The following is a 137,499-nucleotide window of genomic DNA, read 5'->3' as shown; positions in this document are numbered from 1 at the left end:
CCCTCACATTCTCTCTCTCTGCGCCACTCCTCCCTCACATTCTCTCTCTCTGCGCCACTCCTCCCTCACATTCTCTCTCTCTGCGCCACTCCTCCCTCACATTCTCTCTCTGCGCCACTCCTCCCTCATACTCTCTCTCTGCGCTACTCCTCCCTCACATTCTCTCTCTGCGCCACTCCTCCCTCACATTCTCTCTTTGCGCCAATCCTCCCTCACCTTCTCTCCCTGCGCTACTCCTCCATCACATTCTCTCTCTGCGCCACTCCTCTCTCACATTCTATCTCTGCGCCACTCCTCTCTCACATTCTCTCTCTCTGCGCCACTCCTCCCTCACATTCTCTCTTCGCCAATCCTCCCTCACATTCTCTCTCTCTGTGCCACTCCTCCCCCACATTCTCTCTGCGCCACTGCTCACTCACATTCTCTCTCTGCGCCACTCCTCCCTCACATTCTCTCTCTGCGTCACTCCTCCCTCACCTTCTCTCTCTGCGCCACTCCTCTCTCACCTGATCTCTCTGCACCACTCCTCCTCACATTCTCTGCCTCTGCGCCACTCCTCCCTCACCTTCTGTCTCTGCGCCACTCCTCCCTCACCTTCTGTCTCTGCGCCACTCCTCCCTCACCTTCTGTCTCTGCGCCACTCCTCCCTCACCTTCTGTCTCTGCGCCACTCCTCCCTCACCTTCTGTCTCTGCGCCACTCCTCCCTCACCTTCTGTCTCTGCGCCACTCCTCCCTCACCTTCTGTCTCTGCGCCACTCCTGCCTCACATTCTCTGTCTTTGCGCCACTCCTCCCTCACATTCTCTCTCTCTGCGCCACTCCTTCCTCACACTCTCTCTCTGCGCCACTCCTCCCACACATTCTCTCTCTGCGCCATTCCTCCCTCACATTCTCTCTCAGCGCCAATCCTCCCTCACCTTCTCTCCCTGCGGCACTCCTCCCTCACATCCTGTCTCTGCGCCACTCCTCCCTCACATTATCTCTCTGCGCCACTCCTCCCTCACACTCCCTGCACCACTCCTCCCTCACATTCTCTCTCTGCGCCACTCCTCCCTCACATTCTCTGTCTCGGCGCCACTCCTCCCTCACCTTCTCTCTCTGCGCCACTCCTCCCTCACATTCTCTCTCTGCGCCACTCCTCCCTCACCTTCTCTCTCTGCGCCACTCCTCCCTCACCTGCTCTCTCTGCGCCACTCCTCCCTCACCATCGTTCTGCGCCACTCCTCCCTCACATTCTGTCTCTGCGCCACACCTCCTTCACATTATGTCTCTGCGCCACTCCTCCCTCACACTCTCTGCACCACTCCTCACTCACATTCTCTCTCTCTGCGCCACTCCTCCCTCACATTCTCTCTCTTCGCCAATCCTCCCTCACATTCTCTCTCTCTCTGCCACTCCTCCCTCACATTCTCTCTGCGCCACTCCTCCTTCACCTGATCTCTCTGCGCCACTATACCCGCACACTCTCTGCCTCTGCGCCACTCCTCCCTCACATTCTCTCTCTGCGCCACTCCTCCCTCACATTCTCTCTCTGCGCCACTGCTCCCTCACATTCTCTCTCTGCGCCACTGCTCCCTCACATTCTCTCTCTGCGCCACTCCTCCCTCACATTCCATCTCTGCGCCACTCCTCCCTCACATTCTATCTCGGCGCCACTCCTCCCTCACATTCTCTCTCTGCGCAACTCCTCCCTCACATTCTCTCTCTGCGCCACTCCTCCCTCACATTCTCTCTCTGCGCCACTCCTCCCTCACATTCTCTCTCTGCGCCACTCCTCCCTCACATTCTCTCTCTGCGCCACTCCTCCCTCACATTCTCTCTCTGCGCCACTCCTCCCTCACATTCTCTCCCTGCGCCAATCCTCCCTCACATTCTCTCTCTGCGCCACTCCTCCCTCACATTCTCTCTCTGCGCCACTCCTCCCTCACATTCTCTCTCTGCGCCACTCCTCCCTCACATTCTCTCTCTGCGCCACTCCTCCCTCACATTCTCTCTCTGCGCCACTCCTCCCTCACATTCTCTCTCTGCGCCACTCCTCCCTCACATTCTCTCTCTGCGCCACTCCTCCCTCACATTCTCTCTCTGCGCCACTCCTCCCTCACATTCTCTCTCTGCGCCACTCCTCCCTCACATTCTCTCTCTGCGCCACTCCTCCCTCACATTCTCTCTCTGCGCCACTCCTCCCTCACATTCTCTCTCTGCGCCACTCCTCCCTCACATTCTCTCTCAGTGCCACTCCTCCCTCACATTCTCTCTCTGCGCCACTCCTCCCTCACATTCTCTCTCTGCGCCACTCCTCCCTCACATTCTCTCTCTGCGCCACTCCTCCCTCACATTCTCTCTCTGCGCCACTCCTCCCTCACATTCTCTCTCTGCGCCACTCCTCCCTCACATTCTCTCTCTGCGCCACTTCTCCCTCACCATCTCTCTCTGCGCCACTCCTCCCTCACATTCTCTCTCTGCGCCACTCCTCCCTCAACTTCTTTCTCTGCACCAGTCCTCACTCAACACCTAACTCTCTGCGCCAATCCTCCCTCACATTCTCTCTCTGCACCACTCCTCCCTCAACCTCTCTCTCTGCCCCACTCCTCCCTCACATTCTCACTCTGCACCACTCCTCTCTCAACCTCTCTCTCTGCATCCACTCCACCCTCACATTCACTCTCTGCGCCACTCCTCCCACAACCTCTCCCTCTGCGCCACTCCTCCCTCACATTCTCTCTCTGCACCACTCCTCCCTCACCTTCTCTCCCTGCGCTACTCCTCCCTCACATTCTCTCCCTGCGCCACTCCTCACTCACACTCTCTCTCTGCGCCACTCCTCCTTCACATTCTCTCTCGCAGCCACTCCTCCCTCACATTCTCTCTCTGCGCCACTCCTCCCTCACATTCTCTCTCTGCGCCACTCCTCCCTCACCTCCTCTCTCTGCGCCGCTCCTCCCTCACATTCTCTCTCTGCGCCACTCCTCCCTCACATTCTCTCTCTGCGCCACTCCTCCCTCACCTTCTCTCTCTGCGGCACTCCTCCCTCGCATTCTCTATCTGCGCCACTCCTCCCTCACCTTCTCTATCTGCGCAAATCCTCCCTCACCTTCTCTATCTGCGCCACTCCTCCCTCACCTTCTCTATCTGCGCCACTCCTCCCTCACCTTCTCTCTCTGCGCCACTCCTCCCTCACATTCTCTCTCTGCGCCACTCCTCCCTCACCTTCTCTCTCTGCGCCACTCCTCCCTCACCTTCTCTCTCTGCGCCACTCCTCCCTCAACTTCTCTCTCTGCGCCACTCCTCCCGCACCTTCTCTCTCTGCGCCACGCCTCCCGCACCTTCTCTCTCTGCGCCACGCCTCCCTCATCTTCTCTCTCTGCGCCACTCCTCCCTCACCTTCTCTCTCTGCGCCGCTCCTCCCTCACCTTCTCTCTCTGCACCGCTCCTCCTTCACCTTCTCCCTCTGCGCCAGTCCTCCCTCACCTTCTCCCTCTGCGCCACTCCTCCCTCACCTTCTCCCTCTGCGCCACTCCTCCCTCACCTTCTCCCTCTGCGCCACTCCTCCCTCACCTTCTCCCTCTGCGCCACTCCTCCCTCACCTTCTCCCTCTGCGCCACTCCTCCCTCACCATCGCTCTGCGCCACTCCTCCCTCACCATCGCTCTGCGCCACTCCTCCCTCACATTCTGTCTCTACGCCACTCCTACCGCACATTATCTCTCTGCGCTACTCCACCCTCACATTACGTCTCTGCGCCACTCCTCCCTCACATTATCTCTCTGCGCCACTCCGCTCACACATTCTCTCTCTTCGCCAATCCTCCCTCACATTCTCTCTCTCTGTGCCACTCCTCCCCCACATTCTCTCTGCGCCACTGCTCCCTCACATTCTTTCTCTGCGCCACTCCTCCCTCACCTTCTCTCTCTGCGCCACTCCTCCCTCACCATCGCTCTGCGCCACTCCTCCCTCACATTCTGTCTCTACGCCACTCCTACCGCACATTATCTCTCTGCGCCACTCCTCCCTCACATTATGTCTATTCGCCACTCCTCCCTCACATTATCTCTCTGCGCCACTCCTCCCTCACATTCTCTCTGCGCCGCTCCTCCCTCACCTTCTCTCTCTGCTCCGCTCCTCCTTCACCTTCTCCCTCTGCGCCACTCCTCCCTCACCTTCTCCCTCTGCGCCACTCCTCCCTCACCTTCTCCCTCTGCGCCACTCCTCCCTCACCTTCTCCCTCTGCACCACTCCTCCCTCACCTTCTCCCTCTGCGCCACTCCTCCCTCACCTTCTCCCTCTGCGCCACTCCTCCCTCACCTTCTCCCTCTGCGCCACTCCTCCCTCACCTTCTCCCTCTGCGCCACTCCTCCCTCACCTTCTCCCTCTGCGCCACTCCTCCCTCACCTTCTCCCTCTGCGCCACTCCTCCCTCACATTCTGCGTCTGCGCCACTCCTCCTTCACCTCCTCTTTCTCTGCACCACTCCTCCCTCACCTTCTCTTTCTGCGCCACTCCTCCCTCACCTTCTCTCTCTGCGCCACTCCTCCCTCACCTTCTCTCTCTGCGCCACTCCTTCCTCACCTTCTCTCTCTGCGCCACTCCTTCCTCACATTCTCTCTCTGCGCCATTACTCTCTCACAATCTCCCTCTGCGCCACTCCTCCCTTACATTCTCTCTCTGCGCCACTCCTCCCTCACATTCTCTCTCTGCGCCACTCCTCCCTCACATTCTCTCTGCGCCACTACTCTCTCACAATCTCCCTCTGCGCCACTCCTCCCTTACATTCTCTCTCTGCGCCACTCCTCCCTCACATTCTCTCTCTGCGCCACTCCTCCCTCACCTTCTCTCTCTGCGCCACTCCTCCCGCATCTTCTCTCTCTGCGCCACTCCTCCCTCATCTTCTCTCTCTGCGCCGCTCCTCCCTCACCTTCTCTCTCTGCACCGCTCCTCCTTCACCTTGTCCCTCTGCGCCACTCCTCCCTCACCTTCTCCCTCTGCGCCACTCCTCCCTCACCTTCTCCCTCTGCGCCACTCCTCCCTCACTTTCTCCCTCTGCGCCACTCCTCCCTCACCTTCTCCCTCTGCGCCACTCCTCCCTCACCTTCTCCCTCTGCGCCACTCCTCCCTCACCTTCTCCCTCTGCGCCACTCCTCCCTCACCTTCTCCCTCTGCGCCACTCCTCCCTCACCTTCTCCCTCTGCGCCACTCCTCCCTCACATTCTCCCTCTGCGCCACTCCTCCCTCACCTTTTCCCTCTGCGCCACTCCTCCCTCACCTTCTCCCTCTGCGCCACTCCTCCCTCACATTCTGCGTCTGCGCCACTCCTCCTTCAGCTCCTCTCTCTCATCGCCACTCGTCCCTCACCTTCTCTCTCTGTGCCACTCCTCCCTCACCTTCTCTCTCTGCGCCTCTCATCCCTCACCTTCTCTCTCTGCGCCACTCCTCCCTCACCTTCTCTCTCTGCGCCACTCCTCCCTCACATTCTGTCTCTGCGCCACTCCTCCCGCACATTATCTCTCTGCGCCACTCCTCCCTCACATTCTGTCTCTGCGCCACTCCTCCCTCACATTCTGTCTCTGCGCCACTCCTCCCTCACATTATCTCTCTGCGCCACTCCTCCCTCACACTGTCTGCACCACTCCTCCCTCACATTCTCTCTCTCTGCGCCACTCCTCCCTCACATTCTCTCTCTTCGCCAATCCTCCCTCACATTCTCTCTCTCTGTGCCACTCCTCCCTCACATTCTCCCTGCGCCACTCCACCCTCACATTCTCTCTCTGCGCCACTCCTCCCTCACATTCTCTCTCTGCGTCACTCCTCCCTCACATTCTCTCTCTGCGCCACTCCTCCCTCACATTCTCTCTCTGCGCCACTCCTCCCTCACATTCTCTCTCTGCGCCACTCCTCTCTCACCTGATCTCTCTGCGCCACTCCTCCCTCACATTCTCTGCCTCTGCGCCACTCCTCCCTCACCTTCTCTGTCTCTGCGCCACTCCTCCCTCACATTCTCTCTCTGCGCCACTCCTCCCTCACATTCTCTCTCTGCGCCACTCCTCCCTCACATTCTCTCTCTCTGCGCCACTCCTCCCTCACATTCTCTCTCTCTGCGCCACTCCTCCCTCACATTCTCTCTCTCTCTGTGCCACTCCTCCCTCACACTCTCTCTCTGCGCTACTCCTCCCTCACATTCTCTCTCTGCGCCACTCCTCCCTCACATTCTCTCTTTGCGCCAATCCTCCATCACATTCTCTCTCTGCGCCACTCCTCTCTCACATTCTATCTCTGCGCCACTCCTCTCTCACATTCTCTCTCTCTGCGCCACTCCTCCCTCACATTCTCTCTTCGCCAATCCTCCCTCACATTCTCTCTCTCTGTGCCACTCCTCCCTCACATTCTCTCCCTGCGCCACTCCTCACTCACACTCTCTCTCTGCGCCACTCCTCCTTCACATTCTCTCTCGGAGCCACTCCTCCCTCACATTCTCTCTCTGCGCCACTCCTCCCTCACATTCTCTCTCTGCGCCACTCCTACCTCACATTCTCTCTCTGCGCCACTCCTCCCTCACCTTCTCTCTCTGCGCCACTCCTCCCTCACCTTCTCTCTCTGCGCCACTCCTCCCTCAACTTCTCTCTCTGCGCCACTCCTCCCGCACCTTCTCTCTCTGCGCCACGCCTCCCGCACCTTCTCTCTCGGCGCCACGCCTCCCTCATCTTCTCTCTCTGCGCCACTCCTCCCTCACCTTCTCTCTCTGCACCGCTCCTCCTTCACCTTCTCCCTCTGCGCCGCTCCTCCCTCACCTTCTCCCTCTGCGCCACTCCTCCCTCACCTTCTCCCTCTGCGCCACTCCTCCCTCACCTTCTCCCTCTGCGCCACTCCTCCCTCACCTTCTCCCTCTGCGCCACTCCTCCCTCACCTTCTCCCTCTGCGCCACTCCTCCCTCACCTTCTCCCTCTGCGCCACTCCTCCCTCACCATCGCTCTGCGCCACTCCTCCCTCACCATCGCTCTGCGCCACTCCTCCCTCACATTCTGTCTCTGCGCCACTCCTACCGCACATTATGTCTCTGCGCCACTCCTCCCTCACATTATGTCTCTGCGCCACTCCTCCCTCACCTTCTGTCTCTGCGCCACTCCTCCCTCACCTTCTGTCTCTGCGCCACTCCTCCCTCACCTTCTGTCTCTGCGCCACTCCTCCCTCACCTTCTGTCTCTGCGCCACTCCTCCCTCACCTTCTGTCTCTGCGCCACTCCTCCCTCACCTTCTCTCTCTGCGCCACTCCTCCCTCACCTTCTGTCTCTGCGCCACTCCTCCCTCACCTTCTGTCTCTGCGCCACTCCTCCCTCACCTTCTGTCTCTGCGCCACTCCTCCCTCACCTTCTGTCTCTGCGCCACTCCTCCCTCACCTTCTGTCTCTGCGCCACTCCTCCCTCACCTTCTGTCTCTGCGCCACTCCTCCCTCACCTTCTGTCTCTGCGCCACTCCTCCCTCACCTTCTGTCTCTGCGCCACTCCTCCCTCACCTTCTGTCTCTGCGCCACTCCTCCCTCACCTTCTGTCTCTGCGCCACTCCTGCCTCACATTCTCTGTCTTTGCGCCACTCCTTCCTCACACTCTCTCTCTGCGCTACTCCTCCCTCACATTCGCTCTCTGCGCCACTCCTCCCTCACATTCTCTCTCTGCGCCAATCCTCCCTCACCTTCTCTCCCTGCGCCACTCCTCCCTCACATCCTGTCTCTGCGCCACTCCTCCCTCACATTATCGCTCTGCGCCACTCCTCCCTCACACTCTCTGCACCACTCCTCCCTCACATTCTCTCTCTGTGCCACTCCTCCCTCACATTCTCTGTCTCGGCGCCACTCCTCCCTCACCTTCTCTCTCTGCACCACTCCTCCCTCACATTCTCTCTCTGCACCACTCCTCCCTCACATTCTCTCTCTGCGCCACTCCTCCCTCACCTTCTCTCTCTGCGCCACTGCTCCCTCACCTGCTCTCTCTGCGCCACTCCTCCCTCACATTCTGTCTCTGCGCCACTCCTCCCTCACATTCTGTCTCTGCGCCACTCCTCCCTCACATTATGTCTCTGCGCCACTCCTCCCTCACACTCTCTGCACCACTCCTCCCTCACACTCTCTGCACCACTCCTCCCTCACACTCTCTGCACCACTCCTCCCTCACACTCTCTGCACCACTCCTCCCTCACATTCTCTCTCTCTTCGCCAATCCTCCCTCACATTCTCTCTCTCTGTGCCACTCCTCCCTCAAATTCTCTCTGCGCCACTCCTCCCTCACATTCTCTCTCTGCATCACTCCTCCCTCACCTTCTCTCTCTGCGCCACTCCTCTCTCACCTGATCTCTCTGCGCCACTCCTCCCTCACACTCTCTGCCTCTGCGCCACTCCTCCCTCACCTTTTCTGTCTCTGCGCTACTCCTCCCTCACATTCTGTCTCTGCGCCACTCCTCCCTCACATTCTCTGTCTCTGCGCCACTCCTCCCTCACATTCTCTCTCTCTGCGCCACTCCTCCCTCACATTCTCTCTCTCTGCGCCACTCCTCCCTCACATTCTCTCTCTCTGCGCCACTCCTCCCTCACACTCTCTCTCTGCACTACTCCTCCCTCACATTCTCTCTCTGCACCACTCCTCCCTCACATTCTCTCTCTGCACCAATCCTCCCTCACATTCTATCTCTGCACCACTCCTCCCTCACATTGTATCTCTGCACCACTCCTCCCTCACATTCTATCTCTGCACCAATCCTCCCTCACATTCTCTCTCTGCACCACTCCTCCCTCACATTCTCTCTCTGCACCAATCCTCCCTCACATTCTATCTCTGCACCAATCCTCCCTCACATTCTATCTCTGCGCCACTCCTCCCTCACATTCTATCTCTGCGCCACTCCTCCCTCACATTCTCTCTCTCTGCGCCACTCCTCCCTCACATTCTCTCTCTTCGCCAATCCTCCCTCACATTCTCTCTCTCTGTGCCACTCCTCCCTCACATTCTCTCTGCGCCACTGCTCCCTCACATTCTCTCTCTGCGCCACTCCTCCCTCACATTCTCTCTCTGCGTCACTCCTCCCTCACCTTCTCTCTCTGCGCCACTCCTCTCTCACTTGATCTCTGTGCCACTCCTGCTCACATTCTCTGCCTCTGCGCCACTCCTCCCTCACCTTCTGTCTCTACGCCACTCCTCCCTCACATTCTCTGTCTCTGCGCCACTCCTCCCTCACATTCTCTCTCTCTGCGCCACTCCTCCCTCACACTCTCTCTCTGCGCCACTCCTCCCTCACATTCTCTCTCTGCGCCACTCCTCCCTCACATTCTCTCTCTGCACCAATCCTCCCTCACATTCTCTCTCTGCGCCAATCCTCCCTCACATTCTCTCCCTGCGCCACTCCTCCATCACATTCTCTGCGCCACTCCTCCCTCACTCCCCCCCTCTACCTCTGTGACACCCTTCCTTCACACCCTTTCTCCCCCTCTTTCTGGGTTTCTCCTCCATCATCTCACTGCATCTCTCCTCCCTCACTCGCTCTTGCTCCACCTTTCCTCCCCCACTCTCCCCCTATCACTCTGCGTTACTCCTCCCCTACACACACTCTCTCTGTGCATCACTCTGCCCTCGTACTCTCTCTGCGCCACTCCTCCCTCACACACTCCCCTCTCTCCCGGCACCTCTCCCTCAAGCTCCCTCTCTCCACCCAACATCCCTCTCAGTCAATCTCTCCCACCCACGCTTCCCTCATGCTCCCTCCCTCCTACTCCTCCCTCATCCTTCTCGGACTGTTCCTTCACGCTTCTTCTCTGCCCTGCACTCCTCCCTCAAACTCCCTCTCTTCCACTCCACTTCTCCCATACGCTCCTTCTCTCCCCTCCACTCCTCCCTCACATTCCCTCTCTCACCCCCATGCTCCCTCTCTCACCCCCACTCCTCCCTCACGCTCCCTCTCTCGACCCCACTCCTCCCGCACACTACCTCTCTCCCCCACTCCTTCCTTACAATCCCTCTCTCCACACACTCGTCCCTCACGCTCACTCTCCCCCCCACTCCTCCACCACGCTCGCTCTATGCCCCACTCCTCCCTCACCCTCCCTCCCTCCCTCCCCCCCCCACTCCCTCTCTCCACCAACTCCTCCCTCACATTCCCACTCTCCCCCCACTATTCCCTCACGCTCCATCTTCCCCAATCCTCTCTCTCTCTCTCACACACACACACACACACACTCTCTACCTCACCCACCCCCACTTGCCTCCCACTCTTTCACTTTCTTCCAGTCTTTAGACAGTACAAAACCTTGCAGAATGCGGAACAAACGTGCCTGCTTCAGCTTAACATTTGAACAATGAAATGTGTCAGATTCATTCTTTGGCAGCCCAAGACATGGTGTCAACAAAAGTTAGAGTACTCTTGGCTAAGTTTGTTGATATAAGGGAAATCTGAAGTAATATGTATAAACCCCCACAACAGCCAAGACAGGCGTGAAGTCAAGAATTTGAAAATCCTCGTAGTAAATTGTCATTGTTTCTGAAGCAGCAGCAAGAAAGTAGAGCTCCAGACACTGATACAGTCGGAGGACACACAGTTCTTGCTGGTGAGGTCCATTTAGATGACTCTTTCCCAACCAAACTGGCCTATCCTAGGTATATAGTGCATAGAGGACAGACATCTATCTAGGGTCAGGCGCAAGCTTCTAGCCTTCAAAGGCAATATATTTGTATCACCTCTGGAAGATGACCCCTATGCTGCAACATGGGGAAAATCCTTTTGCAAGGAAACAAATCTGTTTTTGTTGGAACCATTTATTAAAATCCAGCCTCAAAAACATAAATGCTGGAGAATCTGGAAGAAAATCTGTCAAAGATGGTCTCTGGTAATATCAATTTATTATTTTTAGTTGTCAATTGACAGTTTATAATTCATTGTCCTGGGTGGGGACATTAACCTACCAAGCATAAACTAGAAAACAAACTCAATACATCCTGACGTCCAATTATGGCATGATTCTGACCCAAAAGTTCACTGACATCATGGGGAACTTCAGTCTAGTTAACATTTATAAGAGCCCACCTGCTTGAACAACACAGACAGACTTCTAATATCCTATCCAGCTTGTGTTAAAAGTACTTCAGTGAAACCTGGCATGAGGGACCTCCATAATGACAGAAATCCAGGTAGAAATCAAGGTTAATAAAAAGAAACGCACAGCACTGTGGGTGTTCCTATAACACCCGGGCTGCAGCAGTTCAAGAAGACGGAACACCGCCCTATCATCTTAAGGGAAATCAAGGATGGGCAATAAATGCTGGCCTAGCCAGCGATGCTCATATCCCTTAAATGAATAAATCTTTTTTTTTTAAATGTATCGCTGCAGGAAAGGAGAATTATCAGCGATCAAAATAGTCTGGGAGACTCCTGTGAATATACGTCTGATGGATTTGAAGGCAGGTCCTCGGATGAGAACTGGACCATACTATGAATCGCCATCATTAATGCTGTGAAATCCCAAATCCCCAGTAAAAAGGGGAAGGATGGGAAAGGCATTCCCTGGATGAACATAATTGTAAATATTAGAAAACGCAAACATCGCTACAATAGAGCCAAATAAACAGGGAAAGCTAGAGACTGGGAAGCCTTCTGCAAGCTTCAAAATAATATTAGACAACGTCTACACAAGACATACTAAATACTGAAAATCTCCACTCAGAACCCAAATAATTCCAGTCCTTGATGCGCACAAAAGCAAAAATCATTCTGCAGTACCACACAAGGACTCTTTTGGATTACTAGGGTATATGGCATAGAGACAGGCTATTTGGCTCAACCAGTCCATGCAGGCTTTTACGCTCCACTCTTCCTCCTCAAACTTCCTCCTATCTTTTCTCATCTAAGTCTATCATCATAACCCTCTACTCCCATCTTCCTTATATGCTTGTCTAGTTTCCACTTAACTGCATCTACACTATTCACTTCAACCACGCTGCGTGGTAGCCAGTTCCACGTTCTTACCTCTCGGTGTAAAGAAATTTCCTCTGAAATCCCTGTTGGATTTCTTGGTGACCATCTTTTATTGATGGCCTCTTGTTATGAACTTCCTCACAAGAAGAAACATTCTCTCTGTATCCACTCTATCAAAACCTTTTATAATTTTAAAAAACTCTTATTACGTCATCCCTCAGCCTTCAATTCTCAAGAGACAAGAGTTCCAGCCTGTCAATCCTTTCTTGATATGTATATCCACCCATTTCTGGTATCATCCATGTAAATCTTCTCTGCAGTCTCTCCATAAATATCCTTTTTATAATACGTCAACCAGGACTGCACGCAGTACTCTAAAGTGTGATCTAACTAATGTTCAATGCAGGTTTAGCATAACTTCCCACTTTTTCAATTCTATCCCTCTAGAAATAAAGCTTAAGAGCTTGGTTTTCTTTTTTTGTTATGGCCTTGATAACCTGTAGCACAAATTTTAACACCCCGCTTCCTGTAATGACTCCATCCCATTCTCTCAGTTCCTTCGCCTCCGTCACATCTGTTCTGATAATGCTCCCTTCAAAAACAGTTCCTCTGACATGTCCTCCTTCTTCCTTAACCGAGGTTTTCCACCCACGGTCATTGACAGGGCCCTCAACCGTGTCCGGTCCATATCCCGCGCATCCGCCCTCACGCCTTCTCCTCCCTCCCAGAAACATGATAGGGTCCCCCTTGTCCTCACTTATCACCCCACCAGCCTCCGCATTCAAAGGATCATCCTACTCCATTTCTGCCAACTCCAGCATGATGCCACCACCAAACACATCTTCCCTTCACCCACCCTGGCGGCGTTCCGTAGGGATCGTTCCCTCCGGGACACCCTGGTCCACTCCTCCATCACCCCCTACTCCTCAACCCCCACCTATGGCACCTCCCCATGCCCACGCAAAAGATGCAACACCTGCCCCTTCACTTCCTCTCTCCTCACCGTCCAAGGGCCCAAACACTCCTTTCAAGTGAAGCAGCATTTCACTTGCATTTCCCCTAACTTAGTCTACTGCATTCGTTGCTCCCAGTGCGGTCTCCTCTACATCGGAGAGACCAAACGTAAACTGGGCAACCGCTTTGCAGAACACCTGCGGTCTGTCCGCAAGAAAGACCCAAACCTCCCTGTCGCTTGCCATTTTAACACTCCACCCTGCTCTCTTGCCCACATGTCTGTCCTTGGCTTGCTGCATTGTTCCAGTGAAGCCCAACGCAAACTGGAGGAACAGCACCTCATCTTCCGGTTACGCACTTTACAGCTTTCCGGACTGAATATTGAATTCAACAACTTCAGATCTTGAACTCCCTCCTCCATCCCCACCCCCTTTCTGTTTCTTCCGCCTTCCTTTTGTTTTTTCCAATAATTTATATAGATTTTTCTTTTCCCACCTATTTCCATTATTTTTAAATCTATACCTTTTATGCCCTGTTAGTCTTTTCACCCCACCCCCACTAGAGCCGTACCTTGAGTGTCCTGCCATCCATTCTTAATTAGCACATTCGTTTAGATATCACCACCTTCAACACCTCTTTGTTCCTTTTGTCTGTGACATCTTTTGATTATCTGCTCCTATCACTGCTTGCTTGTCCCTACAACCACAACCCCCCACTTCTTTCCCCCCAACCCGCGCCCCCACCTAAACCAGCTTATATTTTATCCCTCTCCTAATATTACTCAGTTCTGTTGAAGGGTCATGAGGACTCGAAACGTCAACTGTTTTCTTCTCCGCCGATGCTGCCAGACCTGCTGAGTTTTTCCAGGTAATTCTGTTTTTGTTTTGCACAAATTTTAGTGTTTGATCTATTTGTACTCCGAGATTCTTTTGTTCCTTTACCTCGCTACACTCACGTCTTCCAAGTAATAAATAATCTTTCTATTCTTCCTACCAAAAATATTACCACATTTATGGGGAGGCAATGGCGTGGTGGTATTGTCGCTGGGCTAGCAATCTAGAGACCCAGGGTAATGCTCTGGGGACCCAGATTCAATCCCACCACAGCAGATGGTGGAATTTGAGTTCGATAAAAATCTGGAATTGAAAATCTAATGATGGCCATGAAACCATTGTCAATTGTTGTAAAAACCCTTTCAATTTGGGATGGGCAATAAATAAATAATTTTTAAAAATGTGTTTATTTGCCCATTCTAGATTTACAAGCAGTCCTCGTCATTATTGACCATGCCCACAATTTGGGTCATTTGCAAATTTAGAAATTACATTTTTGATTCCAAAGTTCAAATCTTTAATGTAAATTGTGAACAGCAACAGTCCTAGCACTGATCCTTGTGGAACACCATTTCCCACGTTCTGCCACTCTGATTATTCCCACTCTCTGCTTTCTGTCTCGAAGCCAGCTAGCAATCCATTCTACCAGTTATCCCCTGACTCCATATTCTCATTAGTCTATTATGGGGCACCATAAGACCATAAGACATAGGAGCAGAAATTAGGCTATTCGGCCCATCGAGTCTGCTCCGCCATTCAATCATGGCTGATAAGTCTCTCAACCCCATTCTCCCGCCTTCACCCCATAACCTTTGATCCCCTTACCAATCAAGAACCTATCTATCTCGGTCTTAAGTACGCTCAATGACCTGGCTTCCACAGCCTTCTATGGCAATGAATTCCATAGATTCACCACTCTCTGGCTAAAGAAGTTTCTCATCTCTGTTCTAAAAGGTCTTTCCTTTACTCTGAGGCTGTGCCCTCGGGTCCTAGTCTCTCCTACTAATGGAAACATCTTCCCCACGTCCACTCTATCCAGGCCTTTCAGTATTCTGTAAATTTCAATCAAATCCCCACTCATCCTTCTAAACTCCATCAAGTATAGAACCAGAGTCCTCAAACGTTCCTCATATGTTAAGCCTTTCATTCCTGGGATCGTTCTCGTGAACCTCCTCTGGACCCTCTCCAGGGCCAGAACATCCTTCCTGAGATACGGGGCCCAAAACTGCTCACAATATTCTAAATGTGGTCTGACCAGAGCCTTATAAAGCCTCAGCAGCACATCCCTGCTTTTATATTCTAGTCCTCTCGAAATAAATGCCAATATTGCACTTGCCTTCCTAACTACCGACTCAACCTGCAAGTTAACTGTAAGAGAATCCTGGACTAGGACTTCCAAGTCCCTTTGCACTCCAGATTTCTGAATTCTCTCCCCATTTAGAAAATAGTCTATGCCTCTATTCTTCCTACCAAAGTGCATGACCTCACACTTCCCCACGTTGTATTCCATCTGCCACTTCTTTGCCCATTCTCCTAACCTGTCCAAATCCTTCTGCAGCCTCCCCACCTCCTCAATACTACCTGTCCCTCCATCTATCTTTGTGTCATCTGCAAACTTAGCCAGAATGCCCTCGGTTCCTTCATCTAGATCATTTATGTATAGCTCATCGAAGGCCTTACGAAATCCAGATAAATTACATCAACTGCATTTCCATTGTCTAGACACACTGTTAGATCCTCAAAAATTCAATAAGTCAATGTTTCCCTTTTGAAATCCATAATTTGTGATGGTTTCAAGAAAGCAGAATCCCTGAAGCCCTGAATGTTCGCCCAACCATGAATGGATACACCACGCCCCCCCCGCCCCATTACCATAAATTAAGCTGGAGTATTAAAACTCCTAAAAGGATTGGATCAACACAAAGCATGTGGACCTGGAATATCTGTGTACATAATGAAAGAACATGAAGAACTAGTACCAGTACTTGCTGAACCACAAAATCTGTCACTAAAGGAAAGTGGGGGACAGGAGGGGGGGTTACCAGATTGGTTAACTGCTAAAATCTGCCCCGTCTTTAAAGGAGCAAACCCATCACTCCCCACTAAGCATACACTGATCACACTCACTTTAGTTTCCTGTCAAATACTAGAGCATATAATTGCCCACCAAATCTTGGCACATGTAGACAAACATAACATCCAGAAAATATATCAGCATGGGTTCTTGAAAGCACACTCCTGAGAGATGCAATTTTGTTAATATTGCAGATGAAATCATGCGTTACCTTGATCGAGAACTTGGAGCACAAATTAATATGCAGATACTAGACTTTAGTAAAGCAATTAATTCTGTAGCTCACCAAAAGCTCCAGCATAAAATCAGCCATTACAGAATAAGAGGTGAAACCTTATAAATTTGGCTAACCAACAGATGTCAACATGTTGTTGTCAATGGGGAAAGGTCACATTTGTACCAGTTACATCAGGTGTTCCCTGATGTTCCTGCTGTACATAAGGGACATAAGAGTCTTAGAATCAGCCCTGAACCAAAATCAAGCTCTTTGCAAACAACTGCCTCAAGAACTGATCCATTCGTGAGCAGGTAGACCAAGTACAATTGCAGAAGGACTTAGATGCACTGTCAACAGCCCCATAGATGGAAAATGACTTTCAAGCCATTAAAATGCCACATCATGAATGCAAAAGATGCAGACTGCCAAGGACCTTCACATATAGAATGATGGAAGTCAACCGTACATCTTTCAACAGAGCTTGTATCTTGGTGTCTTCTCATCAAGTGACATGATTTGGGTACACCACACAAATCATGCTGCAAATGGCACAAACAAAATCCTAGGATTTGTAAGGAGAAATCTAACCAAATGTGACAAAACAGTAAAGATTGTTGCACACAAGGCTTTGGTATATCCAAACTGGAGTATGCATCAATGATCTGGGACCCCTACTAAGCCTACCTTGTAAACAAACGGCAATTTTTTTTTCTAGTATGGTCTTCAACGACTATGCGACAACATCCAATGTTACGTCTACGCTGAACTCCCTGGATTGGCCTATATTCCAACAGCGAAGACAGCTGAGTCGGTTTATGCCGTTCTACAAAGCAGTAACGCCATGTACCTGCTAATCCCACCGTATATTAAACGAGCAGCCTGCTGCAGACCAACCGGTCTTCAGCCTCTCCACTATCGCACACAAGCACGTGTGGACGGCTTCATACGAAATACCGTAAGAAATTAGAATAACCTCCCTCCAGAAATAACTAACCAAAACCACTGGGCTCTCAAAGAGCCATTCGACCTAAAACGTTAACCCTGCTTCTCTCTCCACAGATGCTGCCAGACCTGCTGAATCTTTCCAGCTCTTTTCTGTTTTTAACCAAACCGTTTCACGAGCATTTAGAGTGTGAACGGGAAAAGGGGAAACAAGAGCAGAGAGTGTGGGCCCAGGAGGGAGTGGGGGGGGGGGGCACAGAGAGAGAGAGAGACCACCTCGGGTGCAGTAATGGTCAGATATAATCTGAGATTCTCCCGTCCCTCTTTCTATCCGTCCCTCTCTCTATCCCTCCCATTTTCCCTCTATCCTCCACCTCCGCTTCTCTTTGATTTTCTGATCTTGTTATTGTTCCGTGGAACCGGAAATTATCCCAGCGGAAGTGCGGACCGGAAATGCCGTCACTGTCGGTGTTACACTGATATTCTTCCCTGGGTGTAGGTCCGTTTTCCCTTCCACCCCCCCACCCCCTCCCGAGGCCGTGGCCGACGCGACCCGTTAAGCAGCCGCTCGCAGAGAGAGAGAAAGAGAGAGAGACCGCCCGTCCGCAATAAAACATGTCGGAAGCTGACCTCAAAGTAATCTGGGCCATCAAGAACGGAGATGTGGAGGAAGTGAAGAACTTCGTGGAACAGGTGCGAGTTTGAGGCTGAGGGCGGCGGCGGGACCGAGAGGCCTGGGAGGCGGGAGGAGGGGTACTAACGGCTCTGGCCCGGGCCGTCTGGATCAGACTGAGGGTCAGTGGCGGAGGGGAAAGAAACACCGGCTAATTCCTTCATAAAGACTGTTCGTAACAGCCTTTCGATATGTAGATGTAACTGAGGTGCTCGTTGATGTTTAACTGACAATATTTGTACATCATGATGGCTGTAATCTCAGCTAGTTGTATACATTGGGTATTAATCTCAACTATACATTTGTACATTGGTTGTTAAAATAATTAGCCTATTTTCTGTGAGATTAAACACAGTATAGTTCATCTCGTCAAGGTGGTGGATTAATGACCTGAAATTGGTATTGAGCAAGCTTTTGGCTTTTGCCTTATTGAGTGACACAGGTTTGCATATGTCACATATTCATATGTAAAGCTTCAATCCACGCACTCATTGATTAATTTTAGTAGCATGTACAGTCACTTATGAGCATTTTGCCTTTTATGCAGGAACTGAGGTGGCAGGGATGTGGAAATAAATTTGGAACTGTAAGAATGGTTGGTTGTTTACAGAGGTATGGGGGAAGAACAGGAGTGGGATTAATTGGATAACTTGACCAACAAATACAGATGTGATGACAACATTCCTTCTATTCCATCATATTCTACAATTGAGCATTTGTACAATCTGTATAATGCTGGGGTATTTGTGTATACACTGATTTTTTTATTCATTCTTGGGATGTGGGCATCACTGGCCAGTACTTATTGCCCATCCCCAATTCAGAGGGCATTTAAGAGCCAACCACATGGCTGTGCATCTGGAGTCACATGTAGGTAAGGACAGATTTCCTTTAGTGAACCAGATGGGGTCATCCAGATTCCACCATCTGCCATGGTGGGATTTGAGAGCATTACCCTGGGTCTCTGGATTACCAGTCCAGTGACAATACCACTACGCCACTGCCTCCCCTCATATCACAGGAAATGGAAAGATGAACGTGATCCTGATAGTGCAAGAAGCCTGATGCACTGGGCTAGAATTTCCACTTGGGTGTAAACATCAATAGAATAACAGTGAGTGTTATTTGCATCCACCCAGAGTTACTCCTCTACAGTTTTTGGGGTCAGTCAAATTTTAATAACTGATGAGCTCCTGATTATGTCTTACTGGAAGCTTGTGGGGATTTGTGTGCTACTGCAAAATTATAGGCCTGCAGCACCTTAAAGGGGGGTCAACACTGGAGGAATTAGAAAGTGAGCAGTGAGTGCCAGATCTGCGTGAAGTGTTTCAAACTGAAGTCCTGTTCACCCATCAACCCTGTGCTCACTGACCGACATTGGCCCCCCAGTCAAGCAGTGTCTTGATTTTAAAATTCTCCACCTCAGTTTCAAATCCCTCCCAGTAGCCTTCCCAATCTCTGTAATCTCCTCCAGCCCCATAACCCTCTGAGATACCTAAGGCCATTTAATTCTGGACTCTTGAGTATCCCCAATTTTAATTGCATCATCATTGGCGGTGGTGACTTCAGTTGTCTAGGTCCTAAACTCTGGAATTTCCTCTTAGCTTTCCTTCTTTACGAGACTCCTTAAAACATACCTCTTTGAATGTGGTTTTGGTCATCTGACCTGATATCTCCTTATGAGGCTTGGTGCCATATTTTGTTTTATAATGCTCCTGTGAAGTGTTTAGGGACGTTTTATTATGTTAAAAGTGCTTCGTAAATATAAGTTTTTAGATAAAAAAGGGGTGCTTGAGTGGTGTAGCCATTAAAAGAAAGCAGTGAGAAGAGCTTGCCAGGCCAGAGTGTGCTCATGGAACAATGCCATGCATAACAACTTGCTTCTAGAATTATTTTGATTTTTACCAAGGCGGGGAATGTAAGAGGAGTCAGCAGCATCTTTTAAAATGCACTGCATTATTTCAGCAGCATATAGTCATCACCTCTCACACTCAAAGACCTTGAATTGCTTGCCTTCAATAACCAGGAAGCCACATGTTATTCACACCCAGTCTTCAGCTGGCTGTTTTTAATTCGCAGCCTTGCCTGCATTCATGCTCCCCCCACCTGCAAGCCTTATATCACATATAATCATTGGTTGCATGCACCTGACATCACTTCTGTTATGTTCAGCTTGCTGACACCTGTGTTTTGCTGTGTCACAAGGTGCATAAACGGTATTTGCCACTTTTTGCACTTTTTTTCAAGCAGAATATTGCCAACAATAAGAGAGAGCAATTAGACTACCAAACTAAATCTCATCTTCCAGATAACAAGAATGCTCTTCAGATCCTGATGGGAGGCCATGGAGAAAGTGAAGACAGACAAGTAGGAAAGCATGTGGGAGCTGCAGGTTTCAGTGGCAATGTGGGGAGATGGGTGATATTTCAATGGTGGAAGTCAACAGTCTTGCTGATGGATGGGTTATGAGGCTTGAAGCCCAGTGTAGGATAATTACTGTTGTGTTGAGCTGAAACGGGCACCTGGGAAGGAGATGGAATGAGGAGCCTAGAGGCTGGATTTCTGATGGGTGAAAGGTCATGAGGACTCGAAACGTCAACTCTTTTCTTCTCCGCCGATGCTGCCAGACCTGTTGAGTTTTTCCAGGTAATTCTGTTTTTGTTTTGAATATAATGGTTTTTATTTTGTCATTAAGTGCAACTAATCCAGGCTCATCAAGAATTTTGTCAGACAGGCATCCTAACAGCATGCCAACAATCAGAGGGACAGAAGTAAGCTAGCTATTCAGCCCCTTGAGCCTATTCCACCAATTTGATAATGTGAATCTCTACCATATACACTCCTTTGTTCCATTTCCCTCATGCCCTTACTAACCAAAAATATGTCAATCTTGGCCTTAAAATGTAATTGACCCAGCATTCATACCTTTTCAGAACTGGGAATTCCAAATTTGGACCATTTTTAAAAAAGAAAGTGCTTCCTGATTTGCGATTACCTCTGTTCTGCAAGATAATCCTGGAGTAATAAGATATTTCTAATATTCTTTCAATTGTCATGCCAGATATGATGGTGGCCAATTGGGCTAGGGCCTAAGGTAATATTTATAATAAAAAAGGTTCCTGTGTTTGTTTTACATGTTTGCATAGAAAATGTTAGGTTTAAAATGTACATAACTTGCACAAAAGCCCTTATTCTTTTTATTAGGGTAATAAAGGCAACCTTGGCCCATTGGTAATACTGAAAGGATAGTGTTGCTTGCCAGCATTATTGTGGTAGCAGGTTAAGAAAGTGGTAGGTTTTGGGATGACATTCAGAAATTGTTGGGGAAAAAACAGCAAGTCAGGTGGGATTAATTTTGTACAATGGCTAATACATTTGTAAAATAATTGGCCACTGCAATGCTTTCCCTAACAAATGTAAATGGGTTGAAATAGCAATTACAGCCCCTAAAGGGGAAAGGGTTCGAATATGGTTTAGGTCAAATTGAAAAATCTCAGAAAAAGCGAGCTTGATTGGCCTGATCTTTGCTATTTAAAGTTCTCAAATGTAGATTTAGGAGTGATTACGTGACATTGAGGTGTTAACTCCAAAGTGCACATTATTACCATGTTATTTTTATTCCCCTGTTTATTTGTTTGAATAGGAAGAAGGGAATGAAGGAAGCAGAGGCAGTTGCCATGAGTGTTTTGCCTTAATTAATAAATAATGAAATACAAATTGGATTGAGTTTCATACTTCTTACAGATGCAAAGAGGCCTAAGTTCTGGCACCAAAGTACTGCATCCCAAAGACACCTGATAGACCAGGTTAGATATTGGACCATTTCTTCAGGTGGTAGCTGAAGGCTGCTTAAAATGGGTGGTGGGCCTTTTACATGTGTAAACAAGGGGTTTTAGGCTCCTTGCTGCTGCCAAAATTGCTCCAAGATGTGTGAGCCAGGCTCTGGCCACCATTAAGTGTGCAATCAAAGTCATATTTTTCAGTTGGAAAAGCTGCATCTGGAAGCACAATTATTTATAGCAGTATCAGTTTCTCAGATCATTTAGTTTCCTGCTTCAAACAGATTGTTTCCTGCTCCTACTTGATGCCTAAACAAATTTCTAAACCAATGACTCTAGGTATGCAGCATAATTGCTGTCCAGGTTTCGAGTGATGTATTATTCACATGGTGTGACAGCAGTTTCCGTGTTGAATATTGGATCCATACAGATTTCATTTGAATTGCTGCATTCAAATTGATTATATTCCATTTTCTTGTTGCATTTAGGTTTTGGGGCCTGGTTAATCAGCATTGCAGATTGTTGTAGATGATTCTTGGCACAAATTGTTTCCCCTGGCTGGGGAATCTAGAACAAAGGGTCACAGTTTCAGGATAAAAGGGTCAGTCATTTAGGAATGAGATGCAGAGAAATTTCTTTACTCAAAGGGTTATGAATCTTTGGATCCTCTATTCCAGAGGGTTGTGGATGCGCCATCATTGAATATCTTTAAGGCTGAGACAGACAGATTTTTGATCTTTCGAGAAATTAAGGGATAGGGCAAGCAGATGGGAAAGTGGAGTTAAAGCCCAAGATTAGCCATGATCATATTGAATGGTGGAAAGTGCTCGCATGGCCTTCTCCTCCTATTTCTTATGTTCTTATGTGGGTGCTTGGGTGAAGGGGAGGTATGGTTGACTGTAATTGAAGCTCTCTTTAGCCTTATACAAAGTAGCAGAATATTGGTGGGTTGGTTTTTGGATGATTAAACCTTACTAATGATTCCACAATTTAAAAGACTAGCTAACTAACTGGTGTTGTATTCTAGTTACTGCTATTCTGTCCCATTGCTTGGAAGGTAAGCAAAAGCACTGAAGATCAACTTTGCACCCTTGCCCACCAGGTGGTTCAAGTCTGGCAATGTCAGATTGAAAGTTACTTATTATTCCAATGTGGAAGTGGCTTTGATACAGCTACTTGAATGAGGGTGAAAAATAAGATTCAGTGTCGTATCTATATATGTTTTCTCTACTGCATGATGGCGCTTCTTCATTGGGTTATGGTTTATTGGAGACTTCTTATACCCTGCATACATGTCAGTACTTTTTTCTATTGGGCTTTTATCCAGCACAAATATAACTCAAAAGATTTTGAAAATAAGTAGAATGTAAAGAGAGGTATATTTAAAAGCCTGTCACTAATCCTGCTGCTCTTTCATGTTTTATGTCGAGAAACAGTTGCTACTGCTTTCCAGTCATTTTACATTGTGGAAAGAGAATTCAAAAAAAAAATCTTGTTAGATTAAAGTTCAAGATTTAAAACAAAACAGAATCCACACAGTCACATAAGAGGCTCTTCTGTTATTGACTCACTAAGCGATATGCTCCTAGCTCCATTAGAACCTTGATATCTGTCTGTCTGGGAGCAGGGCCGTTTTCATCAAGCCAAATAATGGAAGGGGCCCCTCAAGTTCAAAGTTATAGCAGATGAGAACAGTCAGCACTCCAGTTCTGCCTTTATTGAGAAGGCCCTGTTCCTGTTCCCAGTGTTACATGGATGACACCCAGATCAAGTGGAGAAAAGGTAGAGAAACCTGGACCCTAAAGAGGCAAGCAGGATCTTACAAAGAGAGCTTGACATGCTAAGTACTGGTGGGAAAAGAAATTCAGCATAGGCAAATGCAGAGTGTTGTATATAAGTAAATAGGAGTCTCATGTTTTGAGTGGAATAATTTATCAGGGGAATAGTTAGTTTATTTGGTGCTTGCCTATGTCCAAACAGTTAAATTGGCAATAAAAACAATCAGAATATTATGCTACAATGCCAAAATTAGTTGAGTTCAAATCTGCAGACATCATGTTGTTTTGATTAGACTGAACCTAGAGTACTGCACACAGCTGTGGCTGCTGCATCATAAGGGACCATCCAAACCCTAAAGGTATTGCAGAGGAAAGAATTTATTTGATCCCTGTTATGGGGATCATTTGAGGAAAAAGATAATAGTTTTCCAAAAGATAAGTTGAAAGTATAACTTAATGTCATACAAAATACAAAGCAATACTTCCAGATATGCCACAACAATAGTTTAGAAGGACATAACTTCAGAATTGAGGCTAAAGTTTAGGATAGATGCCAGAACCAACAACTGGAACCGAATGCAAGGAAGGATGTTGAAGCCAGAACTCTGGCTTCATTTAAACAGAGATGCAGTTATGGTTAGGTAGTCAGGATAGTATTCTGGGAACAAAGTGAAATGGGCTGAGCCTGTCTTATGAACTACCCCTAAGCCAACTGCGTTAATGTATTGTTTGGTGCTGGTGGGTGCCGGTGGGTATTGTACAGCAACTTTGGGAAACTGTACAGGGTATTTTCTAATGAGAACCGTTCACTGGCTTATTGTCCAAACTTGTGACCAATCAACCACGCTTGTCACTTTTTGTTGATGGTAAATTGTTGGGGCGGTTATTGATCAAGATTTGAAACAGCTGATCCATGTTCATATGCTTAGTATGGCATTGCAGGAGCTTCTATGTCTCACCTTCACTAAGATCTGTCTGAAAACAGTCCTTTTTTCATTATGCTGAATTTCCTAATTAGCTTCATTTAAATGATGCTAAATTTACTGAAGTCTGTAACCAGTCAGAATAGTACACTTGCATTATCATTTTTGCTTTTCCCAGTGTAGCTTAACACTTTATTCAGTACCTGTGTCATGAAGGCTACTGAGAGTTCAGGTATATTAACAACGCCTCTGTCTCAGTATTCAGCCTAATCATTTATCTGCATTTTTGTTCCTTTCTTCATTACTCATTTCAAATTATTTATCAGCATTTGTGCTTTCTTCCTGTACATTCACTGCCTGCACTTCCACAGGATTTAAAAAGGATTTACAATAGTAATGGAGTCTTTATTTTTGTATTGTATTGAATTCTCCATTGGATCTGTTAAAACATCACTAGGGATGGTGGCTAACCTTGTGATCACATCCATAGTACAGCTGTTTGACAGCTGTACAGACTCATTTTACACACCTCAGCCATATCACAAGACATTGAGTTAGTAACCTATTGGGATCCAAATTGTCCTTTTGTAGGATTAGAAAGCCTTGCATTTAAACTCCACTGCCTAGGTCTTGTTTTTGAATATTGTATTTCCCCCCCACAGTTGCACAATACAACTTATCCCTCTCAAACCAAAATGTTTAGCTATTATGTTTAATACAGCCCACAATGAAACTCCCCTAATCCACGGGCCCCTATTTCCACCCACAAGGAATTGAAAGAGAATGGTGATATTCAAAAGAAAAGGTTTTTTTTTGCGTATGTGTGCAACAGTCACAAAAACAGAGTGCTAGCCTCAAAGAGGAACCATAGCAGTGTCAGGCTTGCAACATCACAGAGCAATCAATCAATCAATCTCTAACATAGCTCAGTCTGGAAGCTATAGTTCAGGATAAGATCAATAGTCATTTAGACAAGCGCAGGATAATTAAGATGATACGAAGATTGGAAATGTTGTCAACTGTAATAGGGATAGTCTTGAACTTCAGAAGGGAATAGACATGTTGGTGGGTTGGGCAGACAAGTGGCAGATAAGTTTAATGCAGAGAAGTGAAGTGATTCATTTTGGCAGGAAAGATATGGTGGGCAGTATAAAATAAAGGGAGAGCCTCTAAAAGGGGTGCAGGAACAGAGGGTCCTTGGTGTATATGTAAATAGGTCATTGAAGATGGCAGGGCATTTGAAAGAGCAGTTAATAAAGCATATAGCATCTTAGGCTTTATTAATGGGGACATTGAATACAAGAGTTAGGAGGTCATGTTGAACTTGTATAAGACACTAGTTAGGCCTCATCTGGAGTACTTGTCCATTTCTGGGCACCATACTTGAGGAAGGATGTGAAGGCATTGAAGAGAGTACAGAGGAGATTCACAAGAATGATTCCAGGGATAAAGAACTGTAGCTATGAAGAATAATTGGAGAGATTGGGACTCTTCCTTGGAGAAAAGGCGGCTGAGAGGAGACTTGATAGAAGTAAGGCCCTGAGGGGTATGGACAGGGTAAATAGTGAAAAACTGTTTCCATTCAAGAGGGCATCAAGAACTAGAGGACACAGATTCAAAATAATTGGCAAAAGGAATAAATGTGGTGTGAGGAAAAAGCTTTTCACCCAGAGGGTGGTTGGAGTCTGGAACAAACTCCCTGAAAGGCTGGTGGAGGCAGGTTCAATTGAGGTATACAAAAGGGAATTGGATTGCTACCTGAAAAGAAATAATGTGCAACGTTACGGGTATAAGACAAGGGAGTGGGACTAGGTGGAATGCTTTTTCAGAGCCAATGCAGATTCAGTGGGCCGAATGGCCACCTTCCGAACTGTAAAGTTTCTGTGATGTCCATGTTTTTGTGATTGCAGATAGGGTGGTTCTTATCTTTTTGATTTTATTCAGTTCTTTGTGGGTGGCAGTAAAGGCCTATGAGGAGTGGTGTGTTTTGGGGTCAGTATCAATTCTAGTAGATAAACTTTGGTTCATGATGTTGATTGGATAATTTATATTATGGAACTGTGGAGAGCAATACAACTGGATATTTTAAAAACAAGCCCCTGACAGTGAAATGCTGTAGCAAGGCTGTATAATCGTGGCAAAGGAGTATTTTTTTTTTTCTTTTTGGGATATAAATTCACTGTTTTGCGGATAAGCAGCCAGCACAGTTATGTGGTATTGGGGATGTTATTGCAAGATTAGGCATTAGGCCCAGTGGTTTTTGAAGAGGTACAATGGAGAATACACTGTTTTGAGCTAGTAATAGTTTACTCATTGTATTTCATTCTTCAGGGGAGAGATACTTGTATATACAAATTCCTTCTAAATTTGAAACTGGGAAAAACAATGAACAAGACCCTAAAACAGTTGTCCTTCTCCTGTGTAGCCATAAACTCTAGCATAGCACACAGTATTAAACATAAAACAAAAATTGTATGTGACTATTCTAAATGGTACAGATAGGTGGTTTTGACCAAAATCTGTTTGACTGTAGGCTACCATATCCTTGTCCATTTTCTTTTCCTTAATTTCCTGCTCTGAGTGCTGTCAACAACACCCTTTGTTTTCCTCCTCCTAACTAATGCACATTGTTTTGCTGTAAAGTACGTATTGTTTAATGAGTCAATTGGGGTTCAGCTCAACTACATCCCACCTGTTCACTTCACTGAATATCCGTTCCTTTTTCATCAGTTTAATGCATTTGATTAACTCATTAACCTTCAATAGAATTGATTTCTCAACTGTTCGATGTAATGTTCTCAAGGCTTTCTCTTCAGCCTATACGCACACATTACTGTTGAATGTTTGAGATGATGACCCCCGCTGTTCTAGAATATTGGTCTTGCAGTTCATTTCATATTACATATGATTTGAGATTTGTTTTTATTGCTTAAAATACATAAGTCCTATTTCCTTTTTTCTGAACATATTACAGTTCTGTTATATTTGTCATGTGTTGGCTGCATTGTTAAAACCGCCCTCTACCCAAGGACAGGAGAAGTGTACATTTCTAAAGTTACCTGATCCCATCTTAAGGTGCGGTTGGAATATCTGAATCCATTCATTGAAGTTGCCTCCCCAGGTTTGAGTTTGACACATTGACGTCAGGAAAGGTTTAGCTGTTCCCTCTAATCACTTTGGCTATGCATTCATCAAGCAGCACAGCCCCAAGTAGCAGACTCCCAGGCTTCTATCAATATCCCTCTGCACCTGAATCTTAAAAGGTGTACAGATACAGCAAAGTTCCATTGATCTTTAGCCTCCCATTTGGAGAGTCATGCCCAAGAGTCAATAGCACTGAGTGCACCCTCCACTTTAAATATGTAAGGTTACAAGTTAGCAACACGACCAGCAAAGTGGAAGTGGTTTAGCATTGGGCTCTTGAAGGAACATGATTAGGTTTTAAATGCTATTAAGTACTACTTTTTTGCCTATCCCTGGGTGCCATGAAAAGGTGGTGATGGGTCACTTTCCTGAACCACAGCAGCAGTTGTACACCTGTGTGACAAGTAGAATGCTTTATGGAGAAGAGGGCAGTTCAGAATCACCCATTTTGGTGAGGGACTGGAGTCCCATATGGGCCATGTTGGATGAGGACAGCAGGTTTCCTTCCCTTTCAGACGTAATGAAGCGGTTCAGGTTTTGTGACAACCTGCCAACTTTTTATTTCCAGTTCTTTAAATTAAACTAAATTCAAATCTTCAAACTTTCTTGGTGGGATTTGAACTTGCATTCTCTGAATTATTTGTCCAGGCCTCTGGATTAATAGTCCAGTGAACTATACTACTATACCTGATATAATAATTCTGTGTATGTGGATGGTCTCCAGTCTGTCATCAGCAAGGTCATTATGAAATAATAGCAAAACTTACATTGGTTGTGAAATGAGGATGTGATGGATTTGGCTTTTTCCATTAATGGCACTGAAGGTTAGTCTTGATATTCAAACTGAAATTTAATCTGTTCTGAACTCATTGAATACCAATAAAGGAGGCACCTTAGCGAAAGATAACACCATTAGGATTATCAAGGAGATTGAGGAAACTACAGCAAGTATTTTTGCAGAAAATCCTACATTTTCAATCCAAATTATTAAAGACAGGAACAGTAGTGATTGTCAGGGAACTATGTTGATTATTGCTGAAAAAAGATACTTTTTTTGTCAAAGATTTTCATCTTGCACTCAGGACAATTCACAAGAATACCAAATGTAAAGGGAACAATTTATACTGTATGAGAAAAGAGTGCTGATTGGTTGGCAAGTGTACTGCAATTGGTAGAGGCTTTGGAATGCCAATCAGCACTGTCTTCTCCATACAGTATATATTGTTGTTCCCTTTACATTTGGTACTCTTGCGAATTGTCCTGATGCGTGAAAGACTAAAAGTTTTGACAAAAAAATGCTCTCTTTCAGCAATACCCAAGTTTTGTACCACAAAATGACTGATAATGTTGATCTTGTGCCTGCATTGTTATCAGTGATTGTCAGGGAAGCTATGTTGATCTTGTGCTTGCATTGTCATCTTCAATTAAAAATACCAAGTGTCTTTTTAAAATTTATTCTGCAGGCTCAGCAGCTGGTTATCAATAAAAGAGGGACTATACTCTTTTTATAATGGTACGGTAAAAGCATTCTGACTTGATAGATTTCTAGCCCAACACCTAGAATTTCTGAGGTTTGGTGGTCTTCCTCAGCCTGCACTCTAGGGCCTGCTCCTCATCAAGAAATTATTATGGAGGGAGGAGGGCATTTGTAAAAATAGAGTGAGAGTCTACAAGTGTTGCAAATAGCTCAGAAGCTAAACTGTTAATTTTAGAACCCTTTATTTCCCCATGTCTAAACAGTTATGCTGTGGTGACCTTGCACTTTTGCCATTGTACCATCTGTCAGCATTAATATAAGGCGTTGAATAGCAATGCTGATATTGTAGCAAACTGATGGAATGTTTTAGATGATGTAGCAGTTTACACTTTGGGGGAGCCTTTCTAGAAAGAAGAGCTTTGTTATTGTCAAGTGAACAACTGTTCTTTTTCATTTTTTTTTAATTTGGTTCTATTGTATCTTTTTTTGTACAATTCATTGGAAGGATCAAACCTTTCCCTTTTCCCTTACTAATTTTAAGTCGTCACAGTTTTAAGTTGTATAAGGTAAGGTCTATGTTCGATGTCAGGAAATGGTTCTTTTTCTAGGAACTAATTGACCTCTGAAATAAGCTGTTGGCTCTTGTGGTGGATGCTAAATCGCAGAATTTTTTGTAGTAAGAGCTGAACTTTGTTTCTGGGACTGAGATTACCTTGTACAAAAGATAAGGCCCAACATAAAATTATCAGGGTCAGAGTGATCTCCTGGTTTCAGTTGCATGAAGGGTCAAAGAAGAATCTCCATGGTTTATTCTCCCCGCCTCCCTCCAACCCAAATTAGCCTGTTGCTTCTCTCAGAAATATCTGGTAGCATAGTGGTCATGTTACTGGACTAGTAATCCAGAGGCCTGTACAAATGACCAGAGACAGGAACTCAACTTCCACGTGGCTAGTCAGGGAGTTTAAATTCAATTAACTAAATAATCCTGGAATCAAAAAGAAATAACTAGTATCGGAAATACATACGAACATATGAATTAGGAGCAGGAGTAGGCCACTCGGCCCTTTTGAACCTGCTCCACCATTCAATAAGATCATGGCTGATCTGATTGTAACCTCAACCTCACATTCTTGCCTAGCTCCGATAACCTTTCACCACCTTGTTAAACAAGAATCTATCTAGCTCTGCCTTAAAAATATTCAAAGACTGCTTTCACTGCCTTTTGAAGAAGAGAGTTCCAAAGACTCACGACCCTCTGAAAGAAAAAAATTCTCCTCATCTCTGCCTGAAATGAGCAACCTCTTATTTTTAAACAATGACCCCTAGTTCTAGATTCTCTCTCAAGATAAAATATCCTCTCCACATCCACCCTGTCAAGACCCTCAGGATCTTAAAGGTTTCAATCAAGTATCAGTAGCTACTGGATTGTCTTAAAATCCCACTTGGTTCACTAATCTTTGGGAAAGGAAACCTGTCATTCTTACCCAACCTGGCCTTTGTGAGTGCAGACCCACTGCAATGTGATTGACTCTTAACTGCCCTCTGGCTTGCTAGGCCATTGCATTCAGTTTATCAAACTGATAGGGAAAAATCTTAAGAATAAAACCAGATTGGCCACCCGGCATCAATCAAGACATTGGATATGACAAAGGGCTTATGCTGCTCAGTCGACCTCGCTAACACCTGGCGACTTATGCCAAAATTGGGAGAGTTGGTCCACAGACTAGTCCAACAATATCCTAGCAGTCTCAAATCATATTTATAAAGCAACTTCCCAGATGTCTCTAGGGAGATCACCACCACCTTCTCCAGCAATTAAGATGACAATTACTGCTGGCCTTGCCAGCATGCCCACGTCCCATAAAGGAACAAAAAAGAAGGGACAGTTTCTAGTGGACGGGGAATCTATATATTGTAATTTTTTTTATATATGCAAGGGGTAGCAAACTGGTGGGAATTGTGTATAGATCACCAAATAGTGGTGGTCATATAGGGCATGGTATAAATCAGGGAATTAGAGGTGCATATAACCAGAGTAATACAGTAATCATGGGGGACTTCATTCTACATATAGACTGGGTAAACCTTATTGGCACTAATGCTGAGCACAATGAATTCCTGGAATGTATATGCGATGGTTTTTTTTAGAACAGTTTGAAGTTTGAAAGTTTTTTGTTCGTTTATAGGATGTGGGCGTCGCTGGCTAGGCCAGCATTTATTGCCTATCCCTTGAGAAGGTGGTGGTGAGCTGCCACCCTGAATTGCTGTAGTTCCTGTGGTGTAGGCCAGCATTTATTGCCCACCACTAACTGCCCTTGAGAAGGCGGTGGTGAGCTGCCACCTTGAACCGCTGCAGCCCAAGTGTTGTAAGTACACCCACAATGCTGTTAGGGAAGGAGTTCCAGGATATTGACCCAGCTACAGTGAAGGAATGGTGATATATTTCCTAGTCGGGATGGTGAGTGGCTTTGAGGGGAACTACCAGGTTGTGGTTTTCCCGTATATCTGCTGCCCTTGCCCTTCTCGATGTTCGTGGGTTTGGAAGGTGTTGTCTGAGAAGCCTTGGTGAGTTTCTGAAGTGCATCTTGTAGATAGTACACATTGCTGCCACTGTTCGTCAGTGGTAGAGAGAGTGAATGTTTGTGGATGGGGTGCCAGTCAAGTGGGCTGCTTTGTCCTGGATGATGTCAAGCTTCTTGAGTGTTGTTGGAGCGGCACTCGTCCAGGCAAGTGGACACTCCTGACTTGTGCTTTGTAGATGGTGGACAGGCTTTAGGGAGTCAGGAGGTGAGTTACTCACTGCAGGATTCCTAGCCTCTGACCTGCTCTTGTAGCCACAGTATTTATATGGCTAGTCCAGTACAGTTTCTGGTCAATGGTAACCCCCCCCCAGGATATTGATAGTGGGGGATTCAGTGATAGTAATGCCATTGAATGTCAAGGGTGATGGTTAGATTCTGTTGTTTGAGATGGTCATTGCCTGGCACTTGTGTGGCGTGAATGTTACTTGCCATTTGTCAGTCCAAGCCTAAATTTTGCCCAGGTCTTGCTGCATTTGGACATGGACTGCTTCAGTATCTGAGGAGTTGACAAATGGTACTGAACATCCCCACTCCTGACCTAATGATGGAAGGAAGGTCATCGATGAAACAGCTGATAATGGTTGGGCTTAGCAGACTACCCAGAAGAATTCCTGCAGTGATGTCCTGGAACTGAGATAATTGACCTCCAACAACCACAACCATCTCCCTTTGTGCTAGGTATGACTCCAACCAGTGGAGAGTTTTCCCCCACTTTCCATTCACTCCAGTTTTGCTAGGGTTCCTTGATGCCACACTTGGTCAAGTGCTGCCTTGATGTCAAGGGCAGTCACTCTCACCTCACCTCTGGAGTTCAGCTCTTTTGTCCATGTTTGAACCAAGGCTGTAATGAGGTCAGAAGCTGAGTGGCCCTGGCGGTACCCAAACTGAGTGCCCGTGAGCAGGTTATTACTAACCAAGTGCTGCTTGATAGCACTGTTGATGACCCCTTCTATCACTTCACTGATGATCAAGAGTAGACTGATGGGGTGGTAGTTGGCTGGGTTGGATTTATCCTGCTTTTTATGTAGGACATACTTAAGCAATTTTCCACCTTGCCGGGTAGATGCTTGGGTTGTAGCTGACCTGAAACAGCTTGGCTAGGAGTGTGGCAAGCTCTGGAACACAAGTCTTCAGTACTATTGCTGGAATATTGTCAGGGCCCGTAGCCTTTGCAGTATCCAATGCCTTGAGCGTTTCTTGATATCTCATGGAGCGAATCAAATTGGCTGAAAACTGGCATATGTGACAATGGGGAGCTCTGGAGGTTGCTGAGATGAATCATCCACTGGGCACTTCTGGCAGAAGATTGCAGCAAATGTTTCAGCCTCATCTTTTGCATTCATGTGCTGGGCTCCCCTATCATTGAGGATGGGGATATTTGTGAAGCCTCTTCCTTCAGTGAGTTGTGTAATTGTCCAGCACCATTTGTGACTGAATGTGGCAGGACTGCAGAGCTTAGATCTGATCCATTGGTTGTGGAATCGCTTCACTTTGTCCCTCACTTGCTGTTTGACATGCAAGTGGTCTTGTGTTGTAGCTGTTGTTGACACCTCATTTTTAGGTATTTAGGTGCTGCTCCTAGCATACCCTCCTGCACTCATCATTGAACCAGGGTTGATCTTCTAGCTTGGTGGTAATGGTAAAGTGGGGGATATGCCAGACCATGCATTTACAGATTGTGGTCGAGTACAATTCAGCTGGTGCTGATGGCCCACAGCGCTTCATGGGTGCTTGTGTTGCTAGATCTGTTCATAATCTATCCCATTCAGCAGGGTGCTAAGTGCCACACAACATGGTTGGGGGGGAGGGGTGTGTATCCTCAATGTGAGGGTGGGATTTTGTCTCTGCAAGGACTGTCCAGTGGTCACTCTTACTGATACTGTCATAGACAGATGCATCTGTGGCAGGCAAGTTGGTGAGGATGAGATCTAGTATGTTTTTCCGTCTTGGTTCCCTCACCAAATACCACACACCCAGTCTAGCAGCTATGTCCTTTGGGACTTGGCCAGCTTGGTCTGTTAGTGCTACAGAGCCACTCTTAGTGATGGACATTGAAGTCCCCCACCCAGAGTACATTCTGCACCCTTGCCACCCTCAGTGTTTCCTCCAAGTGGTGGTCAACATGGAGGAGTACTGATTCGTCAACTTGGGGGGGAGGGGGGGTGTGCAGTACATGGTAATCAGCAGGAGGTTTCCATGCCCATGTTTGACCTGATGCCATGAGACTTTTTGGGGTCTGAAGTCTATGTTGAGGAATCCCAGGGCAACTCCCTCCCGAATGTATACCACTGTGCCACCACCTCTGCTGGGTCTGTCCTGCCAGTAGGACAGGACATACCCAGGGATGGTGATGGTGGATTCTGGGACATTATCTATAAAATATGATTCTGTGAGTATGACTAAGTCAGGCTGCTGCTTGACTAGTTTGTGAGACAGCTCTCTCAATTTTGGCACAAGCCCCCAGTTGTTAGTAAGGAGGACCTTGCAGGGTCGACAGGGCTGGGTTTGCTTTTGTCATTTCCAGTGCCTAGGTCGATGTCGGGTGGTCTGTCCAATTTGATTCCTTTTTATATTCTTTTTAGCAGTTTAATGCAACTGAGTGGCTTGTTAGGCCATTTCAGAGGGTATTTAAGAGTCACCCACATTACTGCGAATCTGGAGTCACGAGTAGGCCAGACCAGGTATGGATGGCAGATTTCCTTCCCTAAAGGACATTAGTGAATGAGATGGGCTTTTACAACAATTGACAATGGTTTTGTGGTCATCATTAAACTTTTAGTTCCAGATTTTTATTGAATTCAAATTCCACCATCTGCCATGGTGTCCTGGGTCCCCAGAGCATTACCCTGAGTCTCTGGATTCATCAGCGGCGGTCCCTCCAAATTGAGGATGACGTCCATCGGGCTTGGTGAGACTTCAGGTCTTCAGGTGACTGAGGTGCCCAGTTCTGGATCCACATGTTCTTCCATAGTGGCGGCACATTGCGCATGGGATTTGCAATCTCAGCCCGGGTTGGCTTCTTCCTTCCTCGGGCACCGCCATTCTGCCTCGCTGTCAAGTCGCTGAGCCTCGAAGTGGTTTGCGCATTGATGGACCAAGTGGTGCCATGCCAAGTGATCGGCAGCATTCTCCTCAAAGTCGGTGGTGTTAATGCCTCTGTGCTTTAGGGCGACCTTGAGCGTATCTGTATGCCTCTTCCTTTGGCTGCCCTTTGAGCGTTGGCCAACGGAGAGCTGTGAGAAGAGAATCTGCTGAGGTTTTCAGGTATCCAGACGCAACGGCCCATCCATCGGAATTGGTTCCGCAGGAGCAGGGCTTCGGTGCTGGTAGACGCAGCTTCATGGGGTCAGCTTGCGTTAGTCCGGTGGTCCTCCCATTTGATTCCCAGAATTCGATGCGAGCACTACTGATAGGAGCTCTCAAGGATCTTAATGTGGTATCGGTAGACAGCTCATGTTTCACTGCAAGAGGAGGGTGGTCAACACAACAGCCTTATAAACCAGAACCTTTGTTGACTTGCAAAGGTCCCTATTGTCAAAGACTCGTTGGCGCAGCCTGAAGAAGGTAGCACTGAAAGGTGTCAGTGTCAGATCCTCCACTCAGGACAGTGGTGGTCATGTTGTCATGCAGGAATCTCAGGATGGTGACAAACTTCAATGGGCAACCAAAGCGTTGAAGGACAATCCATAGAGCTTCACGATTTAAAGAATAAAACGCCTTGATCAGGCCGATGAAGAATATGAGCAATTCTTGATTTTGCTCCTGACGTTTTTCCTGGATCTGTCTCACCACAAACACCATGTCCCCAGGATGGTCAGAAGCCACACTGGGTTTCTGGAAGGATGATCTCAGCAACCGGACAAAGGCAGTTCAGGAGGGCCAGGATCTTACCTGTGACAGACAGGAGGGAAATCTCTCTGTAGCTTTCGCAATCAGATTTGTCCCCCATCTTGTGGATAATAATGATGGTCGCCTTCTTGAGATCCTGTGGAATGTACTCTTTGTCCCAGAGGCAGAGGATGAACTGGTGGAGTCATGACACGAGCTGATAGCTGCCAACATGGTAGATTTTTGCAGGTGTAAAAGTCTGGCCTAAAGCTTTGGTTTTCATCTGTTGGATGGCCTGCTTAAGCTCATCGATGGTTGGTGGATCACCAAGGGAATCCTCCACAAAGTATTGTGGGATGGCTTGGAGGGTCTCCTATGATACAGTGGAGTCCCAATTGAGGAGCAGTTCGAAGTGCCCCTTCCAATGCCGACGGACAGCATCATCGTCCTTGAGAAGCCGGGAGCCGTCCTGTGATCTGAGAGAGTTTTGTCCGGTCAAGCGGCATCTTGGTAGCCAGGAAGAAGTTGTGCATGTTGAACTGGTTGGTGTAGGCTTAAATCTCATGCGCCTTCTCCACCCACCAGTTGTTCTTCATGCCTCGAGTGCATCACTGGACCTTGGCCTTCACTTGGTGGCACACTGCCGTCATTCACCGGGTACGTGGGAGACTTTGCCAGGTGCTGAAGGCTGCCTGCTTCCCCTCGAGATCGCAGATCGCTATGTCATTGGCATCAAATCAGTCCTGGCTCCATCGTGGTGCATACCCGATAGTCTATGCGCAGGTGTCGAGGACAGTGGAGTTGAGTTGCTCCCAGTAGGCCTGGATGGAAATGGCATCAGTGGGCGGGCACTTACTCCAGTGAACTGTGCAACTGGAACTCTTCCTGCAGTCCTGAGTCCTTTTAAATGCTGCAATATTCAGCTTTCTCCACGCGGCTTTTTGGGTCTTGGCGCCAGGCAGATGTTTATCATTGAGTTCAAAAGTGGGTGGTCCGTCCAGCAATATTCAGAATCCTTCATGGCCCTCATGACAAGCACTTCCCTCAGGTCTCTGCCTTGGACAATGATATACTCCAGGAAGTGCCAATGCCCCAACCTCGGGTGCCCCCACGTGGTCCTGAGCTGGTTCTTCTGGCAGACAATCATGTTCGTCAGGATCGGACCGTATTGGGCACACTTGATCAAGAGTAGGATGCCATTGGCGTTGGCCTGCCCCATGCCATTCTTGCCAATAGTTCCATTCCAGATTTCGTGGTCACGTCCAATTTGGGCATTAAAGTCACCTAGGAGGATGACCATATCGCTCCTGAGGATGTAAGCAAGGATGCCATCGAGATCAGAGTAGAACCTCTCCTTAATGGTTGGAATCTAAAGTATGCGCTAATGACATTGGTGCATTGGTTACAACTAAGATGCAGGCGTAGGGTCATCAGCCTCTTATTGACCCCCAGTGGGAGTTCGGAGAGCGCGGCAACTATCCTGTTCCTCATGGCAAAACCAACTCCATAGATGTGGAGGTCACGGTCTGACTCCCCTTTCCAGAAGAAGGTGTACCCTCCACTGGCCTCCCTCAGCTGCCCTTCCCCAGCGAGCCAGGTTTCGCTAAGAGCAGCGATGTCGATGTTGTGCCTCGCTAGCCCCCGAGCCATGGCAGTTCGTCTTTCCAGGCAGTCACTCTCTTTGGGTTGTGAACAAGTGTTCTTATGTTCCAGCTTCCAATGTTTAGTTTTTTCTTCCAACTACAGAGATGGTGATCCTGTTGGGTGTGGTTTCCCAGGCAGGAAAAATGGGACAGCCCATTTTTGAGGCACCTTTTCTAGCCCCCTCCCCGTTCAGAGTGAGCAGAGGGCACCCTGAAGAGGACTGATCAGTCACAAATGCAGCTCCCAAAAGGCACCACTGTCCCAACACAGGTGCCTGACAACTGTCACACATCCTCCTCCTGTGGTGGAATCTTGGCTGGAGGCCTCCAGGTATCACAGCCCTTCCAATGTCGCCAATCTCCCATCGCCACAAGGCTTTTCACCTGACAGGCCTGTGCATGGCGTGGTGTAGCATGGGGACTCCGGTACGTAGCCAGGTTCCACACGGCCTTGGAGGTTGTTGGCTGGATTCAGTGCCATGGCAGACCATGATGACTGGGGCCACTTCCCCGTTGCTGCCTTCTTCCACCTTCACCGGCATTGGGGCTGCAGCCCTCCTCTGCCTGCTCTGCCGCTGAGGCCTCCTTGGATCGTTCTTTGTCTGGAATTTCCCCCTTGACCTTGCCACCATCGGAGACCCTACCAGGAGCGTGAGCTTTGGATGGCATCGCTCTCTGGTTCATTAGGACACGCAAGCCTCTCCGCCATGGCAAGATGATGAACCTCTGAAAGGATTATCAGTCCAGTGACAATACCACTACACCACAAAAGTATGAGGTTGGCTGAGGTAGATTGGGAAACTACATTAAAAGGTATGATGGTAGACAGGCAATGGCTAGATTTTAAAGGATTAATATATGGTTTGCAACAAATTTACATTCCTTTAAGGTACAAAAAGCCAGTAGGAGAAATGATCCAACCATGTCTAAGAAGAGAAGTTCAGGATTCTATCAGATCAAAGGAAGAAGCATATAAAGTTGCCAAAAGAGTAGTAAACCTAAGGAATGGGAGCATTTTAAAGTTCAACAGAAGAGAACCAAGAAATTGACAGAGAAAATAGAATATGAAATTAAACTAGCAAGGAAGATAAAAGCAGACTGTAAAAGCTTCTATAGGTATGTAAAAAGGAAAAGGTTAGTAAACACAAATGTGGGCCCTTTACAGGCAAAGAATGGAGAATTTACATGGGTAATAAGGAAATGACAGACACAAAGTATTTGTTTAGTTTACCTGTCTTCATGAAGGAAGATACAAGGAACCTCCCTGAAATATTGGGGAACCAAGGGTCTAGTGAGGTTCTGAAAAAAAGTAGTGCTTGAGAAATTTAAGGGGCTGAAAGTTGATAAATCCCCTGGACCTGATGATCTACATCCCAGAGTGTTGAAAGAAGTAGCTGTAGAGATAGCGGATGCATTGGTGATCATCTTTCAATATCCTGTAGATTCTGGAACGGTGCCTGTAGATTGGAAGGTAGCAAATGTGACCCCACTATTTAATAAAGGAGGGAGAGAGAAAACAGGGAACTACAGACCTGTTAGCCTGATATCAGTAGTAGGGAAAATGCTAGAATTTATTCTAAAGGATGTGATAACTGGGCATTTAGAAAATAATGGTGAGATTGGGCAGAGTCAGCATGGATTTATGAAAGAGAAATCATGTTTGACAAACTTGTTGGAGTTTTTGAGGATATTACTAGCAGAATAGAAAAGGGAGAATCAGTGGATGTGGCATATTTGGATTTTCAGAAGGTTTTCGATAAGGTCCCACAAAGGAGGTTAGTAAGCAAAATTAGAACTCATGAGATTGGACGAAATATACTGGCATGAATTGAGGATTCATTAACTAACAGAAAACAAGAGGGATAAACGGATCATTCTCAGTTTGGCAGGCTGTGACTAGCAGGGTACCGCAAGGATCAAGGCTTGGGCCCCGTCCATTCACAATTTATACCAATGATTTGGATGATTTCCAAGTTTGCTGACAAAACTTGGTGGGATTGGGAGTTGTGAGGAGAATGCAAAGAGGCTTCAAGGGAGATTAGACAGACGGAGTGAGTGGGCAAGAACATGTCAAATGGAATATAATGTGGAAAAATGTGAAGATATCTGCTTTGGTAGGAAAAACAGATATGCAGAGTATTTCTTAAATGGGGAGAGATTGGGAAATGTTGGTGTCCAAAGTGACCTGGGTATTCTTGTTCATAAGTCATTGAAAACTAACATGCAGGTCCAACAAGCAACTTGGAAGGCAAATGGAATGTTAGCCTTTATTGCAAGGGGATTTGAGAACAGGAATAAGAAATCTTGCTGAAGTTGTATAGAGCCTTGGTGAGACCACACCTTGAGTATTGTATGCAGTTTTAGTCTCTTTACGTAAGGAAGGATATACTGGCCGTAGAGGGAGTGTAATGAAGGTTCAACAGACTAACCCTGGTGGGTAGTGGGATTGTCCTGTAAGGAGAGATTGAGAAGACTGGGCCTTATCCTCTAGAGCTTAGAAAATGAGAGGTGATCTTATTGAAGTGTACAAAATTCTTACAGGGCTCAACAAGGGAGATGCAGGAAGGATGTTTCCCCTGGCTGGGGTGGGGGGTGGTCTAGAACCAGGGAACACAGTCTCAGAATAAGAGATGGGCCATTTAGGACTGAGATAAGGAAGAATTTCTTCACTCGGAAGTTGATAAATCTTTGGAATTCTCTACCGCAGAGGACTGTGGACGCTGTCATTGAATATGTTCAAAGGAGAGGTTGATAGGTTTCTAGATACCAGTGACATTGAGGGATATGGGAATAGTGCAGGAAGATGGCGTTGAGATAGAAGATCAGCCATGATCTAGTTAAATGTCAGAGCAAGCTCGAGGGGCCGTAAGGCCTACTCCTATGTTTCTGTATATGATGCACGATGTATCAATTGTAGGACAGGGAGGAAGAATCAGGGAATCATTTCTTACATAAAATAAAAGCAAAAAACTGCGGATGCTAGAAATCCAAAACAGAAGTAAAATTCCTGGAAAAACTCAGCAGGTCTGACAGTATCTGCAGAGAGGAACACAGTTAACGTTTCGAGTCCGTATGACTCAACAGAACTAAGGAAAAATAGAAGAAAGGTGAAATATAAGCTGGTTTAAGGAGGGGGGGTAGTGGGACAAGTAGAGCTGGATAGAGGGCCAGTGATAGGTGGAGATTGCTAAAAGATGTCATAGACAAAAGGACAAAGAGGTGTTGACGATGGTAATATTAGCTAAGAAATGTGCTAATAGGTGACATTAAGGGTAGAAAGGACGAGCAAGGTACAGATAGCCCTAGTGGGGGTGGGGTGGGGGGAAGGGATCGAAATAGGCTAAAAGGTAGAGATAAAACAATGGAAATACATTTTAAAATAATGGAAATAGGTGGGAAAAGAAAAATCTATATAAATTCTTGGAAAAAAGGGGGATCGGAAAGGAGGTGGGGATGGAGGAGAGAGTTCATGATCTAAAGTTGTTGAACTCAATATTCAATCCGGAAGGCTGTAAAGTGCCTAGTCGGAAGATGCAACGCTGTTCCTTCATATCTTACACATTGTTCATAATTGATCTACCTTTGTATAGCAGTATGGTTTTGCGCATTGACAGTTATAGATTTGTTCAAGAATATTGCTTGATTCATAATTGTTTTTCTCATTTTCGTAAATGTCATCCGAACAAGCATTTGTTTAGCTCTTGTTCCACAAGCTGAGTGTCCATTAACTGGCTTCACCAGTTTTTGTTGGTCTTCAATTTTACAACTGAGATAAAACAGCTGGATTTAGAAATGTGAAGAGGGAGCTAGTTTACAGATGCAGTTCCCCTGCAATATGCACTGCCAATGCAAAAGACCACTTTGTCTAATTCAGTACAATCAAGGATCTTTTTTGAATGATGAGAGGCATGTTGCAGCTCTGAAAAATGTGGAGGAATTGGAAAACTTGCAGAGAAGTCTCAAATCCAAGATTGGATGCCAAATGTTAAGCTCTGATGTTAGAAGTTTTAAATGCTATCCTTTTATAAAGTGATTTCTGGAAGGGTTGGTTGATCCAATAGTATAAAGGCTCTGGTTCTCAAATCTTATAGTTGCCTCATCTATTTCAGCTTACTCTGTCAATCAGAATCAAAGTTAGACCTGATTATAGACCAGAAATGCAAATCATGTCAATGCTTATGGAAAATACTGAACAAAATCATCTCTGATCACAGTAACTTACTTTCAGTTTGACTTTGGAACAAATTGATTTATTTCTTTGTGCTGAATCTCACGGTTCTAAAATTGAGCTTTCTTTCTTATTATATTGTACAGCACAAAGTTTCACCATTTTTGGATCCACTGATAGGTATGGCATTATTATGAGCAGGATTTTCAAACCTGCCAGTAAGGGAGTGCAAAATTCAGTCTTCCCCATAAACCCTTAATCTAATTATGCCCTGGGCAGTGATAGGTGTTGCAATAAGATGCCCATTTAAGAAGAGTTTCTCAGAGAAGTATATTTGATCTGTTCTTTTTCATCGTGTTTGATGACCTGAAACTTGTCGCCAAAACAAGTCTATTTTGTACTGATGAAAATGTCCTGGGTGAGAAGGTCATTCCCTCTTTGAAAGATAAATTTGTGGCAAAGCAAGTGGAGGTATAATGGACTGCATTGGTAGTGGATGAACAAAGTGCTAATGTTTGAGAAGAATAGTTGACTGCAAATGTTGCCCTGTCCCTTCTCATCCACAATTTTGGCACATATTCATTAATTATAAACATTCTGCCATTTGGCTCGCTGGTATCTAGTCTACATTGGGACAAAGACGTGATGAAGGTAGTTGGAAACGCTAATGGAATTGGATTACTCAAAAAAAGCTCAGCCCATCTTGCTAATGGTGAATTCACTCTTGTACAGAAAATCTCAGATTCCTTTTTCTTCCTTCACTCGAATGGCTTCCTGTACCACATGATCATGATCAGTTAGCTTGGTTAGGGGTGAATTTGAACTATGTTGGGGTAAAGTAAGGCAGTTCTTGTTTTGGAGCAGATACGAGGTTAGATGCTCGCCCCTCTGTCGAATAGGACGCTGAGGTTCCAACCAGTTCAGTTCAGCCAGAGACTGCTATGGCATAGATTCCTATGCTAGGGCATAGATTCATTAACAAGGGTTTGGAGTTTGTGCCTGCAATCAATGATGATGATTTCAGTCATTTCAGGAAACTATGGCATATCTGAGACTAGATGCCAGACAAGTGGTTTGATGGCAGAGACAAATAAGGTGTGCAGACAGGTGCTGAGGTAGAACTGGTCCCATTTGCATATGTGAGAGCCAACCCCATAGTGCACAGTCAAGTGACAGCAAATTCAGTCATGAGGAAGAGCAGGGTGCTATGGGTCAATCCTTTATAATCCAGAAGTGACGGTGTAGGCTTGAGAAGAGGAGCTATTGTTAGAGATGCTCTGGTTCCAATTGGATAGATAAGAGTGGAACCAATTAAGGGCAATGTCATTGAGCTGTAAAGGAGAGGCACTAGAGGAGGATGGTCTGGAAAGCCATATTAAAAGCTGCAGATAGGCTAAGGAAGGATAATGCACCACAGTCACTAAAAATGTCATTCATGACTCTGGATAGGGCTATTTCGGAAGGATTTAAGCAACAAGTTGCAAGCAATATGGGCATGAATTTGAAACGAGACAAATGGAGTGGTTGTTTGTAACGACAGAGGGTGGGCTTTTTGAAGAACGGTGTGATGACTGTACTTTCAAAAGGATGGGGACAGTGCCAAACTATTGACTATACTTTGTCATCTTGTTTCTCAGTAGCAAAATGATTATTCTTCCTGGCCCCTCTATTGAAACATGCATGCTGCAGTGAAGAAATAAGATTAAGCAGACCAAAAAAGTATTTAAATTCCAAAATCAACTTGTCTGATATGAAGGGGGCTAAACAGGAAAAACCAACAAGGATAATCTCCGAAAATTTCTGGGTGCTTGGGGAATGGAACATTTGAACTCCATCTAGTAGAATGTCCAGCTACAGGCATGACCAAACAGTATGACAGAACCAGCTTCTCTCTTATGGGAAATGCTAATCAAGTGCCACCTAGTGGTACGACAGAATGACAATGCTGTTTTGTATTCATTGTAAGTAGTTTGTTTGTTATATATTCTAAGCTTTGTTCAATTGTTTCTGGGTTTCTTTCTGTTTTAGTGAATGAAGGGAAGTCTGTCTTCATCATCTTTATTAAATGCAGTAAAGCCTGCATGAAAAAAATTACTCTTTCTGCTTCTCAGTTCTTATGACCATGTATAATTTATATTCATATGGCTGATCCTTCTGGAAAATGGTGACAGCCCTCCACTGCCAACCCACCTGCCCCCAAGATGTCGATGGGTGATTCGGTGATGGTAATGCTGTTGAGTGTCAAGGGGAAATTATTAGATTCTCTTCAGCTGGAGATGGTGATCATTGCCTGGCACTTGTGTGGCATGAATGTTACTTGCCGCTTATCAACCTAAACTTGTTATCTGGGTCTTGCTGCATGCAGGCACAGACTGCTTCATTAGCTGAGGAGTTCTGAATGGAACTGATCACTGTAGTCATCAGAAACCCTCACTTCTGACCTTATGATGGTTGAGCCTAGGACAGTGCACTGAGGAATTCCTGCTAAGATGGTTGGCCTACATCGGCCACGATCATCTTTCTTTGTGCTAGGTATAATTCCAGACACAGTTTGCCCCTTGATTCCTATTGTCTTCAGTTTTGCTAGTTCTTTAATGCCACACTCGGTCAAATGCTGCCTTGAGTTCTGGAATTTAACTCTTTCATCCTTGGTTGGACCAAGGCTATGATTAAGTCTGAAGTCAAGTGGCCCTGGCAGAACCCAAACTGAGCATCGATGAGCAGGTTATTGTTTTGTAGGTGTCGCTTGAAAGCACTGTCGATGACACTGTCCATCACTTTGCTGTTTGAGGATAGGCTGACGGGTGGTAGTTGGCTAGATTGGATTTGTCCTAGTTTTTGTGGATGGGACAAACCTGGGCAATTTTCCACGTTGCTGAGTAGATGCTAGTGTTGTAGTTTTACAGGAACAGCTTGGTTTGGCGCTCAGGTCTCCAGCAGTATAGCTGCAATGTTACTGGGGCTCATAACTTTTGCTGGTTATATCCAGTGTTCTCAGCTGTTTCTTGATATCACATGCAGTGAATCAAATTGATTGAAGACTGCCTCTATGATGGTTGCGACCTCAGGAGGAGGCGAAAATGGTTCATCTACTCAGCACTTCTTGCTGAAGAAGGTTGCAAACACTGCATCTTGTGCTCACTTTCTGTGCTCCAGCATCATTGAAGATAGGGATGTTGGTGAAACCTCCCATGAGTGGTTTAATTTTCCACCAGCATTTATAACTGGATGTGGCAGGAAAACAGAGCTTTGATCTAGTCCATTAGTTGCTTAGCTCTGTCTGTAGTTGCTTCCACTGTTTAGCATGCATGTAATCCTCTGTGGTAGCTTCATGAAGTTGGCGCATAATTTTGATATGTCTGGTTCTGCTCCTAGCCTGCTTTTTTGCACTTTGAACCATGGGTAATCCCCTGGCTTGATGGTAACGGTAGCATGAGGGATATTCTGGTCCATGAAGTTCTGATTGCGGTTGAATTACAGTTCTACTATTGATGGTCCACAGCGCATCATGGATGCCCAGTTTTGAGCTGCTAGATCTGTTCCCATTTAGCACTGTAGTAATGCCACACAACACGATGGAGGGTGTCTTTACTGTGAAGGTTGGACTTCATCTCTACAAGGACTGTGTGTTGGTCACCACTGATGCTGTCATGGACAGAGGGATCTACAACAGATAGATTTGCAAGGATGAGGTCAAGTAGGGCTTTTCCTCCTCTTGGTTCCCGCACCACCTGCTTCATGCCCAGTCTGGCAGCTATGTCCTTCAGAACTCGGCCACCTTGGTCAGTAGTAGTGCTACTGAGCCATTCTTGGTAATAGGTGTTGAAGTCCCCACCCAGAGTACATTCTGTGCCCTTGCTACCCTCAGTGCATCTTCCAAATGGTTTTCAACATGGAGGAGCAGTGAGGGATGCTCATGTTTGACCTGAAGCCACAAGACTTCATGGGGTCTGGAGTCCATGTTGAGTCCACTCCCTCCTGACTGTATGCCATTGTGCTACCCACCTTTTGATGGGTTTGTCCTGCTGGTGGGACAGGACATGCCCAGGGATGGTGCTGGGTGGCATCTGGGACATTGTCTATAAGGTTGTAAAGATATGCCCTGCAATTACAGACCAATCAGATCAACTTCGGTGGTGGGAAAACTTCTAGAAACAGTTATTTGGGAAAGAATTAATAGTCACATGGAAAAATGTGATTGATTCGGAAGAGGCAGCATGAATTTGTTAAAGGAAAATCGTGTCCTTGTCTAACTTGCTGGAGTTTTTTTGAAGAGGTAACAGAGATGGTTGACGAGGACAAGGCTGTTCATGTGGTGTATATGGACTTCCAAAAGGTGTTCGATACAGTGCCACACAACACACTTCAGGAAAGTTATAAGTCATGGAATAAAAGTGACAGTAGCAACATGGATACAAAATTGGCTGAGGGATAGGAAACACGGAGTAATGGTTAATGGATATTTTCAGGCTGGAAGAAGGTTTGTAGTGGAGTTCCCTAGGGGTCGGTATTGGGACCCTTGCTTTTTGTGACACATATATAAATGATCTAGATCTTGGTGTGCAGGGGACAATTTCAAAGCTTGCGGACAACACAAGACAGGTAGAGAGCTGTTTCTAAAGCATATAGTATTCTAGGCTTTATTAATAGGGGCAGGGGAGTTATGATGAACTTATATAAGACACTGGTTAGACCTCAGCTGGAGTATTGTGTACAGTTCTGAGCACCACACTATAGGAAGGATGTGAACTCATTGTAGAGAGTGCAGGAGTGGTTTATGAGAATGGTTCCAGGGATGAGACACTTCAGTTAGGAGGAAAGATTGGAGAAATTGGGACTGTTTTCCTTGGAGAGGAGAAGGCTAAGAGGAAACTTGATAGAAATTTTCAAAATCATGGGGGCTGTGGACAGAGTAGATAGGGAGAAACTGTTCTCACTTGTAAATGGATTGAGAACCAGAGAGCACAGTTTTAAAGTGTTTTGCAAAAGAAGCAAATACAAGCTGAGAGAATTGTTTTCGCACAGTGAGTAGTTAGGATTTGGAATGCACTGCCTGGAAGTGTGGTGGAGGCAGGTTCAATTGAGACGTTCAGGAGGGCATTGTTTCTATTTAAATAATCATCCAATGTGCAGGGTTACAGGGAAAAGGCAGGAGATGGCACTAAGTTAAAATGCTCAGAGAGCCGATGCAGACACAATGGGCCGAATGGCCTCCTACACCATAACAATCCTGTGATTTGGTGAAGTATGATTTGGTGAGTATAACAATGTCAGACTGTTGCTTGACTAGTCTGTGACACAGCTCTCCCAATTTTGGTACAAGCCCCCAGATGTTTGAGAGGAGGATTTTGCAGGGTCAACAAGGGTTTGCCTTTGTCATATATGATGCCTCAGTCAGTGCTGTGTGGTCCATCCGGTTTTATTCCTATTAGACTTTTTAATACAATTGGTGACTTGCTAGGCCATTTCACCGGGCAGCAAAGAGCCAACCACATTGCTGTGGGTCTAGAATATCATGCAGGTCAAGCTGGGTAAGGATAGCATATTTCCTTGCCCAAAGAGCATTGGTAAGCAGATGGGTTTTTACAACAATCCAGCAGTTTCATGGTCATCATTACTGGGAGCAGCTTTTTATTCTAGATTTATTTAATTAACCTCATTTAAATTTCCCAGTTGCTGTGGTGGGGTTTGAGCTCATATCCCCAGAGCATTAGTTAGGGGGTGGAGAGGGTTGGGCCCAGCCTGGCCTGGGGAAGGGGTTCGGGGTCAGGAAGTTTGAACTTCCCAGGCAATCGTCATGCAGCCCTTAGCTGGGAACTCCTGGGCTACGGGTATCCCCCAGTGCATCTTTGGAGCCCCGGAGCTCTAAAGTTACAGCCCAATGTCTTGCTAAAATCAAAAAACTTGTTGTGCTGATTTGTCCAATAGAACATTTCTCCAGGGCAAAAGATTGTTTCCCATCTATTGGTTGAATTTTTATCAGTTCAATATCTGAAGTTTCGAAAGGTAGCTGATTAGAAAATCTGGAATGTGGCTTTCTTTGGAAATCCCAATCTAGGAACATTTTTTTTGGTTAGGGAGGTGGAATCTATTTTCAGAAAGTGTATATCTTGTTCTGCCTTTTAACCATGTCATAAGTATGAAAAAAACAAGAAAAAGCAGTAATGTTAGTAAATGGGAAGAAATGGTTCCACATCACATTCTGTAGTTAACCATTAAAATGGTACTGTCAAACAATAGAGATCTATTCCTTTCCTATATATTCCTTTCCATTGTTTCTGAACATGGTGTGGGCTGGTGTCTGTCAGTCTGCAAAAGAGTATGAAGTGTGCAAAACTGTTGGGTTTGTACAGGAAGTTGAGCTATTTAAAGTAAAATGGAGAGCCTGCTTCCCTTTTATTCAAAGCAGTAGTTCTACCTATAATGCAATAGCAAAAGAGAGGTGCTGCAAATATTTCAGTCATGTTCGTGGTTGTGTCATCCACTACCTTATATCAAAGCGGTGAATCTTTTGTCAGCACAAGAAGTCTGACAGAAGAGTTATAGGCATGAAGTGTTAGACAAGCCCAACAACTACAGGCCAGTCAGTTTAACTTTGGTGGTGGGGAACTTCTAGAAACAATAATTTGGGACGAAGTTAATAGTCACATGGAAAAATGTGGGTTAATTAAGGAAAGCCAGCCTGGATTTGCTGAGGGAAAAATCATGTTTAACTAACTTGCTGGAGTTTTTTGAAGAGGTAACAGGGGTTGATGATGACAATGTGATATAAATGAGCTTCCAAAAGAAGTAGGTTAAGTTCAACTTGTATAAGACATTAGTTTGGCCTCAACTAGAGTATTATGTCCAGTTCAGGGTGCCGCATTTTGGGAAGGATGCGGAGGCATTGGAGAGTGTGCAGAAAAGATTCCCGAGAATGGTTCCAGGGATGAGGAACTTCAGCTATGAAGATAAATTGGAGAAGTTAGGACTGTTTTCCTTGGAAAAAAGGTGGCAAAGAGGAGACTTGATAGAGGTATTCAAAATCATGAGGCATCTGGACAATGCAGATAGGGAGAAACTGTTCCCACTCATGAAAGGATCAAGAACAAGAGGGCACGGATTTAAAGTAATTGGTAAAAGAACAAAAACAACATGAGAGAGAACTTTTTCACGCAGAGTGGCTAAGGTCTGGAATGTACTGCCTGAGCGTGTGGTGGAGGCAGGTTCAATTGAAGCATTCAACAGAGAATTAAACTGTTACCTAAAGAAGAATGTGCAAGGTTGCAGGGAGAAATTGGGTGGGGGGTTGGTAAGTGGCACTAAGTGAATTGCTCATTCGGAGAGCCAGTGCAGACATGATGGACTGAATGGTCTCCTCCTGCTCAGTAACAATTCTGAGATTCAGTGATGCTGTAGCCATACCTGTGGTTAGTCAGCATTTTCTAATGAATAACACTGGCCTCGAGTCCTAACGAGACACTGAAAAGCAACTAAAAAGGAAGATCGGATTTTCCTGTTGTTTTCAAAATGTGAGTAATTAACCATGGCCCACAAAGGACCATAGATAACTTCCCCAGCAATTGACCCCATGATGTGAAATAAACTGTCGTCTAATTTACCTCAATGCACCTGTTTATATCATTGAGGCCATATAATCTTAAAGGGACAGGCAGGATAAGGCAGAATACAGTCTTTTTTTTGTCTGGCAGAATGCTTTTGCCCTTATAAAACAGTACAACATCTGACCTGCAATGGGCAACAACACACAAGATCAAATGTGATTCTGTGCCTGTAGATCATTTCGCTTCAAATCAAGTTCAAATCTGAGAAGGTTTTAAGGATTTTCTGTGTCAGTTGGAACGTGGAGGAAGTGGGGAAATTACACCATCTATTGCTTTTGGAAGGAGTAGAGAGATTCTGTATGACTTCCTGTTTTCAGATGTGATATGGCATTTCTGTTTCAGTGGTCATAAAGTTCAAGGGCTCAAATGTGTTGAAAATTGTCTAGACCTTAGCCTCTATCACATAGACCACCTTTTTCCACAACTATACTGTAGTCTGCCTCTGTACCAACCTCGAGCCATCCATCACTGAAACAGTCATTCTGCCTTTTTTTTAGCCCCCAACTTTATTTACTCCAGTGCTGTCTCGAACTACCTCCCATCTGCTACCCTCCATAAATTTCAGCTTATCCAAACCTTTGTTGCCCACACCACATCCCAATTTCCCACCAGAACTGGTCTCCCTGATCTATGTAAATTTTGAAGGAATAGCCAATATAGATAGCATAGCTCCTGCTAAGGCAATACTATGTATTTATATAGCAGCTTAAAAATACTGGGGACAGGATTGAGAAGAACTTGGGGAGGTCATGGGGGAGATGGAGAAACTAGGAATGAGGTTTAGGGCTAGTGTGGGAGCAGGTTTGGGGTAAGGTTTAGTCTGTTCGACAAAGGGAGAAGTAAAGCAGAAGTGACAGCTGAACAAATGTTCTCAATATTGGTGATATATCCAACAGCATCTTATGCTTGTTGGAAGTGGGGATGGGAAGGGAGGGGAGAGAGGTTTAAGGAAGTGGTTGATAGGAGAGAAAATGAATCTGGAGTTATCTTGGCCTCCAAATGATCCAAGAATAGTTTTAGCAGAAATGGTCATGTTTGCACAACTTGGGACTTGAGGAATCAAAAATGACCATAAACAGGGGAATGACCAGGGTGAGAGACAGTGAAGCTTTCACTGGGCTAAAGACATTGACAGTGGTTAGTGTGCATCAGCTGTTGGAGGATATTGTGCTGAATGCTGTGCATATGGTTAGGCATTTTGGTGTTTGAAAGTACAGTTGTTAAACAACTTCTGAGATTTTTTTGTGAAGTAGGTGCAGAAGGAAGTTAATTGAAAGGAGGAGGAGGAATATGTGTGGTGAGAGTGTGAGAAAGTGAATGGAGGTGCATCCATGATCAAAATCTTAGGAGTAGAAAGGCCCTGGAAAGTGGTGAGTTTGAGAGGGTGACCATGAATATGGGTAGGGAATTCAAATGGATATTTAAGAAGGATCACCAAAGATTGAGGAGCTGTTCAGTACTGAGGTAGAGGGAGGATAAAAGGGAAGGATAGCTTGGTATGGGGCATCTATAAATTGTATTTATGAAATCAGGAGATATTATTTAAGTTACAACTATTATGCATGACTTCTTGAGCAGCAGCTATTCTGTCAATGGTCATAAGGTAATCTGAGGCTTTTTATTCATACAGAGATCTTCCATCTTTCCAGAAGAGCAGCTTTTATTTTAACAGCCGTTATTTTGAAATTTATTTTTGAAGATATACCTTGCAGATGATCTGTAATGTGCAACATTTGCTTTCTCCTGCCTGGATGCTTCGTCCAATGTTTTTTAATGCACATTGAGGCATTTAAGTCAATTTGATTTCGCTGATCAACTGAAATGTAATAAAGTTTACTGGGGTTTTTTTTGCATGTTCTTGTGTTATATTGTTGAATGGCATTCATGAATTCTGAACATTTTGCTTCTGTTCATATTAATGCCATTTTGTTTACATCTTTTCTTCAGGGTGTAGATGTGACCAAGGTAGAAGTAGCTGGTCGGAAGGCCATTCACTTTGCAGCAGATTGTGGTCAGCTTGAGGTTCTGGAGCTCCTGATTCACATGGGAGCAGAGATTAACGTAAGTAAGAAATATAGCGTGATTTTGAATGTCGGTGAAGGATCATGACGGCTGTGGTTGGTCTGACCATCCTTCTTTGTAGTTGCCAATCTTTGAGTACCTTTTTTTCTGATTAAGTTTCTAAATGTTTCTCTGGTTTTCTAATGATTTGCAGTTTTCACTGGATTCTGCACTTATTAAAATTTATTTTCTAATTTATTTAAAACAGATCCCCTGCGAAAACATTTGCATAATTAAATGTTTTACATATATGTGTATTTGCATGGTTGGAATTTCCTTTCATACCTCACTACACACATCCCTGACTACTTTCTCCTCACAGACTTTTGGATAGAACCCTGGATGTTGCTCAATAAAATCCCCAAGTAATACACAAGTATGTTAGTGGCCAACGAATTTTCATGCTCAAAAAACATAGTTAAAAAGCTAATGGGACTACAGGAAGAAGTTACCAGGCCCAGATGGCATGCAGCCTCAAGCATGGAAGGAATTTGGAGGAAAGTTGACAAAGCCTGAAACCAGAATTTTCCAAAGATATTTATGATCTGGAATTAGGGCTTTCTTTGAGTCTTGCCCACCAGTAGCACAGTATCAGAAATTTAGATGTGCACTGTCCACAATTGTCCATATTCATTTCAATGGCCAGAAAATTATGGCAGGGCACCTCTGAATTTCTGACCCGGATGCCTAACCACATGGTAGATTGGAAAATTTGATTTGTGTTGCTGAAGGAGTGGAAAGTTCCAAGAGTTACGCTTCTCTTTGCAAAAGGGATGTACCAGGAAATTATGGACCAGCTAATCTTGTGTTTCTTCACTCAAAGGGTTGTGATCTTTGAAATTCTGTACCCCAGTGAGCTGTAAATACTCAGTTGTTTAGTACATTTAAGACTGAGATCGATAGATCTTTGGGTACTAAGGGAATTAAAGAATAAGAGGATAGCGTGGGAAGGTGGAGTTGAGGTAGAAGATCAACCCGAGTTTGTTGAGAACTCCCTTCCTAACAGCACTGTGGGCGTACTTACAACACATGGACTGCAGCAGTTCAAGAAGGCTGCTCACCACCACCTTCTCAAGGGCAACTAGGGATGGGCAATAAATGCTGGCCAAGCCAGTGAAGCCCACAACCCGTGGATGAATTAAAAAAAGATTCCTCATGAGGTTACGTATGATTAGGACTCATGGCATTAGGGGTAATATATTAGTAGGCGTTGAAGATTGGTTAACAGAGAAAACAATAAGAATAGATGTCTTTTTCAGGTTGCAGATTGTAACTAATGGGTGCTTCACTGGAGCATTATAAAACAAAATACAATGCCAAGCCACGTAGATCAGATGACCAAAAGCTTTGTCAAAGCGATAGGTTTTAAGGAGCGCCTTAAAGGCGGAAGGCAAGGTAGAGAGGCAGAGAGGATTAGGGAGCAAATTTTGGAGCTTGGGGCCTAGGCAACTGAAGGCACGGCCACCGATAGTGGAGTGATTAAGATCGGTGACGATCAAAAGGTCAAAATCAGATGAGCGCAGACATCTCGGAGAGTTGTGGGGCTAATGGAGATTACAGGTATAGGGAGGGGCAAGGCCACAAAGGGATTTGAAAACGGATGAGAATTTTGAAACAAGATATTGCTTGGCTGGGAGCCAAACACAGGGCTGATAAGGGAAATGGGCTTGGTGCAAGTTAAGAGGGCTGCAGGGTTTTGGATGACCTCCAGTTTGCCGAAGGTAGAATGTATGAGACCATCCAAGAGTGCATTGGATAGTCAAATCTAGAGATATCAAAAACATGAATGAGGGTTTCAGCAACAGATGAGCTGAGATGGGTGCATTTGTGGATGGGGAATATGTGGTCTATTATTGATCGTGCAAATGTGGTCAGAAGCTCATCTTGGGATCAAATCTGATACCAAGGTTGCGAACAGATTTACAGTCTATATTAATGATTTAGATGAGAGGACTGAGTTGAATGTACCCAGTCTCCTTAGGAGGGAATGTAATCTGTGTGAAGGATGCAAGGAGGGTGCAAAGGAATATAGACAAGTTAAGTGAGTGGACAGGGTTGTGACAAATGGAGTAAATTACGGTGAAATATAAAATTATCCTGAAAGGCAGAATTATTTTTAAATGGTGAGAGACTAAGTAAATGTTGGCATGCATGTACATGAATCACAACATTAGCATGCAGTAACATTCATGCCACACAAATGCCAGGCAGTGATCATCTCCCACAAGAGAGAATCTAATCATCTCCCCTTGACATTCAATGGCATTACCATCACTGAGACCCCCTCTATCAACATCCTGGGGGTTACCATTGATCAGAAACTTAGCTGGACCAGTCATTTAAATGCAGTGGCTATAAGAGCAGGTCAGAGGCTGAGAATTCTGTGGCAAGTAACTCATCACCTGATTTCCCCAAAGCCTGTCCCCATTCCACAAGGTACATGAGAATAATGTGGAAAAAGTCGATGTAGAAGATCAGCCATGATATTAAATGGTTGAGCAGCCTCAAGGGGTCATGTAGCATACTTCTAATTCTTATATTCTTAAATTGAATGCCAAGCCCAAACTCTTTGAAGGTAGGTTTCATGCTTCCCCAGCAGTGAAATGTACTACCGAGAAGGGAGTAAATATAAATGATCTTTTTTTTATTCTTTCATGGGTTGTGGGTGTTGCTGGCTAGGCCAGTATTTATTACCCATCCCTAATTGCCCTTGAGAAGGTGATGGTGAGCTGCCATCTTGCGGCAGCCCATGTAGTGTAGGAACACCAAAGTGCTGTTAGGAAATGAGTTCCAGGATTTTGACCCAGTGACAGTGAAGGAATGGCAAAAAGGCCCAAGTCAAGATGGTGTGAGGCTTGACAGGGAACTTGCATATGGTGGTGTTCCCGTGCATCTGCAGCTCTCGTCCTAGGTGGTGGAAGTCCTGGCTTTGGAAGGTTCTGGTGAAGGAGCCATGGTGAGTTGCTGTAGTGCACCTTGTAGATGGTACACACTGCTGTCACTCTGCGTTGGTGGTGGAGGGAGTGAATATTTGTGGATGAGGTGCCAATCAAGCAAGCTGCTTTGTTCTGGATGGTGTCAAGCTTCTTGCTGGTGTTGGAGCTACACTCATCCAGACAAGTGGAGTATTTAAGCGCACACGTGACTCGTGCCTTTGGGGGTAAGGAGGTGAGTTACTCTCCGCAGAATTCCTGGCTGCTGACTGCTCTTGTTACCACAGTATTTATGCCTGGTCCAGTTCCACTTCTGGTCAATGGTAACCCCCAGGATGTTGATAGCGGGGGATTCGGCGATGGAAATGCCATTGAATGATAAAGGGCAATGGTTAGATTCTCTCTTGCTGGAGATGGCCATTGCCTGGCACTGTGTGGCCTGAATGTTACTTGCCACTTATCAGCCCAGGCTTGTGTATTGTTTTGGTCTTGGACATGGACTGCTTCTCTAACTGAGGAGTCACAAATAGTGCTGAACATTTTGCAATGATCTGCAAACATCCCTACTTCTGACCTTATGATGAAGGGAAAGTCATTGATGAAATAGCTGAAGATGATTGGGCCTAAGACATTACTCTGAGGAACTCCTGCAGTGATGTCCTGGAACTGAGATGATTGACCTCCAGCTGCAACCATATTCCTTTGTGCTGGGTCTGACTCCAACCAGTGGAGAGTTTTCCCCCTGAGTCCCATTGACTCCAGTTTTGCTATAACTCCTTGATTCCACAGTCAGTCAAAGGCTGCCTTGATGTCCAGGGCAGTCACTCTCACCTCACCTCTGGAGTTCAGCTCTTTTGCCCATGTTTGGACAAAGGCTGTAATGAGGTCAGGAGCTGAGTGACCCTGGCGGAACCCAAACTGAGTGTCAGTGAGCAGGTTATTGCTGAGTAAGTAAGGCTTGATAGCACTGTGTACGACACCTTCCTTCACTTTGCTGATGATCGTGAGTAGACTGATGGGGCAGTAATTGCCTGGGCTGGATTTGTCCTACTTTTTGTGTACAGGACACACCTGGGCAATTTTCCACCTTGTTGGATATAAGCTGTACTGGAACAGCTTGGCTAAAGGTGCGGCTAGTTCTGGAGCACAAGCCTTCAGTACTATTGTTGGAATGTTACCAAGGCCATAGCCTTTGCAGTATCCAGTGCCTTCAGCCATTTCTTAATATCACGTGGATTTCATCGAATTAGCTGAAGACAGGCATCTGATGGTGGGGACCTCAGGAGCAGGCTAAGATGGATCATACACCTAGCACTTCTGGCTGAAGATTGTTGCAAGTGTGTCAGTCCTGTGTTTTGTTCTGATGTGCTTGGCTCTCCCATCATTGATGGGGATATTCATGGAGCCGCTGCCTCCTCCAGTGAGTGGTTTAATTATCCTCCACCATTCATGACTGGACGTGACAGGACTGCAAAGCTTAGATCTGATCCATTAGCTGAGAGATCGCTTAACTCTGTCTCTTGCATGCTGCTTCCACTGTTTGGCACTCAAGCAGCCCTGTGTTGTAGCTTCACCAGGTTGGCACCTCATTTTTTTGGTATGCCTGGTGCTGCTCCTGGCACGCACTCCTGCACTCTTTATTGAACAGGGTTAATTGCCCCCCTTGATATTAGTGGTAGAGTGGGGGATATGCCAGGCCATGAAGTTACACATTGTGGTTGTGTACAATTCTGCTCCTGCTGATGGCCCACAGTGCCTCATGGCTGCCCAGTTTTGAGCTGCTAGATCTGCTCAAAATCTATTACATCTAGCACGGTGGTAGTGCAATGCAACACAATTGTATTCTCAATGTGAGGACTGTGTGGTGGGCGCCTACCAACACTGTCATGGACAGATGCATCTACGACAGGAGATTGGTGAGGATGAGGTCAAGTTTTCCATCTTGGTTCCCTCACCACCTGCCACAGACCAAGTCTAGCACTCATGTGCTTTAAGACTCAGCCAGTTCAGTCAGTAATGGTGCTACTGAGCCACTCTTGGTGATGGACATTGAAGTCTGCACCTAGAGTATATTCTGTGCCCTTGCCACCCTCAGTGCTTCTTCCAATTGGTGTTCAACATGGAGGAGTACTGATTCATCAGCTGAGGGGACACGTTAGGTGGTAATCAGCAGGAGGATTCCTTTCCCATGTTTGACCTGATGCCATGAGACTTAATGGAGTCTGGAGTCAATGTTGTGGACCCCCCAGGGCAACTCCCTCCTGACAGCACAACCACTGTGCTGCCACCTCTGGTGGGTCTGTCCTGCCAGTGGGATGGTGATGGTGGCATCTGGGACATAGCCATACTCACCGTATCATGTCTTAGTGTCAGGCTGCTGCTTGACTAGTCTGTAGGATAGCTGTCCCGATATTGGCACAAGCCCCCAAATAGGGCTGGGTTTGCCGTTCTCGTTTCTGATACCTGGGTCGATGCCAGATGTCCGTCCAGTTTTATTTCTTATAGACTTCGTAGCGGTTTGATACAATTAAGTGGCTTGCTAGGCTATTTCAGAGTCAACCACATTGCTGTGGTCTGGAGTCACATGTAGACAAGATAGCAGGTTTTCTTTAGTATATTAGTGAACCAGATGGGTTTTGTGGTCACTATTAGACTAGATTTTAATTCCAGATTTATTAATTGAATTGAAATCCGTGGTGGGATTTGAACTCATGTCCCCAGATCATTAGCCTGGATTACTAGTCCAGTGACATTGCCACTATTCCACCACCTCCCTTGATCATCCATTTGCTCTTTCCATAGCCTAATTTTTTTTTTACAATATTATTAATTTGCACTACAATTTAAATATTTCAGATATTGTTATTTAGTGTTTGATACCCCCTTATCTAATTTTATTGATCTTCTAAATGAAAGCACAAATCATGAGCTAGAATACGTTTCACCTTGTAATGACAAACAGTGACTGAATCTGAAGTTACCTTACTAATAATAGAGGCAAGAACGGGAGTACGCAATTTCACCCCTCAACACAAGTAAAATACAGCAAGTGCTAGAAATCTAAAACAAAAGCAGAAAATGCTGCAAATATTCAGATCAGGCAGCACCTGTGGAGAGATAAAAACAGCATTAACGTTTTGGGTCGACAACCTCATTCAATGAAAGATCATTGACCTGAAACACAATTTTCTGTCCCCAAAGAATATTTCCAGCATTTCCTGTCTTTATTTGCCCCTTGAGTCTGCCATTTAATTAGATTATAGGTGATCTGTGCCTCAACTCGATTTACACGCCTTTTCTCCACGTCCTTTGATACCCTTTCCTAACAAGAATCCATCAGTCTCCATCTTGAAAATTTCAATTGACCTACCACGTAGAGCCTTTTGATAGGAGTGGGTTCCTAATTCCTGCCCTTTGTGTGAACAGTGCTCCCTGATTTCACTCCGAAACTTAGGTATGGAATTCTCTCTTTTTAGTGAAAAGTTGAGTACAGATCCCCGATGGAGACCAGTTCGAGAACAAATCATTTCAAGAGCTGTATAAAAGAGATTCCCTTAGATTAATGCAGTCTTGTAAAATTCTGCTTGCATTGGCAGCATTAACAAGTTATCAATTTTTTAAGAAAATATTTTATCCCTTCTGTTTCTGTGATTCACAGGCTCCAGATAGACATGGTTACACAGCACTTCTGTCAGCAATCTACGAGGGGCATGTAGACTGTGTGAAATTGCTGGTATCCAAGGTAGGTATAGCACGTTGATCTCTTTGGGTGGGCCGAGGGCTGGAGAATGGTCTGGTACACTGATTACATCACTGATCCCCCTTATAAGAGGTCAGCAGGTGTAATCAGTGCGTAAGTAAATTAAGAATCTGATCTTATTACTGGTGGTGAGATGACACAAGTTTTTCAATTCTAGCAGCCCTTGAGTTTTGGCTATATGCTTTGGAGCTTATTTAAGATGTCTAACTCATTTTTCTAAGTATATTTCTAGGTAAAGTTGAAGATTGAGATCTCCCTGCAATCATTCACTGCTCTAACTCCTTGAAAGACATCTAATGCATGTTTATTGTCTATTATCGACAAAGGAGGAAAAGTTAGTGACTCCATTGTCAGGCTATTTTATGAATGACTGAGATTGTATCACATAGTTGGTGTTTTCTCCTATTAGGTTGTGGGAGAAAGTAGAAGATTAGTGATTTGTTTTTAGTGACCTGTTTTTTGTAGTGGCACCTAATGTCAGAAAAATACAAACCTAAGTTCCCTCATGTTGCTATGCCAGTGGAAAATTGTCTGCAGCAGGGATTTGGTCATAAATTCACAAAGTTCTTAATGCATGTAATGACTCAATTATTTATGATTGCAGTGGATCCTTTTATTTAAGGTGTGATTCACAAAGGCACACCAATTAGCTTTAAATGGCATGCCAATTTCTTGAAATCATTCACCAAGCCTCCTCACCACCCTCTTTAAAAAAAAACTAACTGTAAAGAGGAAGTGCACTGGTCCGTTTTTACATAGTACACAAAATGAAATGCTCAGCAGAAAAAAAGCACTCCAGATTCTAGTCACAAGGTGAAGCCCTGGGACTTTCTCCATACAAGCACTGAACCCGGGCTGCATGTTCTTTTGGATAGAAACACCTCATGCACGTCGGTTGAATCTCTAAAGGCAAAGTATGTAATAGGAACTTCTCATTTCATCCTAGATCTTTTGGGATTTTCAGAAGGTTAAATACGAAATCTGCAACTTGGCTTTCATAGCACCTTGTGAGACTAGACTTGGATTAATCCCATTTTTCGTCTAGCTAAAGCATGTCACATTAGTGACGAGCTTGGGGTCTCAGCATAGGGACTTGAAGCAAGTGCTATAAAGTCTTGTTAGCAGGCTGACCTCAGGCATGCATATTTGTTACAGGCACTGAGACTTTTATTACAAACTAAGCATTGGTGAGTGGGTTATTGATGAATAAGTGGCGCCTAATAGTACTGTCAACAATGCTTTCGATCACTCTGATGATGAACAGTAGGTAGATGGGATGGTAATTGGCCTGATTGGATTTGTCCTGCTTTTTGTGGGCTGGACATTCATTAGGTAATATTCCATTTTGTTGGTAGATGCCAGTATTGTAGTTGCCCTAGAAAAGCTTGGCTTGAGGCACAGCTCACTCTGAAGTACATCTTCAGTACTATGCCATTGTTGTTGTCAAGGCCCCTAGCCTTTGCTGTATCTGATGTGCTTAGCCATTTTTTGATGGCATGTGAAATTAATAAAATTGGCTGAAGGCTGGCTTCTGTGATGGTAGGGACTTGAGCTGAAGGCTGAAATGGATCAGCCACTTCTAACTGAAGATGGTTGAAAGTGTTTGTCTTGTCTTTTGCATTCACACACTGAACTCTACCATGATAAAGATGGGAATATTCATGAATTCACCTTCTCCCATTAATTGTCCACTGCCAACCACAAATGGATATGGCTGGAATGCAAAACTTTGACCTGATCCCAATGTTGTAGAGTCCCTTGGCTTTGTCTATAGCATGCTGTGTCTGCTATTTAGCATGTTTATGCTTCTGTGTTGTAACTTCACCAGGTTGGTGCCTCATTTTTAAGTTTGCTTAGTGCTGCTCCTGGAATGTCCTCCTGGACATCTCATTTAAACCAGGGTTTTTCCCTTGGCTTGATAATGTAAGGGACATGCTGGGCCAAGAGGTTACAGATTGCAGTGACATACAATTCTACTTATGATTCACACCACGTGGATGCCCAGTTTTGCACTGCTGGATCTGATCCGAATATATCCCATTGATCATAGTGGTACTGTCACAAAGCACAGCGGGGGTTTACTCAGTGTGAAGACATGGCTTTGTCTTAACAAGAACTGAGGCAGTCAGACCTACCAATACTGTCCTGGACAGACGCATCTGTGATGGGTGCATCAGTGAGGACAAGGGGCTTTTCCCCTTGTGTTCTCAGCATTTGTAGTAGACTCACTCTGACATATATGTTCTTCAGTTCTTGGTCTGCTCGACCAGTAGTGGTGCTCTTGAGCTATGCTTGGTGATAGACTTTGAAGCCCCTGACTCAGAGTATATTCTGTGTCCTTGCAACCCTCTGTTGTCTTCCAAATGTTGTTCAATGCAGAGGAGTACTGATTCATCAGTGAAGGGAGGGCAATGGGTTGAAATCAGCAGGAGGTTTTCATGGCCATATCTGACCTGATGCCATGAGTATTCATGATGCTTGGAGTCGAGAGCTCAGCAAAAGAGCTGAATTCCAGAAGCGAGGTGAGAATGACTGCCTTTGACATCAAGACAATATTTGACTAAGTGTGGCATCAAGAAGCCAAAGCAAAATAAAAGTCAGTGGGAATTGGGGGTTGGGCTGGGGAGTGGAGAGACTCTGCACTGGGTTGGAGTCATACCTTGCACAAAGGAAGGTGCTTATTGTTGTTGGAGGCTATCATCTCAGTCTGAAGTCATTGCTGCATGAGTTCCTCAGCCTTGTGTCTAAGGCCCAACCATCTTCAGCTATTTCAGTGACCTTCCCTCCGACATAAGGTCAGAAGTCAGGATGTTTACTGATGGTTACAGTGTTCGGTGGCATTCGTAACTTCTCAGATGCTGAAGCAGTCCGTGCCTATGTACAGCAAGACCTAGACAACCTTCAGGCCTGGGCTGATAAATGGCAAGTAAGGTTTGTGCCACACAAATGCCAGGCAATGGTTATCTCCAACAAGAGAAAATCTAACCATCTCCCCTTGACTGCCCCACCATTAACATCCTGGGGCTTACCATCGACCAGAAGCTGAACGACCAGCCATTTGCATACAAATACAAGAACAGGTCAGAGCTTGGGAATTCTGAGGAGTAACTCATCACCTGATTCCCCAAAGCCTGTCCATTATCTGCAAGGCACAAGTCGTGAGTGTGATAGAATATTGTCTACTTGCCTGGATGAGTGCAGCTCCAACAATACTCAAGAAACTCAATGCCATCCAGGACAAATCAGCCCCCTTGATTGGCTCAAAAACAGAAAATGCTGGAAAAGCTGAGCTTTTGCTTTTATCTGCTTGATTGGCATCTCGTCCACCACCTTAGTCCTCCCTCCACCACTGATGCACAGTGGCAGCAGTGTGCACCATCTACAAGATACACTGCAGCAACTTGCAAATGGCTCCTCAAGGGCACATTTCAAACCCATGACCCCCTTGAATAAGGGCAGCAGAAACATGGGAACACCACCACCTGCAAGTTCCCCTCCAAGTCACACACTATCCTGCCTTGGAAGTAGATCACGGTTCCTTCACTGTTAGCAGATTAAAATGCTGGAACTCCCTTCCCAACAGCACTGTGGGTATACCTACACCACATGAACTGCTGCAGCTCAAGAAGGTGGCTCAATGGGGTGGGTAATAAAGGCTGGTATTGCCAGCGATGCTTACATCCCAACAGTGAATAAAAAATAAATTCAATGTTAAGAACTTTCAGGCCATTCCTTCCTGACTGTTTATATCACTTGCTGTCACCTCTGGTTGATCTGTACCGCTGATGAGACAGGATATACCCAGGGATAGTGATGGAGTGTTCTGAGACATTGGCATGATTTTGTAATTGTCAGGATAATGCTTGACTAGTCTGTCTGACAGCTGTACCAATTTTGGCACATCCCCAGATGTTACCTAGGTGGACTTCACGGGGTCAACTGGGCCTGGTGTACCTTGTCGTACTGTTGCCTGACTGCAGAGTTTTGATCTGATCTCCTAGTTTTAGGATAATTTTTCTCTGTCTGTAGCATGCTGCTTCCACAGTTTAGCATGTTTGTAGTCCTGTCTTTTAGCTTCACCAGGTTGCTACCTCATTTTCCAATATGCCAGGTGTTGCTCCTGACCTCCTGTTCTACGCTTTTCATTGAACCAGAGTTGTTTACGTGATGGTCATGGTAGAGTGAGGGATGCGCTGGACCATGAGGGTACAGATTGTGGTGAAATATAATTCTGCTTCTGACGGTCCAGAGTGCTTCATGGCAGGGTGGATGGTAAATTGGCTATTTTAAAAAAAAGCCCGAGAGTTTTCAGGCTGGAAGAAAATAGAAAGTGGCCTTCAACAAGGATCAATGCTGGGACCACTGTTCGTAATTTACAATAATGGCTCAGATTTTGCGGTCATTGCTGAAGTGAGCGCTCACCACCAAACTCAAAAAAAGCTGCTCACAAAATGTCTAGCAATCTGTGTGGTATGGATTCTCCTTTCCCAACAGTTTCATGCTGATGCCAAATCTAGGAGACCTCCAGGTATTCAGCAACATGAATGTCATCAAGCAGGCTGAGCAGCCAATTGCATTGAAAACTCTCAGGCAGCAAACTAGGAAGCAAATAAAAAGTCATATTCAGAAGAAGAGTCATATTTGACTTGAAACATTAATTGTTTTTCTCTCTCCACAGATGCTGTCAGACTTGCTGAGTTTTTGCAGCACTTTGTTTATATTTCAGATTTCCAGTATTCGCAATATTCTGCCTTTAAATTAGGACATAAAATGCACTGGTTATCCTTCACTTTATATAGATTTTATAGATCACAAAATAAAGATCGGAATATACATGGAAATAAGAGAGAAACAGAAATGTCATAATGTTAAATAATTTTTATTATATTAAAAGCCTATAGACTTTTTGTCATGTATAAAGTTGACATTCTATAAATACAAATTAATTTTTCATGGCCTAAGAGGTTTTCCTCAGTTTAAAATTCAGTTACATCTCATTCAACAAGTCGTAGCTGTTTTGGGCAGTTTTATACTGATGTTATAGCATAAAAGTTTGCATTGGTTCAAGTGCCTGCTAAAGATAGCCCTCTGTGTGACTTCAACAGCACACCTTAATGAACAGGAAATCACTGAGCGTCTTCTGGATTTCCTTATCTAACCACGCAAGTGCAGATGCCAGAAATTGCTGTCAGATTCATAGTTGTAATGATGGCAAACACTGACAACTTTGCTGTTGCAATTGCAAAATTCAGACTAATGATTTTGACTTGGAAACAAGGCTCTCAGTATCAAAATTTGCAGATGATGCCAAACTGAGGTGTAGCTAACACTGAGGAAGAATGCAACATTATACAACAAGATGTTAGAACATAGACTGGACAGTTAAGTGACAAATGAATTTTAACGTGGGTAAATGTGAATTAATGCACTTGGGCAAGAAATATAGAAATACCATCTATGCTTACGAAAATTGGAGTTAAGGCCACAATCAGATCAGCCATGATCTTATTGAATAGCAGAGTATGCTTGATGGGCCAGATGGACTACTCCTATTTCTTATGATCTTACAAAAATAAGAAACTAAATGGGGTAAATGAGCAAAGGGACCTTGGGATGAGGTGAACAGATCATTAAGAACAGTATCACAGGTCAGCAACACAATGTAAAGAACAGGGATTTATTTCTAGTGGTATGGAATTCCAAGGTAATGAGGTCATGGTAAACCTGTATAGGACCCTGCTGAGGCTCGCTTTCCAGAGTTCTGAGCACACCACACTATAAAAAGGACCTGCATTGGAGAAGGTGTAAAAATTATTTTTATGGCTGATATTAGAATTGAGAGGAAACAGCAATAGGGAAGGATTGGACAGATGGGGTTCATTTTTTTAAGAAAAGATAAGACTTAGGGGTAACCTGATAGAGGTCTTCAAAATTATAATTTAGTTGGACAGGATGTATGTGGAGAGAATGTTCTCATTTTGGAACAATCCAAAGCCAGAGGCCATGAATACAAGATAATTAATGAATCCAGTAGGGAAATAGGGAGAAATTTCTTTACCCTGGTTAGAATCTGGAACCTCCTACCACAGGAAGTAACCATGGTAAATGCTTAATATGCTTTCGAAAAGAAATTAAATGAGTATGAGTGAAAAATGAAAAGAAAGTTATGCTAAAAGGCCGAGATGAGGTAGATAGAATGGGAGGAGACTGGTGTGAAGTATAAACACCAGCATGGCCTGTATATTCCATGTAATACCTGAAATAATGAGTTAGTGTACAATGAAAGGATAGAGCAACTTGAACTGAAGATGCTGTGGAGATTTAATAGTTACCAAAACGATTACAGAAATCTACGTGATAAATAAATTATTTTTATCGGTAAGTAAATTGAGGCCATGGTTTCAAGATGAACACTTAAAAACATCAAATGGATCAAAAAAACTTTCCATATTTAATGTGGAATAGTTGGCCACAAATGGTAATCAATGCTAAATTAGTTATAACATTTATAAAAGTTACAGGATAATTTCAAGAATTCTGACGGCTGTGGGAAGAAATCCGTATAATCACGCAATGTCAGTTTGGCTTCCAAGAGGGGCCTAAATTCAGTGAAGACGACTGGTCAATTCCTGTGCTAAATTATTTCTGTTTCAATTTTAATAGTCTCTCCATGTCTAGCTACAATAATATTTATGAATCCCTTCACGTTATTCCTAGTGTATTATTTAATTCTGAGAGACTCTGCTGCACAGTCAATCCTAACTATTATGTACAGCCTTCTTAACTGTTAAACCCAGCTTCCAAAGTGCATGTTCTTCTCGTACTCAGTTGTTACTGGGTGGCTATCTTTGGGTTCCCAATATCCACAGAGCTCATTAGTTATTCTGCTGTTGTATGCATCTGGAAGGTTTGAACCAGAATCCTCTTGGAGTCATTTGAATGGTTCCTGTCTGATAACGACAGGAAAGAAACTGGTTACAAATAAGATGTGCTTTATCTGTATCGAGCACGTTTAACTTTTTTTTCTTTTTTGTTTAGATCGAATGATTCTTTAAAGTTTCTAATTTAGAATAAATAAATTCCTTTGGTGTTTTCAACAGCAAAGTCTCTTGTGGATCAAGATACTATCCTGAGGAGTGTTTGAACGTTAAATCTCAAACCATCAATTCACTTCATCTCCCCTGATTACGTTTTCCCCCTCAAAAGTTTTGATTATTAGACCATCCCTAAAAGAGGAAGGTGTAATTCCTTGTTTATTTTGGAGGTTAAGGGTTGCTTTGTAGTTAAATTGCAGCTTTACAGTAATTGCTTTTTTCTGATAGTACTGTTGGGAATATGTACATCCTGAAGCAAATTGGTTGACTCAGAACTAAGCTAACAGCATTGCGCCAGTTTGCTTGAGGATGTTGATTCCAATCCTTAACCCTTACAACACTGCAGTACTATTTCTATAGAATATTTGTCTTTTAGTCGTGCTTTCTCCCTGTGGAACGCTTTGTAGATTTCTACACTTAATAGTTCTAATGGGGAGACTGAATTCTTTAATTTTATGCTGTTTGCAAATAGCCATATGCATTGCTATTCTAATGACAATTATGTTTAAATGTGTTTTTGGGATTATTACTGCCTTGTTGAAATGTATCCATAATCCATTGTCTAGCTAGCAGTATATTTCACTACCCCACATGGATATATATATACTAGTGTACATATATCTTTTGTACATAAAATCCTATTTATAGAGGGAATTCTTACATAACTGCTAACACTTGGCCTGTAGTAATTAGCTGACATGGCAAAAATGGGTCTCCAACCACTAATTGGCATGATTAAACCTTCATCTCCCACTTCTCCTGAACCACCTCGGACCTCAAGTTCTTTCCCTAGCGTGCTGTTTTTCTCAGTTTAAAAAGTTCAGAGAAAGTAAATCTTCCTCTTTGAGCCTCAGGCCCCACTCCTTCCTATTTTACTACCAGCTTTATCTGTTCCACACTTATGACACTACTCCCATTTACCCAACCCATGCTTCAAAAGCCTGTTGCTGGCCTTAACTGGGGAGTGTAATGAAGCACAGGTATGAGATTCCTTTAACACTGTTGTACTTCAAAAGTAATTCCCAGGTAAAGCCTAGAATCGGCTATTGAACTGGCTGGAGAAAGACTTTCCCACAACTCTAGGAAAGAGCTCGAAATTTAAGTGATAGTGACTTCTCCTGGGTGGAGAATTGTAGGTTCCCATAACCTACCCTAAACCCCAGTTCCTTCTCAGCACCCTGCCATTCTCCCTCTCCTGCCTCTCTCCCGGCTAAATCCCTTCTTAACCAGCACCTGAATTTTGTCATCAGAAAGTGAAACTTATTGTCTCAATCCCTCTGACCATCTGGAATCTACAGGCCAAAGAGCACCCATAACCCATTGGCTTGCAATGCTGGTAGGATCCCTCCCATGTTTGATACTACACAGAGAAACGGAATAAAAGTGAAAAACATGAGAGAAATGCAGAGAAGAAGAAGAATCGAGAAAAGGAGTAGCACCAACATGCTGCATGTAAAAGAGCATATCCTCTGGCAGTATGAGATGTGCCAAGAAAGATCGGTTTCTATCTCTTTCCTCTCTCTCTATCTCTACTTCTGTCTTTCACATCAATGTTTCACCTATTTCCTCTCCATTTTCAGATGTAATCTTAGCTTATCTTTTGACATGAACTATGCCATGGGCAATGTGTTGTAGATATATTTGGTCTTGCATATAGCGGTACCACCTCTGTCACACTTGGTTCCTAGCACCCTTCCTCCTTGCAGCTTATTGATAATACACCAAAAAATACCATTTGCCCCAACTCACTGTGAGCAATGCAAGAGGTATGCAAGGTTTTTATTTTGGTGACTGCTGCATCGAATAATCATCTAATTCAGAGTAAATGGTCGAAATGTCAGAAACAGTCAGTATTGCCTGATGTTTGTTTGAATTGGCAACCCAAGTAGCATTGTAATTTTTGGAGGTGGGATGTGAAATGGAGCAGCCTGACTCCAAGAGGAACTTGAGATTAATGATATACTGTGTCCTGTTGATGAATGCATTGTCCATTAGTCTTGGGAGATTATAGAAACACTGAAACACGAGCTGGTAGATGAGCTGGTCCATTGATCCCTGTTCTCATCAAATGCAACTGGTTGGAAGTGAAGTCCATTAGTGTTAGTCTTTGGAATCTCACACGCATGCACTCGCGCGCACATAAATATTTAGGTATTTATGATATGTAAGAGGAATGTTGGATAATTTTATACCAATGTACGTCTTTTGGATGAGATGTTAAACAGGTGCAGTCTGTCTGTTCAGGTGGATCCACCGCATGGCAGTATTTTGAAGAGCAAGGGAGTTATCCCTGGTGTCGTGGACAATATTTACCCCTCAATCAACATCACAAAAAAATCTGGCTGTTATCACATTGCAAGAATTTGCAGTGTGCCCTACATTGGAACCATGACTACACTTCAAAAAGTACTTAATTGGCTATAAAGTGCTTTGAGATGTCTGGTGGTCATGAAAAGCACTACATAAATGCAAGTCTTTAATTTTTTACATGAATGTGCAAGAAACTATTTGGATATTGTCATTAGTATTCTAAGTGCACTTGTAGTAGTGACAGCTTTGATGGAAATCCCCCCTCAGTGTATTGGCACAATTGTTTTCTTGTGGTAACTCTATTATTCCCAGTCTGGGCAGCAACCTCCAGCCTCATCCATCAGTGTCTGCCTGATAGAATGGAGTGTGTGTTACTAGTCACTCCTGATGACATTGGAGCAGTAGGTCGTTAATTTGGTCTGAAGTAAAAACAGAAAATGCTGGAAAAACTCAGCAGGTCTGGCAGCACCTGTGGAGAGAGAAACAGTTAATGTTTAGAGTCCGTGTGACTTCTTTAGAGCTGCTGCTTCCATTAATTTGGTCTGTTTATTTTATCAGTTATTACGTGTATTGCTGGAGTTCAGCTTGGCTGGTGATTGTTCAGGTGTGTTGGGTATGCTTGTGGCCAGTTTGCATTATTGATGTCTGTAACATGTTCAACCGAAACAATAATTTAATGGCCTTTGAACATGCATGGTATTTTCATTGATTCAGTGTGAGTTTAAGGACCAGATTCTTAATTGGCAAATCCCCATTACTCAAATTTTGAGGACTGAAGGGTACAGGCTGAACTCTGGGTTATAACATTTATTTATACTTCAGTTTTCTAACTGATGAGGGGGATAAAATTAACGTTTTGATATTTCTATAACAGGACAAAACAAATCAAAATAATTGAAAAATTCCGAGAAAAGCTTCCCCTAGCCTCATTGATAATGTCACTGCTGACTCAGTCATCAGCCTGTGCTGATATTTATATTCCATGAGTTTCCTCCCATTCCATCTGCCTCATCTCAGATTTAAGTGATCTGTTTTGATGTTTGCACTTTCTACACCCAGATCCATCCTGCAATAGCTATCCTTGCCAATTATGTTATGGTGCAACCCAGTAATGTCCTAACAATGGGCACTGTAGCTGATTTTTTTTTCGTGATGGCTTGGATTGACGTGCACCAGGATTTGTTGCAAAGGGAACACTTTTTTTGAGTTTATCTGTTGATGTTTTCTCCTTTTTCCACCCTTTCCCAATCCTTATTTTTGAGGTCTAATTTGAAGATTGACTATCTATACCCAGAAACTAGTCAGTTGCCAGCTTTCTGTATCAAAATATGATATTCTTTTGAGCCGTTGAGTAGTTGTGCAGAAATTGATCCACAAGTCAGATTTGTTTTGGCATAGCACCACCAAGTGATCTCTAGCCCATAATAAAGCACTAATGAAAACAGAAAATACTGGAAATACACCAGGTTTGTTGCCATGTGAAGCGAACAGGTAAGTTATCATTTTTCGTACTCATCAGAAGCCAATGGGTTTAAAACTAGAAGTGAAATTTCCAGCTTTTACTGATTTTAATCTCTCAAAATACTTGTGCAAAAGCGAAATATTGCAGATCTTGGAAATCTGAAATAAAAACAATAAAATTGAAAGGTCATGAATCTAAAGCATTAACTCTGTTTCTTTCTCTACAGACCAGCCGAGTTTCCAGCATTTTCTATTTTCAGTTCCATTAAAACTTTATGCATTTTAGCCCGGCAGCTCAGTACAGAGCCACCCAATGGGACAAAGCTGGTAATAAGCTGTAGATCAACCTTGTGCACTTCTAAGAAGGGTTTTTTCTTTCGGCTCAGTGTAATATTTGATCTGTTCACACCGGGCTTGGAACTTGAGTAATTTAATTGGTTTCCCATTTTAAAATTACAATTATAGATTAGTCAGGATTGTGAGCTGGTGTTTGCATGAAGTAATTAAAGTTGATGGGTAATGAGATTGAGCTGGTTGTGCCCAAAAAGTTGAGTTGATGGTGATGAGACAGAGTTGCTCACCAGTGGGTAGAGCAAACAAAAGTGGTTCAGAAAGAGACTGGCTATCAGCACATGAACAGGTCTGGAAAAGAGATATTAAAATAAGAAGAGTCTTATATTTATTTAGTGCCTTTCACAACCACCAAGTATCGCAAAACACTTTACAGCCATGGTGTACTTTTTAAGTGTAATTCCTGTTATATTGTAGGGAATGCAACAGCCAATTTACTTACATCCAGCTCCCACAAACAGCAATGTGATAATGACCAGATAATCTGTTTTGTGATGTTAATTGGCCTGAACGCTGGAATAACTCCACTGCTCTTCCAAATGGTGCCATGGAATATTTTAGGTCCACCTGAGAGGGCAGAAGGGGCCTCTGTTTAACATCTCGTCTAAAAGATGGCACCTCTGGCATTACAACACTCCCTGTGTGTGCACTGGAGTTGTCCAACCTTGATTTTTGTGCTTGAATTCTTAAATGGGACATGAACCCCCCCGCCCCCGAACCCTTTGACCCAAAGGTGAAACTGAGCACAGTTGCCAAGTAAAATATTGTCAGCTGGATTAATTAGTTAGAAGTCAGGGATACTGACCCGGCATCAGTGTTAGATGCAAGTTCTTCATAATTGAACAAATATCATATCACTGTAAAGGAAAGCAACACAGATGTCAGGAACAAGAATAAGCTAGTTAGCTCTTCAAGACTATTCCACTATTCAGTCTGACCGTTGCTGATTTGTGATCTAACTCCACATAACTGTCTTTGTCCCATAGCCTTTAGATTTTTGTTAACCAAATTTACTAACAATATCAGATTTAAAATTAACTGATCTAACATTGTTTGCCATTTGTGGAAGAGTGTTCCAAATTTTTACCACCATTTGTGTGTAGAAATGTTTCCCATTTTAGCTCTTGAAAGGTCTGGTTCTAATTTTTAAAGAGCATTCCCCTTGTCCTAAAGGACCCCCTCAATCAACGAAAATGTCTCTTCCCCTTAATATCTTGAAAAATTCAATCAAATCACCCTTCAAGCTTCTAAATTCCAGAACATTGAACCACATTTGGGTAATCGCTGCTTGTAATTTAGCCCTTGCAGTTCAGTTATCATTCTAGTAAATGTATACTGCACCCCCTCCAATGCCAATATTTAATTCCAGAACTGCTCTCAGTACTCCAGGTGTAAACTAACCTGGGCTTTGTATAGCTATAGCATAATTCCTACCCAATTTTATTCTAGTCTTCTAGGTATAAAGGCAAGCATTCCTTTAAACTTTTAATTTTCTGTACCTATTCACGATATTATAATGATCTTTGCACTTGGATCCCCAAGTCTCTTGGAACATCCACTTTTAACTTTTCACTATTTTAGAAAGTACTCTGTTCTATCCTTGGATAGAAAGTGGATGACATCACATATGCCTACAAAAATGCACTGTGTTCCAAATGTTAAGACAGGTAGTTGGGGCAAAACTGAACGTAACTCTCATCTGTTTTTTGCCAGGTGTTTGTGTCAGTTGCTGCTGATTTGTATAAAAGAAGCTGTTCTATAAATTTAGATTTGTTTCTGCTATGGTACATGAGTAAGTGCAGTACCTTTGTGATTTAGGTATTGCAGCCAATAATATTTTATGAATAAAACATACTTTTCCAGTTTTCCGACTAATATTACTCTATGGGTTCATTGAAAACTAGCTGTTTGTAACCCAAACCGCTTAGATTGAATGACTTGTGCAGCATGCTAATAGGACAGATTGCATGGATGTGCAAAGCTGAGGCTCAAATCTGGCAAGGACTATGGATGCTACAGAGCAAAGTTCCAAATTCTGATTTAGACTAGTTTCGACTGACTGAATAATAAAACTACTGACAACATTGTGTGGATGGTATGCAATAACACAACTCCAGTTAATCTGAACATGCGGGACCTCGAGATCCACTTCAGGTAGTTTGTAAAATAATGATGGTCTGCTTATTTTGTATGTAGAGATTTAACAAATGACAAGATTACTTCTGAAAGGCTAACCTTGCTTGTTCCTTGAAAGAAGTTCAAACTTAAGTACAAATCTCCCTCCTAGCTAAGCCCTCAGTACAAATCTCCCTCCTAGTAGGCCCTCATCTTTTATTATGACCAGATATATTTTGGTGTTGTAGCTTACTGTTTGTCTCTGCAAGTTATTTATGCATCATTGCCTTTGTATGTTATATGTAAAATTTTATTCTTGTGTGCTAACATTTGACGATAGGGTTGAGCCCATGCTGTAGTGCAGTGAAGATGTCAAGCCAGGTTTTTGGTTAAATAGGATACGTGTTGCTATAAGTGCAGTAATATTTGTATCCCTCTTCCTCTCAAGGAGGAAAGTCTAAATCTGGCAGAGAAATCCATCATGTCTTTTTTTTGTAGTATCTAGTGTAAAATCCTACTGAGAAATTATAGAAATATGTCATAGCCACTGAGGGGGAGGAAAATGTCCAAAGTGCTGGCTGTTTGTAATGAGTGTAAATGTACATTCCTTGATACTTGGAAGGAACGGAGTCCTGGTGATTTTATAGAATTCAATGCAGGGTTCTCACTTATCTCTGGGAGAGATGTTTTCTGCGTAGGAGGAGAAGTTGAGTATGCAAGATGTTTGTGATATATGCTGTAGTAGCTACTGTATGGCAGGATATGTATGTGTGGTACATGGGAGAGTAAGCTGTAGAAGATCATTTTGGGTAAGCACATTTTAGAAAATGAACTTGCATTATTTAACTGTTTTAATGTTTCTTTTTAAAATCCTGTTTAGGTCCACCCTCTCCACCACTACCACTGCTCACTGACTACATCAAATGACTGAAAACTGAGCAGTTTTGACTGCTGTGACAGCTCACTGTCCTAGCTTCTGCCTGGTCTACCATGTGCCCATTCACTTTCAGTTGATTTACCTGCGAGGCCCTCTGCTAAGAATTTCAGGCCTATTAAATAAATAACTACTTAATCAAGTCGATAATGTAAATCCCAGCCACTTTACCACAATAGATAATATGATATGGTCTTTCAGAGAGTCGTTGCCTTCGGGAGATGGAAGAAGCTAATTTGCATAAAGAGCATTGAATGTGCTAGCAGAGGGACAATGATTGTGCCTGCACCCGATCTTCATTTTGAATTTGAATTGCATGTTATGTAGAGAGGCATTTTAAGGTCTTTTATTCTAAGTTTTTATATCATCAAGACTTCAACAGTTAACAGACATTTCAGTTTTCGCTCTTTATGGCTATATTCCTGACACAGGTGCATTATTCTAGTTTCACTAGACTAATTTAGTGTATTATCACCAATATATTGAAGGAAAATTGCCCTTAAACCATTCCACTTTTTAATGTTGTACCAGTATTTTTCATGTGTGATGCTCATTGTACTTGCATTATTGAACTGCCCATTAGCATTTCAGTAAAGCATTATAGCAGAAGCATGAAATGTTTTTGCAGATAAAGTTGACTTTTTTTTTAAAAAAAGCCAAAACATTAATGGTACACAGGTACAGATTGTCAAAACAACACAGGAAAGCGGAGATGCCACTCTGAATTAAAGCTTTAATTATTTAGTACATAATATGCAGTGGGGGAATATCTAAGATCCAGTAATTCAGTTATTAAAACTGAAGTGAATATTTGCAGAGGAATTGAACTAATCTTCTAACAGACATATGCATGATCTCATTTGTCAATAATCATTTTACTAGTTCATCTTCCACCGTAGCAGAAGTCAAAACATCAAAACTTGAGTAACTGATTTTGTCCCTGAGCATTGAAGCCGTATTGGAAAATTTCATGGTCAGCATGGATATGCTTGGGAATGGTTCAAATGTTAAATGATTCATTTTAGAATGACTTTATTATTATATGTTGTATTGGTTGAATCTTGAAAATTGATCAAAGTGACTACTTTATTTCAATTGAGTGAGGTTTGTTGGTTGCTTAGATGCAGCCTCACACTGATAGTGATAGACTTATTAATCTGTAGTCCATGCTCTCACTTTTCACCAGCTTGCTGCTATTAGATTAACAGACACATTTATTTTAAAGCCTGTCTCATTGCTTTGTTCCTCGTGGGTATCATTTTTTAAATGATGGTTCTATTCGCTTTTCATTTTGAACAGGAGCCAATATTTAGGTCTTTATTTATGTGAACATCATCTGTCTCCAGTTGGTTTCTAATTGTGTCTTGTTTCCATCTTTTCCCATCCCACAGGGTGCTAATAAAACAGGGAAATGCCCTGATGGAATGAGCTATTTGGAAGTTGCTGAAAGTCCTGAAATGAGAGAACTTCTCAAGTGACGGTTGTCTTGCTTTGCCGTGGCCTTGTGCTGCACCATCTCATTTTTTTTTCCCTTCTCAATTCTTTCTGCTTCCGAGTGCATCTTTTAATTCTGACTAAACAGACAAGTTTGTAGCATGTTTTTGTACAGTTACAGACATCTTGATTAACATAAATATCAGAGCTCTTGCACAGCGTACAATGGACTGATTCCACGTCTCACTAGGGATAGTTCAACACAAAAATAAATTGCTGTGATTATTGAAGGCAGTTCGTATCACGATTATTCTACACGTGTCCATCTTCCTGAGTCACCCTTACTCGGACTTGTTTTCCTACGTTGTGGACAGAGTGAAGCAGATGTTCTTTAAATGATTGTGCTGAAAAGTTTTCAGCAGAATTTTATTATTGTGTTCCCCTCATACAGTACTCAGTGTAACAGGTCAATTCTGAAATTTGAAGATTTGGCAGTCGCGGCACCTCACTGAAAGATTTGGCAGTCGCGGCACCTCACTGATTTGAAGACACCTTCCAAATGTTTTGTTTCCCATTTTGACTTTTGGGTATTGATTATCATGTGAACCATATGTGAACGTTTTATTACAAAAAGCAATTCTAAGGATGATCGTGATAACAATTGGATTATTGAGTGAACTATCGCTATTCCTGTTGCATAATCAGTGACTTGAGAAATCTGTTTTAATAAAATAAAGATGTGTGTAATCTGCCTTGTTTCCATTGTTTTGTAGGCTTTCTATTGGTGTATGAATTATAAAACTTCCAATTCTTGTCATGCACTTAAACTTGCCATTTTGTTGACTGTGGGAGATGCAAAGTATCCAGCCAGGTTTATAGAACAGTCTGAACATATCCATTGAGAATTCTGCATGCTTTTTTTCAAATTGTCAAGTAACCCCAGCAGCCTCATTTTTTATAAGCAATTGATTTTTCTTCCTGTATTATATTCAAGCCTCAATTTAAAGCAAAACTGCAAGAACGCAGCTATCATGAAGAGGAGATGTGAAATTTGATCAAGCAAGCTGGTTAATCAGAAAGAGTGAACTTGCCTTTATATTGTACCCTTCGTAACTTCACAAATTGCCAATGCATATCGTATCCAGTGAAGTATTTTAATGTGTATTCGCTGTTGTAGGGAAATGCAGCAGCCAACTTATGCGCAGCAAAGTCCCACAAACACCAGTGAGATAAATGAACAGATGCTGTGTTTTTGATGGTAGGTATCGAAGGATGAATATTAACCAAGACACCAGGAGGAAACTTACTTTGTTTGTATAGTGGCCATGGGATCTTTCACATGAACCTAAGACAGCAGATGGGACTAACATCACATGAAAGACAGCATTTCTGACACTGCATCATTCCCTCAGTGTAATACCGAAGTCCCAGCCTTAATTTATGTGATTGAGTTTCTGGAGTGGGACTTGAACTCATGACTTTCTGGCTCAGTCTTGGCTCAATGATAGTACTGTCATTTGACATTGAAAGCACAGGTGTAAGTTTAACTGCAACATCCTCTTATGTAGGCATGTGATTGATGAGTGTATCTGTGCACAAAGTTTTTTTTTGTAGTGAGCTGGAATAAAGTATGGCTAAGTGTGTAGCTTTGGCCAGACCCTTGAGCTACCAATGTGCTTTTACTTATTTGTCAAAACATGTCTGCGTACAAGGTAAGAACCTAAGGAGAAATGATCAAAAGTCAATCAGTTTCAAAATCAGTCACATGAGCAAGATATCAAATTGAACAATGATATTCTTTGGGTGGAGAGGTGGTGAAGAGAGACTGAGAATTGGATAATGAGGCTATGCTTTCTACTTTGTAGGTCACTCCAAATTTCATAGGATGGTAATTTTCTTGACAGAATTTGCAGTCAACAGACTTAATGCATAGCAGAAAACATTTGCTCATTAGGATAAGAAAAAGTCCTTCCACCAAATCAACACAAACTGCCCTTAATTTGGTCTCCTAAAGTAAAGCAGGAAAGATATATTAGCAACTAACATTTAATAATGAGAAGTTAAAATATTCCACTCTATCAAAAAAATGACAGTTGAGAACATGAAGAATTCCTTATCTATACAGATCACTTGTCTGTTCAATTGTGCTATCTGATTCATCATATTGACTGAAGCATTCCATGTCCAAATGCAGCAAGACCTGGATGATATCCAGGCTTGGGCTGACAAGCGGCAAGTAACATTCGTGCCACACAAGTATCAGGCAATGATCATCTCCAACAAGAGAAAATCCAACCATTGCCCCTTGATGTTCAATGGCATTACCATCACTGAATCCCTCACTATCAACATCCTGGGGGTTACCATTGACCAGAAACTGAACTGGAATAGCCATATGAATACTGTGACTACATGAGCAGATCAGAGGCTAGGAATCATGCGACAAGTAACTCGCCTCCTGACTCCCCAAAGCCTGCCCACCATCTACAAGGCACAAGTCAGGAGTGTGATGGAATGCTCCCCACTTGCCTGGATGAGTGCAGCTCCCACAACACTCAAGAAGCTGGATACAGTCCAGGACACAATAGCCTGCTTGATTGGCACCACATCCACAAACATTCATTCCCTCCACTACCGATGCACAGTGGCAGCAGTGTGCACCATCAACAAGATGCACTGCAGGAATTCACCAAGGCTCCTTAGCACCTTCCAAACCAACGACCACTACCACCTAGAAGGACAAGGGCAGCAGATAGATGGGAACACCACCACCTGGAAGTTCCCCTCCAAGTCACTCACCACCCTGACTTGGAAATAAATTGCCGTTCCTTCACTGTCGCTGAGTCAAAATCCTGGAATTCCCTTCCTAACAACACTGTGGGTGTACCTACACCACATGGACTGCAGCGGTTCCTGGAAGGCAGCTCACCACCACCTTCTCAAGGGCAACTAGGAATGGGCAATAAATGCTGGCCCAGCCAGTGAAACCCACATCCCGTGAATAAATTTTAAAAATATATATATATTTAGTGCAAGTGCAATGCCTGTCTGCAAAATCATTTGAGGTTCATTCCAGATGTAACTAGTTCCTCCCTTCAAAGTCAGTCAAATAGAAGGAATGCAGTAAAATAAATAAACATAGTCGACAGGCACCAACTTTGCCCATCAGCTTGACAGGCCACATACTGCTCAACAACGAGGTGCCAAACATTTACTGCAGCACAATGACCTACTCTCAAAGTGCAATGAAGGATGTGATCTTCTGTTTAAAAATTGCTTCATTGCAAGCCAGTTGCCGAATTGTATTCCATTACATTACATTTCACCTGTTAGTGTTTTTATCATGTGCTGCGGCACTGGGAGCTGATGAGGGTCTGTGGTCTAACGGTTTCTAATGCCTGGATTTTTTTGAATTCTCACATGTTGCAAGCCTTTTCTCTTCCTTCTCTCCAAAAATCATTATTTTACAAATAAATCAGTTGCACCAACAGGAAATCAGAGGGTCTCTGAAGCACTGATAATTGAACCTAGGCAACATTCCCTGTGAGTAAAGGCCTGCTTCTTAGGTAGCCATCTTCAACGTTTTTTTTTTTTGCTATTGGCACCCACCTACTTCCCTCTTAAAATACAGTATTTTGCCCTTAAACTCCATATTACTTGTACTGCATTGCCATTGATAGTTGTGCTTTGTGTCTCATATCTCCCACTAAAGCCAAGTATATACTGTTGAGACTGACTTTCGTATATATATCTGCCACAAATATAATGTGACAACAATCTGCTATTGAACAAACACTTGAAACATATGAATTAGGAGCAGGAGTAGGCCATTCAGCCCCTCGAGCCTGCTCTGTCATTTGATAAGATCATGGCTAATTTGATTATGGCCTCAACTCACTTTCCTGCTTACCTCCTATGCCATTTGACTCCTCTGTTAGTCAAGAATCTATCTCCCTCTGCCTTAAAAATATTCAATGACCCTGCAGACTCGTGTCCCTCTGAGAAAAAAAAAATCCTCAGCTCCTTAAGTGGAGACTCCTTATTTTAAAACTCTGTTCCCTAGCTTTAGTCTCCCACAAGGGGAAGCATCCTCTCAGCATTTACCCTGATCTTTTATGTTTCAATAAGTTCACCTGTCATTCTGAATTTCAATGGATCCAGGCCCCAACCTTTCCTCATAAAATAACCCCTTAACCCCAGGAATCAGTCAAAAGAACCTCTGAATTGTTTCTAATGGAATTATATCCTTTCTTAAATAAGGAGAGCAAAACAGTATACAGCATTCTTGATATGGTCTCACCAAGGCCCTGTACAAATTTAGCAGAACTTCCTTATTTATACATTGCATTCCACTTGCAATAAACAAGAACATTCCATTCGCTTTCCTAATCACTTGCTGTGCCTGCATACTACCTTTTTGTGACTCATGTTCTAGGACACCCAGATCCCTCTATACCACACAGTTCTGCAATCTCTCTCCATCTAAATTATATGCTGCTTTTCAATTCTTCCTGCCAAAGTGGACAAGTTCATATTATCCCACATTATACTCCATCTACCAAATTTTTGCCCATTCACTTAACCTATCTCTATCCTTTTACAGACTCCTTATTCCTCTTGGCAACTTACTCTCCTATCTCTGTGTCGTCAGCAAATTTAGCAACCATACATTTATCCTTTCATCCAAGTCATTGATATAGATTGTAAATAATTGCGGCCCCGGCACTGATCCGTGTGGCAGTCCAGTTGTTACATCTTGCCAATACAAAAATAACCCATTTATGCCTACTCATTGCTTCCTGTTAGTTTACCAATCCTCTATCCATGTTAATATGTTACCCCTACACCATGAGCTCTCATTTTGTCTGATGGCCTGGTACCAAAGACATAGGACTAGGAAAGAGGTTCCGTTCAGCGCTTATGAGCAGCTAGGGGCTAAATTAAGAAGCAGAACCTCAAAGGTAATAATCTCTAGATTATGACCTGAGCCTTGAGCAAATTGGCATAGGGTAAATAAGATTAGAGAGATGAATGTCTGTCTCAAACACTGGCATGGGAGAAATGAGTTTTGATTCATTGGGCACTGGCACCGGTACTGGGGTAAGTGACAGCTGTACTGTTGGGACAGTCTTCACCTGAACCGTGCTGAGACCAGTGTTCTGGCGAGTCATATAACTAGGGTGGTGGAGAGCGCTTTAAACTTAATAGTGGGGGGAAGGGATCATGTAAGAAGAGATATGGTAAATCAAAGGGAAACAACAAGATAATAGAGCAGAGCAGTGATTTGCGTAATGATCATCAGAGTTTGGCAGGAAGGGACATAGAGTACAAACTTAAGAGTGCACCAGCAGATAAGACCATAGTGCAAAGATGGTAAAAAGACAGAGTTAAAGGCTCTGTATCTGAATGAGCACACCATTTGTGACAATGGATGAATTGTTAGCACAGATAGAATTAAATAAGTGTGACCTGATTACCATTACAGAGACATGGTTTCAGGGTGACCAAGGCTGGACCTAAATATTGAAGGGCATTTGACATTTTGAAAAGATAGGAAGCTAGGAAAAGGTGGTGGGAGGGACCAATGCTGGGACCTCAACTATTTACAATCTATATCACTGATTAGGATGAAGGAACCAAATACATGGTAGCTAAATTTGCTGATGACACCAAGATAGGTAGAAAAGTAAGTTGTCAAGAGGGGTTAGAGAGTCTGCAAAGAGATATAGATGGGTTAATTGAGTGGGCAAAAATTTGGCAGATTGAGTATAATGTAGGAAAATGTGAAATTGTCCACTTTGGCAAGAACAATAGTAGAGCAGTATACTGCTTAAGGAGAGAGAGATTGAAGAACTCTGTGGTCTAGAGGGATCCCGTGTCCTGATACATGTATCACAAAAAGTTAGTATGCAGGTATAGCACAAGGTTAGGAAGGTAAATGGAATGGTGGTGTTTATTGCAAAGGGAATGGAATATAAAAGTAGGGAAGTTTTGCTGCAGCTGTACAGGGCCTTGGTGAGATCCCATCTGGAATGCAGTTTTGTGTACTGTTTTGGTTTCCTTATTTGAAAAAATATATAATTGCATTAGAAGCGGTACAGAGAAGGTTCACTTGAGTGAACTGGGATGAGGAGCTTATCTTATGGAGAAAGGTTGAACAGGTTGGGTCTATACCCATTGGAGTTTAGAAGAATGAGAGGTGATCTTATTGAAACACATGAGATCCTGAGGGGATTTGATAGGGTAGATGCCATGAGGATGTTTCCACCTGTGGGAGAGACTAGACCCAAGGACACAGTTTAAGAATAAGATCTATCATTTAAGATAGAGATGAGGTGAAATTTTCTCAGTCAAAGGGTCGTTAGTATGTGAAATTGTCTTCCCTAGAAAGTGGAGGCTGGGTCATTGAATTTATTCAAGGCAGAGTTAGATTTTTGATAGGCAAGGGAGTCCAGGGTTATGGGGGGCAGACAGCAAAGTTGTTTTGAGATCACAGCCAGGTAAGCCACAATCTTGTTGAATGGTGGAGTAGGCTCAAAGGGCTGAATGACCTACTCCTACGACCTAGTGAAGAGAACCAAAAATAGCTGTATGAGGCGCTGTCATAGGATACTGTAGGATTGTCTTATGAGTTTTGATAAAGTCTGTGAAAGACAGATATCTGCTAATTTTAACGTAGCATTTTTTTTTTGACAGGAGAATATTGAATATGATCTTCAGGTAAAGAATAATACCTGCACCAGAAGTGAAGTAATTATCCTTTGAACCTAACTGAAATTGGGTAAACTCACCAGGTGTTGGTGAATCATTGACAACAATGATTCAAAGACTACACTGGCTTGTTCACTAAAAATGATATTAATTGTAAAATGAAGGTTGACATGGAAGGGGCATATTAAAATTATTTTCAAATGTGGGATATTGGAGCAAAAACCTGTATGTTCTTGGGGAAGGGTGGGTGCTGCTTTAATTCTGAGAAATGGTCAGAAGGAATATGTTGCCATAAGAATAAAGACTAATTTGTAAATCTTTGCTCTTTGACACAAATGACTAATTTACTCCGACTCTTAACTCCTACAGATAACATTCATCAAGGAATTACCAGCTGTCAGAACCAACTGCTACAAAATCACAGTTACCGTAGGTCTGGGATTCCCATCCAATTGCCTCCCACCGGCTTCCACTCTCTGCCTCTCAATTCTTTCCTGCCTAATCATTCTGTAAGCACATATGCTTGTGATCAAAGGAAATTAATGGGAATGGAGATATTCAACCTGCCTCATAATGTGAAACCAGCCTTTACTTCTCAAAGGGAATCTGGGATAATTCAACTTCCACCTCCTTCCTAATTGAATAGACATACTGCTGGTACATTCTGTAACTCTAAGAACAGGAGACAGTGTCTGTATGAAGATATGTGGGTTTAGAAGAAAAAAATGCAACAGTGTGATGGCTGGCGCTGTTACTGAGTAGAGGAAAATACTTGATAAATCGGTGATGGTAGGTGAACATAGGATCTGAGAAAATATCATAGGTAAGGAGAAATCAGGCCTTGAAGGTTTTTAAAGTCAGTACATTAGAGTACAGGGAGTCAGTGAAGATTGATGAGGATTTGAAGATCAGTTCAGCGTGAAAATTTAACATACTTTCGGGTTTAGACTGAGTTAGCAACTGGGATTAATGCTGCAGAAATCAATGCCTGAAGCCACAACTTGTGATGGGAATTAAAAACATTAAACCATTGACAATGTTAATTCAAAGATTTACCCATCCTTTGTAGTTCTCCACCAGAATCATCACTGTCTCCCCCAGATCATTATATCTGCCCTAACTCCATACGTGTATCTTATGTTATTTTCCCTGTGTCTCCAGTACTGGCCCCTGTGTTAAATCTACACCTTGCTACTTATCACTATCAAGCAATCTCCAGTGGAACTGTGTGTATGACAGATAACATCAGATTGGGCTCAGGAATGCTATTCTGAGATTGAATATTCTGCAGACATTGGCTGTTGAGGCTCATACAGAACTAATGGACCTCTTGAGTGAGGTATCACAACAGGACTGGCACCTGTTAAACCATATTCCATAAAAGGAGTCAATGCTTTAGAAGGAAATTAAATTGTTCGAATCATAGAACCATTCGGCCAGATGAGTCCATGCTGATTATCTGCAAGAGCAACTCACTTAGTCCCACTCCCTGCCTTTTCCCCATAGCTCTGCAATTTTTTTTTTCTCTTTAGATAATTATTCAATTCTCTTGAAAGCCACAAATGGTTCTGCCTCCATCACATTCTCAGGCAGTGCTTTCTAGATCCTAACCACTCAGTATATAGAAGTATTTCCTCATGTCACTGCTGCTTCTTTTGCCAATCACCTTAATTCGGTGTCTTCTAGTTCTGGATCCTTCTGCTAATGGGAACAGTTTCTTTCCATTTATTCTGTCCAGGCCCTGCATGATTTTGAACACCTCCATCAAACCTTCTCTTAATTTTCTCCATGGAGAACAGCCCCAGCTTCTCCAATCTAATCACTTAACTGAAGTTCCTCATCCCTGGAACTATTCTTGTGAATCTTTTCTGCACCCTCACTAATGCCTTCACATCCTTCTTAAAATGTGGTTCCCAGAACTGGATATAATACTCTAGTTGAGGCCGGAGCAGTGTTTCATACAGGTTTATCATAACGTCCTTGTTTTTGTACTCTATGCCCCTATTTATAGAGCCCAGGATCCCATATGCTTTATTAACTGCTTTCTCAACCTGCGCTGGCAATTTCAATGATTTATGCATATACACCCTTAGATCCCTCTATTTCTGGACCCCCTTTAGAATTGGACCTTTAATTTATAATGTCTCCCCTCATTCTTCTGACCAAAATGAATCACTTCACACTTCTCTGTATTAAATTTCATCTGCCATTTGTCCACCCAATTGTCCATCCTGCCTATGTCCTCTGCAAGTCTGTCACTATCCTCCTAACAGTTCACAGTACTTCCAAGTTTTGTGTCATCTGCAAATTTTGAAATTGTTGAGGAGATAAAAGAACTTAGAATAAGTTCCTGTCACAAGTAGAGAATCATCCTACTGCTGCTTCATTTGATAGGAAGCAGTACAGATATGGAAGGAAGTGAAACAACAATTTGGACTAATATAGCGCTTTATTGTAGAAAAATGACTCCAGGCACTTCAGGACTTTTAAATAATGGAGATTGAGCTAAAGGAGATATTAAGTGGGTTGAGCAAACATTGATCCTTTGAGTAATGGTATTGAGGACAGGAATAAAAACTGGAGATATTGGCTACAGTCCTACTGAGATAGGCAGCAGAGGAGGCAATGGAGGACAATGGTATGGTTGTTAGTGTTAGGCTGCAGAGGAATTGAGCAGGACAGGGAGCAATTTTGCAGCATGGTTTAAGTTACGGAGGGTGAATTTGGCTACTGCTGCCTTAGTGCTTAATGCTGTGGGAGGCAATAATATTTTCAAGGAATGGAAGATTGGAGAAGCAGCAGTAATTTGCAAGGACAGAATGCTTGAGTCTGGGATTTTTGGAGAATGGGAGTGATGAGAGCACTTTTGAAACGGAGAACTATATCTGAAGAGTGGGATCACTTTGTCATTTTCTCGTCAGCATATTCACATCTACATGAGATGATGGGCATGCAGAAAATCCATTGGTGATGTGGTAGTTTCACTTTTGCTGATGGCTGAAGAGACTAGCACATGAGAGGCAGGTTCTGCCACATATGAGGTGGGTATCCGATATTGTTGTGGGTGCTGTTTTTGGCATTGGCGCCTGTTGTCGAGCTGCTGTAGCCACCAATCATGGTGGCACACGTCAGCCCACAGGTAATGTCGCCATTTCCTTCTGTTGTCGGCTAGTGTCTCCCACAGATGAAAAATCAATATTAATGCCCTCAGTGGAAACCATTTATGGTGTCACTAATTTAGTAGAAATGTTGTTAGTGAAGCAGGAGGTGGGTCTCATGGACAACCTGAGTTTGGAGAAGGAATGAAGTGAGATAGGAGAGAAACTAGAGAGATAGGGGTTCAGAGCTAGATACAGGGGAGAGCCTGGGGGAGGTTTGGTTTCGTGGGGATGTGGAAGGGAGAAATTGCAGACACGACTAAATGGTCAACCTCGACCAAACTAACAAAGTAGTCTATAAATTCCTTACGTTTATTTCTGGTGACAATGAAAGAGATGAGGGTTTTAACTAGTACCAAGTCTTTTTTGGAGTTGCGGTTACAATCAGATCGCCATGATCTTATTGAATGGCCTGCTCTTTATTTGTATGTAGGTTCATATGTATGTTTATTCTCAAGGATTATCATGGAGTAGTGAATGGCTTTGTCAGAGGAGTGAGACCCAATTGCATGGTCCAGACAGATTGGTGATGGATGGCTAAACTGTGGGTGGCCCCCTTAGACTCAGCAAGTGAAGATAGTGGCCATGCTGAAAGTCACCTTATATCTCAAGTAAGGAGTCTACACCAGTTTTGGTGATGGAAAACTGCTCAACATGTGTAGTCTAAAACAAAGACCAAATTTAAAGAAGCCATGACTCATAATATCTTGTTAACACCTGTGCTTTGTGGTCCACACGTTAGAAGACCTGTACCTGGTCTTTAGCACACAGCTTTATCACTATTATTTGTAGCTGAGTTCAATCCAGTTGTTTGCCTACCTAAGAGATACCCTATCAACAAATTGAATGCTTACCCTTTATTATTTTCAAAATCCGGTATGAAATACTTCTGAAATAACAAATACTATCTCCTCAAAATTAGTTCCACAGGTAGGAAAATGAAAAGTAAATTAGAAACAATCCTTACCAATGAAAGAAGCCTACCAATGGAGATTGCTTTCTCAATTTGCCTATCCCAACTGCAGCATCTCCTGCCAAGACAGCGTTCTCTGTATTGTAAAGAAATATCTTTTTATTTCTGTTGGAATGTTGCAAAGAACATATCTTACTTATTTATGTTGGACTGTGGATTAAAATTACACTAGTTGCAGTTTGAAAGACATGTCTACTGCAACAGTGTGAGGGATATATACAATGTTGCTGTCCTGGAACAGAGTGTGCCATGAAAGACAAGATGGTGCCAAGGAGGAGTCCGGTCTAATGGGCCATTGCCTGGCAACAATATTTTAATTGGCTCCTAACCAGGTGACCAGGGTTTGTGAGAGGGCAGTGCAGCAGATTAGCTCCTAGCCTAAAAGGAAAAAGACCTATAGCCTCTGTCTCCTGTGTGTGTAAGATACAATAATAACTGGCTGGCTTTTCCTCCTCATATCTCTATAACCTGCTCTCTCGCTGAAAACCCCTGTCAAGAGGCAAAGGGGAAAATCACTGTTAGAGACATTGAAAGGCAAGTGCTCAACCAGTGAAATAAAGACTGAAAGTGCTGGAAGACCACCTCGTGTCATCAGCAAAGAATTGAAAAGAATTTGGGAGACATCGATCAAAATCAACCGATCAAATCCTGTACTCCAGAATTGGTGCTATTTAACTGTTCTATCCCACCCTTAAAATCCATGGGAAGAATTTTCCCCCTGTCGCGGGGGAAGTGCAGGAGCAGGCACGCCCCCAATCGGGGTCGTACCGCCATTTTACGTGGGTGGGCCAGTTAAGGCCCATTCAGCTTGATGTCCGCCAGGAAGCACTATGCGCTCCCTGTACGGGCGGGGGGAATCCCTCAGCCGAGAGTGCGCTCTTTCGCACATGCACATGAAAGAGCGCACTCATCTCCCTGAGGCTAAGTGCTGCCTCAGGGAGATCGGCGCCAAATTTAAAAATAGTGACGATGCAAAAGTAAAATTTCCCTGACGTGTCCCCTCATGTGACACTGTCACATGAGTTGGGACATGTCCATCGCTTTAAAGCATACATTTATTAAAATTTTAAAAACCATCATGAAACATCATCCCACCCGTGGATGAGGTTTCCTGCTTTTTCTAATGCCCGCCAGGGCTCCCAGCCTGCCCACTAACCTTAAGGTTGAACGGGCAGGTCCATTGATTATCTCAATTACTTTTTAAATGGCCTCAATCGGCCGTTGACAGGTCGGCGGGGCCACAGCTCATTCGGCTGCCTCCCCCGCCGACCTGGAAATGTAAATGACACAGGGGGTGACGTTGGGAGTTCCGCCCGACATCATCCCGCATAATTTTATGCATCGGCGAGCTGGCCCCGCCCCCCCGCTCGCTGACCTAAACATCCAGGCCCATGTTTTTGCGTGTCTTATATGTGTGTGCATAGGGATTTAAGAAGGGGTAGAGTTTAGGCTATAGAGTTAGAAGTTAGCAGTTCATATTTCTTTCTTTTGCCACTGGTTAAAGACAATTTGTTCAATAAACAGTAATTACTTATTAAGTTTACAAACCTGGTGATCGTATTCTGTTAACCTAAATTAAACAATTAGGTGAGTTGATCAAACTTTTTCACAGTTGTCAGGGCTTGGGGAGCAGTGGGACTTGATATTGCAGCACACTATTCCCCGTGAGGTGGGACAGCATCATCAAACAAATGATAAGCATAGAGCCCCTTGATGTGCATATCCCTATGCTGCTGATAACCTTAGACAATACACTCACCATTTGCACGCAAACAACAGCAAAATGCAATGTAGCATTTAATATCTGCACTTTCTCTGTGTGTTAAGTAACCAGATTGCTAACAATAAGCTAATTCAAGAGAAACTAGGGGCAATGCTGACGTAGTCCAGTTGGTCTGAGAATATATAATAAATTTATCAAACTGGACCCTGTAGGTATGGTTCTAATGAAATATAAATCTGTGTGTGCCTAATGGGAAAGCACTGACTTACTTAAGTCCATCGTTGTTTTCATCCATCATTGTCATTTCTTTCAATTATGAGAAATATAGTTTTATATGAGGAAAATATCAATAATTTACTCACATGATGTATATATTAATAATATAATTTACTCTGTGCAGTATCACTGAGTGTGATACTTTGTAGTTCCACCACTCCTGTTGTTTTTGTTGGGATGTTTCGGCCTTAAGGGTGGAATCATCCCGGAATGGCACTAAGTGTGCTAGCGGGCAAGAGAAAGGACTCATTACCCGCCAGCACAATGGCAGCCTTTCGTGCCTTATCATCCCATTCCCACCTCATTAATTATGAAGCTACAGGAAACACACAGTCTCACTGGCTGGCGGCCTTCAATTTTCCCGGAATGCCATTGTCTCGCCGCTTCCTCACGCAGGGCGCCATATTGAAACTGCAGCTGCGCACACACTTCTCAATGCTTGCAGCCCAGGGCTGCTCTGGTGAGGACATGGCCCCAAAAACCGAGACAAGTGCAGCCTCCCGATACAGTGACGCGTCCCTGGGGCGCCTTCCGGATGCCGTGGAGGCCTGCTGCAGTGTCCACTGCCCCTGCTCTGGCTGCAGGAGGTCCATCAGTCTCACCACTCCGGCTGGGAGCCGGTGGCAGAGGTGGTCAATGCAAATGCTGCACACAAGACGTTGGCCATCCAGTGCAGAAAATAGATGAATGATCTCATCCATGCTGCCAGGGTAAGGCAACCATCTCATTACTCTAAACTCACAGACTCACAAGGCCATCACACATTTACTGGCATCTCACTCACTGCCAGCTCAAGGGACATCACAAGTCCTCACATCTCCATCTGGCCTCATCTCCTCTGGAGGCTGCCTCCTCAGCCCTCACCATCTTGAGGCCACTTGCACAGATCAACATGTGCCCCCCCCCAACCCCCCCTCACACACAGCCTGGGATACCACCCTTCCCCAGTACTGTCCTAGCCCTGCTGCCTCTTGCCTGGCCTGAGGCCACTTCTTCCTCTTCCCCAAGCCCTAGCCCTGCAGCCATTGAAAATCCACACCCGCCTTACGGCTGGTCTCGTAGGTAGAGACCTGCCCGTGAGCCCCTCTAAAAGTGATGTGGTGCTGCCTGCGAAGCCTGGCACCGATGACCATGAGTGCTGCCCAAAGAACTGTAGGGAAACAAGCCTCAAAGTCCCTAGCGAAGTGCAGCTCACCAGGTGCACGTCGCTTGTGTACAGTTGTGAAACACGTCAGCATCCATGCCCGGATGATCCAGCGTGGGGGCTGGTTCCGGTAAGCAGAGCTTATAATTTGATGCAAATGTATAAAAATGATGTTCCCAACCTTGTACAGCAGGAAAGGCGACCCGCCATTGGCGGGTGGAGCGGATGATCGCAAACTGGTTTCACAACGGCGTAAAACTGATTTTTGGTTTTCTCGCCACATTGTCCACTCACGCCTGCCATGACTCCCAATGCCAACAGGGGTGGAAAATTCCGGCCTGTCTTTTCCAGAAGTTTCCCTAGTATTTCACTGGCCTGAATTTTTCAGTCGGCGCGTGGGGGTGGGCCCGACACACCGGCATGTAAAATGACACACGATGACATCAGGCGTGCGTCCTGATGTCATCGCGCTGTCTCGCAACATTTCATTCAGTGGGCACGCGCCAGAGTCGGCTGCGCGCCCGCTGATATTTAAAACCATTAAGGCCATTAAGGAAGTGATTAAGGTCAACTTTACGCTGCCCGTCCAACCTTACTGTTGGCAGGCAAGCGAAAAGGCCAAGCAGCCTTTACATTTTTTAGGAAACCTCATCTACGAGCGGGATGAGGCTTCCTAAAGCATTTATTCATTAAATTTTTTTAATTTCTGAAATATAAAAATATGTCCCATCTCATGTGACACAGTCATATGAGGGGACGTGCTTAATTAAATTTTTAATCCATTTATTAATTTAATTCAAAAGCACTTCAATTACTTTTCAAGCAGGGAGCTGCCTCAGGGAGATTGAAGCACTGACCCCGACTCTCCCTCCTCCCCCCGCCTGCACAGGTAGCGCTGCCGCTCGCGTCTTACGCTGGGCAAGCCTTAATTGACTCACCCACGTAAAATGGCAGCGCGGAGCCTATCACGGGTGGCAGTCAGCTCCGCAACCACCCACTCCCGCCGAGCCTGCCCGACGCTCGGCCACTGATGTTTCCAGTAAAATACGACACTCATCATTTTAAGGATTAAAGTGTTGAAGAGATCCGAAATATTTAGTTTCTTATCCAGGATGTTACAAAATATTTTGGTGTGTTTGACTTGGTTGACAAATTTTCTATTATCATGATGGCCATTACATCAAGAATTTCATCCTGAAACTGCTGACACATATAGAGGATACATTTTGTTCCAATTTCAAATGCTGGTTGATGACAGATTCAAATGTTGCCCTTCACTCTAATAATTTCACATTTCCCCTCTTAACATTATCCTCACTTTCATCATATGTTAGCATTATGGAGGAAAGTGCTGAAAAGATTTGTGAATTAAAAGTTTATTTTTAAAACTTTCTGATGGCTTATCGGATAGAAAGACAGTTACTTGCACCTATTGTCACAGAAATACATCTAGTTTGCTGTACCACCTTCTAAACAAGACTTCACTTCCCAAGAGAAATGTTCTAATCATCCTTCAGCTCTAGGCAACAACAATAAGTCAGTTTTGACAGTGTATTCTTTTAGTAATTCAGGATCGTTGCAAACCCATGATTCTAGCTAAGCACAATGATAGCAACAAACTGTGGACCCATTATCACTGTAAGTGATATAGGCCTAAGGTATTCAAATAGCATCTTCCGATCAGTCGTATACTTTGACTTCCAAAGAGCCCATTGTATTGCGAAATAGACAATCTTTATAACAATAAAGAGACTACAATGAAAACAGAAAGTGTTGGAAATACTCAGCAGGTCAGGTAGCACCCCTTGGAGAAAGAAACAGCATTAACATTTTTCAGGTCAATGACCTTTTGTCAGGACTGGAAGAAGTTACAGATGCAACTGTTCTTAAACAAGTAGAGAGGCAGGAAGAAAAGGGGAGAGGAGGAAGGGAGGAAAAGGAAAGGGAAGACCTGTGATACAGTGGAAGGCAGGAGTTACTAAATGACAAAAGGAATGATGGTGTAAGGCAAAAGGAGATGCTAAATAGGACAATTAAAGAAACAACAGATGGGTCTAGAGGAGCTGTAAATAGCTTCAGCAGACATTACCTACGCCTGCTGTCCAAAAACATGGGAGCAGTGATCTTGATCTGAAATTGTTGATCTGGCAGATTGAAAAGCCTACAATGTTGGTGCTACTGAAGAACACACCAGCTGTTGCTTTGACCCGTGATTACTGGATGCCTATGAGCAATTATAGCTATATTGGACTCATTGCATACCCACCTGATGCTGCATGGACACAACCATTTTTGCACAAAGTATACGGAGGAGAGACACTATGCTGAAATGTGTCAAGGGCATTTCTTGGGTATATGCGAAAGACTGGGATATACAAGTCAAGGTAACAGCAATTGATACTAACAATGCAGACAATATGATAGCTGCAAATCTTTTTATTTGAACACATGCATCACTCCCAATCTATAGAGTGTGTCACAGTAACATTTAACACTGTTGGGTACAAAAACTTGTTGGAAAAATGTAGAAAATTCATGGACCCTATAAAACATAATCCACCAAAAGTGCAGAATTGGAAATATAATGGGCCACAAATGAATTGAAACAAAAATCAAGATGTTTTAGCTTGTTGGAACTCAACATTACATAAGGTTCAGCCACATTAACTCTTCAGAATGATAATCTAGTGGTGCCCAACCCTGCTGTATTTGAAAATTCCAAAAATTGGAAAGCCTTTTACACTAGGCCTACAGGTATATTACTGTGCTCCTTGAATATGTTTCCTGATCTGTGTTAACTACATTGTGCCAGTATTTTATGTTATGGTTGTCTCAGGTGATCATTAACCATATGTAGTTCAGTTTAAGAAACTTTTCACTGCAGATTTGACTTTTGTAAAAGAATAATTTCAAACTTATTTGTACTGGATGCTGTATGAGCAATTTTTGACCCTCCCAGCAGGCTGTGTCTAACAAGATTTAACTGATCAACCTTTGTCACTTCAACTAACTCAACAAACCCTCCATAATTACAGGCTAGTAGTATGTTTCACTTACTAATCATGTTTTTTGAACTGGCAAGAGTACAGCCAAATTAAGGTGGACTCAGAGGCCAAATGATTGGGCAGTTAACTCCCAATCAGAAAGCCATGTGCCCTAACCTTGGTTAAGCCCATTGCCCCTTAGTTGCATTAAATTTCCTAGTTCCAATCCTGGGTTTTAAACTCATCTGTTTAAATTGGGTAAGATTGTTTTGCTTTTGGCCAGGACAAATAAGGCCTAAACTACAGACATGAGACAATACTCTTCTCAAAAAAATGAGATTACCTACTCTGCTTTAGGTCTCACCATGCAGATCATAAAAGACTTGTTTGGGCTCTAGTCTGCCCCGTGTCCCCAGCTAGACCACCTCCTAAGGGGAAAAACATTTTTTTTATTTGTTCATGGGAGGTGGGTGGTGCTGGCAAGGCCTTATTGCCCAAAACTAGTTTCCCTTGAGAAAGCAGTGCTGAGCTGTCCTCTTGAACTGCCACAGTCCATGTGGTGTGGTACATCCACAGTGCTGTTAGTTAGGGAGTTCCAGGATTTGGCTCAGTGACAGTGAAGGATTGGCAATATATTTCCAAGTAAGGATGGTGTGCAACTTGGAGGTGCTGGTGTTCCCATATGCCTGCTGACCTTGTTTTTTCTAGGTGGTAAAGGTCACAGGGGAAGATGGTGGCAGAGTGGCAATATCACTGGATGAGTAATCTAGAGGCCCAGGCTAATACTCTGGACACACGGGCACAGCAGCTCATGGAATTTAAATTCAATAAATAACACTGGGATTGAAAGCTAGCTTTAGTAATGGTGACCATGAAACTGTGATTGATTGTTGTAAAAACCCACCTGGTTCACTAATGTCCTTAGGGAAGGAAATCGGCTGACCTTACTTGGTCTGGCCTACCTGTGACTCCAGATCTACAGTAATGCAATTGACTCTTAACTGGCCTCTGAAATGGCCGAGCAAGCCACTCAGTTCAAAGGCAATTAGAGATGGGCAACAAATGCAGGCCTTGCCAGCGATACCCACATTCATGAAAGAATACAAAAAACAAGTTTGAGCGGCAATGTCAAAGGAGCCTCGGCAAGTTGCTGTATTGCATCTTATAGATGGTACATATTGGACTGCTTTCCTATTCTATCTTCTTTCATTACTTTGAACACAGACATCAGTAGTAACAACTGCAGAGTCAGATCCTTGTCCTTAATGAGCTCATGTTTCACAATCCAACATGAGTACTCAGTCAAATCAAACAACATGATTCTATTTGATTATATGATTCCTTATTATTGAGTTCACAATAAGAACTCAAGTACCATGCTTTACCATTCCATCCTGACTACAGAAAACAGTAGTTTGTTGAAAACACCTGTACCAGTTCTACCTTTGATCTCTATATTCCATGCACATTATTAAATTACAGGGCATTAAAAGGCACACAAAGCAGACTTCCAATAACATGAAGCTATGTTCATCAATCTCTCCCAGAGATTCTGTTACCACGGCTATATGGTCCACTTTACACACTTTAATTACTTTATTAGTATAAACAGTGACAAAACAACATATCTCAGACCCTTCGGACATGTGACCTTCCCATCCCTGCAGCTCCTAAATCTTTTACAAAGCATACCTGTTCAGCAGAGCTAAATGCTGTTTTAACTCACTGTGTGTTGATCCCACAAACTGTGGGGTACATTGAAATATATGGTTAGTGTGAACTCACATTCCCACAGTACACGCTACAGCCATGGTGCGCCAGTGACTGTTTAAGTTGGTGGATAAAGTGCCATGGTGTACCAGTGGTGGAGACAGTAAATATTTAAGTTAGTGGATAGGGTGTCAATCAAGCAAGCTGCTTCGTTCTGAACGGTGTTGAGCTTTTTGAATGTTGTCAGAGCTACACTCATCCAGCACATGGAGAATATTTCATCACAATCATGACTGTGCCGTATAGATAAGCCAAGACTTTGGGGGTCAGAAGGTGAGTTACACACTGGAGAATACCCAGCCTCTGATCTGTTCTTGTAGCCCAGTATTTATATGGTTGGTTCAGTTAAAGGTTTGGTCAATGGTAACCTCCATTTGGTGATGAAAAACACTGTTATACGTCAAGGTGAAGTGTTTAGACTCACTCTTGTTGGAGATGGTCATTGCCTGGAATTTGTGTGGCACAAAACCTTCTTGCCACTTAACAGTCCAATCATGAGTGTTGTCCAGGTCTTGCTGAATGAATGTGAACATGAAGCACAAGGAATCATAGTTTCTTCTCAGTGCTGTTCAAGTTAATACACACAGATTGGGTAAGAACCTTCCAGTTCTAAATGTTAATCAGTGTATATATTAACAAGGTTGTGAATGCTGTAATTATGTTGCTTTTTTCAGACACAAATTTTTTAGTTAATTCATTGAGAATGTGACCTTATGTGGGACCATCTGCAATGAAACTTGCTGATAGGTCTTTCTTTTGGAATAAAATGTATCCCATAGCAAAACAGCAGACTGGGGGATAAACAGGGAGGAAAGAACAACCCCTGACACTTTAACTTTACAATCTAATAACTTCACTGGAGTTTTAGCAATATTTCTGTTACACATTTATTGAATAATGCACATTCAAAAATAAACTTGCATTTATGTAGTGTCTTTCACGCGTCCCAGACAATATTTATCCCTTAATCAATATGGCAAAAAGAAACAGATTATCTGGTTATTATTGCATTACTGAATCACAGAATAACAGAATTGTTATGACGTAGAAGGAGGCCATTCGGCCCGTCATGTCTGCACCAGCTGTCCAAATGAGCATTATGACTTAGCGCCATTCTCCTGCCTTTTCCCCATAACCCTGTATGTTGTTTTTATTTAAATAATCATCTAATTCCCTCTTGAATGCCTCAACTGAACCTGCCTCCGCCACATTTCCAGGCAGTGCATTCCACACCTGAATCACTTGTTGCATGAAAATGTTTTTTCTCACATCACATTAGCTTTTTTTGCAAAACACTTTAAATCTGTGCCCTCTCATTCTGGATCCTTTTACGAGCGGGAACAGTTTCTCCCTATCTACTCGGTCCAGCCCCCTCATGATTTTGCACACCTCTATCAAATCTTCTCTTAGCCTTCTCCTCTTCAAGGAGAACAGTCCCAACCTCTCCAATCTGTCTTCGTAACTCAAGCTTCTCATCTCTGGAGCCATCCTTGTACACCTTTCCTGCATTCTCTCCATTGCGTTCACATCCTTCCTATAATGTGGCCCCCAGAACTGTGCACAATACTTCAACTGAGGTCTAACTAGTATATAAGCGCATTAGATCCTCCCTGCTCTTGTAGTCAATGCCCCTATTAATCATACAGGATACTGTATGCTTTATTAACTGCTCTCTCCACCTGTCCTGCCACCTTCAATAATCTCTGCATATATATATACCCAGGTCCCTCTGCTCCTGCACAACCTTAAGAATTGTACCCTTACTTTATATTGCTTTTCTATGTTCTTCCTACCAAAATGCATCACCTCACACTGTTCTGCATGGAACTTCATCTGCCACCTATCTGCCCACTTCACCAACTTGTCTATGTCCTTTTGAAGTTCTATATTGTCCTCCTCATAGTTTACAATTCTTCTAAGTTTCGTATCATCCACAAACTTTGAAATTCTCCCCTGCACACCAAGATCTAGATCATTAAGATATATCAGGAAAAGCAAGGGTCCAATACCAACCCCTGGAGAACTCCGCTACAAACCTTCCCACAGCCAGAAAAATATCCATTGATCATATCCTCTCTTTCCTATTACTCAGCCAATTTTGTATCCACGTTGCTACTGTCCTTCTTATTCCATGAGCTATAACTTTTCTCACAAATCTGTCATATGGCACTGTATTGAATGCCTTTTGAAAGTCCATGTACACCACATCAACAGCATTACCCTCGTCTACCCTTTCTGTTACCTCTTCAAAAAACTCCAGCAAGTTAGTTAAACATGATTTCCCCTTTAAAAATCCATGCTGGCTCTTCCTAATCAACCCATATTTTTCTATGTGACTATTAATTCTATACAGAATAATTGTTTCAAGAAGCTTCCCCACCACTGAAGTTAAACTGACTGGTCTGTAATTGCTGGGCTTATCCTTACAACCTGTTTTGAACAAGGGCATAATGCTTGCAATTCTCCAGTCCTCTGGTACATCCCCTGAGTCCAGGGAAAACTGAAAGAATATGGCCAGTGCCCCTGTAATTTCCACTCTTACTTCCTTCAAAATCCTTGGATGCATCTCACACGGCCCCGGTGCCAAGTCAACTTAAAGTACCGACAGCTTATCCAACACTTCCTCCTTATCAATTTTGAATCTTACTAGTGACAGAGTTTCGTCCTCTGTCACTGTGACCTCAGTAGCATCTGCTTTGTTGGCAAAGTCAGATGCAAAGTATTCATTTAACACATCAGCCCCCTGCCTCCATGTGTAAATCTCCTTTTTGGTCCCTAATTGGCCCTACTCCTTCTTTTACCACCCTCTTACTATTTGTGTGCCAATAGAAGACTTTGGGATTCCCCTTTATGTTGGCTGCCAGTCTTTTCTCATAATCCCTCTTTGCTTCTCTAATATACTTTTTCACCTCCCCTGTGAACCTTCTGTATTCTGCTTGGTTGTCAATTGTATTTTCTATCTGACACCTGTCATAAGCATGCTCTTTCTTCTTAATCTTAATTTCTATTGCCTTCTTCATCCAGAGAGCTCTGGATTTGTTCCCCTACCTTTCCCTTTTGTGGGAATATACCTTGACTGTGCCCGAACCATTTCTTCTTTGAAGGTAGCCCATTATTCAGCTACAGTTTTTCCTGCCAACCTTTACTTCCAGTCTATCCAGCCCAGCTCTATTCTTGCCCATTGAAATTGGCTCTTCCCCAGTTAGTTATTCTTAATCTGGATTGCACACTATCTTTTTTTACCATCATCATAAACCTTACGATACAATGATCACTGTTTCCTAAATGCTCCCCCACTGACTAACTACTTAGCCCACCTCATTTCCAAGAACTAGGTCCAACAGCCCATCCTTTCTTGTTGGATTGGGCACATACTGTTGTAGAAAATTCTCCTGAACTCAAGAACTCTTGCCCCTCTCCGCCCTTTACACTACCACTGTCCTAGTCTACATTTGGGTAATTAAAGTCCCCCATTATAACTATGCTATAATGTCTGCATCTCTCTGTAATTTCCCTTCAGATTTGTTCCTCTACATGCTTCCCACTAGTTGGTGGTCTATAGACTACATCGAGCAATGTAATTACACCCTTTTTGAACCCTCTGGGACATCCTCTTTCTTCAACATGGCAATGTTCTCCTTAACCAATACCACCACCCCGCCTCCTTTCCTTCCTGTCCTATCTTTTCTGAATACCATGTACCCAGGAATATTTAACAACCAGTCGTGCCTTCCTTGAGAGTGGGAGTTTGCAAATTGGCTAGCACATTTCCTACATTACCTAATCTGCAAGTATTAAATGAAACAGCACTGAGAAGAAACCATTTGTGATTATTTGTGTTCATGTTCATATTCATTCAGCAAGACCTGGACAACACTCAGAATTGGACTGTTAAGTGGCAAGTAGCTTTTGTGCCACACAAATTCTAGATGATGACCATCTCCAACAAAAGTGAGTCTAAACACTTCACCTTGACATCTAACAGTAATTTTACCATAAGTATTTCATTTGTTGTAAAGTGCTTTGAGTCATCTGGTGGTCGTGACATGTTCATACAAATGCAAGGCTTTCTCTTTTGCACAACTTCAGCCTAAAGTGCTTTACAGCCATGAAGTATAATTGAAGTGTAGTTACTGTTGTAATGTAGGGAGCACTGCATAAGCCCAGAGGTCAACAAGCACAGCTCCAAAGCAATGAATAACACAGAATTTGACTCATTGAGACCTCCATGCCTATATGGTAGCTGAGCATTTCAAAAAAATCATAGTCTCCTGGAATAGCAGACAGCAAGTCCTGTTGGAGCAGACTGCAGAAATCTGCAATAGCCTGCTTCAAGCAGCACAGCCTCTTGATGGATTGCTCTTCGGCTAGGTCCAACAAAGTGATTCCTCACCTGTACATTCTGACTGCTGAGTATGGGCTTCCTAAAAGCAGCCCCCAAAATTGCTGTCTCCTAATAAACCTAGCTAGAACTCCAGCTAGTTGATGTAGTACTGCTTCTGTTTGTTCCTCATTCTCCAGCTGCTCCTCTACATGATACTAGCTAGAATAGCACCTATGATAAGTTCAGGAAGCTTACTGAAGGTAAGTAGAGCAGAAATTATCAGAAAGAAGCTATCTAGTTGCTATAAAATCTCCTGATAATCCAAGCAAAATATCACAGATCCTATGATCCACTTACTTTTAGGTAAGTGTCCCTATAAATTCTGCTTCAGTAGCTCTGTCAGGCCATTCCCGCTAGCTTTATTGACTGGTCAGTGTTATGACCGCAGCCAATGTTATTTGCTAGGCAAGCCAAATCCCAGAGGGAAACTTGTCTTACTGATTATAACCTTTTCTTTGTATTTTGAAAACAAGGGGAAAACTACTGATCCCAGAAGCATAGAACCCAGTAATGCTTTTAGGATTATAAAGTTAAAACATTTATTAACATGAAGAAAAAAAAGTATAGATAGTGGTATTACCACTTCTAAAATTGGCACTACACCATTGTCCTGACCCTGCCAATGAGGAACATCACTTAAAGATGGAGAACTATGTAATGCCCTGAGGGTATGCACTTGCAAGTATCATATTGTACAGTGATTAGGAAGCAAATTTTGCACAAATTAATAAAACAAAGTGTTAAGAAACAATGAGAATCTAATTACAACCTCTGTCGCTTCCCTCCTTTCCCCTATACGACAGACCCAAACTTCCTCTAAGATTCCATCCTGCCCTGAACTCTCACCTTTCTCTAGTTTCTCTCCTATCTCCCCTCATGCTCACTATTATGCCCTGCTCCCTCAACCCTATTCCCACTAAACAGCTGACCACTCATTTTGCCCTTAGCTCATATTGTTAATGTTTCTGTCTCCCTTCCCTTCAAGTATTCAACCATCACACCTCTCCTCATAAAAACAACCCTTGACCCCTCCATCCTTGCAAACTACCACTCAATATCCAACCTTCTTTTTCTTGCCAAGGTCTTTGAACATGCTGTCACCTCCCAAATTTGTGTCTAAATTTCCTGAAACTCCAATTCTGAATCCCTCCAATCAGGTCTTTGCCCTTGCCACAGTACCAAAACAGTTCTTATCAAACAAACAAAAGACATCCTATGTGACTGTGAGCATTGTGAACTATCCCCTCTCTGCAGACTTTGACACAGTTGACCACATCATCTGCCTTTGATGCCTCCCTGCTGTCATCCAGCTTGGTTCCATTCTGATCTATCCAGTCACAACCACAGAATCGCCTGTAATGGCTTTTCCTCCTTCACTCACACTATAAACTCTATAGTCCTCACAAACATTTATCCTTGATCCCCCCCCCTTCCCCTTCCTATTTCTCATTTACTTGCTGCCACACAGCAACATCATCCAAATAAATTTTAGGTTCCAAGTTTGTGCTGATGACACCCACCTCTACCTCACCACCACCTTTCTCTCTTCTATTTCTAAATTGTCAGATTGCTTGTCTAACATCCAGTACTGGATGAGCAGAAATTTCCTCCAAGTATTTAGAAGACCAAAACCATTGTCTTCAAGCCCACCACAAGCTTGTGTTCCCTAACCACTAACTCCATTTGTTTCCCTGGCAACTGTCTTTGAGGCTGAACAGACTGTTCATAACCTTGTTGTCGCAACCTGAGATGAGCTCAAAATCATATATCTATGCCATCACTAAGACCGCGAACTTCCACATTGGTCATCTGACTCCACCCCTGCCTCAGCTCATGTGCTGCTGAAACTCTCACCCATGCCTTTGCTACCTCTATACTTGACAATTTTAATACCCGCCTGGGAAGCCACCAATCTTCCACCCTACATAAAGTTAAGGTCATCAAATACTCTGCAGCCCATATCTTAACTCGCACCAGGCCCCTTTCATGCATCACCTCTGTGCTTGCTGATTTACATTGGCTCCCAGTTCAGCAACACCTCGATTTTAAAATTCTCATGCTTGTTTTCAAATCCCTTCATGGCTTCACTGCTCCCAATCTCTGTACTCTCCTCCAACCCTATACCCTCCGCATATCTGTGTCCCTCTGATTCTAGCCTCTTGTGCATTCCCAATTTTAACCACCATTGGTGGTTCTGCCTTCAGCTGCTGAGTCTGTAACCTCTGGAATTCTCTCCCTAATCTTCCCAGGCCCTTTTCCTCCTTTGAGACACTCCTTAAAATCCACCTCTTTCTTTGATCATCAGCCCTAATTATCTCCTTATGTGGCTCAGATTTTATTTGATAATGCTCCTGTGAAGCACCTTGGAATACTTTACATTAAAGGTGCTATATAAATAGAAATTGTTCTTGAATTTAAGAGACAGTCTATAGTGGTGAAAGGGATAGAAACAGGTTTAAATAGCATATGGGACACCCCAGGTTTGCTCACAAATCCAGGGGAAGTTCTCCATTTTCCACCTTAACACTTGTTCAAAAGAAACTCAAAGTTGCCATCGCAGATAGACTTTGAATCTAATGTGGCCATGGATTTTAATGACTGTTTCAGTATAGCTAATGAATATTAAGTAGAAAACTTGCTCCATTCCTTCAGCAACCCTCTGGGTTTTGCTCCTACTCATAATGACGTGAATGTTAATTTTGCTGCCATGGTGTGCACATTGGCCAAGATAAGTTATCTGCTCTCAGAAGAGTTTTGTTTCAGAATTCCCAGCTTAGCACATGCTGCTTCTCAGTGGAAGCCACATTAGATCTTGAGTAATTGTTATACATATTAAAAGCGAAACCACATTTGCCAGTAATAAAAGCATTATTACCTGAGGCAATTAAACATTTCTATTGAAATCATTTGAATATGCAGATAATTTAACAATCAGGACAAGTTCTATAGATTCTAATAAAGAATACAGATCAGTAGCACTGTTTGTGGTATTTTAGGATAGGGTGTTCAATTTAGTGCAGATCTTCTCCCCGATTCCTCATTTATGCCAAGATTCACACTTGTTGCTTTTCTTTTAATCAAACACTGTTCAAAAAGGGGGGGAGGCAGAAAGTAGGAAACTATAGACCAGTTAGTTTAATGTCTGTCATTGGGAAATTGTTGGAATCCATTATTAAGAAAGTAGTAATGGGACATTTGGAAAATCAAAATGCAATCCATCAGAGTCAGCACGGTTTTATGAAGAGTAAATTGTTTTTGACTAATTTGCTAGAGTTCTTTGAAGATGTGACAAGCAAAGTGGATAATGGGGATCCTGTAGATGTAGTATATCTGGACTTCCAGAAGGCCTTTGATAAGGTGCTGCACAAAAGATTAATACACAAGATAAGGTCACACGGAGTTAGGGGTAATATATTAGCTTGGATAGAGGATTGGCTAACCAACAGAAAGCAGAGAGTTGGGATAAATGGGTCTTTTTCTGGATGGCAAGCTGTAACTAGTGGGGTGCCACAGGGTTCGGTCCTTGGGCCCCAACTATTTACAATCTATATTAATGACTTGAATTCAGGGATAGAAGGTACTATAGCTAAATTTTCAGATGACACCAAAATAGGTGGGAAAGTAAGTTGCAATGAAGAAATTAGAAATTTACAAATGGCTATGGACAGGTTAGGTGAATGCGCCAAAATTTGGCAGATGGAGTTTAACGTGGATAAGTGTGAAGTTATCCATTTTGGTGGGAAGAATAAAAAGGCGACTTATTATTTAAATGGAGAGAGACTTCAGAATGCTTCAGTGCAGAGGGATCTGGATGTCCTCGTGCATGAATCGCTGAAAGCTAGTTTGCAGATACAACGGGTAATAAGGAAGGCAAATGGAATTTTGGCATTTATTGTTAAAGGAATCGAGTATAAAAATAGGGAAGTGTTGTTGCAACTGTACAAGGCATTGGTGAGACCGTACCTGGAGTACTGTGCACAGTTTTGGTCCTCTTACTTGAGGAAGGATGTAGTTGCACCAGAGGCGGTTCAGAGGAGGTTCACTAGATTGATTCCAGACATGCGGGGCTTGTCTTATGAGGAGAGATTGAGCAGTTTAGGCCTATACCCGCTAGAGTTTAGAAGGATGAGAGGAGATCTAATTGAAGTATATAAGATGCTAAAGGGGTTAGACAAAGTAGACGTGGAGCGGATGTTTCCCCTTGTGGGGCATTCTAGGATGAGAGGCCATAGTTTTAGGCGAAGGGGTGGTAGATTTAAATCAGAGATGAGGAGAAATTACTTTTCTCAAATGGTCGTGAATCTGTGGAATTCACTACCTCAGAGTGCAGTGGATACCGGGACGCAGAATAAACTTAAGGAGGAGATAGACAGATTTTTAATTAGTAACAGGTTGAAAGGTTTTGGGGAGAGGGCGGCAAATTGGAGTTGGGGCTGAAATGAGATCAGCCATGAATGGCGGGGCAGGCTTGAGGGGCTGAATTGCCTACTCCTGCTCCTAGTTCTTATGTTCTTATGTTCACTCTTTCCGTACTGTTGGCCATGGCTTGTAACCCTGAGCATGGGACCTTTCCTGGGCCTGGGGTGAGTCACAGGGTCACCCACCCTGAGATCTCAAATTTCCCTGCTACCCTTATCCAGACTGGCTCTTCAGTGTAGTACAGTGTAGCATAACAATGTTGGAAATGTCATCTTCCAGAAAGCTTAAAATGGAAAAACACTGTAGTTGGTGCTTTCATCTTCATGGCCTTTTTGGGTGCTTTCTAGCCTACTTACCCTATGATTTTTTGACTTTCACATCTTAGCTGGCTCTCATGGGTGATTCCCAATTCCCCATACCTTCAAGAGTGTCTATTGTTACCTTGACATGCAGATAAGCTTTCAGTAGTGTGCTCATCAAATGAACAATAAACCCTCTGTAGTTCTGCTTTTAGCTACTGGATTTATCCCTTTATTAAATCTAATTCCAGTCTTTGAAACTAATAAAGCAGATCCTCTCAGTGAAACTAGAGATCGGCAATTAAATACAACTTTGCCAGTGTCATCCCATATCCTGAGAACAAATTTTAAATAAAACTCACTGAGCAACAAAAAATTTCTATCTGATAAATTCAAATCCTGCCTGGCCTCTGAACTCTGATTAAAGGAACGTTACAAATTTAACAAATGTGCAATTTTTCCTAATATTATTGTGAACTTTAAAAGCAAGGTTACACAAAATACTTCAAATGTAAATAATTTAAATGCAGTGCCATATAAATCCATAATAGAATGTCAATTAGGTGATGAAAAACCTGCATTTCCACATTACCTTCCAACTAATGAAACACCCCAAAGCTTTATAGGAACTCAGGGATCTAAGTAGGAAAGAGAGAGAATAATTAGGTGAGCTGATAGAAGACATTTTCAAAGAGGTAAGTCTCAGGAGGCTGACAGGGAAAGCACTGAATGAATCAAGCCTGGAGCTTTGGGGATAAAGGTTTCAACAGTGGTGTGATGAGGTAGGGAAATGTTTCAAAATTTGAAGGAATGTTATTGCACTTGATTTTAAAATTGGAATGAAAGATGGGCTAGCAGAAGGTTTAGCGAGGTTTAGCATGCCCCATTATAGGGGCATCTGTTGTAGGATTAAACATGACTAGAGGGAGAGAGGAACAAAGCCATGAAGGGACTTGACATTGAGGAGCAGATATCAAATGGAGTTTTATCAAGTTCACAGTGCACAGCAAGGGCCAGCCTTGGGTCAGTGGCAGCACTCTCACCTCTGAGTTTGAAGGTTGTGAATTTAAGCCCACTCAAGAAACTTAAGCTCATATCCAAACTGTAGCAATAGTAGTGATCTACCTGAGGGCTGGTCCTCAGCTCATTTCTCCACGCGGTCTTGCACCTTCCTCTTCAGTTGCTTCTAAGAACCTTCCATCCTCGATTCTCAAGCAATGAGTGATATGACTAGCAAAAAGAATAGATGAGCTGCTTTCCTGTTGCCTTCCTCATGTGTGCTTAAAAGAAACACAAACCCTCTTCCTGAAGGATCTTCCGCCTGTAAGCAACCATTGTCCCTCACGGTTCTAGCTCTTCCGCCTTCACCATCGAAAGTTCGCTGTTTCCACACTGTTGCCCATGGCTCGTAACGCTGAGGGTGGGACCTTATCTTGGCCTGGGGTGAGTCACAGCAACAACCACCCCATGAGATCTCAAATTTCCCTGCTACCTTATCCAGATTGGCTTTTCAGTATAACACAGTATAGTTTAACAATGTTGGAAGTGTCAACTTCCAGAATGATTAAAATGGAAAATTATGACAGATCCTGTAAGTTTTCTGTCAGTTTGATTCTTTCATGTCAAATGTAGAAATTTGGCTACAATGATGGTCCAATCAGTTCTGGGTTGATCTCACCTGAGGCCTTACTTTACAAATAGACATTACCCAGAATGCAGCAGTTCTTAGGCCTATATTAAGTCACAGATCCTGCCATTTCCAATAGAACCTCACAGGGATGCAAGAAGGCATTAACCATCAGTGCCAAGAGGACTGAACTATTTGGAAAGAGGGAGGGCATGAGTGGAGTGGTAGAAAAGTGTGAGATCTGAGTCTGAGAGCAACATGGATGGAAAAATAATCACAAACTGACATCACAGCACAAGGAGTTGTAGAAGGGTTAAGTTACAGGTAAATATTTAATTTGATCCAGTTAAATTTATGAATAGATCAAGTGAATATGTTAAAAAACTAAAACGTATAAGCCAATTTGATTAAATGTTAACTTGAATTAATTAAATAAATAAAACGAGATTAGATAGGGATGTCGGTGCAGAAGATATCTCATAACTGCAGCATACGGAAGTTTGTGGAGAGCATCACATTCCCAGCCAAGCAAGTCTGCAGTAAGATCATATGATCATAAGGAATAGGAGCAAGGGTGGGCCATTTGAACCATTAAGCCTGCTCCACAACTCAATAAGATCATGGCTGATCTGATTGTGGCCTTAACTCCACTTTCCTACCTGCCCTGCAAATCCTTTGCCTCCCTTGTTGATCAAAAATCTTTCTAACTCAGCCTTGAATATATTCAATGACCCAGCCTCCACTGCTCTCTGGGGAAGAGAATTCCAACAACCAATGACCCTCTGAGAGAAAAAATTCCTCCTCAACTCCACCTTAAATTGGAGACCACTTATTTTGAAACTGTGCCCCCTAATTCTAAATTCCCCCACACGGGGAAACATCCTTTCAGCATCTACCCTATCAAGCCCCCTCAGATGTTTCAATAAGATCAGTTCTCATTCTTCTAAACTCTGATGGATATAGGTTCAATCTGCTCAAACGTTCATCGTAAGACAACGCTTTCATCCAGGAATAGAGAGGAGCAGGCAAGAGGAGGACCCTGGGACAAGCAGTCAGCAACATCTAGAGGAGCAGGCGAGAGGAGGAACCTGAGAGACATTCAGTCCAGTCTGTGGCTCCAAAGTGACCTGACTTGTGTTCTGAGAAAAACTAGTGTGACTTCACAGGAAAATAAGTAGTTGAATGGTTAGTTAATATTTTTCTCATTTATCTCTCTAAACTTGGGTAATTTTAATAATTGGAAGACTTTATTAGTTGTGGAAGGTTTACTAATAATAGTAGCTTTACTATTTTAGTGAAGCTTATTAGATTGGCTGGTCAGTATTTCCTATTTATCTTAACTAGGGAATTTCAATCAGGCTAATTGATAGAATATTTATTGAAATAATAAGAATATAAGCACAGCCAGAAGCAGACATTAACTTAAAATAATAAGTAAAATAATTAATTAATTACATGCTTTAAAGATGGCAGGGCAGGTAATGTGTGGTGGCTGGAGAATGTGGGAGCTCGTGAATACCTGTGCGACCCAAGACAAACACATCTGCAGTAATTGTCTGCAGTTGGAGGAACTTTGGCTGAGTCATTGAGCTGGAGGCCGAGCTGCAGACACTGTGACACATCAAGGAGGGGGAAAGTTATCTGGACACTTTGTACCAGGAGGCAGTCACACCTCTTAGGATAAGGTCATCTGATCTGGCCCATGATCAGGGACAGGAGGGTGCGACTGCAAGCAAGGCAGGCAAGGGGATCAGGGAGGTAGAAATGCAGGAGCCTCAACCCTTGTAATTATCCAACAGGTTCGAGATTCTTGCAGTCTCTACAGATGAAAGCAGGGGGGCTGCAGGGTGGATGAGCGAATTGACCGTGGCACAATGGTACAGGAATCCATTCAAGCAGTGGGAGTCAATAGGAATGTAGTGGTAGTTGGGGATAGTATGGTCAGAGGGTTTGAGACAGTTCTCTGCAGCCGAGAGGAGCCCTGAGGCTCTGTTGCCTGCTCAGTGCCTGGGTTCATGTAGGTACCAACGACATAGGTAGGACTAGGAAAGTGGTTCTGCTTAGAGAGTATGAGCAGCTAGGGGGTAAATTAAAAAGCAGAACCTCAAAGGTAATAATCTCTGGATTATTACCTGAACCATGACCAAATTGGCATTGGGAAAATAAGGTGAGAGAGTTAAATGTGTGGCTCAAAGATTGGAGTCTGAAAAATAGGTTTCAATTCTTGGGGCACTGTCACCAGAACTGGGGAAAGTAGGACTTTGCCAGATGAGGGGAAAGTCATCTCAGACAACAGGGCATAGCAGTCAGCAGGCTGCCTCCACCTGTGCTGCAGATGTCGGGACTGCACCTAGACTCAGCAATAGAGACAGGAAAATGGCGAAGTTTTGAACGCACAGTGGTGGCATGGGTGTTTATTCACTGTATATAATCTGCACTATTGTAAATATATTTCACATTTATCCCTCTCTAAGTCTCAGGAATTTTTGGATAATCGATGTATGCAAGGTCCCACATTCATCAAGGGTACAAAATGACACCCTCCAATTATCTCCCATCTTGTTCCTTGGCTTCATGAAGTCTCACTCAATCTCATCACAGTTGATCACCTTTAGTTCCACATCAGTGACATGAACAAAGACACTTCCTGTATGAAAATGGCAGCTGGACAATACACATGTGATGTTTGCATCTGAGGCATACATTATTGGCACATAACTTCCGATGTCCAGGGCGTTGTACCCGGGGGGAGGGAGTGGGGGCGGTACACCAAATAGGTGCTGGGGGACCCCCAAAGTCCCCATGTAAGGACAGCATAGCAATTGCTCAGGAAGTTCAAACTTTTGATGGGCAATTACCCTGCTCTGGGCACCATCCGATACTCTGCTTTAAATCACAGTCTTTGGATGGTTCTGACTCTCTTACAGGGATAGTTACCCAGGAAAAGTTAGAAGAATTAAAACTGCTTTTAACTCCTGGGGAACTATAGTACTGACCCCTGACTGCCCCCCCCACTACTCCCGACTAGCCCCCCGACACCCCATGGGATCCCCAGCCACTCCCCTACCACGCCTGAGTACTCCCCCAAGCCCCCTAACTACCTTCCTGACCCACCCACAGAACCCCCTGACTACCCCAACTGCCCCACAACTACTCTCCCAACTTCACACAGACCCCACAACTACCCTCCTACCCACTGACTACTCCCACTCCCCAGCTATCCTCCGACCCCGACTACCCTCCACACCCCAACCAGCCTCCCCAGTTCCTAAAGGATCCCCTCCAATTACCCTTCCAAGCCCTGATGACACCTGCCCAACTATCGTCCACAACCCTCACGAGAACCCCTACTATTCTCCCCACCACTGACCACTCAACCCAACGCCACTGACCCCACCAACCACCCGACCCAACCTACTTCTCCACTGATCACCCGATGCCCCTGCCACTCTCCACTCTCCCACTGACCACCTGATCCCCTAACTGACCCATCTACGGACCACCCGACTCCTCCACCACTCTCGACTCCCCCACTGACCACCTGACCCCCCTGACTGACCCACAAACTGACCACCCAACCCCCCCGCCACTGACCACCCCCCAATGACCACCCAACACAACCCACTGACCACCTGACCACCCATTGACTATCTGACCCTCCGACTGAACCACCCAACCCTGCCTACCCAACTGCCCCCCCCCCCACCCACACCAACACCCCGTGCTATCCTACCCAATTAGCTTACACCATTCCAACCACCCAAAGGACCTGCAACTACCCTCCCACCCCCTCCTACTACCCCCCAACCCCTCCTACTACCCCCACCCCCTTGCTACCCCCCGACCTCCTGACTACCCTCCACACCTCCCAACTACTCTCCACACCCCACACAGGGCCCTCCACTAACCCCCCCCACCACTGACCACTCAACCTCCTGCCATTGACCACCCTCCAACTGATGCCCCACACTGACCACCCGACCCACCCAACTGACCGCCCCCCAGCTGACCACCTGACCCTCCACCAACTCCCCACTGACCAGCTGATCCCTCCACAGACCACCCGACCCCCCCATTGACCAACCCCCCCCCCCCACTGACCACACAACTGACCACTGACCACCTGAACCCCCACCTGACCACCCCAACGCCACCCTCCCGTGCTATCCTACTCACTTACCTTACACCATCCCCAACCCCCGGACTACCCCCATCCCCCGGCCACCTCCCGACAAAGGCAATCCAACTGTGATTGCCACTCCACGGAAGTTATGGCCCAACCTCACCTCATAAGAATTGTTTATGAAAGTTAGCAATTATCCTGATGCTGTCGCACTGAAGTCTGTAGTTTGTGATGTTATAAGTATTTATCACAACCCACGTTGCAGTCTTTTCACCCAAGTGCACTTTATTTTATGACTGAGGTTCTGATAAAAGTATCATTCAAAGAACACCATAGCTTTTCATGCCTCCCCTGCAGCAGTTTTTTGTCTCTGCTTTTCAGGCTGAACTTTATTCATTTATTAGTTCCAACTCTCCCCATTCATGATGCTGAGCAATGGAAGATGGTTCCACTCGGTGACATTTGAAATGTCTGCTAGACGAGAATGAGTGTGTGATGTCAGAGGTGTGTGCTCATCATCCTGATAAAGCCATCCAATTACCTGCGAGGATGTTACTTTGCTCCTGAATGGCTGCCTAGTGATGCTTCACAGAATCCCTCTGTGATGTCACAGAACATAAATCGATATGGAATACATTGCATGACTGTGCATTCATTGACTTAGGGTTCATGGAAAGGATTGGCCGTTGTGAAATGGACAATATCGAGGACTGTAATGATATGAAAGCGATGCTCTGGTACATCTCCTGAGTGCTCAGCAGTATCTATAAAGGGAATAAGTTATCATTGACTGCGTGTGAAAACTGACTGGACCACATCTCTCCCAGTTGCCTTGGCAATGCAGGACGTAAACTTGGCAGGCTTCTGACGATAGTTGTTCGTCAATAATCACACGATGGTCCTGCAGAATGACCCTCTTTGAGGACAATGTTAATATAACTCACAAGTTTGCGTCCATACTGTCGTGTGACAGATCACTGTGTCCTGATGTCCAATGGCATCTTGGGGCTCAGTATCAAGATGCAGCCTCTGCATTAATCATGCATGAGAGCTGGCCTTTGGAGAGATGATGCTGTCCGGATGTAGCTCCATCTTCAGATGGCCAAGTGAGAATTGATGAATGTTTTTCCTCTTAGAACCACCTTGCTAAGCTGCTGTCACGCTGGCATGAGTGTATCTACGCACGCAATAATGTTTCAGCCTCTTGAAGGATGCCATGGCCACTGACTTGTTGGCACCATGGTTGAAGGGACTGCACTATTTGTACTTGTTTAAGGATGTGCACTAGTGGAGTGCGTATCCCATTCCACAGCAGCCACATGGTCCCTAGGTTACTGCATCTTCCAAGGATGACCCCATCGTTAGGGTTGAAAGTGACTTATGCTTCCTCTGTGATCATTGTGAGATTGTTGACCGTTTGTGATATCTCGAAGATGATTAATGAATGTTTTTTTTTTATTCGTTCATGGAATGTGAGCATTGCTGGCTGGGCCAGCATTTATTGCCCATCCCTAATTGCCCTTGAGAATTGAGTGGCTTGCTAGGCCATTTAAGAGTCCACCACATTGCTGTGGGTCTAGAGTCACATGTAGGCCAGACCAGACCAGGTAAGGACAGCAGATTTCCTTCCTTAAAGGACATTAGTGAACCAGATGGGTTTTTCCGAATATTAACAATGGTTTCATGGTCATCATTAGACTTTTAATTCCAGACTTTCATTGAATTCAAATTTCACCATCTGCCTTGGACCCTGGAGAATTATCCTGGTTATCTGGAGTACTAGCCCAGTGACAATACCACTATGCCACCGCATCCCCAGTAATGTGTTGTTGTCTTCCCTGCATTGAAGTGTGAAGAGAACTGAACTCATAACAACTTGTCTTCACCTTATTCCTCCTGGAATCTTGTAGCTATGAGGTCATGGGCATGTCTTCTACATTGTGTCCATGCAATGGGATCCTCATGTGGCTCATCTGAATCCTCACCCTCTTTAAATTCATCACCTTCAATGACCTCCATGTCTTCCTGTAGGAAAACATCCCCCCTTTGCAGCAGTAGGATGTGCAGGGCACAGCAAACAACGATGATGTGGAACACCCTCTGTGGTGAGTGCTGGAGAGGCCTGCCTGATCAGTCCAAATATCTGAAACGCATCTTTAAGAGGTCAATAGTCCGCTCTATTATAGAAATATAGAAAATAGGAGCAGGAGTAGGCCATTCGGCACTTCAAGCCTGCTCCACCATTCATTATGATCATGGCTGATCATCCAACTCAATAGCCTGCTCTCACTTTCTCCCCATATCCTTCGATCCTTTTCACCCTGAGAGCTATATCTAACTTCTTCTTGAAAACATACAATGTTTTGGCCTCAACTACTTTCTGTGGTAGTGAATTCCATAGGCTCACCACTCTCTGGGTGAAGAAATTTCTCTTCATCTCAGTCCTAAATGGTCTACCCCGTATCCTCAGACTATGGCCTCTGGTTTTGGACTCCCCCACCATCGGGAACATCCTTCCTGCATCTACTCTGTCTAGTCCTGTTAGAATTTTATAGATTTCTATGAAATCCCCCCTCATTCTTCTGAACTCCAGTGAATATAATCCTGACCGACTCAATCCCTCCTCATATGTCAGTCCCGCCATCCCAGGAATCAGTCTGGTAAACCTTCACTGCACTCCCTCCGTAGCAAGAACATCCTTCCTCAGATAAGAAGACCAAAACTGCACACAATATTCCAGGTGTGGACTGACCAAGGCCCTGTATAATTGCAGCAAGACATCCCTGCTCCTGTACTCGAATCCTCTTGCTATGAAGGCCAACATACCATTTGCCTTCTTTACCGCCTGCTGCACCTGCATGCTTACCTTCAGCAACTGGTGTACAAGGAAACCCAGGTCTCGTTGCACATTCCCCTCTTAATTTATAGCCATTCAGATAATAATCTGTCTTCCTGTTTTTGCTGCCAAAGTGAATAAGCCCGCATTTATCCACATTATGCTGCATCTACCATGTATTTGCCCACTCACTCAGCTTGTCCAAATCACACCGAAGCATCTCTGCATCCTCCTCACAGCTCATCCTCCCAACCAGCTTTGTGTCATCTGCAGATTTGGAGATATTACATTTAGTTACCTCATCTAAATCATTAATATATATTGTGAATAGCTGGGGTCCCAGCACCGATCCCTGCGGTACCCCACTAGTCACTGCCTGCCATTCGGAAAAAGACCCGTTTATTCCTACTCTTTGTTTCCTGTCTGCCAACCAGTTTTTTATCCATCTCAATACACTACCCCCAATCCCATGTGCTTTAATTTTACACGCTAATCTCTTATGTGGAACTTTGTTGAAAGCCTTCTGAAAGTCCACATCCACTGGCTCCCCCTCATCAACTCTACTAGTTACATCCTTGAAAAATTCCAGTAAATCCATGCTGACTCTGTTTCATTCTGCCACTGTTTTCCAAGTGCTCAGCTATTAAATCTTTTATAATGGACTCCAGAATTTTCCGCACTACCGACGTCAGGCTGACTGGTCTATAATTCCCTGTTTTCTCTCTACCTCCCTTTTGAAACTGTGGGGTTACATTAGCTACCCTCCAATCTGTCGGAACTGTTCCAGAGTCTATAGAACCTCAGAATATGACCATCAATGCATCCACTATTTCTAGGGCCACTTCCTTAAGTACTCTGGGATGTAGATTATCAGTCCCTGGGTATTTATCAGCCTTCAATCCCATCAATGTCCCCAACACCATTTCCCTACTAATACTGATTACTTTCAGTTCCTCCCTCTCTCTAAACCCTGTATTCCCCAACATTGCTGGTATGTTATTGTGTCCTCCTTTGTGAAGACAGAACCAAAGTATGTATTTAGTTGGTCAGCCATTTCTTTGTTCCCAGTTATAAATTCCCCTATTTCTGACTGTAAGGGACCTACATTTGTCTTCACCAATCTTTTTCTCTTCACATACCTATAGAAACTTTTACAGTCAGTTTTTATGTTCCCCACAAGCTTACTCTCGCACCCTATTTTCCCCTTCTTAATCAATCCCTTGGTCCTCCTTTGCTAAATTCTAAACTGCTTCCAATCCTCAGGTCTGTTGTTTTTCTCTGGCCAATTTGTATGCCTCTTCCTTGGATCTAATACTATCTCTAATTTCCCTTAAGCCATGGTTTGACCACCTTTCCTGTTTTACTTTTGCGCCAGACAGGAATAAACAATTGTTGCAGTTCACCCATGTGCTCTTTGAATGTTTTCCATTGCCCATCCACTGTCATCCCTTTAAGTAACGTTTCCCAATCTATCATAGCCAACTCACGCCTTATACTATCGTAGTTTCCTTTACTAAGATTCAGGACCCTAGTCTCAGAATCAACTCTCTATCTTGATAAAGAATTCTATCATATTATGGTAGCTCATCCCCAAGGGGCCTCGCACAACTAGATTGCCAATTATTCCTTTCTCATTGCACAATACCCAGTCTAAGATGGTCTGTTCTCTAGTTGGTTCCTCAACGTATTGGCCCAGAAAACCATCCCATATGCACTCCAGGAATTCCTCCTCCACAGTATTGTTACTAATTTGATTTGCCCAATCTTTATGCACATTAAAGTCACCCATTATTACAGATGTTCTTTTATTGCATGCGTCTCTAATTTCCTGTTTTGTGTTCTGGAGACTTTAATAGCCTCTCCTGAGCTCTCCTTTCTTTTCAGTTTTTTCATAATTTTCCATGCAGTTGAATCCAACCACCCCCAACACGCTAACCTGCTGCTTTGTTTCCCATTAGTCATACTTCTTGGAGTTTTACCCTTCCCTTCCCCCCCACTTTCTAGTTTAAAGTCCTGTTGACCACCCTATTTACCCTTTTCGCTAGAACATTGGTCCCAGATCAGTTCAGGTGGAGACTGTCCCGATGGTACAGATCCCTCCTGTTCCAATACTGATGCCAGTGCCCCACGAAATGGAACCCCTCTTTCCCGCACCACTCCTTTAGCCACGTGTTTACTTCCCTTATTCTCGCGTCCCTATGCCAATTTGCACGTGGCTCGGGTAGTAATCTGGAGATTATAACCCTTGAGGACCTGTTCTTTAATTTAGTTCCTAGTTTGCAGCCACAGAAACGCCTATCTATTCCCCTTACAATTGAATCCCCTTCAACTATTGCATTCCCACACTTTTTACTCCTCTCCTGTGCAGCAGAGCCAACCATGGTGCAATGAATTTGGCTGTTGCTGCTTTCCCCTGAGAGGCCATTCCCCTCAACGGTATCCAAACCAGTATATCTGTTTTGCAGAGGAATAGCCACAGGAGATTCCTGCACTGCCTGCCTAGTCTTCTTGCTCTGCCTGGTGGTCACCCATTCCCTTCCTGCCTGTGGACTCTTAGCCTGCAGTGGGACCACCTCTCTATATGTGCTATCCACGATACTCTCCACCTCGCGGATGCTCCAGTGTCCCAGCCGCCGCTCCAGCTCTGAAACCCGGGCTTCCAGGAGCTACAGCTGGAGACACTTCCTGCACACATGCTGGCCCCGGGCACTGGAAATGTTCCCGGATTCCCACATAGAGCAGGAGGAGCACACCATGGATTTGAGCTCTCCTGCCATGACTTACCCCTTTAAATTAAATTAAACCTTTTGGAAGATACTTAATATCAAATAATATCAATTACTCTAGGGCCTTCTTCCCTGCTCCTTGTTGTTACAGAATATAGCCCTTACAAATGATGAACCACAAAATAAGACCTTAAAAACTATAAGTGATAAAAGTAGTAAATACTTACCCGACCGTACTCACGGTACTCAAAGGATCACCTCGTTCCCTCTTCACCGAACTCCCTCAGTCACCAAACTCCAACTTAAGCACTCTACTGCAGCCCAAAGCAGCACTCCAGTGCAGACAAAGTCAGCACTGTAAGATGGCCTGTTTTTATACTCTCTGAATCTAGCCTCTGAAAACCTGTTTAAGCCAGTTATCTAATTAACTAGTTGTAGCTGCAAGCAGAGCCTGTATAAACCCTGTTTTAAAGCCAGCCTAAAACTTACCTTCTTCCTACCCAAACAGCAACTTTTAGTTAATTACTAAATTAAAGAAAGACTAGACTTTAGATGGAAATTGACCCTTAAATTCCCTCAGTCACCAAACTCCAACGTAAGCACTCTACTGCAGCCCAAAGCAGCACTCCAGTGCAGACTTAAGGACATTGTGGCTGAATGTGCAGCATTGTATCTCTCTTCAGATGCACTTTGTGGATGACAAACGGGCATCGTTAGCCACGTCTTTAGGCGATACCCCTTATCATGGAGGAGCCAACTCTAAAAGCACTGAGCTCCCTCAAACATCTCTGGTTCCTGAGATCTGCTCAAAGTATGAGTCGTGTGAGCTCCCTGGGTACCCGGCACAAACATGCATGATATGCTTTCTAGGATTAGCTGGACAAATTAGTTGGATGCTCACAGAGCAAAATCCTTTTCTATTAATGAATCTCTCAGGCTGCTGCCAGAGAGTTCTCAAGGCCACGTGTGTGCAGTCGATGGCGCCCTGCACTTGCGGAAAGCCTGAGATCACAGCGAATCCCACAGCTCTGGTAGCCTGGCTTGCTTCATCCATGCATAACTGCACATAATGGTGAGCTTTATTGAAAAGGGCATTGGTCACCTCCTTTATGCATTTATGTGTCGCCGATTGTGAGATTTCGCATAGGTCCCCAGTAGAGCCCTGGATGGATCCGTTGGCAAAAAACTTCAGAGAGGCGGCAACCTTCAGAGAAACTGGCATTGAATGCTCTCCAAGCCCATGCTGCGTGAGTTCCCCATGGAGAATGTATCAAATATGAGCCACCACATCTTTAGACAAGCGAAGATGCCTGCGCCATTGTCTTTCACTCATCTCCACTTATGAGCTGCATCATAATCATACCAGATGCCTTTATGGATTTGATCATACATATGAATCAATTGGTCCCTCAATGTCAACATCTGGGTCTTCCTGGGGCCCTGCTGTTTCTCGTTCCTCAGGACGACAGTCTTCCGAGTTGTGCCAATCGGCGACGGGCTCTTCTCGTCATTCTCATCAAAGCTATCAAGAAGGCAGCATTGCCTGCAGCCTGCATTCTCCACTTCTGCTTGTTCCAAGAATGGATACAATTGAGCAATTGATGGTAGTTCCTGTTGATTTGTCTTTCTCCATATACAAGGCAGCTATGCATTCCCCAGTCCTTGACTTTCCCTTAATCTGCACATTGCATACCAAGACCACCACTTACAAGATGATATCATCCTGGTTGACCTTTCCCCTCAGATGTGAAGGGGCATCCACAACAAGGGTGTTCATTAGGGCCATAAGATCCAAGTCCCAGGAGCCACAGTCATCTTTGTGTTGGTTGTCCTCCAAAGGCCTTTACAACAACAAAAGATACTCAGTCCCTACACTTATGTCCTGATTGCAAGCATGGTGCCTTGAATGCCATGACTAATGCACTGGGAACATGGAGGCTTGTAAGGTTCATGTTGTCTCTGTGCAGCAAACATGGCCATTGATTCTTGGAGCCTGCATCCATTCCAACATACCTCTGTAAGGATCAGATGCCAATTAAGACCATATGCTCCGCAGCAACTAAACTTAATGGATTCCTACCTGAATGTGCACCATTAGAAAAGGAGTCAAGCTCATTCTTTGTGCATGAGACCTTGAGCCCAGAACTCAGCTGAGCCATACTCTCCATAGTTGAAGCAAGACAGTTCAAGCTTGTTTTTCAAACTGGGTCATTCTTAGCTGAATGTGAAAATGGGGCTGTCAACTTTTTTGATTGAGACCAGCTTCCAACCTCCCCCTATATCCCACCAAGTTCTTCCCATCCCCCTCCATACTCATCACCTCCTAATTCCCGTTCCTCCTGTCACTATCAAGCCTCCAAGTTACCCTTGACACCATCATTGTTCTTGTTGAAATTCCTGTCTTCCCCACTGTACCCTTTAATGTTCCATGCCCTTTGTTGACCTGACCCCTCCCTTTCCCGAGACCACATGCACCCTGATTTCCCGGGGCCCCACCATGACACCATCCAATACTCCCTCATGACTTTTTAGCTACTGACTTACAGGGTACAGATGCTTCCCCTGACCGTGACAGTGCCACCTGCCTCACAGTTACCACGACTCTAACCCCCAAGACCAAATTCCTTAGATAACTGACCACACCCTTCACACTACACTGTGCACGACCGTCACTGCCCAAAGAGGCCTTCCCTAACCCAAGACTGGAACCAAGACATGCTTGCCATTCAGTGCGAGTCATGTTAGAGACCTGCACTGCCCAGGACAGCCTCTTCAATATGCTCCTGACAGGGTGGCCCCCAGCACCAGGACAGTCTCTGACTCCTCCCTGGTCAGTCTTATAACTCTTGCCCAAGGGCAGTCTTTCCCTACTCCACCCTATTCCTTAACCACCCCACCTCTCCAGTCCTGCCTCTGTCTTCCCCCTTCCCTCCCATGTTCCACCACCCATCCCCCAAGTCTTGCCTCAGTCTTCCTTCTCCCTGCTGGTCTTGCCTCCTATGCCCAGCCTTGGCACAGCTTCTGACACAAGCACCCGAAATCTTGCAGTAACACTCTTAAAGGTAGGTGAAAACAGCATCTGAGTACCTCGAAGTCATTGATGAAGTGAAGCTCGCCAGGGGCACGCCACTTATATATAATTGGGAAACTGACCGTTTGAATCATCCACTGGTGGGGTACTTAATTTGGAGGGGGAATGGCCTTTTAATGAGCATTCATGAGATGCAAATGAATACAAACATGGTTCCCAACATAGATCAGCGGGAAACTCAACCCGCCTTTAAACCACCATCAAGTCGGAAGAACAAATTCCAATCTAATTCCCCACTGGCGGGAAACTGACCTTTTCCATCACACCAACTTTAATGCCCCCGCCCCCGTCACCATTCCCGCTGCCGACGGGACCGGAAGATTCCACCCTAAGAGTGCACCAGCAGATAAGGCTAGAGGTTGTGAAAATAATAAAAAGAGAAAATCAAAGGCACTCAATCTGACTGCACACAGCATTTGCAACAAGGTAGATGAATTGACAGTGCAAATAGAAGTAAACAGATATGATCAATTGCCATTACGGAAGCATGGCTGCAGGGTGACTAAGGTTGGGAACTGAATATTCAAGGGTATTCAACACTTAGGAAGGATAGACAAAAAGGAAAAGGAGTTCAGGCAGCGCCAGTAATAAAGGATAAGATCAGTACATTAGTGAGAGAGGATCTTAGATCAGAAGATCAAGATGTAGAATCCATTTGGCTAGAGTTAAGAAACAGCAAGGGGTAGCAAACATTGGTAGGAGTTGTTTATAGCCCACTGAATAGTAGTGGTAATATACAACTGATTATAAATCAGGAAATTAAAGGTGTATGTAACAAGAGCAATACAGTGATCATAGGAGAACTTAAATCTACATATAGACTGAGTTACCCTAATTAGCACTAATGCTATGGAGGATTCCTGGAATGTATACAAGGTGGTTTTCTAGAACGGTATATTGAGGAACCAACCATATTTTAGATTTAGTATTGTGCAATGAGAAGGGGCTCATTAATAATCTTGCTCTAAGGAGCCTTTAGGGAAGAGTGACCATAATATGACAGAATTTTACATTAAGTTTGAAAGTGTTGTAGTTCAATCCAAACTTAGGGTCTTTAATCTAAAGAAAGGAGATTACAAAGGTATGAGGGACAAGTTGGCTGGGGTACATTGTGAAGCTACATTAAAAGGTCTGACAATAGACAGATGTGGGATAGCAGCTAAAGAATTAATAGATGGTTTACAACAAATTTACATTCCCTTGAGACACAAAACCCAACAAGAAAAGTGATCCAACCATGGCTAAGAAGATAAGTTAATGATTGTATTAGATCAAAGGAAGAGTCCAATAAAGTTGCCAAAACAAAAGTAGTAAACTAAGGAACATTTTAGAATTCAGCAAATGGGAACCTAGAAACTGATAAAGAAAGAGAAAGTAGAATATGAAAGTAAACTAGCAAGAAACATTAAAAAAGACTGTAAAAGCTTCTCTAGGAAGGTAAAAAAGGAAAAGATTAGCAAAGACAAATGTGGGCCCACTACAGGCAGAGAATAGAGAATTTACAATGGACAATAGGAAATGACAGAGAAACTAAAAAAGTCTCCATCTTCATGGAGGAAGATACAAAAACCTTCCAGAAATATAGAGAACCAAAAGACTAATGACAATGAAAAACTGAAAGAAATTAGTATTATTAAAAGAGTAGTACTGGAGAAATTAATAGAACTAAAGGCTGATAAATCCCATGGACCTGATGCTTTATACCCCAGAGTGTTGAAAAAAGTGGCTGTAGAGATAGTGGATGCATTGGTGGTCATCATCCAAAGTTCAATAGACTCTGGAGCAGTAGCTGCAGATTGAAAGGTAGCAAATGTAACCCAACTATTTAAGAAAGGAGGGAGAGAGAAAATGGGCATCTACAGACTGGTTATCCTGTCATCAGTCGTAGGGAAAATGCAAGAATCTATTATAGAGGATTGACAACTGGACACTTAGAAAAGGACGGTAGGATTGGGCAGAGTCAAAATGGATTTACAAAAGGGAAATCATGCTTGACAAACCTGTTAGAGATTTTTGAGGAGGTAACTAGTAGAATAGATAAGGGAGAACCAGTAGCTGTGGTGTATTTGGATTTCCTGAAGGCTTTTGATAAGGTTCCACACAAGGGGCTAGTAAGCAAAATTAGAGCACATTGGATTGGGGGTAATATACTGACATGCAATGAGGATTGGTTAATGGTCAGAAAATAGAGAGTAGGAATAAATAGGCCATTCTCAGGTTTGTAGTGGGATAGCACAAGGATCAGTGCTTGAGTCCCAGCTATTTGAAATCGATACCAATGATTTAGATGTGGGGACCAAATTTTCTGATGACAAAAAACTAGGTGGGAATGTGAGTTGTGAGGAGGATGCTGAGAGACTTCAAGGGGATTCAGACAGACTAAGTGAGTGGGCAAGAACATGGCAGATGGAATATAATGTGGACAAATGTGAAGTTATCTACTTTGATAGGAAAAAAGAAATGCAGAGTATGTCTCAAATGGTGAGAGGTTGGGAAGTGTTTATGTCCAAAGGGACCAGGCTATCCTTGTTGACAAGTCACTGAAAGGTAACATGCAGGTGCAACAAGCAATTAGAAAAGCAAGTTGCCCTTCATTGCAAGAGGATTTGGCTACAGCAGTATTGAAGAGTTGTTGCAGTTGTATAGAGCCTTGGTGAGACCGCTCTTGGAGTATTGTGTACAGTTTTAGTCTCCTTACCTAAGGAAGGATATAATTGCCATAGAGGGAGTCCAACAAAAGTTCACCAGGCTGATTCCTGCAATGGTGGAATTGTCCTGTGAGGAGAGATTGAGGAGACTGGGCCTGTATTCTCTAGAGTTTACAAGGATGAGAGGTAATCACATTGAAACATACATAATTCTCACCGGACATGGCAGATTAGATGCAGGAAGGATGTTTCCCTTGGCTATAGAGTCTAGAACCAAGGGACACAGCCTCAGAATAAGGGGTAGGCTATTTAGGATTGAGATGAGGAGGAATTTCTTCACTCAGAGGGTGGTGAATCTTTGGAATTCTCTATCCCAGAGGGCTTTGTAGGCTCAGTGATTGAGTATGTTCAAGACAGAGACTGATAAATTTCTAGTTATTAAAGATATCAAGGGATATGGGGATAGTGTGAGAAAATGGTGTTGAGGTAGAGGATCAACCATGATCTAGTTGATTGGCTGAGCAGGCTCAAGGGGCTTGAATGGCCTACTCCTACTGCTATTTGCTATCCATATTGCTATGAGTTAGCCTAGTGAATCTTCTATGAACTACTTTCAATGCAAGTATATCCCTTTTTAAGCAAGGAGACCAAAACTGTACATAGTAGTCTAGGTGAGGTCTCACCAATGCCCTGTATTGTTGTAGCAAAACTTTCCTACTTTTATTCTCCATTCCCTTTGCAATAAAGGCCAACATTCCATTTACCTTTCTAATTATTTGTTGTACCTGCACGCTAACTTTTTGTGATTCATGGATTCGCGTACAAGAACACCTAGACCCCTCAGTACCACAGTATTCTGCATTCTCTCTCCATTTAAATAATATTCTGCTTTTCTATTCTTCTTGAAAAATGGATGACATCACATTTTTCCACATTTTACTCCATTATATTTTTGCCCACTCACTTAACCTACCTATATCCCTTTGCAGACTCTTTGTATCCTTCTCACAACTTGCTGTCCTACCTATCTTTGTATCATCAGCAAATTTGGCTACAATACAGTCGATCCCTTCATCCAAGTCGTTAATGCCCTTAAGAGCTCCCCCCATCTTGCCTTTGTAAAAATGGCCTGGGGGCGGGACAGAGCCAGAGAACAGGCACACTGGCCACTGGCAGTATTTTCATACCCCTAAATTAAAGCCCTGTCTAGAAAATGCAAACACATACTGGAAATAGTGTGAAACCAAGGGTCTATTAGAAATAGTAACCCAGGGATAATACTGTTAGTAAAAAAAAATGCTGAAGAAATTAATGGGACTAAAATGTAACAAATCCCCTGGACTTGAAGGACTACACTCTTGGGCTTTAAATGAGGTAGCTGCAGATATAGTGGTGCATTGGTTTTAATCTTCCAGAATTTCCTAAATTCTAGAACAGTCCCTGGGGCTTGAAAAGTAGCAAAGATACCGTGCTATTCAAGAAAGGAGAGAGAAAAAAACAGGAAACTATTGGCCAGTTAGCTCAGTGATCTTCACTGTTTTTCAAGCAAGGGCCACTTTAGCAAAAATTCTGCAATGTGAGAGCCACATCAACTACTATAATAGGGGCCATTGCCTGATTTGTTCCTGCTTGCAATAACACAAAAGGAAGAAAGGACATTAATCGAAAAGCAGAAAACATTGTTCTTTCTGGGGGAATGCAAGCTTGAAGTGGACTGACTTGGCTGTGCCTCAGTGCTAGGGTGAGTGATTTACCTGCAGAATGTGCTTCTCTCTCCCAGTGAGCTGGTGGGCCTTTTGGCTAAGATCAAGTGTAGTGTTGCAGGGGCGACACCATGGTCCTGCCAAGGCAAGGTCGGGATGGAAGGGCGATAACCAATCGCAATCCGAATCCATACCGTGGGTTACCTATCACCGTCCGAGTCACGGTGAACCACAGCGACGAAGGAGGATCACCTATGGATCGGGGCTTCTTCACCAGGAGGATCCTGTTGAAGGCGTGCGGCTTCCAAGCTACGGAGATCTTCACCCTGCACGACTCCCGCAAAGGTGGTTATTTTGACGTGACGTTCAAGCGAGTGGCAGACTGCGTCCGGCTCCTGAGGGTGTTCGAGGAGAAGAGAGACCTGCCGGAGATGAAGATCCTGACGGCGGAGCCGCACTTTTCTCTGCCGTTGCAACGGGAACGTGAGGTGATGGTGCATGTGTACAACCCCTTCGTCCCTGTCGCCGACGTGGTCACCTTCCTCACCAGGTACTTCGATAAGGTGGGGAGCGGCACTGAGATTCGAGACGACTTGGGGATCTGGACAGGCAAACGCCTGTTTAAGGTCACGCTAAAGACCGATGGTAAGGGAGCCATTTTCCACCCTCCTTCCAATTTCGCTATCGGGGGAAACCGTGGCTACCTGGTCTACGCTGGGCAACCCAAGCATTGTCGCTCATGCGGCAAGGCTGGTCATGTGGCGGCCAACTGCAGCGCCTCCCTCTGCAAGATCTGCAAACAGGAAGGGCACCAGACAAAAGACTGCAAACAGGCCAAGTGCTGCAACCTGTGTGGCGAGGCAAGTCACCTCTACAGGACCTGCCCCAAACGCTGCCGTACTTACGCACAGGCAGCCAAAGCCGACCAGGGGGAAGCAGAAGAAATGTTCCGTGTCACTCCAACCACCAAGGCCCCCAGGGAGCTCAACGGGACAAAGGAGGACACAGAGAGAGACAAGGTGGAGAAAGAGATTGAGGCAACAGAGAGCCAATCAACAGCACTACCCCCTGAACCTTCCAGTCCTCAGGACAGCGAATCAATGGAGGAGGAGGCAGCAGTGGAAAAGCAGCAGGGGGAGTGGCGGACGGTGAAGAACAAGAAAAGTAAGAGGGAGCGAAGAAGAAGCAAAGGCGTTTCCCAGAGAAGCGGCAAGAGGCGTCTCCCATCCGACACGGATGACAAGGGCAGCAGCTCTTCGGATGAGGAAGTGCCAGAGCGGCACCGACAGAAGAGGCGGCAAAGCTCCAGGGCGTTGGAGGACGAGACACCCGAGCTCCAGAAAATTGGAGACAACAAGGAGCCCAGCGCACCCCAACTTTGCCTGCAACCTGAGGAGGCCAGTGCACCACAGCCCCTGGAATCTGGGAGCAGTGAGGCAATCATCGCACCCCAGCTCCAGGAAGCCGGGAACAGCAACCCCCCAGAGGGGGTGAGTTTTGGAGAAGCTTCTCCAGCAAAGGTCATCTCAAAACCCGCTCTCTACGTGAACCTCCAGATGCCACTGGAGCAGAACACGGCCAAGGAGATCTACCTCAGCCCATCCAAAGTGAAGGAATTTGAGCTCACTACGGGTATGAAGGAGCAGACTAAAGGTCTGGGACTCTCAGAGACAGTGGGTTTGGTAGGAGAATAAATGCTTTAAAATGGGTTTAAAGATTGTATCCATAAATGTGCGTAGCATTAAATCTACTACGCGATGTGTTGCGACCTTGGACTACCTAGCCAAGGTCAAAGCTGACCTGTTGTTTCTGCAGGAGTGTGCGATACCGCACCTCAGCTCCTACAGGCAATGGTCACGATGGTGGTCCCACGGGCCATCGATCTGGTCGGGCGGAAACGACTCTCGTTCCTCCGGCCTGGGTATTCTGCTGCGGGGAGGCAACTTCACCGTCTCCGAGGTCAAGGAGGTGGTGGGCGGGCGACTCCTCGTAGCAGACGTAATGTACAAGAACGCTCCACTCCGGTTAATTAACGTGTACGGCCCGGCACAAGGGGCTGAGCGGCTGGAGGTTTTTCAGCAGCTCCCACTGCTGCTGGCGACCTCCAGGCCGGTCATTCTGGGCGGGGACTTCAACTGCATCATCGATGCGGCTGGACGATCCGGCAGGGCCGGAAGCAGATTGGACGCTACGTCCAGATCCCTGATGGAAACAGTTAAGGATGCCAAGCTGCACGACGTCTTCAGCAACCCTGCAGACGGAGCGCAGCGTAGATACACCTGGTCGCGGCCAGACGGGTCCATTCGTTCCAGGATAGACTTCCTGTTTGTGTCCCGTGCATTCACAGTCAGATCCACCGAGGTCAAGCCGGTGTTCTTCTCTGACCACTGCCTCCTACTGGCGGACTGCCACTTGGAGGAAGACCTGAGGGTGGGCAGGGGGGCATGGAAGCTAAATGTGCAACTGCTGACCCCAGAGAACATTGAGGAGCTCAAGAGGGATTACAAAGGTTGGAGAACCGTGAAACCCCTCTTTGAGTCCCTGACACACTGGTGGGAAGTGATCAAGGGAAGCATCAAGAGGTTTTTCATCCGCAAAGGCACCCAGAAAGCTAGAAAGGAACAGAGGGAAATGTCCCGACTCCAGGAAAAGATGCAGAATCTGCTCCGGCTGCAGTCGATGGGGGTCGATGTCAAGGAGGAGCTCCAAGAGGTGAAGGGCCAGCAAGCCTCGCACTTTGCCTCGGAGGCCTCCAAGATCATCTTCCGTTCCAGAGTCCGCTCCGTGGAGCAGGATGAGACGTGCTCACGTTTCTTCTTCCAAAAGGTACACAGAGAGCGCTCTGTGATCAGCAGCCTGAAGGAAGAAGACGGCTCAGTAAAGTCATCACGGTCCGACATTCTGAGGATCAGCAAATCCTTTTATGCCGGACTGTATGACGTGAAGCCCACGGACAGCACGGCCTCCCAGTCCTTCCTGTCCTCTATCACGGAGGTCTTAGACCACAGTACGCGGGAGAGCCTAGACAAACCGCTAACTCCTGACGAACTGACTAAGGCCCTCGAGTCCTTCGAGAAGAGTAAAACCCCCGGAAGCGACGGCCTGCCGGCGGAGTTGTATTCGGCTCTGTGGGACTTGATCGGCCCAGACCTGCTAGAAGTGTACGAGAGTATGCTCCTGGCCGGCAGCATGTCAGAATCCATGAGGAAAGGCATCATCACCCTCATCTACAAGCACAAGGGGGAAAGGGAGGAAATTAGAAATTGGCGCACTCCTGTACGCCACATCCTACTGTGATGGTGACTGCTCCTTGACCACTTCCAGTAGCCAACTGCATCGCAATGCCAGGTGGCTCCTCCCTGGGCGGAGGCTGCTGTCAGGATCAGCTCACTCCTGAAGGAGCGGGCCCATTTCCTGGATACAAACGGATCTCTCACACACACACACACACACACACAAACACACTCACTCTCTCAGTCCCACACACACACACTCACTCGCTCCCACACACACACTCACCCTCTCAGTCCCACACACAAACACACACTCTCTCACTTCCACACACACACACTCTCTCTCACTTCCACACACACACTAACTCTCCCACTTACACACACACTCACTCTCTCATTCTCCCCACACACAGTCTCTCAGTTCCACACACACACTCACTTTCTCAGTCACACACACACACACTCACTCACTCTCTTCATGCTCTCACTCTCACATACACACATTCACTCACTCACTCTCTCACTCCTAAACACACACACACTCGTTCTCTCACCCCCACATTCCCATATACTGTCTCTCACTCCCACACGCATACACACTCTCAGCAGTCAGCATCTTCCTCCCCGACCTCCATCCCCACCCCACGACCTGGGGCTTTGCTCCTCAGCGGCTCACTCCTGGACCTCACAGCCAGCCTCTCCTTCCCGGGGCTCCAGACCTCGCAGCCAGCATCACTTTCCTGGGGCTCCGGACCTCGCAGCCACCCTCTCCTACCCAGGACCCCGGCACTCTGCTCCGCCAGACTCTGCTCTCCGGGTCCTGGTTGGAGATGCTGGAGCTCTGCTCTGGCAGCACTACACCACTGGTTGGGGAGCCGCACCTAGTGTTGACTGGAGCCGCCACTGGCTCACAGGCCTTGCAATGAAGAATACTGAGTTAGCCTGTCATCTGTAGTGGGGAAAATCCTAGAATCGATTATTGGGGCATGACAACAGGCTACTTAGGGAATCATAATATGATTGGACAGAGTCGACACAGTTTTTAATGAAAGGGAAATTGTGTTTGACAAATCTATAATAGTTTTCAGTGCATAACTGACAAGATAGATAAGGGCGAAACAGTGGATAAAGTATATTTGGATTTTCAAAAGACTTTTGATAAGGTGCCACCCAAAAGGTTATTACACATAACTAGGGATCATGGTGTTTGGGGTAGTATATTAGGATGGATTGAGGATTTGTTAACTGACAGAAAACATGAAGTAGGAAGAAACAAGTCATTTTCAGGTTGGTAGGCTGTAACTAGTGGAGTATCACAGGGGCCAGTGCTTGGGTTTCAATTATTTACAGTATAAATTAACGACTCAGATGAGGGGACCACGTGTAATATATCGAAGTTTGCTGATGATACAATGTTAGGTGGGAATAGTAAGCTGTGATGAGTGCATAAAGAGGGTGCAAAGAGACAAATAGACAGGTTAAATGAGTGGGCAAAAACATGGGAGGTGGAATGTAAAGTGAAGAAATGTGAAGTTATCACTTTGATCAGAAAAATAGAAAAGCAGAGTATTTTTTGAATGAGAGACTGGGAAATGTTGGTTTTCAAGGGGAATTGGGTGCCCTTGTACATGAATCACATAATGTTAACATGCGGGTGAAGCAAGCAATTAGGAAATCAATGATGCATTAGCCTTTACAATATTACAAAGGGATTGGAGTACACGGGTAAAGAAATCTTACAACAATTATCTAGGGCCTTGGTTAAACCACACTTGGCGTACTGCGTACAATTTTGGAATCCTTACCTGAGGAAGGATATACTTGCCTTAAAGGAAATAAAATGAAAGTTCACTGGAATAAGGGTTTCAAGGAAGAATCATATCTAATGAAACATTAACTCTGTTTCTCTCTCCACAGATGCTGCCAGACCTGCTTAGTTTTTCCAGCATTTCCGTTTTATATTTCACTGGAGTGAGTGCTGGGATGAGGGGATAATCCCATGAAAAAATATTGAGTAGACTAAATCTATATTCCCTAAAATTTATGAGAGTCGATCTAATTGAAACGTGTAAAATTCATCAGGATCTTGATAGGATATAGTTGCTGGGAGAATGTTTCCCATCCCTGGGGGTCTCGAACTAGAGGTCACAGTCTCAGAATAAGAGATTGGTTATTTAGGGCTGAGATGAGGAGAAATTTCTTCATTTAATTGAATGTGGACCTTTGGAATCCTCTACCGAAGTGGGCAGTAGAAATTCAGTCCTCGAGTGGAGTGAAGACAGAAATCGATAAATTTTGGATACCAAGGGAATCAAGCAATATGGGAATAGGGAAACTGCATTTGAAGTAGAAGATCAGTCAAGATCTTACTGATTGGCGGAGCAAGCTCAAAGGGCCAAATCCTCTTATTATAGTCTTGTCTTCTTATGGAAGGGAAAATCAATATGAGGGGTTTTTGAATGGGCAATGAAATTGACATTTAAATGCAGTCAATGGAAATTTTAGTAAACATATTACCCCAAAAATAGGCAAAAAATAGATGTGCAATTAACCTGCGCCCATTGCTTTCGATGCAGGAAACACATAAATTCCCAGCAACACCCAGCCTACACCTTTTACCAGGGAGCCGGGGGGTACATTTTGGCTGCAGCAGGTGCTGGAGGTCGCTCTGACTGAATCTGATATCATCTAGCCTCAGGGGGTTAGGATACCCTCCAGAAAGGTTTTGGGAAGGTAATGGGGCCAGGTAGCCATGGCAGATGATGCCAGGAATCTAGTCCTGAGGACCTGGATGCAGTGCCATGAGCAATAAACTCACAAGTGATCAAATCAGTGAATGCATCTCCAAATGCCATATTTCACTAATTGCACCACTAACCTCAAATACTGCTCAATTCACCACACCCCTTCCCTCAGCTAGCAATAATCATGACTGATACCTAATATTCATAGTTTCACCTTACCCTCACACACTCAGCTCTGCTGCAAGACCTACACCCAGATCTCACAGCATACACACACTGCCAGTTGTTCAACTGTGACAGCAACATCACTGAAACACATTGCACTGCATTCGCTCACACACTTACCTCTCTTGTAGGATAAAATGGCACAAACTCAGAGGTAGCAGCACCTAACCGGCACAGGACAGGCATGGTTGCATGTCCTCATAGTGTTTGCCATCATTTGAGCAGCCATGATTGAGTCTGTGGCCAGTGGACAAGATTAAATGCATCCATGTTGACTGTAGTCTCATATGCCATCCTCCTTCTCATATCCCACTTCTTCTTCATTTGTACAATTTATCCCTCTTCCAGCAGATTGTCCTGGTCTGTTCTGATGAAAAGTCAAGGCCAGAAATGTTGGCCGGGATTTTCTGCCCTCGTTTGCGGCGTGGTGTGTTTGGTGGCGTGATCGGAGAATTTCGTGAGAAGGCCCTAGTCGCGTTTCCCAATGACGTAAATCCAGGATGCGATTACCCCCATCCCCCCGTCAATGGCAGACTGTGTTTCCTGCCATCAGATGTCGGGAACTTAATTGTAATAAATTTGCTTATAATTATTCTGACCACACACCGGAACCACGTTAAATTTAAATCCCACATGGGCGTGATTTCACAACAACATGATTTACAACTGCCTTTAAAAGACTTGAACTTGACGACCTCAACTTCGAGGAGAACTCCGAGGTGAGTGCACACAAATTTGTGCAGCACTCGTGATGGTCCCAGCAGCTAGGCAGATTCAGGGGGAGCACAGGCAACTCTCAGCAGCGGATTCTTCTTGGCTGGCTTGTGGTGCAGGGGCAACGGCGAGAGTGCAAAGGGAGAATGGAGAGAAGGCAACCTCAGGGCAAGGGCGACAGTGCCGGGGCATTCATGGATGCACTGACATAAGCTTGAGCACAAACACGTGGGGGTTGGTGGGGATGGAGGAAAATGGCTGAGCAAATGGCAAAACGTGTCAAAGATGAGCACTCCACCACAACTGAGAGCATTTAGCTTGAGCTCATTTGACATGCTTGGAGTCAGCCTAGTCAAGCAATTGTGTCAACTCAAGTAGCATTAATTCCTCACAGTGCCAATGATTGCTCCTCTACTGTGAACCCCTCACGCAGGCATTTAGAACTTAAATGAGTGCTTTGGTGCTGCAGAATCATTGGGCAACTGCACAAGCCTGAGGATCCTGTTGGGAAAGGTGGCCATCGAACACTGATGGAGGGGTGTGCTGCTAACCCCTTGCATTATGTTTCAGTTGACATTGAAAAGTCACCCTCATGATCCAATCAAACCGCGAAGCCTTGAAGTCCAGGTTAGGAAAATACCTGCGCCTGAGATGAGAGTTCAAGATGCAGTTGAGTGGCCGATGCTGCTGCCACTCGGTCATGTTGTGTGGGGCGGTGCTGGGTGTGGGCATGGTGAGCCATCATACGCACTAAACACTGGGCAGCCATGTGGTGGCTTGGACTCTCTGGCCTTGAGAGGCAGCCACAGGTGATGACTTGGCCAAGAGTGGTCCTTAGGAGACAATTGCTGACCCTTGCGTCTCTCTCTTTGACACTACAGTGAGGAGACCATCAGGAACATGGAGTCTGGTGATCTTGCTGCCTGCTTGGTTGCTTATAGGCAGGAGAGAGGAAGGAGAAGAATGTGATGGAGGTGCCTGGCTCACCAAAGGGAGGAGCAGAATCCTGAAGATCAAGAGGCAGCACGGCCTCCTCTTCATACAGAGGATGAATCCCATAGAGCCGTTGTTTGTAGGCGTATTGCCAGATCCAGGGCCTACAGATGGCACATGCACTACCTGCAGATGAGTGAGAACCAATGTCGCCGATGTCTGCACATGTCAAGGTCATACACATATGCCACCTTCTGCAGGATTTGGCACCGCGGGGACTCGGAGGGTATGTACTGCCATTGGCGGTTAAAGTTACTGCTGCGCTCAATTTCTACGGCAGTCGCTCCTTCCAGGGCTCCACTGGGGACCTTTGCAGGATCTCGTAAGCCTCAACTCACAAATGTATCCAGGAGGCCACAGGCGCCCTTTTTTGCAAGACACACACCTTTGTCAATTTTGACAGGGATCCAGCCAAGCCAGGAAGCATGAGCGCTGGGATTTTCTCAGATTTCCGGATTCTCACAGGTGCAGGATGCCATCGACTGCACCCATGTGGCTCTTAACTCTCCCTGGCAACAAGCAGCCCAGTATGTGAACCACAAAGGCTTCCACCCTCTCAATGCTCAGCTGGTCTGGGACCATAACTAATGATCGTGCAGGTGTGTGCAAGATTCCCCGGAAGCATCCACTACTTGTACATCCTCACCAGGTCTCAGATCCCTGACATGTTCCAGGGACCACACAGGATGCAGGTTTGGATCCTTGGGGACAAGGCCTACCCACAAAGGATGTGGCTGATGATGCTCAGAGGCGGCCTCAGATTCTTGGTGAGGGAAGGTACAACGAGGCTCATGCTGCAACCCGGAGTTAGGTTGAGCACATCACTGGAATCCTGAAAATGAGGTTCCAGTGCCTGGACAGATCTGGTGGAGCACTCCTGTACACTCCCCAGAGGGTGTCACATATCCTAGTGGCTTGCTGCGCACAACATGACCTGTTGATGCAGTGGGGGAGGACCTGGATGATGAGGAGGTGCAAGAGCTGCACGTCTCCACCAATGAGAAGGAAGTCGAAGGGGATGAGGGTGATGAGGTCCTGGAAGGCGAGGGTGCAGATGATGAGGCCATTGCACTGGACAGATGAGGCAGGCGTAGTCGTGAGGCCTTCATTGCCACAAGATTCCAGGAGGATGATGATGAGATGCAGTGAGGACACTCCTGAGATCTTCACATTGCATCTGGGAACGTCTGACCCCTGCCTGGCTGAGAGCAGAGCACATACACACTCTGTGAAGAGGCTCATATCATGGAGATGCTGCTGAGATACAGCGGCCACATGGACTTTAAGACAAGTTGATCTTTTGGCGGGTTTCATCACCTGTCCCCTTCAGCACCACAACTTCACCTGTTAGGAATGGTGTCGAGATCAGGGGGCAGCCCCGCCTCAATAATGCTGAGAGCACACACAGAACATCATAGGACCCAGTGACACTTGGACACGAGATTCTTACAGCAAACACAATCTACATGGAGGTGCAGGCATCACTAATCTGGACAGTGACTTTGAAGCCAGAAAATCACTGTATTCAAAAGGTTACGCTGTGCACGGGGGAGAGGCCCTGGACTGTGACCATAGTCTTTGTTTTGTGCAGGAAACAAGGTTTCACATCTGAGTGACACAAACACTGCTCATCATAACAAGGAGCCATAGGCAAGCAGACATTCTTGGGAGTTTATTTACAATGGTCAACATTAAGGATAAGTGATTAAGACCCATTCCCACATTATGCAACTAAATCCTCTTGACATTTCTAACCCTGCTGCTGTATCTTGGTGCTCCCCCGACATCTACAGTGAAGGCGGAGGTGGCCCTCTGACTGCTACGCCTGTTGTCTGTGATGACCTTGGCAGGCGTCCTCTGAAGGGCCGAGAGCTAAGGTATGACCGAGTCCAGAGGCTCCTCATTTAACTCGGACTCCGCAGATTTTTGGCCTCCAGAAGTCCACTGAGTACCGGAAACCTGGGAAGTCCCTGCTGCCACCCGTTGTGGATCAGACAGTGCAATGTGCTGACCAGATTGAGACTACTCTATAAGTAGGTCCCACTGAAGTGTGTGTCTCTGTGCTGGTGGAGGGTGTGGGTGAGCGCTGTGATGGGTCTTCAATGTCAGTGTCTGCGGATTCCTCTTCCATGGTGTCCTCAGGGCTGGAGTCGAGGACCTGGGTCGTGGATGCCCTTGGCTGCTTCCCAGATATGCCAGCAAAAGCAAGGAGAGAGAATTAGTACATGGCAAGGGACTGTGGAACAGGGGAACCGACTCACAGCATGGTTGTCTTATGGATGTTGCACTGCTGGATCCTCACTTGCTTGAACACCACCGACCTCATCATCAGCACAGGAACGGTCCAGATCGTCACCAGCCAGCTGGATGACTCTATTTTCAAAGTCCATGACAACCTTGATGTCAAGCATTCCTCCACCAGTCTGCGACCTCTCCCTTTTGTTGTGTACCAGCTTGTCCTGCATGAAGACAGATGGAGAGAGTGTAAGCAGGATGCCTGCCAGGCCAAATGAGAAGGATGCCTAGCATGTGTAGATGGTGAGTGGTGTCATGGATGGGATGAGGACACAATCGCAGGGCAGATGCAGGGGCGTGTAAGAGAGTGAATGGTGATGCCCCTTGAACTGGCAGTGAGTGAGATCCCTGTGGGTGTGTGATGGGTTTGTGAGTGTGTGAGTTGAGAGTGATGAGAAGAGTGACTTACCCTGGTGGAACGCAGGAGATCATTCATCCTCTTTCGGCACTGGGTGGGCTGTCCTCTTTTGCAGGGCGTTGGCACTGACCATCGCTGCCACCGCCTCCCTTGCTGGATTGGTCACCTTGCTTGCTGGTCTTCACCCAGGGCAAGGGTAGAGGACTTCATGGGCAGGCCTTCACTGCGTCCAGTAGGCGCTCAAGGGAGTTGTCACTAAATTTGGGGGCAGCATGTTTCCTCCCTTTGGCAGCCATGACTTTCTAGCAGCTTCCGATCCCTTAGAGAGAGCCAGCTCTGTGCAGGGATGCCCTTTAACTATGGTGCCTGGATTATTGAAGTTCTGAGACCAGCAATCCAATGTGAAACCTATACCTCTGCACTTTTTAAACAAAGTGCTGCACGGTACGGCAAAAAAAGCCAACATGGCTGCCGGTGGGCCAAGCGCCACTTTCCCCACCCAATATTGGGCGTTGCCAATTTCTGGGACGGTTCCACCTGTTAACTCTGTTTCGCTCTCCATGAATGCTGCCAGACCTGCTGAGTATTTCCAGCACTTCTTGTATTTTGGTTCAGATTTCCATCATCGGCAATATCTTGCTTTTGCCCTGTTTGTGTTACCTCAACTCATTCTCACTGTCATGCTTTAATGCAAGGGGGTTGCAAGCTACTGCATCCATGCTGAGGGAGGCAAGAGAGGAGATCACAGGGGCTCTGACCCAAATTTTTAATTCCTCTCTGGCCACGGGGGAGGTGCCAGAGGACTGGAGAACAGCTAGTGTGGTTCCGCTATTTAAGAAGGGTTGTAGAGTTAAGCCAGGGAACTACAGGCCAGTGAGTCTCATGTCAGTGGTAGGGAAACTATTGGAGAAAATTCTGAAGGAGAGAATCTATCTCCACTTGGAGAGGCAAGGTTTGATCAGGGATAGTCAGCATGGCTTTGTCAGAGAGAGGTCATGCCTAACAAATTTGATTGGATTTTTTGAGGAGGTGACCAGATATGTAGATGAGGGTAGTACAGTTGATGTGGTTTATATGGATTTCAGCAAAGCCTTTGACAAGGTCCCACATGGGAGACTTATAAAGAAGGCAAATGCACATGGAATACAGGGTAATCTGATAAGGTGGATTCAAAATTGACTTAGTTGTAGGAGACAGAGGGTGATGACAGAAGGATGCTTCAGTGACCAGTGTCCAGTGGCGTACCACAGGGATCTGTGCTAGGTCCCCTATTATTTGTCATTTATATAAATGACATAGATGACTATGTGGGGGGGTAGGATTAGTAAGTTTGTGGATGACACAAAGATTGGCCGGGTGGTTAACAGTGAGGTTGAGTGTCTTGGGCTACAGGAAGATATAGGCGGCATGGTCAGATAAGTGGCAGATGGAATTTAACCCTGAAAAGTGTGAGGTGATACACCTTGGAAGGAGTAATTTGACAAGGAAGTATTCAATGAACGGCATGGCACTAGGAAGTTCTGAGGAACAAAGGGACCTTGGCGTGTGTGTCCGTAGATCTCTGAAGGCGGAGGGGCACATTAGTGGGGTGGTGCAAAAGGCATATGGGACACTTGCCTTTATCAATCGAGACATAGATTACAAAAGTAGGGAGGTCATGTTGGAGTTGTATAGAACCTTGATGAGGCCACAGCTGGAGTGCTGTGTGCAGTTCTGGTCGCCATATTATAGGAAGGATGTGATTGCACTGGAGGGGGTGCAGAGGAGATTCACCAGGATGTTGCCTGGGATGAAACATTTAAGTTATGAAGAGAGGTTGGATAGACTTGGGTTGTTTTCGTTGGAGCAGAGAAGACTGAGGGGCGACCTGATCGAGGTGTACAAGATTATGAGGGGCATGGACAGGGTGGATAGAGTGCAGCTGTTCCCCTTAGTTGAAGGGTCAGTCATGAGGGGATATAAGTTCAAGGAGAAGGTTTAGGGGGGATGTGAGGAAAAACTTTTTTACCCAGAGGGTGGTGATGGTCTGGAATGCACTGCCTGGGAGGGTGGTGGAGGTGGGTTGCCTCACATCCTTTAAAAAGTACCTGGATGAGCACTTGGCACGTCATAACATTCAAGGCTATGGGCAAAGTGCTGGTAAATGGGATTAGGTAGGTAGGCCAGGTGTTTCTCACATGTCGGTGCAGACTTGATGGGCCGAAGGGTCTCTTCTGCACTGTGATTCTGTGAGTAAGTGTTTTGTGCAGGATCCTTGAAGTCAGGACAATGTCCTTCAGCCTTTGTCACACTATTCCCCGTAAACTTCAGTCAAATAACTCTGGAAACCACCAAATACTTCTACAGTTGCAGCAAGAAGTAGTAGAAATCAGTTAGCAACTAACCTTGAAAGTAGTTGATGGTTCCTTTAAATAGCATACTGGTTGGGAGGTCGGCAGGGTGAGGTCCTGAAGCTGAATGCATGGTCAGCTGTGCAAGATTAAGAGAGGGCTGCAGCTGGCGCATTGAGCTCTAAAATGGTAACACAGTGTCAAATAGGCATTACTCACTGATTGAAGTCACGATCCGTCTAATCAGAATAATGCTAGCAATGCTCCCGGAATGTGGATTAATGCCCTCACCAGCTAGCACCAGAAATGTGCATGTCATAGATCCATTAGGGAGACAAACAGTACCCATAGGACCGAAAAACTGGATGCTACAAAGCCAAATGTCGCAGTATTTTCTTCCATAAAACAAGAGAGCAATTTTAAATAGCAAGTGCACATATTTCCCCCAGACTCGCCTTTCTCTTTAAGGAAATCAACTGTTAATTATTATGAAATGTTTGCACTGTACATTACGGATGAACAATGATTATTTAATTTCTACTTCTAATTCAATTATCTGAAACGTAGGATAGACACATCAACTGTACTCACAGTTGCTTACCAAGATAAACTCTGATAGGCAGCATACAAAATTAAAATTTAATTAAAACTTATTTTAATTTTAAGCCAGGGCTCTTATTGCAGCTGTAGCAGAAGCCTTAATCCAGCACATTGTCTAAATATCAGGGGATGCACCCAAACAATACCTGAATCATTTTGAACATCGCCTTGACTTTACTCTTCTCCGCAGACACAGTTTACACTTACACTTTGGGAAGGATGTGAAGGCATTAGAGATGTGCAGATTCACAAGAATGATTCCAGGGATGAGAAACTGTGGTTAGATAGATTGGAGAAGCTGGGGAAGAGAAGGTTGAAAGGAGATTTGATAGATGTATTCAAAATCATAAGGGCCCTGAACAGGGTAAATAGAGAGAAATTGATCTCATTGGTGGAAGGATCGAAAACCAGATGATACTGATTTAAGGTGATTGGCAAAAGAAGCAATGGCGACATGAGAGAAATTATTTTTATGCAGCAAAATGTCTGGAAAGCATTGCCTGAGGGTGTGATGGAAAAATTTGAGAGCTATGAGGAAAAGGCTGAGAGTGGCACTTGGTGAATTGCTCTTGCAGAGGGCCAGTACGGACATGACAGGCCAAATGGCGTCCTTCTGTGTTGTAACCATTATATGATTTTATTCTATTTACAACATCTAGAAAAACAATATGGTAAGGAGAACAGGGTGTACAGTTCGACAATGTGATCGCCAGTAGAAGGTACTATTCCAAAGATGCAGCAAATAATCTGAAAAAGATGAACTACCAATTGTACCACAGTCATAGGTGTGAGATTAATAGTTTAAAGAAGAGAAAAATGGAAATACAAGGCAGTTGATCAATGAAGGCCCCTAAATTGACTCACAAAACCAAAGGGTGTGAATTTGGGTCACATAGTGCCATTTGTAGTGGTACTACAGAGGCCTTGTGCTGAGTGTAGCCCATGTGACGTAGAAGATGGATGGCCCAGGTGCATGCCCTGCCTATATCAGCAAGCTGTACATCCTGAGGTCACACCACTTAACCAGCTGATGGCATGGTAACATGGCAGCAAAGCAGGAAAAAAATTCAATAATCTCACACGGTTGGTTAAGACAGGTGATTGCATCCTCACAGTACATCTCATGCCCACCACACCAACAATTTATCACTCTGCTCAATGCACCACACCCCCAACGCTCAGCCAACAGCACTCCCTGGCACTCAGAACTTTAAACCTAACTTTCATGTACTCCACCTCATCCTACACAATGTTCACTGTAGCCAGATTCACACCCGCCTCCCCTGCCTCCACACACCTCCAGCTATGGCACTATTTACAGTATTCTAAAAAGTGAAACTCTGTTTCCATGTACAAACCTGAGTTTAAACAGTGGTGCTGATTAGTTTTTCACACTAAACTATCTCCTAAAGGATTTGGACTCAGGCAAATAACATTCCATTTATAATATGATGGATTGAACAATGTGCTGTGTTATTATTGCCAACACATATAGTGAGAAATCAATAACTTATGCTGAATGCTAAAATTTTGCAACATAAATCTTGTCAGTATTATCATATTACTGGAATACCAACAAAGAGCACTTTTGTTAAAAGTGCTTCTGAAGATTAATGGATGTGACAAATTATTTATCTGTGTTTGAAAAAAAATTATAGAATGAGAAAAGGCCATTCAGGTCATCAAACTCGCTCATTGCATCAGGTACAATCTACCTGGTCATGAATTCTACCTAATTTATTTCATCTCTTGAATCAAGGTTCTGCAATCTTTTCTCTGAACCCCAATCAAATCCAAGGAAAATTGAACAAAACATGCAGAATATGAAAAATTATGATGACAAATTTAAAACAATGGCAAGTTGATTAACCATTGAGGCTTTGTGGTTGTTAATGTGTTTATTTTATTCTTGCAAAACAATGACTGTTCTGCTGATCCAGATAATGTTTTAGTGAGTCACCTAGGGTCAGCGTTGAGCATGGTAAAGGTCAGGTGCATCACAATTGAGATAAATTAAAGAAAGATTCACATTTATATAGTGCCTTTCACAAGCTCAGGACATGTCAAAACGTTTAACAGCCAATGAAATAATTTTAAAGCATAGTCATAGTTGCAGTGTGGGAGAGAGTATAGGGCTCTATATTCTGGCTTGGGTTTCCACCTCTGAGTATGTCTCCCTCTGAGAAAGAGGAGGGAGCTAACATCGGTCATTTTGAAGTCGTTTTCATGTTGGGGTGGGAAGAGGGAAATCATTGCTGCAATTAAATAGGTAAAGGGAAACCAAGCAAAGGCAGTCCCTCTGAGCTCCAGAACAGAGGAGAAATGTTGGAGGAGGATGGTGTGGTCAATCATGCTAAAGGCTGCAGACAGGTCAAAAAGGATAAGAAGGCAATATTAATGCTGCACATATAAATATTAGTTGTTGTATAGAAAACTATTTAACTTGTCAACACCAACTGCTTACTTGTGTCAAAGAAAATACAAATCAATCAGAGCAGAAGACAACCAGAGGTTGTACAATGCAGAAAGCGTTCTTGGTATGACATTGCATGATGGTTCAACAGCCTGAAGAAATGAAACCCATGGTAATTTAGACACAGCAATTGGAAATGGAGGTAAGGGTGCAACTGGACATCGCATCATGACTGTTGGTTCTATGTACTTATGAGGAGATCTCATATGGCTGTCATTGATTGTCCTTCTTCAGTAGCTTCACACTTTTGTCTCATTGCATGACAATGTTGCAGCACGTAGTAGATGTCTAGAAGATGGATATCCATTTACCGAATCAGGCAGCAGAAGACATTCTGTGAATCACAACTGTTTTATTGTTAATCTATAGTTCAGTACAAATACCAGTTTCCACTCTTCCCTTCTGGATCCTTTCCCTGTCCAAGAGCAAGACTGGGGAAAACCAAGCTCTTAAGTACAGGCTTCAATGAGCATCACCTACTCTCAATTCACTCTGAAGCTTGTCCTGGTTTACTCTTAAAGGGACCTGCATTTCTAACATTGTCAGTAAATGCTAATTCTGTGGAATCATTTTCGATTTTTTTTTGCTAGATTTTGGCAGTGAGTTGTGTTATAATGTTTTAAACAAATGTGAAGTTGCACAGGTTTATAAAGTCACTGGCTGCAGCCATTAAACCAGAGAACAGGGTTTGGGGTGTTATTGAGTCAGACATTAAGGAAGTTTCCACAAAAACTGAGGACATTAAGCAACTTGCTAGCTCATCTTCAACAACCTGACAAACTTTCAGAACTATTGTGCAGAAATGAGCCTATTTGTCTGGGCTTGTGTCCCTGAGAATGTGCTCTTGGGAGAAGCAAGTAGTTGGTTTGGTTGACAAGCCTGCTAGTAAATTCCAAAAATGAGGTGGAGGAACTGCTCTCCTTCCTGTAATTGCAGGGAAAAAGGAATGAAAGAAGAAAGTCCTGTGCATTGATCAACCAGCTAAAGCTCAGAAAGGAGTTTAGCCTAGTGACGGGAAACTCGCTTAAAACAAGATAGGCCCAGTCAATACCAGTAAGCTGCCTCCAAAAGTCAAGTTGATGCATAAATTCATGCTTCACTCTATGGGATATAAAGAAATGCTTGATGGCACTTGATACAGCAAAGACTATGGACTCTATCAACCTCCTGGATGTAGTGCTGAAGACTTGTGCTCGAGAACTAGCCGTGCCCCGAGCCAAGCAGTTCGAGTTCCAACACTACCCAATAATATGGAAAATTGCCCAGGTATACTTTGTCCACAAAAAGCAGCACAAATCCAACCTGTCTAATTACCACCCCATCAGCCTACTCTTGATCATCAGCAAAGTGATGGAAGGGGTCATCGACAGTGTTATCAAATGGCACTTACACAACAATAACCTGCCCACTGATGCTCAGTTTAGGTTCCGCCAGGGCTACTCAGCTCCTGACCTCACTACAACTTTGGTCTAAACATGGGACAGGAGGTGAATTCTAGATGTGAGGTGAGAGTGATTGCCCTTGACATCAAGGTAGCATTTGACCAAGTGTGGCATCAAAGAGCCCTAGCAGAAGTGAAGTCAATGGGAATCAGGGGAAAACTCTCTGCTGGTTGGAGTCATACATAGCACAAAGAAAGATAGTTAAGGCCAATCATCTCAGCACAAGAACATCACTGCAGGAGTTCCTCAGGGTATGTCCTAGGCCCAACCATCTTCAGCTGATTCATTAGTGATGTTCCTTCCATCATAAGGTCAGAAGTGTGAATGTTTTCCAATGATGTACCATTCGCAACTTCTCAGATAACGAGGCAGTCTATGCTTGCGTGCAGCAAGACCTAGGCCAGAATTTTACGTTGATCAGGCAGACACACACCCGGCCCAAATGCATGTGAAATTGTGTGAAATTACATCGGGAGAGCAGCCTG

At 44.4% G+C, this 137,499-nt stretch overlaps 1 protein-coding gene across 1 annotated transcript; it reads left to right on the top strand.

Moving 5' to 3' along the window:
• Positions 1-17,435: 17,435 nt before the first annotated feature.
• On the top strand, positions 17,436-73,516 carry mtpn (myotrophin). Its single transcript, XM_078568160.1, has 4 exons — positions 17,436-17,653; positions 50,507-50,620; positions 57,212-57,295; positions 72,970-73,516. The coding sequence occupies exons 1-4, from the start codon at positions 17,576-17,578 to the stop codon at positions 73,054-73,056; spliced, it is 363 nt and encodes a 120-aa protein (XP_078424286.1). The 5' UTR covers positions 17,436-17,575; the 3' UTR covers positions 73,057-73,516.
• Positions 73,517-137,499: the final 63,983 nt, after the last annotated feature.

The sequence above is a fragment of the Cetorhinus maximus genome, chromosome 22 (assembly GCF_964194155.1).
Source record: "Cetorhinus maximus chromosome 22, sCetMax3.hap1.1, whole genome shotgun sequence".
Taxonomy (NCBI): domain Eukaryota; kingdom Metazoa; phylum Chordata; class Chondrichthyes; order Lamniformes; family Cetorhinidae; genus Cetorhinus; species Cetorhinus maximus.
This window is presented reverse-complemented; position numbering and strand designations above follow the sequence as displayed.

Excerpts from the sequence above, each read along its gene's own strand:
- mtpn (XM_078568160.1), top strand. The coding sequence starts at position 17,576 with ATGTCGGAAGCTGACCTCAAAGTAATCTGGGCCATCAAGAACGGAGAT. Across the intron at positions 17,654-50,506 it reads TGAAGAACTTCGTGGAACAG|GGTGTAGATGTGACCAAGGT; the intron begins GTGCGAGTTTGA and ends TCTTTTCTTCAG. Across the intron at positions 57,296-72,969 it reads TGAAATTGCTGGTATCCAAG|GGTGCTAATAAAACAGGGAA; the intron begins GTAGGTATAGCA and ends CCCATCCCACAG.